Source organism: Diabrotica virgifera, chromosome 9 (assembly GCF_917563875.1).
Source record: "Diabrotica virgifera virgifera chromosome 9, PGI_DIABVI_V3a".
NCBI lineage: Eukaryota > Metazoa > Arthropoda > Insecta > Coleoptera > Chrysomelidae > Diabrotica > Diabrotica virgifera.
The window spans coordinates 115,147,689-115,291,867 of NC_065451.1; positions in this window are offsets into that span (position 1 = coordinate 115,147,689).

Sequence of the window (144,179 nt, forward strand, 5' to 3'; positions counted from 1 at the left end):
ACTTTAACGACTTCCTTATTAAACACCCTTTTAGGGCAGCCAAGTTAAAAGACGAAAGGAGACATTGAAGAGCATGGGCGGAGGTCAAAGTTCAAGTTTAAGCCAGGAAGTCTAAATGGGCTCCTTAGTAAACACAGCCGCTAGCACGAGTCCAGGCACTTTCACCTTTCAACATCATCAACTATTTAAATCTGTGGTTAAAGGGCCGTAACTAATTTTAAATTTAAGTTGTTACCGCAGAAACTAGTGAAACACAAATTAGTAAGTAGGTATTAAATTAAACGTGTCCGTTTTAGAGGTCACCAAGACTTTATTATATCAAGTGCATAGAAAAAATAAGTATTACATGAATATAAAAAGACATACAGTTTGTTGATGAATTGTTGTTTATTAATTGATTCGTACAAAATCGAATTAAAAGTCGTACACAATCGAATCTATAGAAAGTGCGAAATAATCATCGGAGACGATCAATTTTGATTAAGAGCCGGCGCGGCACGAGAATGAGAGAAGCCTTCTTCAGTTTAGTAGTTCCCGTCCAAAAATGCTACGATCAACAGAGAGATATATTTATATGCTTTATAGACTTCGAAAAAGCATTTGATAGAGTAAAACACGACCTACTATTATAACATTTACATGAAATTACTAAAAAACTTATACTGGAACCAAAACGCCAGAGTAAGGATCGAAGATTACACATACGCAGAAGTAGAAATTAGGAAAGGAATTAGACAAGGATGTGTTTTGTCGCCCCTGCTGTATAATCTTTACTCCGAATTTCTATTTAAGGAGACACTGAAGGATTCCAAGGATGGAGTCAAGGTGAATGGCGTAAATATCAACAGCATCAGACACGCTGTAAAGGATTTATATTAGCATCCAAAAAATAATAGTTAATCCATATAGATTTCATTTTTAAAAGTCTTAAGCAAATATTATTTACATACATTGTTTGGATTTCGTAAATGAGTGACATTGATTTTGTAATCTAGGCCACGCATTTGAAAATACCGAAGTCATCAATTATACTGCTATTAGTAATTCACGGTCACATTCAAGTATGGTCAATCATGATAAACAATTAGGATTTATTTATAGATACGTAGAAAGTAAAGAAACAAATTATTCATTATTCAAAAACCGACGTGGTTAGAGTAGAGACATTATCCATCCCAACACCAACTAGTTACTGTCGTACATGGTGACTTAAATAAATATATTTCGGTAATTAGTGTTTCAACTTAATCAACCCCATCATCAGGGGTAACAACCCCCAGTACCAAGATACGGCCGATAATACGATGTTGATTGCGGATTCCGACTTGGGCCTAAAACGACTTATCGATAAGACCAACTCGAGCTGTGAGCAATCTGGCATGAAAATAAACATTAAAAAACCAAAGTGATGTCAATCCGAAAAAACCAAAACGTACCTCAACCTTGCACAATAAATGGGCACAGAACAGATCAATAGATTTGTACCTAGGAAGTTGGATCGGTAGCAGCCTAAATTCTGATCTAGAAATAAGATTGAGAAAGGCCACAAAATCTTTCGAAAAAATCAAAAAACTGCTTTGTGATTCTCGAATAAAACTCGAAATTCGACTACGTTTATCAAAATGCTACGTTTGGTCCACTCTTCTCTATGCAGTTGAGACATGGACCCTTAAAACATCAACCGTAAATAAATTGGAGGCCTTTGAAATGTGGATCTACCGGGGAATCCTCAAAACTTCATGGACATCGCATACCTCAAACGAAGAAGTGCTGGTAAGGAAAGAGAACTTTTTAACACAGTGAAGGTTAGAAAAATCATCATACCTAGACCACTTGCTGAAAAATAATAAGTACCAATATGCTCAACTTACAGTGAAAGGAAAGATCGAGGGAAAATGAAAACTAGGAGGGAAAAGACTATCGTGGCTAAGAAACATCCGATAATGGATAGGGCTAAATTTTGAACAGCTAATAAGAACCGCTGAAGACAGAGCAGAAGAGTTTGCAGTAGTAGCCAACATCCATTGCGGAGACGGCACTTTAAAGGCGCATTTCAATCAAAGCGAACACGAACGAACGAACGAATTCGTTCGGTAACTTTATTGTATTTGTACAGCGAATCGAGCACGACCGAACGAATTCGTTCGCATTCGCACACGTTCCAACCGATGTAGGTAAATTAGATCATCAAAGGATATCGTTGTTCAATGTGGACAGTGGATAGACGGTATCGAACGAATTCGCTTAGAAGTACTGATTTCATTTATTTACAAACATTAGTTTGAGAGGGTTGTTTATTGTGTAGTCGTGAAAACATAATTTTGCAATATAGAATGGACCAATGAAAAGATACTTCAATTAAATGAGTTATATAGAAATAAAGAATGTCTATGACACACGAAATCAAAGCTATATAAAATAATAAACAGAAAAAGTGATGCTTGTTTTAACATTTCTATGGGAATGGGTTGTGATCTCTCTGAACTAAAAAAATGAATTAACTTCTGGCATAATTTAGACGAGAAAGACAAAAAGAGGGTCCGAAAGTGGTTTGCTTTTAAAATCCTAATGTTTTTATTGGAAAAATTTCAACCCATAAAGACTAATGAGATAAGCAAATCAAATTAATTGCTAAAGTTAATTAAAAGCAAATTTATTTTAATACACCAAATTTACAATTTATTATTTGAACATAATATAGTCATAATACCAAGAGCAACCAACTTTTTCGGTGAAGAATTTTAAGAAAGCTGGTTCTTTAATATATTATTCTCTATGCTCCCTCAAACAGCGTATAACACCTGCTACCTGGCTGCTGATACAGATTGCGTTCATTAGTTCGAAGCACATTACAAGTACCTACCTAAATATATTAAATTGAAAATTATTTTAAGAAGATAATTTTTTTTTTCATTACTTTTGTCATTATTACAAATATATTGACAGTAATTTATATGCTAAAAAGTGTTACGTTTCACCTGTGCTCTTGTGCGGAATAAAAGCATGGACGTTAAAGGCCAGTTCCATTAATAAATTTAAAGTGTTTGAAATGCGGTGCCTACGTCGAATGCTTAGAATATCATGGACGAACAGAGTCAGAAATGATTAAGTACTAAGAAGAGCGGGTTTACAGGATAGGGAACTTTTTAATTACCTATGTTAAAAGTAAGAAGACTGCATACTTGGGGTACATATTAAGAGAGGAACGATACACTTTTCAGCAACTGATACTTGACGGAAAGATAGAGGATAAGAGGGGTCTGGGAAAAAGATGTCACGGCTGCGTAATCGCCACCGCCAGTGGACAAGAATCCACGGCTATGAAATGCTTTGTAAAACGATAATATTTTATAAACAAGACAATGTACGGTGGGCGCCTGCGCAGAAATGCACGGCATCTTAAGAAGCAGAAGAAATATGAATTTATAATTGCGACATTTTTGGACGTTTTATTTATCTCAAACTTTAGTTGATAATGCCAGATTTAAATAAAATATTAATAAATAAAACTTATCATCAACATTTTCAACAAAATAATAAAAACTACCTGGATAAATTATTTTTTAGTGTGCAAATAATTTTTATTTTATTTTAATTATTAAAATCGAATTTTTTAAATTAAATAATTATAGAATAGAGACAGTACAAAATGAAATTATGGAAGTCGTATCAAAATTTATACTTATATTTATGAATATGACATATTTTTTCGTTATAGAACAAACATTGCATTTTATAAGCTATTATTGTATTAAAATTTACCTAACAAGAAACACGACAATAAACTTAAACACAATGTGCGACTGGCCCATCTTAAATACATCTGCGGGCAATATGCACTCCCGATCATCAACGAATGGGAAAGTTCGCTTCAATGTAAATGGCCCTACTTTGTAGCGAACGAATGACCAAGAGAACACATACGAATTCATTCCTTCGTTCGTTCGTTCGTTCGTGTTCGCTTTGATTTAAATGCGCCCTAAGAAGAAAATTTAATCGTGGTATCAGTTTCAATGAAAAGTTTTTGTTCGCTGTTTTATTGAAACTATAATTTTATTGTTTCTGTTAATTATATGCATAATAAGGAAGCTTGGAACTTAAATCATTTTTCACTTCTCTCTTAAACGTTATTGTTATTCATAATCGATCACTTCCTAAAATTTACTAATACACTAACAGATTAGCCAGGCTTTTAATTTAATTTGAAAGAAAAATTATTTTTTATATTCCGTTAAGAACTAGAAGATTATGATGAAGAAACGCAAAATATTGTAAAAAAATTATCCTAAAGGAATTAGCAAACTTATTCTGGTACAAAGAACAGCCAGAACGATGTTGCAAAATCCTAACTAACTAATACACTCAACTTATTCTCCCTTGAAACCGTTAAGCATAACGCCACTTACAGAAGGCCAAAAAGTTTTATGCGTACCCAACAGCCGTCACTAGACCAACGTATGGGGTAGCATCATTTTAACAAAAAATATAAGAAAAAATATTTTATCGCCAACCGTCACTAAAGTCATTCATTATTGTACTTATTTACCCTCATTTGCGGCAGTAAAGTAACACTTTATTGTACTGAAAGAAGAATTTTACTTTACCTGCCGCGATTAATCAAATTAACCGAGATTGAATGTAAGCGGTCGATAACAGTAATCGAATGGCGAGTATTTGAGTAAACTTAAAATTTATTTAATTTAATTATTAAAAATATTGTACACAATTTGCGATATTATCAATTCAATTTGTAATATTTTGTAATTATATTCATATGAAATAAATCAAAACATTACCGATTTAGTAATTATTCAATATTGATAACTATCGATTAAAAATCGAAAGCAGCTATCTTGCAAAAGTTATCTGTCATCACTGTCATGAAATTATTATGACGTCTAAAATTTAAAAAGTTCTTAAATTGTAAATTGCAAGTATGTGTTAAAACTAATATTAAATTATGTTGGCGATAAAATTTTGTATGCACCACGTCAGTAAAGACTCTTTATCGAACTCGTCTGTTACTCGAGTCGCTCGCTACGCCCGCTCTTCTCGTAATATCAGACTCGTTCGATAAAGAGTTAGGTGACCTACTTTACTGACTAGGTACATAATAACTATTATTTCAGCATTTTGCATGCTGTTTTAATAATAGACCTGGATCCCGCGTGCCAAAAAAAGATGATTAATAGCAAGCTGAAAATTTGTTAATAGCTTAACAGTGTCTAGTCGGACAAACTTTGATGTATGGGAACACTGGAACAAGGGAAGTTTTAATTGTGGAACAGGTTAAAAATTTGGAACGTCATACTACGAAAACGTTCCATGTATTTTGTCAAACAGAACTTCCAATTGATTTGTTACCCTTTCATTAAACTCTCATACAAAAATCAGAGTGGTGTTTATCACCAACTGGGCATTTTAATAAGTGGAACACAAGGAATATGTCAAATGACAGGAATCATGTTGGTTAGTAATAGCAGTCTGATTTTTGCATGAGAGTTTAATGAAAGGGTAACAAATTAATTGGATGTTCTGTCCGACAAAATACATGGGACGTTTTCGTAATCTGACGTTCCAAATTTTTAAACTGTTCCACAATTAAAATTTCCCCTGTTCCAGGGTTCCCGTACCTCAAAATTTGTCCGACTATACACCGTTAAGCTATTAACAAATTTTCAGCTTGCTATTAATCAACTTGTTTTTGGTACGCGGGATCCAGGCCTATAAGTAGAGGCTGCCAATATTAACTTAAGACATTTAGAAATAAACTAAAGTCCATAGAAATCGGCCCACTTTAAACTTTTACTTGAACTATATGTTTTTTTTTTCAGAAACTCTTAATCGCATCAAAAAAGGGATATACCGTTTGAAAGATAATTTAATATCCTTTAATCTTTAATATGAGCATACATTTATGAAAATTTATTGCTACTTCTTATGTTTAACATTGAAAAAAGGGTATTTTTCAAGTCAAAAGTTTAAAGTGGGCCAATTTCTATGCACGTAAGTTTGGTATTATAAATAAGTAATTAAATAAGTAACTAAACAAGTTATACCATATCAAAAAAATTTGATGAAAAATTTTCTTTATAAAAGGTATATTTAATATTCCAATGTGAGACATTTACTCGATATTTAAAAGGTTTTAACCGATGTATTTTTGGTGATTTAGCGTGCCTGTAAAAACACTGATGATGCTCTTTTTAAAGAGCGGAAATATTCTGTTGTATTTGTAGTGCTTTTTAGGTTTTTCTTTTAAATAAATATACATTTTATAAAGAAAATTTTTTATCACTTTTTTTGTAATTGATGGTATACAGCCAGCTACAGGAAATTCTTCCTAGTGGATTTTTATATCATATGTAAAAATAGTATATTTATGGCTTTTTTTTATATCTTACTGGTTAGAAGTAAGTAATTGTTCAAAATTTCAGAAAAATCCAACTATTGGAAAAAATGTAAAAAATAAATAATATGTTGCTGTAGTCTGTGGACGATAAGATCGAGGGAATAATCTATTTCCCATAATGTCCCAGACGTTCTCAATGGATTAAGGGAGATCTAGGGGGTCCACGTAACAAATCGACATATAATCTTCAAAATGGGCCGACGTAATTTTTAATGTGTGTGGACGCACATTTTGTTAGGCTGGGTATATAAAGCAGAATATGTGGGTCCACCACTTTGTGGATGCAACGTACATCGTACACCGCAGGTTACCTCTGATAAACACCATTAATGACCTACTCCCATAAGCAATAGCCTCCCATACTATAATTCCCAGAGTGTGCTGCACATGTCTTTTAATAAAATATTGAGGATATCTTCTACTCAGCAAACAAGCCAAAAAAGCCTCATTCCATGGAAACGCATTAATGATAGAATGACTGCCAGACTTTATACTCGATACCGTAAGATAACAGTGACTCAGTGCTATGTTCCTACGAACACATTTCTCCACGAAGATAAAGACATTTTATACGAACAACTAGAACAAACTACCTAACGAGTAAACCAGGGAGCTATTTTAATAGTGATGAGAGATATGAACGCTAAAGTTGGAGAATGCAATATTAACTTAGAAACCGTAATGGACAAACATGGCTTGGGAGTGATGAATGAGAGCTTTACAAATTTTATGGACCAATATACAATCTAGACAAATTCAAAACGGCGCGGCGCCAGGAAGACACATATTTAGCGAGGAACTTCAACTCAAAACAAGAGAACGTAAAGTAAATAGCTGAGAAGATTTCGCAGATGTTTTGACACAATATATCTTACACAGTTAACAGGAATACAAGAAGAGACAAACGAAGGTGGGCTGAAGAACTGGCAAAACAAGCAGAAAAAGCTGCACAACACAACAGAACTAGAGAACTATACCAAATTACTAGACGACTAACAAAAAATGGGCATAACAGTTTAAACATTGTAAGATCCAAGACCGGCGAATTACTTACTAAAACAGCTGACCAAGTATAGAGATGGAAAAAGCATTTTCAGGAGATGCTAGGCACGCTCAGATATAACGCAGACGAAACTGTCGAAAACCCGCAGAATCTAGACTTGCATTATATCTTGCAAGGCTCCTTCCAAAACGAAGATAATAACAGCTATCAAATCTCTGAGAAATTACAAGTCCCCGGGAATCAATAACATTGCTGCCGAAATACTTAAAACTAAACCATATCTAACTGCTGAACTTTTTCTCCACATAATCCGAGAGGTGTAGGAAACAAATCGCATTCTAGCTGGCTGGCAACAAAGGTAACATTACTAAGCCTCCAAAAAAGGGCAACCTCACATTGCGCAGAAATTGGAGAGGAATAACCTTGCTTTCCGCCATAAATAAAATTTTAACGACCATCATACTTAACTAAAGCCTCGGCTACCAAACTAAGAGTCACGCAGAGAAGAATGGAGCGGTCAATGTTAGGAATAACTCTGCGAGACAAAATCAGAAACGAAGAAATCAGGAGAAGAACAAAGGTGACTGACGTCATCGAGAGGATATCCAGGTTGAAGTGGAGATGGGCAGGACACGTAGCCAGAATGACAGATGGGCGATGGACGAAGAGGTTATTGGAATGGAGGCCAAGAGAAGACAAGAGAAGCGTCGGTCGACCGCCTACAAGATGGACTGACGACTTAAGAAAGGTAAATAAAAACTGGATGAGGGCGGCGCAGGATAGAAGGGGTTGGAAACGAGGGGAGGAGGCCTATGTTCAGCAGTGGACTGCTGCGTGGCTGGATGATGATACTTAAAAGATTAACAAAAAAAAGTTTGAATTTCGAGCTAATCAATCAGGTTTTATACCAGGATCCTCCTGCATAGACCATATTAATACCGTTAGGGTAATTCTGGAACAATCGGTTGAATGAAATACACCCCCGTACATGGTTTCGTTGATTTCGAACGTGCCTTTGACAGGTGATTTCAAGCTGCTATGTGGAAAATTATAGAGCTAAGAAACATCCCGCATAAAATAATTTCCATACAGTCACTGGATACTGAGGTGAAATGCAGCGTGGCATAGAATGGGATCAACAGTGATTAATTTGACTTACTTACTGGAGTCAGACAGGGTTGCGTGCTTTCTCCGTTTATTTTTAACATAGTTATATACTATGTTCTCTCCAAATTAGACTCCGATACAAGAGGGATACAATGGACGAGAACCACACGCCTAAGCGATCTAGAATACGCCGACGATATCTGTCTATTAGAAAAAAGGTTCCAAGATGTGGCTGACCAACTGAAAACACTTTCCACCTAAGCCAATAAAATAGGTTTGAAAATCACTATTAGCAAAACCAAGTCCATGAGAATAAATGCAAGGAACAACACGATATTTACTATCGACAACATGCAGATTGAAAATGTGGAAAAATTTGCGTATCTTGAAAGTGTCATAAATAACAGAAAAAGGAGATATGGAGAACGATATTCGCATGAGAATACGAAGAACTCAACAAGAATTCAGTATGCTTAACCCTGTTTGGAGGTCTGGCGAATATACTACAAGGACAAAGGTCCGAATATTCCAGTCAAATGTCATGTCTGTTCTACTCTACGGCTGTGAAACCTGGAAAGTGACAAAACCCCTTAAAGGCAAATTGTAGATTTTTGTTAACAAATGTCTACGAAGAATTGTTCGTATTTTCTAGCCCAACATCATCAGAAACGAAGATCTACTACACATGACAGGTTTATCACAGAGGTCAACAAACGGGGAAGTTAACTTAATAATCAAGTTCATAAAGGGGTTACCATCGGTTTGTGTTAAGAAACAAACTATACAGGAAAACTAAACACTACACCATTAGCAATTTACTACCAAAATGTTAGCGGATTACGTAATAAGTTAGACGATCTCAAGCTGGCTGTGAATAGTTCTATGTATGGTGTTATAATTTTGGTTGAAACAAATTTAAACATGGATATTTTGGACAGTGAACTAAACTGCACACACTTTTGTTTATATAGACAGGATAGATCAAGTCTCACAAGTCAGAAAGCCAGTGGTGGTGGTGTTCTTTTGTTTGTGAATAAATCAATTTGTTCTCAGAGGCTCAGAGTAACTCAAGACACAGTGGAACATTTATTTGTATCTTGTGAGTATACGGGAAGTAAATTTATAATTTCAGGAATATATATTCCACCTAGCATGCCCATAAATTACTATAGAACTCATTGTGACGCCGTGGAAACTATATCGATAAACTACCCATCTCATAAATTATATGTATTTCGTGATTACAATCTTCCGGACGCTCAATGGTCTAATGATGATTTTGGTGTTAAAGTAGTTTGTCCTAGTACTTCTTCAGCATTTCCAGTGGCTCAGTCTTTTGGTTACCTTCAATTACTTCAAAAGATAGATATTCCAAATAAAAGGAACATTTATTTAGATTTATTGTTCACAAATGATAAAGATGTAGAATTAAGTTTGACAAGGGAACAAATTTTAAGAGATAGCTTACATCATGTCAGTTATGAATGTATTATTAGAGATATTTATAAGAAACAGGATCCCTCTGGTTTATTTTATGAAGACTATTACTATGATTTTCAAAATGCCAACTACTTGGGTCTTAATGATTATTTGGCAGGTATAGATTGGGAGCGGTGTCTGTTGTACCAGGATATGAATACATCTTTGGAGGTTTTTTATGAAGTCTTGAGTTTGGGAATTCCTTTTTTTGTGCCTCTAAAGAAATATAAAACTGGGACGTATCCTAAGTGGTTTTCATCTGAGCTTAGAAATCTTTGTTACCTTAAAATAGCAGCACACAGAGCCCATGTCCATACGAAATCCTATGCTAGTTATAATGAGTTTTCTAGGTTGCGAGGGGAGTGTAAACGAGTCAGGGAGGTATGTTGGCAACACTATTTAATTAAGGTGGATCAAGAATTTCAATTAAATCCAAGATATTTTTGGAATTATATCAGAGACTTAAAGTCAAATCATTCTCTGCCTCAAAACATAATTTACAATGACAAAGAAGCCAGAAATGGTCAAGAAAGTGTTGCATTGTTTAAAAACTTTTTTGAATCAGTATATACTTCCAGGAACCAGGATGATTCACTGTCAATAGAGATACCTGAAAATGTTTCTGAAAGTTTAAACTTCACTTATATTTCAAAAGTAGAAATTTTTAACAAAATCTTGGAGCTTCCTTAAAAAACACACTAGGTCCAGATGGGGTACCAAACAGTTTACTTAAGCACTGTATTTACACTTTAGTTGTTCCATTATATTTACTATATAATCAATCTTTGAAGTGCTCAATATTTCCAGATAAATGGAAGCATAGTTTTATAATGCCTATATTTAAAAGTGGGGCAAAAAATCTTGTTACTAACTATAGGAGTGTCTGTATCCAGTCATCAATCCCAAAACTATTTGATAGCTTAGTAAATGATCAATTGAAGTGGCTCTGTAGAGGATTAATATCCAATAACCAACATGGCTTTTGTGCAGGTAGATCTACGGTCACCAATTTATTATCGTATCAGATGCAAATTACAAAAGCACTTGAAAACTTTCAACAAGTGGATTCTATATATACTGATTTTTCCAAAGCCTTTGACCAAGTAGATCACCACACATTACTCAATATGCTTTATAATGTTGGGTTTAGCATAGACACTCTAAAATGGATTAAGAGCTTTTTGTCTGACCGTCAGCAAAGAGTTAAAATAGGTTCGTATCAATCAGATTCTATAAATGTTACCTCAGGAGTTCCCCAAGGAGGACACTGTTCTCCGATTTTCTTTGTTTTATTTGTAAATAGTATTTTTGAATGTTTTAAGAACTGTGAAGCCCTGGGTTCTGCAGTTGATTTGAAATTTTTTAGAGTAATTGGCAGTTTGGAGGATCAAAAACTTCTGCAGGAAGATGTTGATAGATTAGATCAATGGTGTAGGATAAATAAGCTAAGGTTAAACATTTCTAAATGTTGTCACATAAGCTTCTTTAAATGAATTAGAAAATTGAATACTTCATATTCATTACAAGGGATAACACTGAATTATGTTTCTAAACTTAAGGATTTAGGGGTTATATTTGATGAGAACTTAACTTTTGTGGAACACATTAATACAATTACAGTGAAATCATCAAAAATGCTAGGTTTTATAGTTAGGAGTTGTAAAACTTTTTCTGTAAATACATTCAAAATTCTTTATTGTTCATTAGTTAGGTCTAGATTAGAGTATGCTTCGGTGATATGGTCTCCATATCATGCAGTGCACATTGCAACAATTGAAAGCATTCAGCATAAACTTTTGCGGGTGTGCTCTTATAAACTTAAGTTGATTATAGTAGATCATGAGTATAGTGAAATTGAAAAGCAACTTAAGTTACAATCCCTGGTAGATCGCAGGATTTGTGCTGGATTAATATTTCTGTACAAATTAGTAAATTGTACAATATATTGTACAGATCTATTGAATCAATTACACATTGGGATTTCCCTCAAGAAATAGGAGAAATCGTTCTATCTCATTTTTTGTACCATTTAACCGAAAAAACTAAGGTTACTACCCTCCTTTAGATAGATATGCAAGAATTATAAATCAGTATCATCTAGAGGTCTTTGGTATTAGTTTATATTATTTTCAAAGTCAGTTAAGGAGCACAAATTTTTAGATTGCAATATGACGTGATGTAACCTAGTCTCTATTTAAGGGTGTATATGATAATGTATAATGGAAATAATTTACTTTAAATTTTTAATTTAGAATTAAGTTTATTTTCAATCTGTTTACATATTGTTATTTATTTTATTAATTATAATTTGTTAATGGGGTTTTCTCGTAAAACAAATAAATAAAATAAATGACCGAACCAGAGTGTAGAAAATAAAATACAGTTCAGAAAGTGGGGTTGGATCGGTCACACACTCCGAACAAATAATTCCAGTATTGTAAAAACCGCCCTAGAGTGAAACCTTTAACAAAAAAAGAGGTTTCTCAGCGCAAACCTAAAGAAGATCCACCATGGACAGATAAGAAGTCAAGGAAAGTCTTGGAATGAGATGAAGGATGTTGCACAAAATAGAACCTGATGGTGTGTTTTTACTGACGCTCTATGCTCCAGTTAGAAGTTCAATAACCTTATATATATTGAGGATATCGTATTTCACTTATATCGTTATATCACTTTTGCATTCCATTGAAGATCCCAGTTCAGCGGCTATATACACCAAGCCACTCGATCACTTCGGTGCATACAAGTGCGAACAAATACCACAAAAATCACTTTATGGGTACTTTTTAATACATTAAAGAAGGGACAATATATGCTGCTAAAATTAAACTAGCAGTACCAACAATACTCTTTCTTAGATCATTTCGACACCCCCATCGAACAAGGTTGTAACTCAGTTTTAGCGATTTTACAAGAGAGGCAAAAAACGAAAACATGACTTTTTTAAAATTTGTAGCAAAATGATTAGACTCTTTTACACTAATGTGATATGATATTTATATCATAATAAGGGATTACTGTGAGATATGTTTTGTAATTTTAATAACTATTGAAAATCTTGAATTTGAAGGAGATACAACCTTGAGATTGAACATGATTATTCGTAGAAAAAGGTTGTAAGTCGCCTAACAACCATTTTATACTCTCTGTGTTAATTATTTTTCCCGTTTAACTATTAAAAGGTTGTATGTTTTGAGTTATTTGCAATATAGCTAGGAGAAAATGAATTTTTATGGGATATTTAAACAAAATATCAACTAACAGTTTTCACAATTTTAATTGAAACTTATAAATTTTACAATAACAATAATATTCTATATATTACTTAAATTGACTTATAAGATACACCATATGTTTAAATACTTTATAAATTAAACATACGTGCAACAAAGTTGTAACTCATTCAACAACCTTGTTAATCGTCAAGTATAAAGAAAGTAAATATTTAACATAGGGAGTATCCAGTGTTACTGCCTTTTTCACGCTAAAATGGCACACGTAAGTTAAAATACAACTTTTTTCAATGGAGTATTAGCCTATTGAGAATTAAACTATGTCGTTTATATTGACGTGTGCGCAATTTCTTGCTGAATTCGCCTGTGTTGAAATCTGAAAATAGATGTAACTTGAGTTACAACCTTTTTCGATGGGGGTGTCGATTTACTGTTAGATTTATATCATTAGTTAATTAAACAAAATTAGTAAGTATCACTTACCATTGTTGGTGAGTCTTCATTCTCTAACGCAGTCTCAGGCTTTTCCGTACTACTTGCTGCACCATCCTCCTGTTCTTGAAATTCTCTCAAAAAAGGGGAGGTTGCTATTCTATCATTATCTGCAACACCAATATCATCGCTGTTTTTTGGTTCGATCGAATCCGATGGCAGAGTACATTGTTCCGACGTACCCGCGGTTGATACATCACTTTCTTTGGTTACATTTTCTAAATTCTCATGTATATTATCTAAATTTTCAACACTAACTGCCTTCAACGGTTCTAGTTGTGGCGGACCACGCACTTCAACAATATTAGCCACCTGATAGGAACTAGTACCGTCGTTGAAGTTTAAAGAAATTTGGGCGTTCTCAAACACGTCTTCTAATTCGTTTATCTGCGGTTCTTTAATTTCGACATTAGTGTCATCAAGATACCACGACGAACTCCCGGCGCTTTCACTACAAACGGACGAGGCGTCCAAACTCGCGGATTTACTACTGCCCAATACGTTTTTACATTTTTTCAAGTAGTTTTTCACACGTTTGGTTTTGCTTTGTCGGGTTTCCGAGGACCTGACGGAATCCCTTTCGTCTTTTGACGATTCGTCCGGAGAGGGTTTCCATGACTCCTCGTCATAGGTAACGGCTCTTGTTGCCGTAGGTGTTACCTGAAAAAAAGAAAGGACAAATATTATTTTAAGTTATTTGTTCAGATACCAGCTTACATTATCAATAACAGGAACAGATAAAAAATATTTGATTTTGTTCTGAAGCTATTTCCTTGTGGCATTTTTATAATTAACTGTTTATATGGGAAATAAGCCAAAAATAAATTGAAAAGAATAATTTTATTAACGTTTCGACGCCCAAATCGGGTCTCGTTGTCAAAATACAAAATAATACTAAATTAAACAAAAACGTTGTTGCTTAGTAAAAAATTCTTCTAATAATTTATTTAATCTGACTCATTTATATCGGCAATTTAGATATATATTATACATTAAGTCTTCTACTTTAAAATGATATTGCCAATATTTATGAGTTCCGTTCCTGGGACGACTTTACTGAAAGATAGTTCATTCGATTACATGAAATCAACCCCATCTCAAGAATATCCGCCACAAAAAAAATCATAGCATTTGATCTGTCTTTAAAAAGGCAACCAAATGCAACGGTGACAGTAAAATTCTCGCGTTAGAGATTCCATAGTAAATCACGAGGGAAAACCAGGAAAAAACCTCGTGATAGTATCCCGACATAGTAAGTATTGGGTCTTACTTTCAGTTTACTCTCAAAACTAATACCAAATTCTGATTTTATTATATAATATATATGTTGTTTATATATATAGCGAAAATCCAAAAGTCGACGTCAACGAAATAGCATTGGTCCATAAATATAAATACTTAGGGCATGAAATCCAAATTGCCAGGGACAATCAAACTGCTGAATTACAGAGAAGGATTACCTTAGCATGGGCCGCATATGGAGCTCTATCAGACATCTTCAAGAGCAACTTGCCAAATTACTTGAAAAGGAAGACTTTCAACCAATGTGTGCTTCCAGTCATGGCTTACGGCGCTGAAACATTATCGTTAACCCAGGCCACAGCAACGAAACTTAGAGTGGCCCAAAGAAGAATGGAACGGCCACTGCTTGGACTGACTCTCAGAGACAGGGTCAGAAACGAAGAAATCAGAAGAAGGACAGGCGTCACAGATGTCATAGAGCGAGTAGCATGGCTGAAGTGGAATTGGGCGGGCCATGTAGCCAGAATGAAGGACGGGAGGTGGACCCAAAAAATTACAGTGTGGAGACCAAGAGAAGACCGAAGAAGTAGAGGTAGACCACCTACACGATGGACAGACGACGTCAAAAAGATTGCTGGGAATTGGTTGCAGAAAGCCCAAGACCGACAGAATTGGAAGAAATTAGGGGAGGCCTATGTTCAACTTTGGATGCAGAAGGCTGGATGATGATGATGATGTTGTTTAAATTATAAATAATATTAATAATACATAGATATATAAGTAATACTAAAATTAAAATATGTACTGTAAGTCGATATGTTATTGACGTACTAATCGTGATATTTTCTTTCTATTGACTTCCTCTTTCAGTATGGGTAACCACATCCTACTGCATTCTACCGAGGAATTTGCGACACAATTGGTTTCATTCAGCATAATTAGAGCCGCTTCTTTGATTTTTCTCTTTTTACTATTTGTTTCCTTCAGGACTACACTTGAATCTCTCCATCTTAATTTGATTATTAACATGAAGGACACAATTGGGTAATAAACTCTAAATACGCTAATCAAGAAGTTGATTATAATCAAGTCCCCTTAACAACCATCAAATAACCAAATCCGTTGTTAGTACTTGATTGTAATCAATTATGTTAATTATCATTATGATAATGATAATTAACATAATAGATTGATTATTTAGAATAACCAATGAGGAAGTACTAAGGAGAATACAGAACAGCAGGGAGACACTGGATTCCATCAAAATAAGAAAACTTCAATACTTGGGTCATATAACACGTGGTGACAGATATGAACTTCTAAAATAAATTATGCAGGGAATGATTCAAAGAAGGCGCAGCATAGGTAGGAGAAAAATGTCCTGGCTGGGAAATCTCAGAGAATGGTTTGGATGCAGCTCAACTGAACTCTTTCGGGCTGTAGTGTCAGTGTCAAAAGTGAGAATAGCAATGATGATTGCCAACCTTCGTCGCGGAGATGGCGCGTAAAGAAGAAGAAGATTGATTAATTATTATTTATTAATTAACATAACAATTATTAACATAATTGATAAACTAATCAAGTTATCTCATAATTGTAAACAATTATGTTTTCAGCAACCAATAATTATCAGTTGATTCCATTTTTGATTAGCGTTCGAACAACCGGCCCATAATATCTATTGGAGTCAAGAATAAGTTAGGACATTAAATATATTTGTACACAAATGAAGCCGTGTAAAGATTATGACAATTATTGGCCCCGAAAATCTAAAAAACATCGATATACCTTGCGATAAACAAGCTTTTATAATATAATATATGCTTGTTCAATTAAAACATATCTTTGGTCAGGTTAGCCTTGGAAACAATTATTGTAAACACTCAACTGACGTTCTGAAATGTTGTTATGTTTGTACACGTCACATTGATCAGTTTCTATTTTCTATCATTTGTAGTTGACTGCTATTTTAAGTATAATGACTTCAATATGGCGTTTGTTCTTACAATTCGTCCAAATATAATCAGCGTGCGGTCATACCAATTTCAACCTTCTGCGGACAAGGTCATGTTAACATGTTTTTTCAACCATGAAGGACCCTTGCTCATGGAGTTTACGAAACCTAAAGATGGGCGAACAAAAGTGTACATTAACTAAAACCGGTATAATGACACTTTAAACAAGATTCTTCTTCTTCATTTAGTGCTTATTCGTTTCGAATATTGGCGATCATTCTGGCTATAATTATTTTATTAACTGATGTGATAAATAGATTAGTTGTTGTTGTGGATAACCATATCCTCAGGTTCTTTAACCATGATATTCTTCTTCTCCCAACTCCTCGCTTTCCGAATACTTTGCCTTGAAGGATTACCTTCAGTACTTTGTATTTAGTGCCGTTTCTCATTATGTGTCCGAGATATTTTAACTTTCTCCTTTTAATGATATACATCACCTCTCTTTCTTTTCCCATTCTTCGTGATACGGTCTCGTTGGTTATCTTGTCCGTACATGATATCCTTAGGATTCGCCTGTATAGCCACATCTCGAAGACTTCAAGTTTTTTCTCCATTGCTCCAGTGAATGTCCAGGATTCAATTCCGTAATATAATATTGAGAAGATATAACATCGTAGGAGTCTTACTTTTATCTACAGATTAAGGCTGTGGCTTTTAAAGAGGTTGGCCATGTTATCGAATGCACTCCTAGCCTTCTGTATTCTACATTTTATTTCTTGTGAGTGATTCCATTGTTCGTTTACTATTAATTGTTCCAAGATAGGTATACTGTTTTACTCGATCCATTGGTGTATTATTGATAAGTAGTTGGGCGTCTCTAATTTTATTTTTGCTGATGATCATAAATTTAGTTTTTGATATATTTACTTGTAGTACAAATCTTTCACTTACTTAATTTACTTTGTTTATTAGTTGCTGTAAACTGTTCAAACTGTCTGCAAAAATAACGGTGCCGTCTTTATAGCGGATGTTGTTTAGGCGTTCTCCATTTAGAAGTATTCCTTGTTCGCAATTTTCCAAGGCTTCACTACATATTTCCTTATTAAACAAGAATAATCAAGCAATATGACCAAAAGGTCCAGAAAAATTTGTCATTCTTCTGCACGACAATGCTCGGCCTTATGTCGCCGAAGAAGTAAAAAAATCTACAAGGAAATAAATAGAGGATATTAAAGTCTCCACGAAATACCTAGCTCCGATTTATCGCTCTACGATTGTCAGATCTTTGGGCCACTTAAAATGGCGTTAAAAGGTAGTCGTTTTCAGATAGACGAAGAAACAGAAAATGTTGTAAAAGAATTCTTCGAGCTACAGCCACAAGAATTTTTTAAACAGAGTATGCATCGGTTGGCAAAACAATGGACTATGTACCTTAAACACTAAATTACTACAGTAGTAATTATTTTTAGTTATGCTTACCGATAATTTTTTTCTGGATCAAAGATGCGTTTAAGTAATACAGAGATACGAACAAGCCTAGTATATAATAACATAATATATACTCAACCAGACTTATATGGAATCATTATGTATTTGAAACCTTTTGCAGCTTTTGGAAGCTATAGGTGCAAATATTTTAGCTGAAACGATAAGAAGAAAAGTTGCCGTGCTTAAGGACTACATATAGCAGGAGGAAGTTACGGGATCCCGAGTTCACCATGCAGCACAAGATTGATCATGTAAATTGGTATTTTCAACACCAAAACTGGAACATTGGAAATTGGAAAAGTGTGCAATTTTCAAACGAAAGTAGGATGTGTAAAATCAGATGATTAACGAATTCGTGTACTTCGAGGGCAAGGAAAACAAGCAAGAAGGGAAACTGCCAGATTTTTTCATAAATAAAGAGGAAGGGTCTTGTTCTGGGGAGGAATTTTCATCCAACCAACTTTAAGATCTCGTAGGTATGTTGATTTGGTTTTATAACCTGTTCATAGTTAGGCTCTTGAGAGATGCGAAGCAAAAACATTTAATTTAGCATTAATTCGCTTAAAATAATAAAAAATATCAGATGATTCCATATAAGTTTGGTTGAGGTATATGTATGCCTTCTTCTTCTTCTTCTTCCTCTTTATAAGCAATTCTGCTTGTTCATTGGCGGATTGATACCTCTAGGGAAGGTTGTCACTCCATCTTTTGCGCGGTCGGCCGATACTTCTACCGATTGGTGATTTATCTCTTGCATTTTGATCACACGTGTCTCCGTCATTCTGGTTACGTGGCTATTCCATTATTTTTTTTTCTATTTAGTGTCCATTCGTTTATATCCTGTACGTTACATTGTGTTCTAATGTCTTCACTCCTCTTTCGATCTCTCAGCGTATTTCCTGTAATTCTTCTCAGTACTCTCATCTCTGCCATTTCCAGCAGTCTTTGTGTTGGGCTGTAACGGGTCTTGTTTCTGATGCATATGTCATTATTGGTCTTACACTGGCTTTATAAATTCTTGCCTTCATTTTAGTGTTAATGTGTCGGTTTCGCCATATACGAGTAGTGTTATTAACCCAACCTGCCAGTCTATTTGCATTTTGTACTTAATTTCTCACTTCTTTGTCTAGGTCTCTAACTTGACAATGTTATTCCAAAGTATTTTACTTTAATTACTTGTTCAATACTGATACCATCAATTTCTATTTTACATCTGATTGGTTCTTTACTGATTACTATTGTTTTAGTTTTCTGAGATGAAATTGCCATATTGAATTCTTTTGCTCCTATGTCAAATTTGTGCACTAATCTTTGTAGACTATCTTCATCTTGAGCTATCAATATTGCCTACTCCGCCTGCAGTTTTGTTTGGTGGATCGAGTAGCTCGACAGAATTGTTACCGGTCCCAAGCCCGGATAAAGGAATAGGCTCTGAATTAACATTTTTATTAATATTACGTACCTTTTTCGTTGAGTTTAACAGTATAAGAACCGAAATAAGACATTTGAAGGTTGGAAAGAATTTTAAAGGATGGATTTTCTTATTTGTCCACGTTTCAGGCAACAATGCCACTATTAAACGCTTTTTCTTCTTTCATCTATCATACCAGACAACAGTTTACAGCACGACTACGACAGAAATTTAATGATGTGTGAAAGCAACCAAACTTTTTTTCACGACACGACAATCCACGACAACGACAAAATGTCGTCCGTCTGAAAAAAACCTCAGGGTAAATAATTTCAGTTGGGACTTCCTGTTATGGAGTTGCAACCGGAAGTGACATATATTTATCGTCTAAATTGGATAATTATCATTCAACCAGTCTTGATAAGAAGAAACCGAATATGTACTTTCGGTTTTCACTTTCGGTTACAACGTTGTGACTGGAAAATTTTCAAAAATATCTCAAAAATAAACATATGATATACGGGGTGAGTTTTTAGTGCGGGATCGGTCGATAATTCCATTATGGTACACAATATCGAAAAAAGTTATTTAGAAAAAATGTAGGCAATAACATTCTCCAGGCTAGGAAAATATGTCCATTTCTACAGGGTGATCAGTAACTGCGTGGTATATCAAACATATAATTTTTTAAACGGAACACCCTATATATTAATTCATATTTATATTCCTCTTATATTTGCTGTTAATGAAATATAGGGTTTTGCATTACTATACAGTGTATTTAACAAGTTATGACCATTTTTATTTCGAAATCCCTATGAGATTGACACCATGTATATAAAGAACTAATTCATGAACAATAATTTGTTTTCTATAATAAGATGAACAATGCACTGTAGTTTGTAAATTAAGTTTAATTGAAATCATTGACGATTATTTGTATACAGGGTGAGCTACAAAACCAAATTACGATTTTCTCAATTTTTTTAAATGGATCACCCTATATTTTATTTTTTTAGACATATTGTACTTATGATATTCTTTCATTTTTATATAGCATTCTCTATATCTAAACTCATCACTTTCCGAGATATTTTCAGTTATCCTCAAATTTCGGGAACACATTAAATTTTTCTTCTAGAAAAAGTTAGCATTGAGTGATAATATAACAAAATTATTCTTATTCAATAAATAGCTAACAAAAAATATAAACCATAATATAATATGCAATGAATGTATCAATAAATGTGATAGTAAGGAAATATCATATTGCCCTAATATACAAGAATCATAAAATTCCTACAAAAAATATGTCTTGTGTATAATAATATAACAAGATTATTTTTATTTAATAAAGAACTTACACAAAACGTAAATCAAGAAAATATACAACTTATGTAACAGTTTTAAATTGTTATTCAACAGTATTCAAAGCCAAGAAGGTTTTAGTAACACGTTCCTAATTGCAGATTGTGACGCGCAGTTATTAATACTATAACTTTCATACTAATTTTCATTAATATGCATCAAGAAATCTCTACTTTGTTAACACTCATAGTCAAACTAGATGATCTATAAATGTTTAAGGTGCTATTGTTGGCGATTATTTGATTCACCCACATTTTTTTTGACGATTGAGGTTTTTACACGACGGTGCTCCAGTTCTTCCAAAATTGTTTTTTTCATGTGGGGCTATATAAAAAAATTGTATATCAGAAGCATCCAACAACACCTGATGATATGAAAAATAGAAGCTGATAGAATAAGAGAACAAGAGAAGCTTTTAATGATATTGACTTACAAAAATGTTAAGAAATGTAAAACTCGGTCATTTAAACATCGGTTACAAAATTGCATAGACGTTGAAGGTGAACATTTTCAACATTTACTTTAGACTTATATCCTTAACATCACATTAACTGGTACATTTATTAAATATTGTTATGGTTTATATATTTTGTTAGTTATGTATTCAATGCAAATATTTGTTAGATTATTACACAATACTTATTTGTTACGTTATTTTTACTTATAAAAATTGAATGTATTTCCGACAAATGAAGAAAACTAAAAATAAAAATAAAAATGTATACCATTTTTATTCATTCAGTTGCGGTGCGAAACCAAAACTGTCTTAATTTTTACTCAGATCAGAGAGTGCAGCCAGCACTCTTATCGACGATTTCACCTCTTGTTAGAGGTTCATCAGATACTGCATAGGCTGCATTTCTCTGGCCCAGGTAAAAATCTTCGACATATCCATCTCCCACCGCAACTGACGAGATGGTAGTAGGTGCCTAGCGGCATCTGCTAACTAAAAGACTAAGTTTTTCAACCTAATAAAAATATTTGGAAATTAAATATTTTTAAAAGATTTTTAATTGAAAAACTTTATTGGCCCATTTCCTGGTGACAACCTCCAAGGCTTCTACAATATGCAAGCCAAATGGATGCTGCAGTGAAGACTAAAGGGAAGGAATTCTACACTATGCAATTCACAACCCCCGTCTGCAGCGTGGTAAAGTTCCAACGGAAAATGGACCTAGTTGCTCTATAGGAGTAATACTAATATAAAAATAAAAATGTATACCATTTTTATTCATTCAGTTGCGGTGCGAAACCAAAACTGTCTTAATTTTTACTCAGATCAGAGAGTGCAGCCAGCACTCTTATCGACGATTTCAACTCTTGTTAGAGGTTCATCAGAGACTGCATAGGCTGCATTTCTCTGGCCCAGGTAAAAATCTTCGACATATCCATCTCAAACTTAGTCTTTTAGTCTTTTAAAACTAAAAATATCTCAGAAACTAAGAAGTTTAGGTATAGGAGATGCTATAAAAAATGAAAGAGTATCATAAATACAGAATTCCTAAAAAATAAATAATAAGGTGATCTATTTAAAAAAAAATTGAGAAAATCGTAATTTTGTTTTGCAGTTTAAAAGTGCTTATAAAATTGGATGTTTTACTAAAAATTTCTTGGCTTAAAATACTGTTGATATGACAATCTAAAAACTGTTACATCAGTTGTATATTGTTTTAATTTATGTTTTATGTGAGTTATTTATTGAATAAAAGTAATCTTGTTATGTTATTAAGACAATTTTTTTTCTTGGAATTTTACGATTCTTGTATATTAGGGAAATATGATAATTTCTTAATATCACATTTATTGGTACATGCACTGCACATTGTTATGGTTTATATTTTGTGTTAGTTATTTATTGAATAAAAATAATTTTGTTTAATTATCACTTAATACTAACTTATTTGTACTAGAAAAATTGAATGTATTCCCAAAATTTTAAGAAAACTTAAAATATATCGGAAACTAATGAGTTTAGGTATATTGAATGCTATATAAAAATGAAAGAGTATCATACATACAATATTTAAAAAAAGAAGATATAGGGTGATCCATTAAAAAAATTGAGAAAATCGTAATTTGGTTTTGTAATTCACCTTGTATACAAATATTCGTCAGTGATTTCAATTAAACTTAATTTAAAATCTACATTATAATGTTTATCTTAATATATAAAACAAATTATTGTTTATGAATTTCTTTTTTATATACATGGTGTTAATCTCATAGGGATTTCGAAATAAAAATGATCATAACTTGTTAAATACCCTGTATAATAATACAAAACCCTATATTATATAAATAAGAATCACTAGAGGAATATAAATATGAAAAAATATATAGGGTGCCCCATTTAAAAAATTATATATTTGATATACCACGCAGTTACTGATCACCCTGTAGAAATGGACCTATTTTCCAAGCCTGGAGAATATCATTGCCTGCATTTTTTCTAAATAACTTTTTTCGATATTCTCTACCATAATGGAATTATCGACCGATCCCGCACTAAAAACTCACCCTGTATCTATGAACCCGTATTGAAAAGACGAGTTCAGATATTTAGTTCAGGTTTTAATTTCACTACTGATCAAATCTTTTGAACAAGCTTTATTTTTCTAAATTAGTTGCTTTGACTGAATTATAGAACATTCATTCACGTGGGTAAAAACACTAGGATTTAAGTCCAATCCCTTGTTGTTTCGAACCCATTTTTTTTAATTAAAGGTTAAAAAAATTATAAATATTTCGCTGCCGTATTTTTCTGATACTAGTAACAAATTCATTCCAAAAAATTGAATTTCTATGGAAAATAAATAAGACCCTAGTGATTTTTTGTTGGTGGGTATATTATACCCCTCTACCTACACTTATGGATATTAATATTCCCCAGCACTATAACGAATTGCCAAAAAAGTAATAATATATTTCTCTCAAAAATATTTATGGCTGGCTCTCTATCTCTATAACTCTCTCTATCTCTATAACTTTTATTTTTAACAATGTATCATGGTAAGTTTCATTGTTATTAAGTATTTTATTAAGATCATAGTTAAATAATATTTATTCCACAATCATAATCCCTAACGCCTACAGCTACATTGTACACACAAAAATAGAAGAATAGAAATTAAACGATGAAAATGATACTATTGTGTTACTTTCTATCTTACCTTGAGAAGAACTGCATAACAATTACTCATTGCATTGACAAAAGCAACAATTGAATAAAGTGTCCACTGATTATCTTAGCGTCTTTTTTCTAAATTTTAAACTAAGTAGTGTCTCACGATGCATCAGAAGGCAATGTTGTCGGCTTGCCAGTTAAGTACTGCAAAGTTTACATATAGTCGAGGAAATGAAAGCTGAAAAAATGGCAAAACCTCGCAATTTTTTCGTCCAGCATCGATTTGTACAAAAATTTGGGATTAGGCTCATTACACCCTCTAGTTCATTTTCTATATTGATCCGTTGTACGCTTTTGGTTTTTTAAGGGTGAAAACTACCCCTAATTGCAAAGAATTATAAAATAACATTTTAAACTTTATCATTGTCAACATTTGGTTCCTATTAGTTACATAATGATTGCTTTATGCTTTAAGATATACTATCATAATATTTCAACCCTTAAAACCACTCTTGTAGGAGTTATTTATAAAAAATTTACTTATCCTAAAAGAATAATTTCGGCTTGCAACGATTTACATAAAAATTTGGGATTAGAATCATCTCACCCTGTACTTCATATTCTATATCATTCTTAAGGGCGTTGATTATTTTTAGGGGTGTAAACTGCCCCTTATTTTCAAAAATTATATAAAAACATTATAAACTTTAATACGGGTAAAATTTTTTTTTGGTTGGTTAAAATAATGATTGTTTTATACTTTAAGATATAATATCATAATATTTCAACTCTTAAAAACCACTCTTAATAACATTACAGTTTTTATAAGTAGATATTTTAATAGATCTATACAGAAAAAAAGTAGAAATAAAGAATTACAAAAACATTTATTTACACAAAAATACGAATTTACAAATATGTACAAATACAAATACAAATAGTTTTTTAGTCATCTTCCAGTATACGAACCGGTTCTGTGGTAGTATATGTATGTATATACATTGAAAATTATTCATAAGCGGACTATCCGAATTTTTCGAAGAAAAAATTCTTTTTATAAACATAGCTCCTTCATTTTTGGCGATAAAAAGTTTTTTTTGCAAAATGACTTTGTACGATTTTTAAAGAGTTATAAGAAGGTGTAAACTAAATTCCGTAAGATCCGTTAGTTTTTAATTAGGATGGGTTTAAAGGGCTCGAATAAAGGGGTGATTGCTCGTAAAAACTTTTTTTTCGTATCTCCAGTATTTTCGGAAATATTTTGAAGTAAAAGGTGAAAAATGGGAAATTTCAAAAAATTGATTTTTTTAAACTCCAATTTTTCTAAAATTAGGCCTTTTAAATAGGTCAAACTTCTTGGGTGTATTGAAAATATAAATATTAAAGGAATTACAGAAAGGTAAAGACCAATTTTTAATTAAGAGGGTCGTTAGGGGGTTGTTTTCACTGATTTTTTCATAGAGAAAAGCAGGTGCCGACCTTTTTTTGATCATAAGTCGCTTAATTTTCAGGATAGAAACTTTCTATTATAATTTTTTGAGAGGACTAGCTCTATGAAAAAATATTATTTAAGTTTTCTTCGAAAAATGCAAAATTTTTCCGCTATTGTACTTTGAATATTTCAAATTATGCATTTGACGAAAAAAGCAAACTTTTTGCACGATTGATAATTTTTGACTGCTTACCGTGACAGATTTTACGTCAGTAGGTGACATTTACTAGCAACTCGACGGTAAGTAATCCAACTCGACGGTAAGTACTCCAACTCGACGGTAAGTAATTCACTTACCGTCGAGTTAAAAATCTCTTAATTTTAATTTATTTTTTGAAAGAATAAAGAAAACTAACGAATTATTTATTAATATTGAAACTTATGGTACAATTTGTTAATTTTTCTCTCCAAATACGTGATCAAAGTTGAAAACTTGGAAATATCAATGCCATCATAAAGAAAAACGGTGGATTTAATCATTGAATGTTCTGCCCAGAGGCTTCCAGGAGCTTTCAACTGCATATGTCTTTGAACGAAATATGCTAATAGAGTCTTTTCTTCGATTCTTAAATTCTTGCCTTCGCACCATTTTTTAAAACTTTTGATGGTAGGTATTTTGATAACGGATTTTGGATTTTTCGGGAATAATTGCGGAACACCCTTCTTCCCAAGCCCGTTCAATTTCTTCAAATTCACTTTCGCTCATATTTTAATTTATAATAATCAATATGAATGAAACGAGTCAATGCGACGAAAATGTTTAATTTTATAATTTATAATGGTATCAATCGTGCAAAAAACGTTATAAGCATGTCGAACGTTAAGGGTAACCGATCTCAGACAATAATTGGAGTCGTCGCTCCGCTTCTCCTCCAAACAGTTGTCTTCGATCGGTATAAAACCCTTACCGTTCTCCATACTTAATATACTATTTAACATGCCGTATCTCGGTTTGTATTGGTCTTAAAGATATTACACAAAAAGAATTTGGTTTATGTTACTAAAATATACATTTTTGATATCTACAGTTTTTTTTATTAAATGCATATTTTTCGAGGTATTCTCAAAAAACCCTCTAAAAAAGTCGATTTTTTCATCGAAAAACTGTTACTTTCAAGCGCGAATAACTCGAAAAATATTAGTTTTACGAAGAAAATGTAAAAAACATTGTTTTCTTAGAATCACTTTTTGCATCGATTTACATGGTTAAAATGTAATAAAAAATTCCCGCCCCCGAGATGGGGTGGCAACCACCCCCAAGGTCTTAGCGTACAGCGGCATGATATAGAAAATGATCCTTGGACTATTCCCTACCTTCTGTAAAAATTTCAAGTAAATCCATGCTGGACGAAAAAGTTGCGAGCCAAAATGCTTCATTTTCTCGACTAATAAATATATAACGTAATTCTAATTGTGTTCCATAAGTTGAGTAGTCAAGAAGAAAGATTAAAGGGTTGATTTATGTTAGTTATAATACACTGACCCGCAAAAATAACCTGGCACTAATGTACAATGTACACTTCTCCAAGAAATTAACGTAACCTAAATCTGTTTTCCGATTTGAGTGATTTTTTTAATAGGTTATAGCCTTTTTCTTTAAGAATGTCGCTATAATAATGTTGTTGTTAGACATGTAAATTGTCATAGTATATCTCTTGTACCAATCAAACTGTGTTTTTTCTAAAAGTTCGCAATAGCCTCTGGATTATTCTAACCTCTATAAAGTACTGAAATTTAATTCCAACTATAGTCTCAGGTTTTCTTAACATTCTGTTTGTTAATACATTCGGTTATGTTGGATAATTAAAAAGGTAAGTAATTTAACAACTAGACATATTTCTTATCAATATGTCCTCATGTTTTGCTTAGTTTAATAAACACGTCTAAAGTTGGCTACGAGAAATTAAACATTTTATAAAAAGTGCCAATTTATTAAATTGTCAAATATCGGTTATGTACCTTTCACTGTTTAAAGAACTGCACACAAAGGAACAAGATCTGTCCGTTCCTAAAGCGTTGAACAATACGGGAAATTGATGCATGTGAAACTCCCAATTTCCGACTGATAGCATGGTAGCTAAGTCCTTCGCTATGTAAGGTCACTGCTTGGACACACTAATCGCGGGTCAAATTCCTTGTAGCGCGTTCCATTTCCACCAAACAACAACAAAAAATACGGACTTAATTGAAAATTAAATAATAAATTTACTGATCTTCATAAAAAACCAGACACTTTTTGACTGTTAACAATTTGTCATTTATCAAATTGTTAATTTTCATAGCCTACTTTAGAATAAGGCTATAACATATTAAAAAAATTACTCCAATCGGGCAACAGATTTTGGAAATTTGCGTTAATTTCTTGGAGAAGTGTAAGTTACTGTCCGGTTATTTTTGCGGGTCAGTGTATAATATATTCTTTGGCTTTGGAAAATAGGAATAATTTGTACAAAGTAAATTATTCAAGACTGACCAGATATTTTTATGAAACTGTTTCGTGGTGGCATTTTATTTCTTTGTTAATTTTATAAGTTCGTTAAAAATGATAGCAGAAGAACAACAAGGTTTTAGGTCGGGAAGATCATGCACTCACGGTATATTTATAGTGAGGCAAGTTCAAGAGAAATCGTTAGAATTTACAAACCTGCATATTTATATTTCGTGGACCTTAAGAAAGCATTTGACAGGGTCAAATTAAAGGACCTTATCCATTTGTTATACTCAAGAGAGGTACCTCTAGGAATAATTAAAACCATCGAAAACATCTACCAGAACAACATAATAAAAGTAAACGTAGAAGCTGAACTAACTGACCCAATTAAAGCTGACAATGGGATTTAATAGGGGGATTCCTTGAGTCCTTTATTGTTCAACCTGATCATGAGTGAAATAATAAAAAAGGACACCAAATGGGAGAAAAACAACTTAAAATAATCTGCTATGCAGACGATGCAATACTAATCTCTCAAAGTGAAGATGATGCTGCACCAATTTAACATAACCGCCAGAAAATTTACCATGTTAATTTCCCCAAAAAAGACAAAATGCATGGTTATAACAGCAAATCCAATAAGATGTAAATTGGAGCTGGAGGGTTATAATGGGCTTACATAAAAAGAACAAGCGATGGAGTTTAAATATCTATCATCTAGCATCATCTAGCTACGGAAGGCTCGAAACAGAAGTGGAAGATCAAGTGAATAGAACAAACAGAACCGCAGCTTGGCCGAATGACATAATATGGAGAAATAAAAATATTGTTTGTAGTATAGTGTACTAGAGGAACATTGAAAAAACAGACAGAGTGATGTCTATACATAAAGAAGAAGGAGAAGAAGAGAAGGAGTTAAAAATGAATAAAAGGAGAAAAAACTAAAGAAAACATCAAATAAACTAAAACCTTAATGGATAACAGAAAAAAACTTAAAAGGATGGATAAAATACAGTCGGAATATGAAAAAAAAAGAATTCCTAAATGGGCGCATTTTTTCCCGTTAAATTCAATGTTCAAGATGCCACCCATCTGCCTCTTAGAAGTTTAAACATTGAATTTAAGAAAAAAGCAATGTTTATTTGTGCAATAAACTTTTATTTCTATTTTCTAACAGCGGTAGAAGATATTTTGAAATAAATAAATTACATACATTCTTCTTTTTGTGTCAATTGATTTAATTAAAAAAAATTTTTTTGGACACCCTCTATAAATAATGATCTTAATGTCCATATTACTAAATAGAGAATTAAATAACCTTTCAAATGAGCTAGCACACGACCCCTATACTTATTTAAAAAATAGTCAATTACGTCATCACGCTCAGATGGATGACGTCACTAGTCTGATATATATTTCAAAATTCGGATAACTTTTGTATTTAACATTTTTTGTAATTCTGTAAATGAAGCAGTTTACAGGGGGGTCAAAATATAGTGAATAACCCTGTACATATATTACTATCAATGTTTTATTGTTTTTATATATATTATTATACCTGTTTTGCTTTGATGCTTTTTCCATGTCTAAAATCAGATTGTTCTTAGTTTTCTTGTTCGTTTTAAATTAGATTTAGTGCTTGTCTTTGCTCGGATCAGTCTATGATCGAGACCTGTAGCTACAATCAATTTAGAACTGGTATGTCTCTAAGGGTAGCATTTAGACACCGCGATAAATCCGAGCAATTGATAGATATCGATCGAGTTGTTTCAATTTATTGCTGTGTGTAAACGGTACATCGTAGCGATTTATCGGAATTGGAGTTGGATTGGAGTTGGTATCGGATTGCATCAATTTATTGTAACGATCGAGTTGTTTCAGTTTATAATCAACCGCGACAATATATCGCAGCGTCTAAACAGCTTTAAAAATCAATAAATCGTAGCAATTTATCGTCACAATAAATTGCTCGCATTTATCGCGACGTCTAAACGCCACTTAAAAATACAATTGATTTGGATTTTGGTATTACCGTTGGGACTTATCCTTACTCATTCTCGTTAATATTTCTTGGTAAAAAATGAATTTATTTTAAAAAGTTGTTTCTCCTTCAAGTGATTTATCAGTATATGATACCTATTTTTCTTTTGTCGTATCGATATTTATCCATTCTGTTTCCTTCTTCTTTACGTGCCATCTCCGCTACGAAGGTTGGCAACCATCATTGCTATTCTAACTTTGGACACCTCAGCCCGAAAGAGTTTAATGGTGCCGCATGCAAACCATTCTCCTGGTTTCTCAGCCAGGACATTTTCTCGTACCTATGAATATTTCCATGCATTATTAATTTTAGGAATTCATATCTGTCACTGCGTGTTATATGACCCAGGTATTGTAGTTTTCTTATTTTGATGGAATGCAGTATATCCCTGTTGTTCTCTATTCTTCTTAGTACTTCTTCATTGGTTATTCTGACAGGCCAGGAGATTACTAGCATTCTTCGATATGACAACATTTCAAATGGTTAAAATCTATCGAGACATTGTTTATTAAGCATTTATGTCTCCTTGCCATACAATAGAACAGAAAATCCATAACACTTTAGTACTCGTTTTCTAAGATTTAGGCTGAGGTCTCTATTACATAATATTTGTTTTATATTATTGAATGCACTTCGAGCCTTTTCTATTCTAACTCTGATTTCTTTGGTATAATCGTCATCCGTTTAATTTTTAAACATACCTATTATTTAAATTTTTAATTTCATACAACCTTCGAAGTACATATACGACTATTGTATTTCCAATTTTTTTTTGTTATGCTTTATTTAACAATCAGAATACATTAGCATCCTATAAGTTAAAGTGTTGGCTTGGGAGCTGGGCCCCTCATTGGCGTGAAGGGACTCCCTCCAATGAAGGAGTCCTAGATAGTCTTCATGTCAGCTGGCCATAATCTCTTCAACCTTCTGGCAATTGGAGCTTGTACTAGCGGCTGTAATACTGCGTTGGGGTGTGTTTCCATTTTCTCGTGGTGTTTGTTGTACCTATCTTTAATGACATCTGTGATGAATGGAACCTTCAGATCTTCATGTAATGTTAAATTCGACACGAACCAAGGTGCATCTGTGATCATGCGCAGTATTTTTGACTGGCTCCTTTGGATGATAGCAATATTAGATTTGCTTGCACATCCCCAGACTTCGATACCATACATCCATATTGGTTTGATTATGGTGTTGTATATCAGCAGTTTATTTTCCAAACTTAGTTTTGATTTTCTAGCTATCAACCAGTAGAGTTATTTGACTTTCATGTCTATTTGTTTTCTCTTCTTTGTTATGTGCACTTTCCAAGTAAGTTTAGAGTCTAGATGTATGCCGAGGTATTTGGAAGAGTTGTTTTTAGCAATAATTTTGTTATTTATGTATAGTGATGGACACTGATCTTTTCTTGTAGTAAAGTTGACATGGACGGATTTAGCCTCATTTATCTTAATTTTCCATTTTTTTGCCCAATTTTCTAGGTTTGCTAAGTCATTTTGTAGGATGTTGGAAGCTTCTACTGGATCTTGGTGAATTGCTAAGATGACGGTGTCATCCGCAAAGGTTCCTATGACAGTGTGTGGAGACGTAGGAATATCTGATGTGAATAATACATATAGAATGGGACCCAGGACACTGCCTTGCGGAACTCCGGCCTTGATTGGGAATTTTTGCGAATATTCATCATTCACTTTTACAAGAAACTGTCTGTCGTGAAGATATGATGCGAGCAGTCGATAGAAGGATAGTGGAAAGATTTTAGATATTTTGTATAAAAGTCCATCATGCCTTGTCAAAGGCTTGGCTAACATCCAAGAATACTGAGGGACAGTATTGTTTTTGTTCTATTGCTAAATTTATTGAATGTGTTATTCTGTGTATTTGCTGAACTGTTGAGTGGCCTTGTCGAAAACCAAATTGGTGTGATGGAATCCAATCCTCAGGGAGTACTTCCTTATTTATTCTTTGAAGTATGAGTCTTTCTAGTAGTTTTGACATAACTGGCAATAAGCTGATTGGCCGATAAGATGAAACTTCATTTGGGTTTTTGCCTGCCTTCAGTATTAAAATTTTTTCTGCTGTTTTGAGTTGCGTCGGCCAGTAGTTTAGTCTCAGGATAGCATTGAAAATGTACACCATGAGTATGACTCCTCTGCGTGGCAGTTCTTTTAATATTTTTGAGGTTATTTTATCGATCCCTGGAGATTTTCTTGGATTTAGGAAGTTTAGTTCATTTTGAACTTCTTTTACAGAAAGGTGTTTGGCTGCGGGTATGTTGTTTGGGATATTTGAGAGATGTCTAGCTATTTCGTCATCAACTACCTCACAGTTCAGTGTGAATGCAGTGGATAAGTATGCACCAAATAGTGAAGCCTTTTCTTTATCGCTTCTTGCCCATATAGCTGCAGGATTGCTGGAGTCACGTACAGGAGAATTCTGCATTTGAGGCTTGTTTTTGAATTTGCATGGTTTCCAGATGGAGTTATCACTTCGGTTAAGACCCTTCAAATATTCATTAAATGAACTTTCACGCAGTTCTTTAATTTTTGCTTTTAGTCGACTACTGGCTCGGTTGTACACGGTTCGGTCAACAGGGGCTTGCGTTAGTTGTAATCTAGCTCTTGCTTTTCGTTTTAGAGCTGAGTTCCTTCACTTCTTTAGGTGCAGAACTGTCTTTCTTTTGGATGGTGGGACGAGGAGTGGCTTGTTGTACTGATTCTATTAGGAGGTCATTAAAAGTTGTGATCGCCACTTCGACTTCATTGGGTTCCTTTAGTCTGATGTCGAGTTTTACTTTTTCTTCAATTCTGGTACGATATTCTTCCCATTTGGTTTTCTTATTATGTAGTCTTGTGGGAGTTTTTCTATGTAACGATGCTGTTTCTATTGAAGCTATTATCGGAGAGTGGTCAGAAGAAAGGTCATAGCTTGGTATTACGTCTAAGTAAGGAGCTGGTAACCCATTTGTCACAAAAAAGTCAAGCAAGTCAGGAGTTTTAGCAGGATCAGTTGGCCAGTAAATTGGAGTTCCTGTTGACAGGTATGCGTAATGCTTCTCTTGAATCACTGATGCCAATTCTCTACCTTTGGTTGTTGTAAGCCTAGACCCCCATAAAATGTGTTTGCTATTGTAATCACCGCCCGCAATAAATTTGGATCCTAGTGTATCGAAAAAATCACTGAAATGTTCCTTTTTTATGTTGTGTCGTGGTGGACAGTAGACGGCGGCAACTTTTAGATTATGAGTCCATGCAGACGTTGACAGTTGTGGCTTGTAGAAAATTTTCAGCATATTTTGGCATTTCATGGTGCTTTATTGTGTTTTTTATTAGGATAGCAGTACCAGCATGTGCAGTGTTGTCTGGGTGATTGCTGTGATGTGTTGTGTAATGTGGAATGTAAAAGTAGGATCTGTCAGTGAAGTGTGTTTCGCTGATGAGAAGCAGGTCTATGGAATTGTGTTTTAGAAATATTTCAACTTCTTGTTTGTGATGTAGAATGCCGTTGGCATTCCACAGTGCTATTCTAATGAACTTAATGAATTTTATTTATTAACGTTATAAGCATATTCATCACCATGGTGTTTTGATGAATAAGTTGCTGAAACATGGCTTTGAATTCATCTAAGAATCTATGTAGCATATCTGTTGTGGTGTCACATTGATTCTGCTGAGTATAATTGTTGGATGCTACATTTGCATAGGTCACATTATTTCTTACCGGCGTTGTTGTTGGCTTGGTGGTAAGATTAGGATGGGCATTTGGGCAACCCTGACTGCTGACTGGCTGTACATTTTGCCTATTATTTTGATTATTAGGGCGTCTCATTATGTTGTGATAGTAGCTACAACCTTTATAGTTGGCTGTATGGGCACCTCCATAAAGTGCACATGTTGCTGGAGTGTTCCTTGTTTTTGTGCAGGTTGATGTACTATGGGCTCCCCCACACTTAACGCAGACAAAAGGTTTATAACAGTAACCCTTGGTGTGTCCATATTGTTAGCATCGCGTGCATTGAGCTGGTCCATAGTTAGGTTTTGGAGGTTCTACCTGTATGATTAAATTTTGCATTTTTTGTATTTTATATACGTCTTTGTTATTTACCGCAGGCTCTAAATCCACAAAGAACAGATTAAGAGGTTCCTTAGTTCTTTTGTCCTTGGCATTGAGGGTATTTCTGACTTGATGGCCTTTTGCGTTGAGTTCTTTCACTATTTCTTTTGTATCCATAGTGTGGTAAAGGTGTCTGATCACTACTCGGAATGGACGTTCTTCTTTGAGTTGGTATGTGTGGTGTACAATTTTTTTCTCACGCATATACGTTACTAGATGCCTGTAAGACTCAACAGTATCACTAATTATTTTAATTGTATTATCTGCAAGTGTTTTTGTACTGTAGTGCACATCGTCAATGGCATATCTTAAACTTAGTATCATTTTCTGGTAATCTGTTACTCCGTACACAAATATTGGAGGAGGTTTTATAGTTTTAGCTTCGGTGATATCTATTTGTTGGTCTGTTTGACTCTCTTCTACAATTTCTTCTACAGGAAGCTGACTATATCTATTGCTTATATCTATGTCGGAGTTTTGTGAGTTGCTTCTTCTGATATTCCTTCTTTTTGTATTCGTTACTTGTTGCCATTCGTTCTCGTTAGCTGCGTGTTGTTCTAGCTCCTCATCGTCACTTGTAGAGGACAATCTGTGATAATATTTCTGACTGGTTGATGGTATATGTTGTGATTTTTGGATCATTGGTACCTGATGTATGTAATTTTGTTGATTAATTGGTACCTGCTGAGTGGAATTTGCTTGAGAAGCATCAAAATGTTGTTGAGATAAACACGAATTATTATTATTCAATGCTGCTTGAGTTATTGGTTGAGAATTAATAAATTGTTGTACTTGCATATTTGTATCTGCTACACCCTATATGCTGGTTTACGAAACTGGCTGGCTATACGAATCTCCAGGTCCATTACTAGCTGGTAACACATTCATGTTTTTATTTCACTTAAATTAGCACTGGGTTCAAAAACTCATTAAATTTCAATGTAAATGAAAATACATATTTCATTAATTGTTTTTAAATTGTAGGTATCGGTTTTTAACAAAAATTCCGGTTCGAAATTTTTATCGTGGCGTACATTGCTTGATGATTAAGGCAATACATCCGCACAGCACGAGAGGCGATTCGGTACTGTATTTCCAAATAACAATATAATGATAAAAGAAAGCGAATTATTCTTCTATGTCTCTTAATGACTATCCTGAAAATTACAAAGAAAAAGCTATTGAAAAATTAAAAGAAAAAATATAAAACGTTATGTATACCATTAAGCAGTTTATCGTAAGTTCCGCATCCAGTTAAATCAATATTTATTTACTTCATTGGCAACGTCGCTAATAGAATCGTTAGAAATCTCATAGCGGCTTCTTGAATTAAGTAAAAAGCTAACAATGGTGCATCATAGCTCAGACTGTCAAACGTTGACGAGTACGGATTGTTCCCTGCCCATTTAGAAGTATCTCATCATTTATCTCGTGCTTGTTCAACTTGTGAGTTGTAAATTACTTCAAACTACATTTTTTAGTTACTCACATTATGTAAGAGGTTTTAAGATAGAATTAAACTAAGATAAAAAGGGAGGATCCCTCTAATTGGCTGTATAACAGAGTAAAAATTAGTTAAGAAGTGAAAATCTTCCTTTGTATATGGTATACATATAAATTTTCTTAAAAAAGATCCAAGTTGGACTAAAAGTACATCACAAAGTATTATTGGCATCCGGTCTTATTAGACCATAATCAGGATAAACTCCAGAACGTAGTAGTTGAAACTGGCCACAGAATTTGGTCACGTGACCTATTAATTACAAAATTTGAGCCATTTGGCCTTGATTAAGTCATTACATTACATTATGGTAGGGGAGCAAAGTATGCTAAATGTGCAGTCACTCGAGCGCTTTGGAGACCTATTGGGTTGTGAGTAATAGTTCCTAAAACCAAAAAAAGGTAAGTAACATTTTCCATTTTAGTGGGCGCTTGCCATTTTTTAATTTAATTTTCCATTTACAACAATCGTTTTTTCCGATTATAACGCCATCTATGCATAATTCGAAAAATATTTCGAATAAAAGTTACTTATTTTTTCGTATGGAATTTAAATCTGCAATAAAAAATGGGGGCTCCTATTTAAGATTTTAAAGTAACCCCCCACCCCACTTCCGTGGGGGGTCGTGATTGGTGCCATTCGATAGATTGTTTAAAAATATTAAATAAGTTTATTTTACAGTTTTTACCCCCCACCCCTCTCCGTGGGAAGTCGTGTTTGGTATCATTCGATAGATTTTTAAAAAATATTGAGCAAATATTTTTTAGTTTTTCGATCTGTCATTCATTTCGCGAAATATTCGCTTTTTTCTTGTGAAATTTTGGGACTCGCCCATTTCCTTACGCCCGGCTCAAATCGTCAGATTTTTGAAATATACACTCTTTTGCATGTACTCAACTTACCTTATCTTAATCTGACAATTTCGACTTTTTTTAAGGATAGATTTTTTTTTTCGGGCCCCCCTTAACGAACTCCCCTGTGTTAAGAGCCAATATATGGTAGAGGTACATATGCAGGGTACCAGGTTTCTCCCCATATGATAATCTGACGCGCTCGAGTAACTGCAAAAATCCCCGCTTGAGCTCCCCTACCATTAAGTATTACAATGGTGTCTTCATCTTTGTTGTAAACTTCATGGCGAATGTGCTTGTTTTGTGGGACAGCAGGAACAGACTGTGGGACATCAGTCTGTTCCTGCTGTGCCACAAAAGGAGGTTCACCGAAATCGAAGGTAAGTAATAGCTGATTTTTACCTTTAGTGACTGCAGTATACAGAAAAAATTGCAATTCAATAATCGAAATGGAAGATGGTGAGGTTTTCTTGCGAAGGGGTTTAGTCCAGGGCGCATCTGTTTTGAGATGGACGTTGAGAGGTGACTCGAATTTTTTTGCAGAAATTGCTTGGAAATAACTCAAATAATAATATTTGAGTTATCCTCCCACTCTAAATGGTCCGGAGCATTGTTTAAATAATCAAAATATGAAGGAAAAATTCGATTTTTTATTGGTTTTTTGACTATAACTTTAAAACTATTCATTTCTGAAAAAAGTTGTACTGACACAAAAATTGCGTAATTAAATTTCCTACAATATAGAGTTGGTGAAAAATTTGAAAAATAGTCACCCTTGTTGACAAAAATTGCGACAAAAACCATACAAAAACAAGTATTCGCATTTTACGTGTTTCAACCATTTATGCTAGACTTAGGACATTCACATTTTACTCAAAAAAAAAACTATATGATATAGTAAAACAACACTGCAAATTTCATTAAGATCGGTTTAACAGATTTTGCAAAATAAATTTTGCTATCCAGCTTTGCAAAAAAAAATCATTTTTTTAAATGTTGCAGGACTGAAAATAAAGCAGAGAGCAAGTTGAATTTTTTTTTTGCTTATAGAAGTGTACTATACCTTTCATTTGCAATTTGCAAAATTAAAATCGATTAACTACCACGGCGTCAGGAAATTTTTTAAATAAACATTAATTTTTGGTGCTACGCGCAGGACAGCGGTGTTCGATTCACACAAGTTGATGTCAACCAAAATTTCTTCCAATCTTTTTCTAATATATTATTTTCTTACTCTATATTTTGTTGTATTTTAATATTTTAATTCCACAAAAATCAAACTAATTTTATTATTGTTTGTGAAATATTGTTTAAACAATTGCATATGTTTAAAAATAATAAACTTTTATTCTCTAAGTTAAAATATATAAACAAAGAAAGTTTTTGCTAAAAAAACTGTTATTTTAAAGGAGAGAGTATGTGTTTTTATTTTGCAATAAACAAATTTATTTATGTATATCGAAATGTAATAAAAATTAAACTGTATAAATCATTATCAAAGGTCATTGGAATACCCAATCCGAGCAAACTATCCGCTGTCCTGCGCGTAGCACCAATTATTAATGTTTATTTAAAAAAATTCCTGACGCCGTGGTATTTAATCGATTTTAACTTTGCAACATGCAAATAAAAGATACAGTACACTTCTATATGCAAAAAAAATTCAACTTGCTATCTGCTTTATTTTTAGTCCTGTAACATTTTTAAAAAATGAATTTTTTTGCGAAACCTGGATTGCAAAATTTATTTTGCAAAATCTATTAAACCTATCTTAATGAAATTTACAGTATTGTTTTACTGTATCATAAAGTTTTTCTGGGTGAAATATGACGGTCCTAAGTGTAGTATAAATGGTTGAAAACCGTAAAATGTGAATACTTGTTTTTGTATGGTTTTTTCGCAATTATTACTATTTTGCAACAAGGGTGACTATTTTTTAAATTTTTAACAACTTCCATATTGTAGGAAATTTAATTACGCAACTTTTAGGTCAGTACAACTTTTCTCGGAAATGAATACTTTTGAAGTTATAATCAAAAAACGAAGAAAAAAATCGAATTTTTCCTTCATTTTTTGACATTTTAATTATTTAAACATTGTTCCGGAGCTTTTTGAGAGGGAGGATAACTCAAATATTATTGTTTGAGTTATTTTTAAGCAATTTCTGCAAAAAAGTTTGAGTCACCTCTCAACGTCCAATAATGTACTGATATTTTTACAGATGCGCCCTGGTCTAGTTGTATAGCTCAATAATAGAAATGCGCGTATTTAAGAGTTTATTTTTGCGCGTTTATTCTTAGAATTTATACGCTATATGATTTTTACAGATGCGCCCTGGTCTAGTTGTATAGCTCAATAATAGAAATGCGCGTATTTAAGAGTTTATTTTTGTGCGTTTATTCTTAGAATTTATACGCTATATGAATTATATGCGTACTACGATATATTAACTTTTTTTCAACATTTTTTTCTTGAGTTCAATCAATTAAAGGGTTGTTTGGTGGTTTAGGGGATGAGCTCAAATATCGGAACTATATCACTTTGAAAGCTCATAAATAGCTTGTAATTATGTCGCAAATATTGATTCAATATTTCTATTTTTAAATAGTGTGGGAGTGGGGATGAGTCAGCCCCATGCCCCTTTAAAATATTAAATTCCTGCCCAGTGTAACGAGCTCAAAGTTTTTAATTTACGGGGTATGAAAGCTCATAAATAGCTCGTAAATCAGCCCTATTTATTTTTTTTTATTTCTGCAGCGTGGGGGCAGCTCAAGAGGGGTGGGGAACACAGGGATACGAGAAATTGAGGTATGTGAAATGTTGTGTTGGAGAAGACTGCTACAAATACCTATCCTAAAGGACTAACCCTTCAATTCTTGCGAAGTTTGTGCACTCAAAGCTAAACAAATTTTTAATACCCTAAATTATTAAATTTCTTTGGTAATATGAAACGACATGCGGATAATATGGAAGGGTAATAGTACAAGAATAAAAGGATGTAGAGAGAGGTAGAGAGAAGGTGCTTATAAAGTAAAATAATACTAGATCTCAAATACCGTTAGTGGAGTACAAGTAGTCCAGAATTGAAAACAAAATTAGAGCTAGCTTAAAACTAGTAAAAACACTAGAATAACATCAACCTGCTGGTCTATTCATGTCCCACCAGATGCTAGCAAATGCATAGTCAGTATAAACAGGTCCTAGAATTCTGGGAAATGCTAATGAAACATGGTATACGGCATCAAGAACTTGGAATTCTTAACTTATACTCGGTCGTCCTCACTTTACGGTCGTAGTGAAAACAACTGTACACGAATATCCTCTTAATTCTTAATATAATGTCTCTAAAACCTCTTATCAGTCAACAAGATATATTCACTAATAACTGCTAAAACATATTAAGAAACCATCAAAAGGGTTATTAATGCAATAAATAACTACATATTCATTCATTCATTATGCATTACAATCCCTAGGGATTATAGCTGACGCCATGGCATTCAAAATCCTATTCTTGAGTTACTTCTCTGTCATTCATATCTTGCAATGTGTCTTTGAATTTTGGTGTTACAGAAGAATCCTACGAATATCATGGATTCAAAGAATGTCGAACGTGGAAGTAACTAGAAGGATAGGAAATCAACCGGAAATAATACTAACTATCAAAAGACGAAAACTTGAGTACTTGGGACATGTGATGAGAGGGCAAAAATACTCATTTTTGTAGGAAGACTTTGAGTGGGAAGACGAAGAACATCCTGGCTTAAGAACTTACGGGAATGGTTCGAATGCAGTAGTGTAGAGATATTTAGAGCGGCAGTCAACAGGGTCCGCATTGCCATAATGATTTCCAACCTTCGATAGAAGATGGAACTTAAAGAAGAAGAATGTGTCTTTGCTGATGGGCAAGGGAAAGGAATGAGCTGGAAAGAGTGTTTGCGTCTGTGAGAGAGATGGTAGAAAAGATCGTGATGGATGAGCGATGGTGGGACAAAATCCACAATTATGTGAGAAAGGTTTTGTCGATAAAAGAGAAGGAAGCGCGGGAGCTAGACGCAGTTCTGGCAGGTATCGAGGAGGCAGAGCTGGGCCCGCAGAGGTAGGAAGAATGAGAGGTTGACAGCATAGGATTGAAGGACGTAGTGGTCGGATGAGTGCGAGAGACGGAAGCTGATGCGTGATGACGAGTGACTGGGAATCGGGCAAAACAAGGACATCAGGGAGAAGTCATGCCCTAACGGGTGATTCCAACCTGATGCCCTAGTATGAGAGGGGTGGGGGCTGGTCCCGGCCACATCGGAGTTACGGAGGGCAGGGAGGTCCGATTTAGGGCCAAACTGGTCGACGTGACGCTGATGAGGTTTCAGCTCAGGAATCCAGCACTGTCGGAAATGTTTACCTCCGTCGTCTGTTTGCAGATTCTCCACCTAGTGATGAAAAAAAAATGTGTCTTTGCTGCTGTCGTGACTCTTTCATTTCTTCCTGTCCTTGCACTGAACTTTCCAGTCTTTCACATTCATTGCTCTTGTGTCTGCTTCTACATCATCCAACCATCTTCTTCTAGGTCTTCCTCTATCCCTGGGCCATAGTGGTGTCCAGTTAGTCATCCTTATCAACATATCTGATTGTGGGTGTCTCCGTATAATATGCCCTATCCATTCTAAGCAAAGATATTTTATATATCTGACTATATTTTTTCTCTTTAACTCTTCTTCAATTTCGGCATTTCTTTTCATTCTTATTTCTCCCGCTTTTGTTACATTGTGGCCCAGTATTTTCTCATTATTTTTCTTTCAAATTTCAGAAGGCTATCTTCCTCTTTCTTGTTTATCGTCGTTGTTTCCATTTATTATGTAACAACAGGTTTTATTAAGGTCTTAGATAGGTTCATTTTTGTTCTCTTACTTAGAGTCTTGCTTCTCAGCAGATTTCTATTCATTCCATATTATGTATTCTTGCCTTTCAGATTTCTATTAATTCCATATGTTTTTTTGCATATTATATTTAATATTTAGACAAAAACAAAACTGATCTCAAATATGCAGAGAGATAGAGGAACATGGCTGTCGAAATGAACCGAGGGATTTATTCCAGAAGATCAAACTCCTTACCAGAGAATTTAAACCTCAAACGTGATCTGTAATAGATAAGGAAGGTAATATAAAGACCGATACTGACGAAATATTGGAAACATGGCGAAACTACTGTGGCGAGCTATATAAAAATAACGAGGTATCAGCAGAAAATCAGTGGCCCTCTGACTACCGTAGAGAACCTACGGTCTTACTCGCTGAAGTCAAAGATGCAATTAAATCACTAAAGAGAGATCAATCCTTAGGCATTGATTCAATACCATGTGAAATACTACAGTTACTAGGTGACAAAGGATTACATATCATCCATTCTATCTGTGTCGCTGTTTGGAATTCATTAAAATGGCCATCTCATTGGTGTACCTCAATTTATATCCAGCTACACAAAAAAGGAACTACTACCAGATGTGAAAACTACCGCAAACTGTCACTAATAACACATGCTAGTAAAATCTTGTTACACATCATCAAAAAACATTAAAAACCTATCTACATTACCAAATACCTCAGGAACAAGCGAGGTTTGTAAAGGCCAAAGGTACAAGGGAACAAATCCTGAACCTGAGACAACTCATTGAAAAGTCTAGAGAATTTCAAGTACCTATGATTATATGTTTCGTTGACTACTAAAAGGCATTTGATTGTGTAAGCTGGATAAATCTGTGGTCAATTTTAATAGAAAAGAAGGATGGGCCGCTGGAGTAACAGTAGCTGGTAGTAAAATCTCCAATTTAAGATTTGCTGATGACACTACACTTATAGCAGCAAATGAGCAGGAAATGTTTGATCTTCTGCGAAGAGTTGAGTACGAAAGCAATAAAGTTGGTCTAAAAGTCAATAAAGCTAAGACAAAAATAATGGTGGTCGACAGATTCGACACTATTCAACTGACTAACAGGTTACAAGAATGCCAGATAGTAAACACCTTTGTCTATCTCGGGTCTAGTATAACTAAAGATGGTAACTGTGAAGCAGAAGTTCGGAGACGTATTGGTATGACAAAAAATGCGATGAGTGAGTCGCTTAAATAAAGTTTGGAAAGACAGATCTACCTCTCAAAATATCAAGATGAGACTGGCGAATGCCCTTGTATTCTCAATATTTCTATACGGAGCAGAGACTTGGACTCTTCGCGCATGCGAGCGCCAAAAAATTGATGTCTTTGAGATGTGGTGCTGGAGAAGAATGTTGCGCATACCTTGGACAGCTCATAGGACAAACGTTTCCATTCTAAACCAACTCAAGATTAAATAAATGCTGTCCACAATATATCTGCAACGAATACTGCAATTCTTTGGTCACGTGGTTCGCAGAGGTGACGACAGTTTGGAGAGATTAATTGTTTCTGCAAACGTTCCGGGGAGAAGATCAAGAGGACGATCACCAACTAGATGGTCCGACCAAATAAAGAATTCAGCTGGTAACTCATTCTGCGAAGCTCTTAGAGCAGCTGAAGATAGAGACCAATGGAGAAACATTGTTAGGAAAATTGGAAGAAATCACGATCGTCAGTAATGGGGAAACGACAAGAGATAGAGAGAGAGAGAGAGAGAGAGAGAGAAAGAGAGAGAGAGAGAGAGAGAGAGAGAGAGAGAGAGAGAGAAATATTTAATATTAATTACTTTATCTATGTGTTTGTATCTTTCCAGCGTTTTATACTTAAAAGTCGAAGAATACTTTCATATCCACTTATAATTATTTCAAATGATGCTATTAACATAATAATAGTAGGTATATGGTTTTGCGTAAGTTTTATTTGCTATACAATAACCACTGAAAGTTACCTAAAGTGATTGCCCGTATGGTAATAACTAAAATGGAAATTATAATCTTAAACTTGAAATTTACATACGCTGATCATACGTTTCACATCTCAATAAACCTTCACAAAACAGCAATAATTTGAGTCTTGTGCAGAATGAACCCTGAGTGATGTTAATCCTATTAACGTCACTTAACAATAGCAAATAAAAAGATCACTTTCATTCACAAACGCAAAGAAATGGTCTTAGGTAAGAGTGGAATTGTAGTTTACAGTGGCTTAACAACAAGGTCATTCTTTAGGCAATATTTTAAGAAATTTTACTTAATTGTTTTCACCCAATTTTGATAACTGTGAAAACGTTGAATTATCCACGTCCATCTGTCGTTCCGTAAAGACAACTCCTCCGTCATTATACCAGCTAGAATGACAAATAAGGGGAATAAGAATAAAAGCTTATAAAGGCGGGTTCTCATTAGTCAATCTCATTGATCAATATCATTGATTCTATGCTATAGAAGAAAAATAGATTTATATGAACGTCAATTCAGCGATATTGTTCTATCATATAGTATTTCAATAAAAGTGAAAAGCCTTCCTACTTTTGATAGATCAATGGAAATGATTCTATCAAATAGAACAGTGCTTGACAATGAGAACTAGCGTTCAGTTGCGTTGACTTGTATTTTGTGGAGTTAAATATGTATATACTAAGCATATAGATGAGGTTAAATTCTTTGTAAAAACCATAGATTGTATTATAATTTCGTGAAAAATGTCAAATTTTAAATGGAGAGACAACCATATCTGCAAGTTTCTATAATTATACCAGAGAGAGGAGTGCTATGGAATATTAGGAGTGAACAATATAAAAATATAATAAAGCGGGAAAAAGCTATGAAGATAATCGTTTTGGAATGGAAATAGAAACCCTGACTAAACGATATTAAAAATAAAATTAAAAGTATCCGGTCAACCTACAAAGTTGAACTGAATAAAATATTAAAAGCAAATAAAAGTGGTACAGGAACCGATGATCAGTATAAACCATAAACCCAAATTGTTTTAGTTCGACCAAGCGAATTGGCCGAACCTTGGTCGAACTAAAACGTTAGAGGTGTTTCCGTTTCAAAAGACATTCAGAGATGTTCTTGTTTTCCTATTTTTAATTACGTTTTTTAAATATTTACACACAATGCGAACGCCAGCATACATAATTTTCTTCTTTACGGCCATTTTTAAAGTTAGTACTTTGTAGACCGAATTCAATATCCTTGAAATAGTGTGAATTAGAATTCTATGTTCAGTTGCATAGATCAGCGCTATTGATCAATGAGGTTGACTAATGAGAACCCGCCTTAACCCAAGGATGGTACTAAAGGCAGGGGCGGATCCAGAAAATTGTGTTGGGGGGGGGGGGGCACAAGGTTCAAACTTAGAATAAGGAATATTATGTATTACAGTGAGATTTGTGAATTGCGATGACTAAATACCTAAACCTAATTTTTTTAATAAATTAACTTATTTATAATAAAATATGCAGTTGTATTCAAAATTATTTGTTTGCATTTTATTAGGAACTTTAGAATTATTAATATCGAATATTACCATTTTAATTCAAAAATACTGGTCAGAAGACCTCGACCTGTAAGCTGTTAGTTACCATGAATTTAAGATCTCCAAAATGTTGTTTACATGATAAAAATACACAACACATAAGTATACGTATACTGTATTTCAATATAATACAGCTAAAAACATGAATAAAATTACTTTTTCTTCGACAATCTTATAAAATCTTGAGAGACAGCTTTCGCTTGTGCTTCCTTGCGTACACGTCCAAGACTTCTTCGGCGTCCAATGCACTAGATAAGTCTTGGTGAACATGGAGTAATGCCAGTCCATTAAGCCTCTCTTCCGTCATGGTCGTTCGCAGATATGTCTTCATACGACGCAAAGCCGAAAAGGTTCGCTCCGCTGTACTCGTCGTCACAGGAAGAGTGCACAGCAGCTGCAGTAAAACTTGTACATTTGGCAGTGGTTCGGCCAACTTGTATGCCTGTGCTGGATGTTTTGGCATTTCTTTTGCAGAATTGGACCACAGGTGTTTCCAAATTTGTAGCTCACCTTTCAGAGCAGAGAAGCACGGTAAATCATATTCATATTTACGAGCTCCTTGAAGAATATCCCTTATTTGATCATCATTGAGATCTGGTGAGAGAAGATGTTGTAGCTTACCTACACATTCCATTTCATTTTTGGGAAATCTTGCCATCAGTTCATTGATAACAAAATCCAGAAATGGGATGTAAATTGTCATCCTATAATATTCTTCAACCGTTTCAGCCTGGACATTGGCTCGGTTTTTTTGAAGGGATGTTGTCCTGGGCTTCTGAATATCTGTACCCATTTCTTCCGCCAGCTTTGTTGATTGACTGAATAACTCCTTGAATGTGTCGGTGCTGTTGTTTCTTCTCTCTTGTAGGATTTTTGTAGTGGCTTCTACAAGCTCAGTTGCTTTAAGTACGTCCATGTACTCAGCTTGAAGTTTACGTGCTAGTGGTAAGGTTATTCCAAGGACCTCAGCTAACACTACCACACTGACCAAAAACTCGGATGAAAGAATAGTGCATGAAAGAAAATGCATTGCTTCCCTTGCCTTGAGGGGAATTGGCGATGGTTTCTAGAGCAGCAGGGAGTGTAGGAAGGTGTTCCACAAAAGTGAAAATAGCATCGTGTCTTTCAATCCACCTTGTTTCACAGAGTTTTTTCAGGCCATGAGTTCCTGGTTTCAGGTTGTGATTCTCTCTTACTTCATTTTCCAAAATTTTAAATCTTGCTGGAGAATCACGGAAGAAAACTGCTACGGAAGATATAACTCCCATGGTATTCCTAATGCTAGCAATAGAGCAAGCTTTACTAATTGCCAAATTCAATCTGTGATTGGCACAGTGAGTGTACATTGCCAGAGGCTGGATCTGTGAAACTCGGGCTTGTACGCCTTTGAAAACCCCACTCATGTTGGAAGACCCGTCAAAAGCTTGACCACGGCAGTTAGCTAAATCAACATTAAGTTTTTTTAGTTCTTGAGCAATAGTGTTTGCTAGGTTCTCTCCAGTTAGATCAACAACATAAACGAACTTGATAAAGTCTTCCTCAATTTTGCATTTCTTGGTGTCGAAATATCTAATGCAGATGGTTAGCTGTTCTTTAAGCGACAAATCTGTCATTTCGTCTGCCATAATAGTAAAAAACTTTGATTCTTTTACTTTAGATATGATCTTGTCAGTGATCACATCGCCGCAACATTCAATTATCTCATTCTGAGTTGTTTTGCTTATGTAGCTAGCATTCTTTCCACAAGATTTTAAATGAGAGCTTAGAACCTCATCCCCCGCATCCACCCTGAATTGCAATAGTGCCCGAAAATTACCTTCCCGGAAGCCTATGAAACATATTACCTACAATATGTTTCATAAAAGAACTTTTGAACCCATTTTATCTAGTGTATTTTTATTTCGTCTGGGGGGGGGGGGGGCACGTGCCCCCGTGCCCCCCCTTGGATCCGCCACTGACTAAAGGTGAGCAATTTAACCTCGGTTTTAGAAATTCAACCGGAAGTATTGTTTTAAATTTACCAGAATAGTATAAGCGATATATTATTCGATGTGCCTTAGCAAGTTCAGAACAAATGTATGCTTTTGGTTTTTATATCATTTCCGTTAAAAAAGTTCTAACCGGAAGTGTCAAATTATAGTCGCAGAAATAGTACAATTTGTGATATATCAATCGAAACGTATTCAAAAGTCGAGTTTAAATCTTTAGTTCCGGTTTTGAATTCATTTCCGTTTAAACAATTATGACCAAATGTTTAGTAAAAATGACTCAAATGTTGTTCTGAAGCTATTTTCTTGTGTGGCATTTTTGCAATTAACTAGTTTTGATGGTAAATAAGCCACAATTGGTAACATTGTGGCTTATTTCCCATCAAAACTAGTTAAATGACTCAGAATTAGTGAAATCGTATATGAATCGACGAAAAGTTACACGAATAGTTCAAATCTCGACTTCTGATTCTACTTTCGATCGCTTTGGGTGAAAACCTCGGACTTACGAAATCCAAGTACTTGTATATTATTATTTTTAAGAGAGAAAAGTTTTAGCTATATCTACAGTGTATCCCAAGTAGCACAATAAAAACATTTAATTTTATTTTAGGTTTATAAAGGTTTTATTGTGGTAAATAAGAAGATAATGGTTTTAAACTTACCTTGTAGATATACTGCCAGAACTTTAAAACTGTTAAGCATTTGTCACTAGTTTTAAAGTATCAAATAAGAGTACCAAATAAGACTAATTAATCTTAATAGATAATTTGTCTTATTGTAGTTTTAAAATGGTTTATTCTCAGTTCACTTTAAAACTAAGCAGTTTTATACAGAACTTCCGGACTGTTTGGTTTTATTAGATTCTTGTTTATTACCTTTCAGTTTTAAAGCAGTTTTAAAGATTCTCCTAATATGACTAATAACCTATTATTAAAACTACTTGATCTCAAGACTATTTTTTCAGTAAAACATATGCCTTAAAACTATTTTTTTAGTTGTCTTTAATGTTGTTTTCTTAAAAGCAATTAGTAGGCTATATTAAAACCAAACGCTCTTAACTGAATCAATTTGGTTATCGTATAGACTAAACTGTGCTTCTTATTAGAAACCCATCCCCTCTTCTTTCATGTCCAAAATGGTCGGCCATTTGCTTTAGAGCGAAACAGTGCTGTAGTGTGTTGTAAAAAGTGGAATTACAGTTAGAATGGAAGAAATATGTCGCAAGTACTTAAAATATAAACGAACTGGTCATTTTAAAAGAAAAATGCAACACACACATCACTACGACGCCTCTATATTAAGTTAGATTCACATTAAAACCGAGTGGCATTATTGAGAGCAGCATTAAAACTAAACGGTTTTAATTCCAACGCAACCTTGCTTTTATGTAGGATATATGCTCTTGTCAAGGTATAAAATAAAACCATTTGATCTTATCAATTCTCTGTCGATAGACCAAATAATGTAGTATATGTGCTCTTGTCAAGGTATAAAATAAAACCATTTGATCTTATCAATTCTCTGTCGATAGACCAAATAATTTTATTTGGAATTCGGCCATATTGCTTTCTGGAGATGCTGAAAGCCATGATAGATAACAATATAAGACTTACATAAAAATTATAAATAAGCGACTTAAAGACATAAATTCGATTTATTTTAACATTTAAACATTAAAATTGTAGATAAAATTAATTTTATTTCAAATTAATATTTTTCGGATTTAAATTTTTTTATTTTTTTTATTCTTTAATCGCCAAAAGTCAGAAATTTTTGGGGCGCGTGAGTTATTTAGACCTCTTTTTGTTAACATTATCAATAAAGTTGGGTGCGCAAATGTTTTTCTACCTTGACAGTCCGAAATAACCAAGTACTTTTTATTATTTTATGATTACAAATGCGTATTATGTATTGTCCTTTTCATGAGCATTTTTCAGTGCGTAACAAATGATAGGAAAAAGGGTAAGTCCGTGATAATACACATTTATGACATTTATTCTAACATGACATTTTAGTTAAATCTGACAGTTGTCACATTTTATTTTCAATTTGGAATAAAAACAAATCAAATGTGTTTCTTGCATTTATAAAATGGTATTTTCTTTGGTTTGTATAGTCTTATAAATTATACAGATTATATTTGTAATATTATTATCTAATTAAAAAAAATTTATTAGGGCGCCATCTATCGACAACTAGAATAACTAGAACAAATGTTGTAAATGTCTGTAATCACAGACGTGCCTTTTTTTCTGTCACATATAATTTAATGCGTTAGAAAGAAATCGAAAAACTATGACGCACTGAAAGGTGATCATGAGAAAAAGAATGGTGTCGCGAAAAAAGGTCGCCAACAATTGGTCGAGCGAAAAAATGTCGCGCACATTTGAGCGCGTATCAAAAGGTCGCCGGCGAAAAAACAGCGCCGACGAAATAAGGTCGCGTGCAATTGATCGCGCGAAAAAAGATCGCGTCATGTTTTACATTATTAAAACCATTCAATTGGTTTTCAAAAAGGTTCTAAAGAAATTCTATTTGCATACTTTAACTTTATGCATTATGAGCCGATTAGTCTTGGAATTCCATCTAATTACTTTTTAATGTATTTTGGATGTATAAGAAGATGGGAAAAATAACGTATATCTAAATACTTTTTAATGTATTTTGGATGTGTAGGAAGATGGGAAATATAGGAGAATGGGAAATTATTTCATATGGTATTTTCAGGTTATTCAAGTGAATATACTTGAAAATTGAACAATTTTTAACATGAAGAAAGTATTTTTTTTGTTCTACGTGAATAATTTTAATATATGGATCTAAATTCAGAAAGGTACTTTCCTTCACACTTTTTACAGGCTTAGGACTGTCAGCAAAAAACTGGCGTGTTTAAAAGTGTTTGCTCTTCCTAATCGGATATCGTTAAAAATGTACAGTAATAATAGTTCTATTTACAGTATATATTACATACAAACGAATACCAGGTACCAGTTTACCTTTTTTGGGTATTTTCAGAGACCGGTAATTAGCATAATTGGTTCTTAGTAGAAAGTCGTTATGCAGATTAGTGAAGAATAAGTAGTTTAGATAAGGGCACCTTATTGTGTAGGTATTTATTAGGAATTCCATGAAGTCATTACGATAAGACATTATTGGAAATGCTAAAATAAATATTGTACAAAAGTTCTTTGTCTAATTGTGCGTTATTCACTAATGTGGTAATTATTATTCCATATTCGTGAAACGTACTTTTATTACTTTTTAATGTATTTTGGATGTATAAGAAGATGGGAAAAATATCGTATATCTCATTATTCATTAGCTTGTCGATTTGTCAAGATGGTCTTAACTTACGTAAAGAGTCAAAAAGGTGCCAATATGTTGGTGTATAATGGATATATCCATAGAAAGGAAAAAACGATTGATCAAAAGACAATTTGGAAGTGCGCTCAGTACAATAAGCATAAATGTACCGGGAGAGTTCACACAGTGGGAGATGAAGTAGTGAAAAGTACAAGTCACAACCACGTTGCCGATGCGTCAATATTAGAAGCAAAAAAGGCTTGTAACAGAATGAAAGAACTGGCTCATCAAGTTGAACTAACAACACAAGGAATCATAGCTACCGTTTCACAAGAAGTGTCTGTGGGTGCAACTGGGCAGCTACCTTCTATTTCATCCCTAAAGCGAACTATTCAGAACACACGCCAAAGAGTGGAAGCTATTCCGGCAAATCCAAGAAGCTTAACAGAGCTTATTATTCCGGAAGAATACACCAGAAACAATAACGGCGAACCGTTTCTTTTATTTGACAGTGGTCCAAACGAACAGAGAATTTTAATATTTTCCACTGAAAGAAATTTAACTTTGATGGCGAGCTGTGAACACTGGTATGCCGATGGAACATTCACATGTACTCCTCTATTGTTTGGTCAGCTGTATACAATACATGGCGTACAGTATAGCAACGTTATTCCAACTGTTTTTGCTCTACTTCCTAATAAAACTCAGGCAACATACACTCGACTCTTCCATGAATTAAAAACGTTACGACCAGGTTTACGTCCTACAACAATAATGGTGGATTATGGAAAAGCAGCAATTAATGCTTTACAACAAGAGTTTCCTGAAGTCAGAATCCGTGGATGTTTCTTTCATTTCACACAATGTTTGTGGAGAAACATGCAAGGTACAGGACTGCAACAAGTTTATACAGAAGACGCGAATTTTGCTCTACATCTGCGACAATTGGCAGCCCTAGCCTTCGTACCTGAAGTAGATGTTGTTGCAACATTCGGAGAGCTACTGGACAGCGAGTTTTACACTCAAAATGAAAATTTACTAACACCTTTAATAAACTACTTTGAGGATGTATGGATAGGCAGATTGGATCGACGACAACAAAGAAGACCGCCAATGTTTCCAAGGAATCTTTGGAATTGCTTCGAATTTATAGAGGAAGATCTACCGCGTACTAATAATGCTGTCGAAGGTTGGCACAACAGCTTCTCCTCGATATTAAATGCAGCACACCCAAATCTATGGAAGTTTATTACGGGGCTAAAGAAAGAAGAGAGTTTAAATCGATTAAAAGTGGAGCAATACATAGCTGGAAACCAACAACCTCAAAAAAAAATTTATAAAGATACAGCGCGGCGAATAAAAACGATTTGTTTGCAATACGGGAACCGGCCAAATCTAGAATATTTAAGAGGAATTGCCCAAAATTTTCAACTGCAAGTATAAAAAACTAAAAAACAATTAAAAAAAAATTAAAAAAAACAAAAAAAAAAAAATTAAAATTAAAAAAACACAAAAAAACAAAAATAAAAAAAAAATAAATAAAAATTAGAAAAAAATAAAAAAATTAAAATTAAAAAAACTTTTAAACACGCCAGTTACTAACTGCCAGTCCTAAGCCTGGATAAAGTGTGAAGGAAAGTTAAAGTATGCAAATCTGTTATTAATATAAATGTATTCTTTAACTATGATATCTTCAATAAGTACTCACCAGTGACAATGTATTAATGAAATTGTGCCTGTTATATAATTTTTAACCACAATATCATTATTTTATTTGGGAAATTTTATTTTAATAAAGATGGTAGCCCTTAACCTACCCTATCTATATGTAGTATATACCCTGTAAAATATATTAAGCTTATATTAAAACTTACTCTTAAATAACCAAGGGTAAATTTTGCGACACTGCCAAGTCGTGAAATAATACCTCTAGGTACTTTCCCTACAACATTTACAGTTAAAATTACCTTAATTCGACCATTAAATTGGTCGAACATTTTACATGATCAATTTCAAATAGGATTATTTACTTCCAATTATTTTCCTATTATTTAAAGTGGAAAATAAAACTAAAGTCATTTAGAAGTCAATATTGGGTTGACGAAATATTTTTTACCAATAGGTTAAAATGACTAATAAGAAAATATTTAACTGTTTGGGTCATTATTTAACAGCAATCCTTTAGTTCTATTGCATCATCTAAATCTGACCTAAGCCTGGATTAAGTGTGAAGGAAAGTTAAAGTATGCAAATGAAAACATATTTTCTGACGCGATCTTTTTTCGCGCGATCAATTGCACGCGACCTTATTTCGTCGGCGCTGTTTTTTCGCCGGCGACCTTTTGATACGCGCTCAAATGTGCGCGACATTTTTTCGCTCGACCAATTGTTGGCGACCTTTTTTCGTAGATCCAAAAAGAATACCTATCGTAACACATGTAAAAATTTGTTGGCTTATATGGGTTTAAAGAATCATTTAATATGGTAAATCGTCTTTAAAAGACTCCATTTAAGAAACCTTTTTAAGTTTGCTATAAAACTGTCTGCACTTAAAGTGTCTTTTAACATGGTTTTAAAAGCACCTTCACAGCAGCTTTAAAACCAGTTATTTAAGAAAACAAAGTTTTAAGAAGGTTTTTATTTTTGGTTTTATTGACCCCTTTCAGAGTGGGCCCTTTTTTTAAAGCGGTTTTATTGCAACCTTTTAAGGTTAACTTAAAAACCAAATGGTTTTAATTTTAGTTTTATTCTACAGTTTTAAAGCATCCTTAAAAGACTTAATAAACCCATTCGGTGCTACTTGGGATGTTATTACACTCTGGTCTTCTTTTAGACCGATTAGTATTTTATTCGAATATAAGATTAATAATACAATTTTAAGAATTATGCAATGATACTCCCTGATTTCATATAAAACACAAAATATCGAAATATTCATTATTTGTGGTTTTGATTATTTGCGTTGCTAAAAATTAATTGTTTTATTGGTAAACAAAGCTATAAACAAAGAGTGCTTGAGCGTTTTGTCGCATGTCCGCACCGCACCAAGGAAGTCCTACCTGGTCGGTTCCGTTCGGTTTTAATCCTTGGCCCGGTGCGGACATGCGACAAAACGCTTAAACACTGTTTGTTTATAGCTTTGTTTACCAATAAAACAATTAATTTTTAGCAGTGCCAATAATCAAAACCGGTATAATTTGACTTAAACTTTCAAATGCTGGAAGCAGAATTGCTATTTTATTTCTTAATCAAAAGTTATTCGGGCTCAAAAATTGCAATTTTTCGATTTTTTTTTTAATTTAACCGTATTTATCTCGAATACTATGCATTTTACGAAAAAACTTGTAAGAACATTTTTTGCTTAGAATGACCCAAAATATACAAAAAAAATGTTTTTTGCGGCTTTTTATCCTCCCGTAACATAGAGGTCTCAGGTAAATGAATCCGAACATAGTTGCCAGTCATCAGGTTTTGCATACTCAAATACTTCCAGCGCTTATTATAGATTCCATGTATGCCCAAGGGTGGGTAAAAAATCTTTACCTCGAATATAGCTAATATATTTATTAAGAGTTGTTACAAATGTTAGAAATGGATTAAACTTAAGAAGCATAAAAATATGCTTAGTAAACACAGCATTTTCTAAAATATTAATATAAACGATGTACAAACTTTCAACAAAATTACGATGTACATGGTACATCAAAATTAAAATACCAGTAAAAGTCAGTAATTCAGATTTTTCGATTTTCTCCACATTCTTCCTTTCAGCCTCCTCATTAGTATGGCGGATAATGATGTCGATTATGTAATTATACGTTAATAATTATGTGGATTATGTTCCTGTCAACGAGAAATTATATAGAAACCTTTAGTAACAAGTTTTACCAAGGGTCGACATTTTGTGCCCACCCATATTTAACTCAAAATATTACTTTTATTTTCAAAAATATCGATAGAATCAAATTATTATTCGATAAAGGGCCGTCTTTTTAACAACAAATATATTTTTTAAATTTTGGAACATCTAATAAATATGTTACAAAGGAATACGCAACAGGTGGACCTTTTTCACCCACCCTTGGGCGTTTAAGGGTTAATCAAGGCACCATCCGGTTGAAAGTGTATCGATGTGCGCTCTTATTTCTTAGTTTTTTGTCAATTCTTCATTTATTTAGGTGCCCAGGTAACAGGGAACTTGCACATTTTTTTATTACATAATAATGTTCAGTTTTGTGTAAAAATGAGATTTCCAAAATTTCACGCTTCAAAAACTCGTAATAACTTAAAAATACAAATTTAAAGTCTTCTGCGGTATAAAATAGTTCAAACGACCCGTGACGTCACATAGTTTTATTATATAGTTCTTATTATGGTTATTTTTAGGTATATTCTTCTTCTCCTTCTTTAGTTTATTGGCCACCACCTACTTGGGTATTTGGCCAGCTCATCGTCGCGGAATAAGAGAAAAATATTTATATTCTAATTACATTTATCGTATGTCATTGTAATAATACATACCAGTTTGTTGAGATTGGAGTTTGATACAGTTTTTGAAGGAAAGGAAAGAATGTTAGCTATGGAAAATAAAACCATTTTGTAAAAGTACAAGTTTTCTATGAATAGTTCAATCGATCAAAAACACTTGTGACGTCACATACCTGTATTTTCTACTGACGTTTATAATCTCTAATTTAAAATTATATATAATTTTGTTTACTTTGTTGGAGCAGAATGTAAACATATAACCGGATGACGTCACGACGCATTTTGGGCTGGTATAATTTGAATTTTTAATCGTCTTTGGGGGCCAAACGAAAAATAAACAAAACTTTTTTATCTTTGATACATGTTTTAAATTATGTTCTGTTGTGATTTATAACATTTTTTTCGAATTTAAAGTTTTATGCAAGTTCCCTATTGTAGTTACTCTTTTAACAGGGGTTTGGTTGACTTAGAGTGGAGAGTTGACCTGTTATTTTTTACTATTGACTACAATACGTAATTTTGTTCAGAAGGGCTTGTAGGTCTTCTAGATTTTTCGCAAATAGATATTATCGTATCATCTGCCTACCTGATGTTGTTTAGGTGGTACCCGTTTAGTAGAATACCTTTTTCAGTTTCGTGCAAAACTTCTATAATTAAATATTCTTTCAGAGTAGAGATTGAAAACTAGAGGCGACAAAATACAGCCTTGCCTCACTCCACACATGATTTTCACATGTTTGGTGTGTTCATTTGTCTGAGATTTGGGGTCTGATTTCATTAAAAGTTTCTAGTTATTTTCAGATCTTGGTTGTTAAGTCCTTATTTAGGATTTGCATAATCTTGGCGCACTGTACTCAATCAAACGCTTTCTCCTAATATAATCAACCAGAGGTGCAATCGCAATTGAATAAGACTCGAATTGACAAAGCCTCTCTCATACCAACAGCATTTAGAACCCGAAATGGTTGGGAGAAATTTGACTTTTAGACAGCTCTCTTATGGATTATCTTTAGGAACAATTTTAGGATATGACTTATCAGGCTTATCATGCGATATTCGCATTTTTTGGCTCTTGCTTTTTTATAGTGCCATAAACCCTTCAGACATACTTCATTTTTATGGTTATTGCTATTGATTCGTTGCCCACTAGTTTATGGTTATACTGTACTTTACTGTTACTGACATTGTTTATTCGAATAATTTAAAAAAATATAACACAACTTTGTGTGATACGCTACTGCTACTGCAATGAAGTAAGAGTAGAAACTGTAGCGCACTATCTCATCCACGAATCTCTCTAACATTTCATGAATCTGTTGCTGAAACACGCTCTTATTATGGAAAACGGTTGATAATAAACCGAACAATTATAAATAAATATCATATAATTACGACTTCATTAAGTTTAATTTTATCATATTCTTATTCTTGTCCGTGTGAACACAAAGTCATTGACAGTGTTGACAGTTAGGTACTACATGCATTGTGCAGTTTGGTTACACGCAAGAAGTTTCAAAATCATTATGTAATTGGTATGTAAAGCATAGTTAGGATTACAACAAATACATAATAATATTCCATCAGTTTATTTGGAATAAAAGCGCTGATAATAAATTCAGCCACCGCAAAATCCATTTCTTTAGGGGTCTGTAAAAATTTGCCACTGTTGGCTTGTTTTTCAATATTTTTCCTTGATTTTTTTTTAAATATTCTTTAAATTGTACTTAATACTAATAAATAAAATAAATGAATACTTTTATTTTGACAGGCAACCCATGCAAATCTCATATATGACAGAGGAGTTTAAAAAAATGTATATGGTTTATTCTTAAAAACAAATTTTTTCACTATATGTATATATATTTCAAGAAAGTTTTGTTTCTTGCACCACCGTGGAAAAAAACTATATTATCATTTTCTCAACAAAAATTATTTCATAAATTGTTTATTTTAATTGACCGAGAGCATTCATTATAGAACATTACAATGTAATGTAATATACAAGGTGTAACAAAAAGGCAGGTCATAAGTTAAATCACATATTCTGGGACCAAAAATAATTCGATTGAACCTAACTTACCTTAGTATAAATGTGCACATAAAAAAAGTTACAGTCCTTTGAAATTACAAAATGAAAATAATTTTTTTCCAATATATCGAAAACTATTGGAGTTTTTTTTTTTTATTGAAAATGGACATGTAGCGTTCTTATGGCAGGAACTTCTTAAAAAAAAAATAAAAGTAAAATTTGTGCACCCAATAAAAATTTTATGGAAGTTTTGTTCCTTTAAACTTCCCTAAATATGTGTGTACGTTCCAATGTATTTATTATTGTGGTAGGTACACTTGGCGTCATATAAAACTAGTACACTTTTTTTCCCAATGTAAATCTGTTGTACGTACCATTAGTTAAACAAAATGTTTTTAAAACTTTTTTGCCTCCTAGTATTTTTTAATGAGCTAATTTTTATCGAGATATTTTGAACATTTGTAAGTCCAACACATATTTTTACATTGTTAATGGGCAGTTTCACCAACGACAATAAACTGACACCTCTACGTTTAGCTAACGTCAAATAACATGTTATTTATTTATTTATCAAATAAGTATTTTTTACTCTTCTATTAGATTGACAAGTTAATCTCGTTTTAAATATCTATAACAAAGAAAATTCGTCGTAATTAACTTTAAATCATCAAAACTGTATTTAGTCCATTCTTTCACGGGTTTTGCTCTAAATTTTAAAGAACCGCTTGGATTGACATGAAATTTGGCATATATATAGCTTACATGTCAGAGAAAAAAAGTGATATTGTGCCGATGTGTGCTTTCGCCCTGGGGGTGACTTTCACCTCCTCTTGGGGGTGAAAAAATATATGTCTAAAATAAGTCCGGAAATGGGTAAACTGACTAATTTAAGGTAACTTTTGTTCTATAGAGGTTTTTCGCCAAGTCAACACTTTTCGAGTTATTTGCGAGTGAATATGTTCATTTTTCAACAAAATAACCACATTTTTAGACGGTTTTTCGCAAATAACTCAAAAAGTATGTATTTTGTAGAAAAAAACGTTCTTAGCAAAAATATAGCCTATAAAAAAGTAAAAAAAAATGGTGTACGCGTTAGGTCTCTGGATCTCGTAGAACCAGAGTTATAGCCAATGAAAAATAGATTCATATTCAACAAATTTCAAATAGAATATTTCAACGTGAAATATCCAAAAAATTAAGCACTTTTTGGGGAAAACCCATTATAACTTTTTTAAAGTGTTTAAAAAAGCTTTATTTGTGTTTTTACAAAAAGTTTCTAGCATTGAATTTAAGCAAGTTACGCTCAAAATAAAGTTGGTACCTTTTGTTTTTGCAAAAAAAAATCGGGAAGACCACCCCCTAATTAGCAACTTAAATGAAATTAATCGTTACCGCTCCACAAATTATTTTACTTATGTTGTGTTTATATGATCTGTAAGTTTCGTCGATTCAAAGTGCTTATTTTTGAAAAAAAAAAGGTTTCAAAGTAAAATTTTTAAAAATAAAATTTTGAAAAATATGCTTTTTTCAAAATAACTTAAAAATTGTTAGAAATACCAAAAATCTCGAAAAACAAAAAAAGTCAGATTTGCTTTTCTGAAAATCATGTATTTTTTGTTTTTCTGTTAGACAAAAAATTATTAAGATTTGGTGTTTATAAATTTGCATACATTCGTGATCAGTGACTCGTTCAAACCCTTTTAACTACAGCCCTTTCAATAATAAGGACTTTGAACCGATGAAACTTACAGATCATATAAACAATATGTACAGAGTCAAGAAACTTGTGAAGTCGTAACGATTAAGTTCATTTAAGATAATAATTAGGGGATGATTTTATTGATTTTTTTTACCAAAACCAAAAGGGACTAACTTTATTTTGAGCGTAACTTGTTTAATTTTAATGCTAGAAATTTTTTTTATAAAACAAAAATGAAGCTTTTTTTAAACACTTTAAATAAGTTGTAATGAGTTTTCCCCGAAATGTGCTTCATTTTTGGTTATTTTACGTTAAAATATTCCATTTGGAATTTGACGAACATGAACCTATTTTTCATTAGCTATAACTCTGCTTCTACTAGGTGTAGAGACGTGATATATACACCATTTTTTTAAATTTTTTACAAGCTATATTTTTGGTAACAATGTTTTTTCGACAAAATACTTACTATTTGAGTTATTTGCGAAAAACCGTCTAAAAGCGTGGTTATTTTGTTGAAAAATGAACATATTCACTGCCAAATAACTCGAAAAGTATTGACTTAGTGAAAAAGCTCTATAGAACAAAAGTTATTTAAAATTAGCCAGTTTATCCATTTCCTGACTTTCTTTGGACGAATATTTTTTCACCCCCAAGAAGGGGGCGAAAACCACCCCCAGGGCAAAAGCACATATCGGCACAATATCGCTCTTTTTCTTTGACTTGTTAGCTATGTGTATGCCAAATTTCATGTCAATCCAAGCGGTTCTTTAAAATTTAGAGGTTTTGCAATATTTTACCGTTAAAGAACGGACTAATTGAAACACAGTAAAAGTATAATCGACTAATACATTTTATTAGACGAATAACTATTCATTGATTTATTTGTTGTGGGTGAAACCGACCCTTAGCACGATTATAGAGACCTAGTAATAGTATGAAAATTTATTTTTAATTTACACTTTTTAGGTATATTTTAAAACATATTAAAAAAATTCGCATCTCGATAAAAACTGGCTTATCGAAAAAATACTAAGAGACAAAAAAGATTTAAAAACATTGTGTTTAACTAATGGTAACACAGTAATATATTAAATTGGCACGTTCACAAAAGGTTGGAGGGGGGGAGTATAAGGGAATAACACCTCCATAAAATTTTTGAGATTCCCCATGGGATGTACAAATTTCACTGTTATTATTTTTTTAAGATGTCGCTGTTATAAGGATGCCACATGTTCATTTTAAATAAAAAATCTGTCATAGTTTTCGATATATGTATTGGAAAAAATGTGTTTAACTATTAAAATGTAACTGTAACTGTTTTTATGTGCACATTTGTACTAAGGTAAGTTAGGTTCAATTGAACTGTTTTTGGTCCTAGAATATGTGATTTAATTTATGACCTGCCTTTTTGTTACACCCTGTATATAATAAACGGTGTGTATAACGTTATTATAAGATATTACTGCGTACTTTCCATAACTTGATATTATAAAAAAATATCTATCACTGACGAATCAATAGCAAAATTTAAGGAGACCAAAACTAACAAGAGATGTCGTAATAGTATTATATTTATATAAACATTAATATTATTAATCGTCTGATAACTGAAAACGAATACCAAATTGATACTTTCACTTATATTGTTATCAAAAGAAGCATCCGACATAATCTATTAATAGATCATATTCCAACATATCACAGCCAGTATCGATTACAAAACATGGACCTTTTCATGTATACGTTTATAACAAATTACATTACACTAAATCATATTTGTTTTAATGAGATTTTCTCATCGTTGGTATGTCTGTTTCTAATAGCAGTCCCTATCTAGATACACGCCACGTTGGTAAACGTTGATAGGTTGTGATCACATATGCCTAATTTTTGATTAATAAAAGTTAAAACACCTTTTGGGCGTATACTTAGCTTAATAAAAGGTTTGAAGATGGTCGATAGCTTTGAAAAAGTCTATAGATGATAATATATGATGTTACCGAGCGTGGCTTACAATGATTGGACATTAGAAAGTAGGCATTATTTATATGAAACCGAGGACAGGCTCAGAGATTACATTTTATCAAGAAAAATAAATTAGATAATAGAATATTTCTCAAAGTTTTGCTTGTTTACAATTTAGTCCATGTGGTGAGACCGCTCCCGTCTGGAAAATTTCTGATTCGGTTTCTTTGTGGATTCCTATTCAAAAATGTCCCCTTTAAACAAATCTGAAAAGTGCCGGGCGGAATTTTTGGGCAGAAATTGTTTAAACAATTTTTTTATACAAATACAAAAGATCATGTTTTTTGCTCTGGCACATATATTTTTAGATTTTTTGGGTCAATCTAAACAAGAAAGGTATCTTGTAACTTTTCTCAGAAATTGATAGTTTTGGAGATATAGGCGATTTAAAATCTGAAAAATGCGAAAATACGCTTTTTCGAGGCTTAAAAACTCATATTTAGATTAGTATTTTTGAGGTTACCAGATACTTATATTGAAGACTGAACATTCAGCTTCAAGGTTCTGAAGAGTGATCGCGTCTAACTTTAATTTATACCGTTATTTTTTAATTGTTAAATATGCGTGTTTATCCGATTTTTTTGCCGGTGCGGCGCGCTCCATTTCAAAAATCTCATATTTTTGCCCAAAAAAATATTTTTTCTAGATTTTTTGTGATATTCTAAATAAAATATGTTTCTTGCCATTTTTCTCAAAAGTTAATAGTTTTAAAGTTATAAGCGATTTAATATCCGAAAATATGTTTTTTTGTCATTTTTCGGATTTTAAATCGCTTATAACTTAAAAACTATTAACTTTTGAGAAAAATTACAAAAAACTTATTTTATTTAGAATATCACAAAGAATCTAGAAAAAATATTTTTCGGGGAAAAATAGGAGATTTTTAAAATGGAGCGCGCCGCACCTGCAAAAAATCAGATAAACACGCATATTTAACAATTAAAAAATAACGGTATAAATTAAAGTTTGACGCGATCACTCTTCAGAATCTTGAAGCTGAGTGTTCAGTCTTCAATCTAAGTATCTGGCAGCCTCAAAAATAATAATTTAAATATGAGTTTTTAAGCCTCGAAAATGAGTATTTTCGCATTTTTCAGATTTTAAATCGCCTATAACTCCAAAACTATCAATTTCTGAGAAAAATTACAAGATACCTTTCTTGTTTAGATTGACCCAAAAAATCCAAAAATATATGTTAAAGAGCAAAAAACATGATCTTTTGTATTAGTTTAAAAAATTTATTTTAACAATTTCTGCCCAAAAATTCCGCCGGCACCCTTCTGATTTGTTTAAAGGGGACATTTTTGAATAGGAATCCACAAAGAAACCGAATCAGAATTTTTTTTCAGACGGGAGCGGTCTCACGACATGGACTAATTGAAATATAATACAGTTAAATATAGGGGAGTCGATGTAGATCGAAAACCTTAGCTGTTCCTCTAATTAAATTAATTTTAAATTTAGCTTCTGGAAATTATCTTTTTTTAAATCAATAAATACCAATATGTACTGTTATGATCTGCTTTCTCTTACTTTTATTATAATTAGTATTTATTTAATTAATTAGTCAATTGTCGCAAATCATACATAAAAATTAAGAAAAATATCAGGGTGCCTTTTTATCATACAAAAAGAAAATAACTAAATTATCTTAGGTTATACTTATCCTTTCTAGTGGTTTCAGTATCTCTTAGTTGATCCTTATCGGGATAAAATAGGAAAAGGAAAGAAATAGAAATACCATAAATAAGCACATACCAATATCTTTTATTATCAAAAGCAATATTCTGAAAATTTATCAATTAAATCCTGTGGGCATAACTGTCCCAATGAAACTTTTACCACATAAATTAATTTTAATTCAACAAATATTTATCGGTTTGTTCTTGATAACATTGATAAAACAAACTAAACAAACAAATTTATATATTCGCAAAACTACTTGTACTTCCTATTAAATTTTTGAAATATTGGAATCTTAGTTCATATACTTTTACTCAAAAAAATTTACTTCTGAACATACAGAAAATCTATCACATAAGTTATTGACTGACCTTTTGATTCACACACAATGATGTCTCCTCTTGACCCAAACAGCTCTTCCTTGTTAATTATGTTAGGCTACCCATCAAAGCCCTCTCCGTTCTCAGCATCAATCCAACAGCATACCAGCAACTAATTCTCCACAACACGAGCCAGGCCTCTTTTGACCAGTACTCGTTAAAAATACTCCAAAATTCTCTCCTCTTTTTATCACAATAATATTCTCTCCCTTGGACTTTACAGAATCAAAGAGGTATTTCTTCTCAATTTGATCTGTCTCTCGTTCCACTTTTCAGCTACACTCTTCACTATCTAACAACCACTGGTACTTACTTCTGAACTATTCACGAAAACTTTGACTGCTCTTCTCTGATGCCGGTCACATAATAATCTCCTTTTTCAAACTATCTGAACATTCAACCTTCTCTCATCCCCATTCCACTTTTTTCATTCGAAAAACCCATGCATCCTTCCAAACAATTACTTCCACTCATGATAATTACTTTTCGGGAATTCTACAATTTTACTTGGGGCTTAAACAAAGGGACTTAAAATTACATCTTTCCCTACAATATTTTTCTAAATATAATAATTACCTGTGGCTTTTGGCCTCGCACGTAATAAAGCAACCGTTTTAAAATTATAATCCCTAAACAAATTGTCTATTCATATCACCTTATTTACTAATGTCTTTAATTCTTCAGGCAAAAACTCGTTAAGTATAACCCACTATGTAAAAACTAACTTATAATAAATAGTTACAAATCAATACACAGGGTGTATCAAATTTATGTGCCCGCGTTATATTAAAAAAATAAAAATTTTATTCTATCTTTGATTGACAAAATGATACACAATAGTACATATTTCTAATTTTCGATATTTATTTTGCACGAAATATTGTCTATTTTTTATTAACGTATATCCTATTTTTTTAAGATTATAAATAGTAATAAAGAAAACCCTAGTTATACCCATACGTTCACAGATCGATTTCAAGTTTTACTTTCTTAGTACATTCTTTGACGGTTTTTGCTGTAAATTTTAAAGAAACGCTTGAATTGACATGAAATTTGGCATACGCATAGCTAACATGTCAAAGAAAAAAGTGATATGGTGCCGATGTGTGCTTTTGCCCTGGGGGTGGCTTTCACATCATCTCGGGGGGTGAAAAAATATAATGTCCAAGATAAGTCCCGAATTGGATAAACTGACTAATTTTAAGCAACTTTGGTTCTATAGAGTTTTTTCACCAAATCAATACTTTTCGAGTTATTTGCAAGTGAATATGTTCATTTTTCAACAAAATAACCAGTTTTTAGACGGTTTTTCGCAAATAACTCAAAACGTAAGCATTTTGTCGAAAAAAATATTCTTAGCAAAACGATAGCCTATAAAAAAGTGGAAAAAACGGTGTATATATTAGGTCTCTATACCTAGCAAAAGCAGAGTTATAGCTAATGAAAAATAGGTTCATATTCGAAAAATTCCAAATGGAATAATTCAATGTGAAATATCCAAATAATAAAGCATTTTTGGGGAAAACACATTACAACTTTTTTAAAGTGTTTAAAAAAGCTTTATTTCTGTTTTTATAAAAAAAATTTCTAGCATCAAATCTAAGCAAGTTACGCTCAGAATAAAGTTGGTCCCTTTTGTTTTGGCAAAAAAAAATCAGGAAGATCACCCCCCAATTAGCAACTTAAATGAAATTATTCGTTACCGCTTCACAAGTTATTTTAATTATGTTGTGTTTATATGATTTGTAAGTTTTATCGATTCAAAGTGCTTATTTTTGAAAAAATTTGGTATTAAATAAAATTTTTAAAAATTTTAATTTTGAAAAAAAAGTTTTTTTCAAAATAACTTAAAAATGATTAGAGATACCAAAAATCTTAAACAATAGAAAAAGTCGACTTTACTTTTCTGAATATTTTGTATTTTTTTGTTTGTCTGTAAGACAAAAATTGGTTAAGATTTGGTGTGTCTAAATTTGCATACACTCGTGATAAGTGACTCGTTCAAGCCCTTTTAACTACAGCTCCTTCAAAAATAACGACTTTGAACCGATGAAACTTACAGATCATATGATCAATACATACGCGAGTAAAAAACTTGTGGAGTTGTAACAATTAAGTTCATTTGAAATGCTAATTAGGGGGTGATTTTCCCGATTTCTTACCAAGAAAAAGGACGAACTTTATTTTAAGCGTAACTTGTTTACTTTTGATGCTGAAATTTTTTTCAAAAAAAAAATAAGCATTTTTTAAACACTTTAAAAAAGTTAAAATAAGTTTTCCCCAAAAAAGTGCTTCGTTTTTTGGTTATGGCACGTTAAAATATTCGATTTGGAATTTGACGAATATGAACCTATTTTTCATTAGCTATAACTCTGCTTTTACTAAGTATAGTCACCTAATATATATGTTACCGGCCAAACCCGATTTCAGGACAAACTAGTTTGGCCTAGGCCAAACTAGTTTGTTCTAAGCGCGTTAGTATAAACTAGTATGGCCTAGGCCAAACTAATTTGTCCTATCGCGCGTAGGCCAAACTAGTTTATCCTGATATAAATACACACACTTCAGGCCAAACTAGTTTATCCTGATATAACAAAAACTCACACTTCAGAATAAGCTAGTACGGCCTGGTCTAAACCAATTGCGCAGAGTCGAAGGTAATCTAGCGAACATGTAAGGACTTTTATATGGGGGGAATTCCCAAATCACGTCCCAACAGGGATGGCAAAAAAAATTATACATCGATATATTGTATCATATGATACATCGAATGAACATATTGATACATGATATAAATCAATATATTCTTGTATAATTAAATATTATAAAAAATAATAAATAAAAGGATGAGGTTCTCTCCAAAAATTAAAAGAAAAAATACACTTAAGAATAAAATCGGGTACGAATTAATATTGTTAAGTTTAAAAAAATGTGAAAAGGTTGAATTATCCACGTCCGTCTGTCTGTCAGTCCGTCCGTCTGTCTGTCTGACCGTGAACTCAACTCCTCCGTCATTATACCAGGTAGAATGACAAATGAGGTGTCAAATGAAAGCTTGTAATCCAAGGATGGTACTAAAGGTGAGAAATTTGACCTAGGCTGTCTGTTCTTCCGACCGCGAATATAACTCAAAATTCTTGTTTGTTTGTTACGAATAATTATAATTTTAATAAAAATGATTATCTTTCCAAGAAAAAAGTATTTTATTCAATTTATTATTGATATTAAGCCGTACTAGTTCGCTGAATTACTTTCTTCTATATTCTCCCAGTCGCCATCTCTGAAGTCTCTATCACAGCATTTCCTATGTAAGTTTTCCATCTCACAGCAGGTCTTCCTCTCCGTATTCCTCCCCGCGGGTTCCAGTCTAATAATCTTTTCGGCCACCTGTGCTCCGGCATTCTTTGTACATGCCCATACCATTTCAGGGCTCTACTTTTACTACCACAACTTTTTTGTAATTGAGCATTCTACTTATATTCTGTTTCACATTTCCACTGCTCTTATTCTATCCTACCTGGTGATTTGTAGAGACCTTCTCATAAACTCCAATTTAACTGTTCGTATTTTATTTCGTATTATTGTTGCCACTGGCCATTCTTCCGCTTTTGTAGGGCAATATTCATCACTATGCCCTTAAAAATCCGTTTTTGTTTTCTTTAGTTAGAATGTTCTTCCATATCACTCCATAGAGTGCTTTCGTGGCTTGTTTTCCCCGTACTATTTTCACTTCTATATCTTTCATACAAGTGCCATCTCGTTCTATCATTTACCCTAAATACTTAAAACTTTTACAACTCTTAATAGTGTCTTCTAAACTTATGTTTAAATCAGCAACCAATCTGTAATCAATTATTTTAACTAGATTAAATTGGTTTAGACTAGGCTAAACTAGTTTATCCTGATATAAAACATACATTTCAGGATAAACTAGTTTGGCCTGAAGTGTGTGTATTTATATCAGGATAAACTAGTTTGGCCTAGGACAAACTAGTTTGGCCTAGGCCATACTAGTTTATCCTAACGCGCTTAGGACAAACTAGTTTGGCCTAGGCCAAACTAGTTTGTCCTGAAATCTGGTTTGGCCGGTAACATATACACCATGTTTTTCACTTTTTTACGTGCTATATTTTTGATAAGAATTTTTTATTCGACCAAATTCTGCCTTTTTGAGTAATTTGCGAAAAACCGTCTGAAAACGTGGTTATTTTGTAGAAAAATTTACATATTCACTCGCAAATAACTCGAAAAGTATTAACTTGGTGAAAAAACTTTATAGAATGAAAGTTGCTTAGTATTAGGTATTTTATCTATTTCAGGACTTATTTTGAATATATTTTTCACCATCAAAAGGGGGTGAAACTCACCCTAAGGGCAAAAGCACACATTGGCACAATATCACTTTTTTTCTTTGACTTGTTAGCTTTGTGTATGCCAAATTTCATGTCAATGAAACACGAAAGAGTTAGAAGAAAGCTTTGTGACCTACACCTTCAATTGTCTGATATTTTCCCAATACATTTTCTAACCTCTCCACCTTGTTAACACTAATTTCCAAAATTAATACGCACCTTAGTATATAAAAAAATAAAATAAAAGTGAGACTATGACAGACCAGACCAAACATTCATTCTTAATAAAAATGGAAACTTATAAAAATCACTATAAAATATAAAAATCACTATAAAATATAAAAATCACTGTAATATTTACACTGACGCATCCAAATCATCAGACGGCGTTGGTGCAGCCATCATCACACCCAATACATCCTTAAAGAAGTTCAATCCCATTACTTCATCATGTATTGAAGAGTTGTATGCAATATTACAAGCCCTTATCCACATAAAAGAGTCGAAACAGTCCGTGTCTCTCATAATAACCGATTCACTAAGCTCACTTCACAGTATCAAACGTTTATACACCAATAATCCAATTGCCTTACAGATTCAATGAGAACTAGCGACCCTAAATGAAAATAATGGTCACTGTCGACTTTATGTTTGTCCCATCGCATTCGAGTATACAAGGAAATGAAGAAGCAGATCAACTAGCCCGCTTGGCATCCTTCAACCAAGACTCCATTCATATTAAAGAGGTTTCTGCTTATAATTTGAAGTCAGAAATAAAATTTAAAGTGTTGAGTGCGTGGAAAAATAAAAATGTTGTTCTGAAGCTATTTCTTTTTGGCATTTTTATAATTTACTATTTTTAATGAGAAATAAGCCACAATTTTACTAAAAGAATGATTTTATTAACGTTTCGACGTCCAAATCGGGTGTCGTTGTCAAAACACAAAATATTACTAAATTAAACAAAATTGTTGTACCTAGCTTAGTAAAAAATTATTCTAATAATTTATTTAATCTGACTCATTTATATCGACAATTCAAACATGTATTAAACATTTTAAAGTAGAAGACTTTAAAATGATATTGCCAATATTGATGAGTTGTGTTCCTGGGACGAATTTACTGAAATATAGTTCATTCGATTAAATGAAATTAACCCTAACTCAAGAATATCCGCCACAAAATATCATAGCATGTGATCTGCCTTTAAAAACAACCAAATGCAATGGTGGCAGTAAAATTCTCGTGCTCGAGATTCCATAGTAAATCACGAGGGAAAACCAGGAAAAAACTCGTAATACTATCCATCAATATTGGCAATATCATTCTAAAGTCTTTTACTTTAAAATGTATAATTCATGTCTGAATTGCCGATATAAATGAGTCAGATTAAATAAATTATTAGAAGAATTTTATTAGTCCAGGGCCCATCTGTTTTGAGATGGACGTTGAGAGGTGACTCAAATTTTTTTGCAGAAATTGCTTGAAAATAAATCAAATAATAATATTTGAGTTATCCTCCCTCTCAAAAAGGTCCAGAACATTGTTTAAATAATCAAAATGTCAAAAAATTAAGGAAAAATTCGATTTTTTTCTTCGTTTTTTAATTATAACTTTAAAAGTATTCATTTTCGAGAAAAGTTGTACTGACATAAAAGTTGCGTAATAAAATTTCCTACAATATAGAATTGGTCAAAAATTTAAAAAATAGTCACCCTAGTTTCAAAATAGCAATGATTGCGAAAAAAACCATACAAAAACAAGTATTCGCGTTTTACGTTTTTCAACCATTTATGCTACACTTTGGACCTTCATATTTAACCCAGAAATACTTTATGATACAGTAAAACAATACTGTAAATTTCATTAAGATCGGTTTAATATATTTTGCAAAATAAATTTTGCAATCCAGCTTTCGCAAAGAAAATTCATTTTTTCAAAATGTTACAGGACTGAAAATAAAGCAGATAGCAAGTTGAATTTTTTTTTTACTTATAGAAGTGTACTGTACCTTTCATTTGCAATTTGCAAAATTAAAATCGATTAATTACCACGGCGTCAGAAATTTTTTTAAATAAACAATAATTTTTGGTGCTACGCGCAGGACAACGGTGTTCGATTCACACAAGTGGATTTCCACCAAAATTTCTTCTAATGTTTATCTAATATATTATTTTCTTACTCTATATTTTGTTGTATTTTAATATTTTAATTCCACAAAAATTAAACTAATTTTATTATTGTTTGTGAGATATTGTTTAAACAATGGCATATGTTTAAAAATAATAAACTTTTATTTTTTAAGTTGAAATATATGAACAAAGAAAGTTTTTTCTAATAAAAGTGTCATTTCAAAGAATAGAGTATGTGTTTTTATTTTACAATAAACAAATTTATTTATTTATATCGAAATTTAATAAAAATTAAAATGTATTAGTTATTATCAAAGGTCATTGGAATGCCCAATCAGAGCAAACTATCCGCTGTCCTGCGCGTAGCACCAATAATTAATGTTTATTTTAAAAAATTCCTGACGCCGTGGTGTTAATCGATTTTAATTTTGCAAAATTGCAAATAAAAGGTACAGTAGACTTCTATATGCAAAAAAAATTTCAACTTGCTATCTGCTTTATTTTCAGTCCTGTAATATTTTGAAAAAATGAATTTTTTTTACGAAAGCTAGATTGCAAAATTTATTTTGCAAAATCTATTGAACCGATCTTAATAAAATTTACAGTATTGTTTTATTGTATCGTAAAGTTTTTCTGGGTGAAATGTGAGGGTCGTAAGTGTAGCATAAATGGATGAAAAACGTAAAATGCTTATACTTGTTTTTGTATAGTTTTTTCGCAATTATTGCTATTTTGCAACAAGGGTGATTATTTGTTAAATTTTTAACCAATTCTATATTGTAGGAAATTTAATTACGCAACTTTTATGTCAGTACAACTTTTCTCGGAAATGAATACTTTTAAAGTTATAATCAAAAAACGAAGAAAAAAATCTAATTTTTCCTTAATTTTTTGACATTTTGATTATTTAAACAATGTTCCGGACCTTTTTGAGAGGGAGGATAACTCAAATATTATTATTTGATTTATTTTCAAGCAATTTCTGCAATAAAATTTGAGTCACCTCTCAACGTCCAAATGTACTAATATTTTTACAGATGCGCCCTGGTCTATATACTAAACAACAACATTTTTGTTTAATTTAGTAATATTTTGAATTTTGACAATGACACCCGATTTGGGCGTCGAAACGTTAATAAAATCATTCTTTTAGTAAAATTGTGGCTTATCTCCCATAAAAAATAGTTATTTAGAAAAATAAATGGAGTACATCACAAAACAAACTCAAAGAAATTAAACAATTAGTGAAACCGTGGCTCTAATCAACAGCGAATAGACCCAACCAACTCAGAATAACATGTTTACGGCTGGGACACATTAACTTAACCCATAAACACCTCTTACTCGAACTGTACCACCAATATGCGAAAATTGCCAAACAACACTCTCCGTAAAGCAAATATTAAGTCAATGCAAAATATATGAAGCTACAAGAAAGAAGCACAACATCCCAAAGAATATAAAGGAGACCTTAGGAGTAAACTAGTTAAAAATACAAAAAGTTATCTAAAAGACACTGGATTATATCAGTTTTTGTAATTTTAACTTTAGCTCTATTATGTTTTTATGTCGCTAATAACCCTTGTGGCTTGTGGTTGCAACGTAAAATAAATTCAAAAAATAGATTGTGGATACAACAAATTTTGTATACTAACGTTGGTACACTTTTCCTCGATGTAATATCTTATAAATCTCCTAAAAGGATGATGTTTGCAAAACGTGACATGGTGTGTCATGACTCAAATTTAATTTTCCGCTATTTGTGTGTATATGTGTTTTATTTGCTTTCAGAGAATGGAAAATCAGCTGTGGCATAATTTTAACTGGTGTTGGTTCAGTGCTAGAAACAATACTAGCAAAGGAAGAATAAGAAAAAGCAAGGAATGTTTTAACGGATGATAATGTAAAAACAATTAAGTAATATTCTATGAATAATAATATTTTGTGTTGATAATATAAAACAAATTTTGGACGAGAAATTTGTACATTAATGTATATATAAATATAATCATGGCACATAATGAGGGGTCCCATATTACAATATCTGGGACAAGTAATAAGAGGACAGCTATATGAAATATAGCCTATAGACAGGGAAAGATAAGAGAAGGAAGGAGTATATACACAAACAAACTTATATGGAATCACCATGTATATCAAAACAATATTTATTTCCTTTGAAAAAACTTGTTATTATAGCGAAGAATAAAGGTTTTTATTGAAAATAAACAAATCGCTAAGACAATCAGATAGTGCAGCTTGGTACGGTATAGGTTATTTGCTTGAGATGCAAATTGAACGAAAATGTAAACTAACTTTTGCGCCCAAAAACGAAAATATGTCTCATGTGGGATTATAGAACTTACGACGGGAAAAGATTATTGGTCTTGTGGAGCAAGTAATGTTCTCCGAGGGACATAGCTGCAGAGCTAGATAGGCGTAACACAGCGTTCTTTCCAAAACCTATGCTAGGTCGCCAAAAAGTAATAATGGCTCGTCACGATCGTTTAATTGTCCAATCAGCTGGAAGATACCCAACTATTTCTCACCTGCAGTTCCAACGGCAGCTTTTGGAAGCTACAGGTGTAACTGTTTCAGTTGAAACGATAAGAAGAAGAGTTCGTGGCAAGAAGTATACATCAGGAGACAGTTATGAGTTCCCGAGTTATCCAGGCAGCAAAAGATTGATCGCCTAATTTGGTGTATTCACTATCAAAATTGGAACATTGCGAATTGACAAAATGTGCTATTTTCAGAAAAAGTCAGGATTTATGTAAAATCAGATGACCCACGAAATTGTGTACTTAGAGGTCGAGGAAGACAAGCCAGTACAAAAACTGTCAGATCTGTTAACAAATATAAAAGGGAAAGTGTATTGTTCTGGTGAGGAATTGTGATCCGTAAAAAAACTCCTTTAATTTTCATCCAATCAATTTTTACTGCTGACAGGTATGTTGATAACCTGTAGTTATGTTCTTGAGAGGTGCAACAGGAGAACATTTAATTTTCATGCATGATAATGAACCTACCATTAGAGTGACTAGAGACATCATTGAAGCAGAAGGTATCCCTTGTTTGGAGTGGCCTGCTTGCTCACCAGAGCTTAACCCCATAGGGTATTTGTGGGATATGCTTAACCCACCAGATTGCATTTAAGAACCAAATTGACCACATTCTCATTGAAAAGAAGTGGAAAAATTCCTTACAAGATGTGAGAGCAATGAGAGGAGCCGACTGTGCATCAGACCACGAATTAGTGAGAGCAAAAATAAAAATTAGCCTCAAGGCTAATTATAAATCAAACGAAAAAACATAGAAAATTCAATACAAATAAAATAAGAGACTCTAGCATAACAAACAAATACCAACAAACGTTGGAGAGGCATGTGGGGAACTTGGAACAAGTAGGAAAATCTAGCATTGAAGGTATATGGGAAATATATAAAAACGCGTACATGGAAGCAGGGAAAGAGATATTAGGGTGCAAGGAGAAAGCTGATCAACCATGGATAACGCTGGACACTAAAACAAAAATCAAGGAAAGAAGAGCAATCAAAACTGAATTGATCAAAACAACAAACCCGATAAAACAAAAAGAAATGCAGGAAAAATACACAGAAAAAAATAAAGAAGTTAAAAAACAAGCCAGAACAGATAAAAGGCTGTATATGGAACAAATGGCAGAAAAAGCAGAGGAAGCAGCGATAATACATGACACAAGGACACTTTACTCAATAACCAAAGAAATTAAAGGGGGCAAGAGCCAGCAAAGAACGAAACTAATAGGGAAAGAAGGAGAAACACTCACAACTCAAAAATAAATTGCCCAAAGATGGACACAATTCTTCGCAGAACTCTATGAAGAAGGAATTGAATCACAAATAGAGATGGAAGAAACAGAGAGAAACGAAACATTAATCATAAGAAACGACGAATTTAGGAAGCACGAAATAAGGTATGCTATAAACCTTTTAAAAAACGACAGAGCGGCTGGTGTTGATGGAATTCCCGCAGAACTGATAAAATCACACTTAAACTTCTCAGTCGATATGTACTAGTTACTATTTAAAAAAATTTGGATCGAGGAAAAGATACCAAAAGATTGGGGTGAAGGAGTTATAATAAAGCTACCAAAGAAAGGAAATCTCACACTATGCGAAAACTGGAGACCAATCACTCTTCTCATTGTAGCTACCAAAATAATGGCCAGAATAATATTGGAGAGAATTAAAGATTCCATAAATGAAAAATTAAGAATTAACCAAATAGGATTCAGACCGAACAGTTCCTGTATTGACCATATAAATACCCTAAGGATCATCCTGGAATAATCAGCGGAAATGAATCAGGAAGTTTATATCAACTTTGTAGACTTCGAAAAAGCGTTTGATTCAATAAATCGTAATATGATGTGGAGAATATTAAAACTCTATGGAATACCAGACAAATATATAAGAGTAATAAGGCTTTTCTACGACGAATGTTTTGCCAGAGTTGAACATGAAGGGGAACTATCCCAACAAATAAGCATCAAAAAAGGGTAAGACAGGGCTGTGTCTTGTTACCGACATTGTTTATAATAGTCATAGATTGGATAATGAAACAAACTGAAGATAAAAAAACAGGTATAAAATGGTCACCATTTACAAAACTAGAGGATCTAAAGTTCGCTGACGACATATGTCTCATAACATCAAACAGACAACACATGCAAAACAAAATCACCAGATTGAACAACATAGCAAAAACAACCGGCTTAAAAATAAATCCCAAAAAAACGAAAATACTATCAAATGGGGAAACGAATGGAAACAATATATATTTGGAAGGGAAACAAATAGAAGAAGTAAAAGATTTCTGTTATTTGGGCAGTCTGCTAAACACAACAGGTGGCACAGAAAAGGACATAACACAAAGAATAAGCTTCGCACAAAACGCTTTCAACTCTTTGCTCAAGATATGGGCCTCGACACACATCAGCAGAAGAACAAAGCTACGATTATTTGAAACTAATGTAAAGTCTGTCCTGTTATATGGAGCAGAAACATGGAAACACCATAAAAAATTCTTTCAGAAAATACCATCCTTCATTAACAGGTGCCTACGTATTATACTGAGAATATTTTGGCCAAACAAAATTACTAATGACGAATTGTGGAGAATAACAAATGAAGAAAGGATAGAACATACAATAAAAAAACGGAAATGGAAGTGGATAGGACACACCTTACGAAAACCAGCAACAAATATTGCTAGACAAGCTCTGCATTACAATGCTCAAGGCAAAAGAAGAATGGGTAGACCATCTTATACGTGGAAAAGAACAATAGAAAAAGAACTCAAAGAAAATAATTTAACATAGAACGATGCAAAAAAAATAGCAAAAAAACAGAAGAGAATGGAGAAAACTAGTAAACAAAATTGGACGGAACTCAACAGATGATGCGTGGGACTAGCAACCTCACCATCATTCCTCATGCTACTTGAAACACCGCAAGGTGCCCTTTGCTCCACTTGGAGATGTATGATTATGATGATGCTTAACAGAAAAATTAGAGCTCACCGGGATAATCCACAAAACACCGCCCGGCTAGTACAAGCTGCTTTTGAAGAATGGAGCAACCTACCAGAACAAAATGTTGATAATTTGATTAGGAGCGTGCCCACGCAAACTAAAGCTTGCATGAGGACTAGAGGTGATAACACTGATTACAAAAAAAAAATAAAAAAAAAATAAAGACAATTTAAACATTATTCGTTTCATATTGAAATTTTTAATTCCATTTACTTTAAAACAACTAGTTTCAATTTGTTTTTTAAATACTTTATTGTTATATTTAATTGTTATGTATTTGTTATTAAACTGCTTTAAAATAAATATTGTTTGACTTCGTGTGTTCGTTTTTTTAAATTCACACGAAATAATAAGAAATATCCGATGATTCCATATAAGTTTGGTTGTGTGTAGGTATATTTATAGAGGAGGATAACGGTCGAATCCATCAATTATATAGAGGAGGACTGGTATAAATGAACTTCTATAGAACTCTTCAGAGCAGCGGTAGATAGAATAAAGATAGTGATGATGATATCCAACTTCCTATTGGGAGACGACACTTAAAGAAAAAGATGGCGCATAAGCCAAATTGTGATTTATACAAAAAAATTTATATTATCAAATCTTTTAAATAAAAATAGTAATTAAAGCGTCGAGCCTAGTAGTCCCATAGCTTGATTAATCATTCTCCTCCATCCATTCTTGTCCATTACTTTCATCCTCCAATTTATGACGTTGAGTATTTTTTAGATCATCTTCTAAATTCATTTTCCACCTTGTTCTGGGTCGACCCCTTCTCTGACTCGTCCTATAATTGTATTTGACAGTAGCATTTTCGGTATTCCATAGTCCTATCCATCTTAGTCGTTGGGTTCTTATTACTTATAATATGCTGGGTGCCGCCATTTTGCATACATAGTAACAAATATTGTTGTTTTTGCTGACAGCATCGATGATGAAGTTGGATTATAATCAACCATAGAACAACACAGATCATGACAAATCCTGTGTGAAGCGAAAAGGTTTCAGTAAACGGCATGTCTATTGAAGAAACCACCACTTATAAGTATTTAGGGCATGAGATATGCATAGGAAGAGATAATCAAACGTCTGAACTAAGCCGCCGCGTAGGAATCACGTGATGTGTCTCAAAAGAAAAGTCTTTGATCAGTGCGTGTTGCCAGTACCAACATATGGTGCAGAAACTTTAACAATAACCAAGAAAGTAAGAAATAAAATTTGTGTTACTCCAAGAGTCATGGAACGCTCAATGTTAGGCATTTCTCGTAGGGATCGAATTACGAACAAGGAAATAAGACGAAGAACAGGAGTAACAGATGCCATAGAAAGAATTATGACCCTAAAGTAGAACTGGGCAGGGCACATAGCTAGAATGTCGGATAACAGATGAACACAGCGAATAATACATTGAAGACATAGACAAGAAACATATCGAAGTAGAGGTCGTCCGCCAACAAGATGGTCTGATGGCATAAAACATTCTCCGAAATGTCATCGAAATCGTCATCGACGAAAATTGGATGCAAACAGCACAAAACAGAAATACATCGAAAATACTGAGGGAGAGCTATATCCAGCAGTGGATAGACCCGGGTTGAATGATGATGAGAATGATGCTGAGTGCCCCATAAATCTGATATCTTAATATTATTGTCGGTTTCTGGTATTGACGGTTTTTTAGTATCTGTTTCAGCAAGAAAATCTGTTCTATTGTGCTTATCCCATATCTAAAGACCTCTTGGTATTCAGCAATTATATCTTTAATTCTTTTTTTTAGTACATATATTCTTTATATGCATTGCCAATATTTTGTATGCTACGTTTAGCTATGCTATGTTCTTGTAATTGTTGGATTAGCTCTTATCTTCTTTTTTGTAAATGGGACATATTATGGCTTCCAAACATTCTATTAGTAATTGTCCTTCATTCCTGACAATTTCCTCCATATTTGAATATCACAGGTGTTATTTGGTCGTTTCCTGATCTTTTGTTGTTTTATAGACTCTCTATAATAGTTTTTTCTTCCCTAGCGGAATGGATCTCGTCGATATGATTTGGATTTGATTGTGTACTTGTACATTGTTAATTATTATCTGGAAGTTTACTTACTTACTGTATAAAATTGATAAAATATTGATATCTGATGATTGAGTTTTCGATTTTTGAGTATCCAGAGCATTTTACGAAGAATAACTTTTTTTCGTAAAATTGATAATAAAAAAGTTTCTCATATGGTTCCAAGTTACGCAGACATACTGTATTATGGTAAGGGAGCCCAAGAGGAGATTTTTGCAGTTACTCGAGCGCGTCAGATTATCACATGGGGAGAAACCTTGTACCCTATAAATGTACCTGTACCATATATTGGCTCTGAATACAGGCGAATTCGTTAAGGGGGGGTCCGAAAAAAAATCTATCCTTAGAAAAACACGAACTCGTCAGATTAAGATAAGGTAAGTTAAGTACATACAAAACAGTTTATGTGTTTATAGTCAAAGTCCGAATTTCAGGCATTCCTAGGTTTGACTAGGCAATCCTCAGGTCTGACTGGCAGTGTTAGTCAAAGGCCGAAATAAATTACAATTTCGGCCTTTTACTAGTCAAACTTAGGAGAGGCTAAGTTAGTCAGGCAAAGGTCGAAATTTAATTTTATGAAATCGGTGTTTGACTAGTCAGTTATTAAAACGTCGTAATTTGTTAGAGCAGGTTTAATAAAACGTCGTTTTTTAATTTTAATGTTTTATTATTTTAATATTTTCGTAATTAAAATAAAAATTTATTACTATTTATTCTCACATGTTGAGGCATTATGGCATTTAGAGTTGCAGAATACGTTAGACCTTTTACATTTACATATTTTGAAGAGCATTTCTTATTGCAGTAGCATTTTATAAAAGCCTTGTCCTCCAAATTTAGAATATTCTGTACTAATTGCTCTTAGACACAGCTTAACGTTTGGAACATCTTCTAAATTAAGAAAATTCTCTTTGCATTCATTTATTTGATTTCTTGAAAAAACTGTTTTTATTGTTCCGTATTTCGTACCAACTCTATATAGACCGTCAACTGTTTTATCTTGTATGATACCCAAAATATTTCGAGCATCTCCTTGGCTCTATCAAAGCTGGGCATAGGTATTGTTAGTCTTTCCGACCGAAATTGAAGGAAATTTTTTTTCACTTAATTGTTTCATAGCATTATAGCCTGGGCATATATTAGCCTGGGCATGAAGAGCATCAATCACCTCTCCTTTATTTATTTTAATCTTTTCTGTCTGTGCAAAACGCATGCATGTAACTTTTCTTTCAAAATCTTCCTTAGTATGCGCCAATTACGAATGTCTTCATCAATTGTGAAAGAAGATATTGCAATCGGAGAAAAAACTAAGGATTACCATCATAATACTAGCGAAGCCCCTGGACCGTCGTCACTAGGAGAGGAACAAAATTGTCATACAATTCAGATTACTTCTTCAGATGTGGTCTGTTGTATTTGCCACAAAGAGAGCTCTGACGCACATACTTGCATAATTTATAATCAGGTGGTACATTATGTTGTGTGCATGTGCATACTTGGTGTTGGTGCATACTATGAAGGTTTGAAAGAAAAGTTACATACATGCGATGTGCACAGACAGAAAAGATTAAAATAAATAAAGAAAAGGCGAATGAAGGTCTTCATGTCCAGGCTAATGCTATAAAACAATTAAATTATATTAAAAACGTAACAATACGCATCCCCAGCTTTGATAGAGCCAAAGGAGACTCGAAATATTTTGGGTATTATACAAGATAAAAAAATTGACGGTTTATATAGAGTTGGTACGAAATACGGAACAATAAACACATTGTTTTCAAGAAATCAAATGAGAGAATGCAAAGAGCATTTTCCTAATTTCGAAGATGTTCCAGACGTTAAGCTGTGTCTAAGAGAAATAAGTACAAAAGATTCTAAATGCTCTTCAAAATTATGTAAGTTTAAAAGGTCTAACGTATCGTGCAACTCTAAATGACATAATACCTCAACATGTGACAATAAACACTAATAATTTTATTTTAATTACAACAATATGAAAATAATAAACATTAAAATTAAAAAATGACGTTTAAATCTAACAAATTACGACATTTTAATAGCTGATCGGAGTTTGACTAGTCAAACCCCGATTTCATAAAATTAAATTTCGGCCTTTGCCTGAGCAACTTAGTCTATCCTAGGTTTGACTAGTCAAAGGCCGAAACTGTAATTTATTTCGGGCTTTGACTAAGACCGTCAGTCAGACCTGAGGATTGCCTAGTCAAACCTAGGAGTGCCTGAAATTCGGGCTTTGACTATAACATATATTTCAAAAATCTGACGTGGGGCGTAAGGAAATGGGTGTGTCACAAAGTTTCACAAAAAAAGCGAATATTTTGCGAAATGAACGTCAGATCGAAAAACTGAAAAATACACGTATTCAATATTTTTGGAAAATCTATCGAAAGACACCAAACACGACCCCCCACAGATTTTATTGCAGATTTGGATTCTTTACGTAAATATAAGCAAGTTTTATTCGAGACATTTTTTCGAATTACGGATAGATGGCGCTATAATCGGAAAAACGGTTGTTGGAAATGGAAAATTAAATTAAAAAAATGGAAAGTTCGTCACTTTATGGAAAACTTAACTTAACTTTTTTTGGTTTTAGTGCCTACTCTTCACAACCCAATAGGTTTATAACGCTCGAGTAACTGCAAATTTAACATACTTCCCTCCCCTACTATTTACATTTCTTAATGAAATTATAAAAAGTTCTATCTTGTTTGATTTTTTCCTTAAGAAAAAATTCCATCGACTCCACTATTAGATCAAGTTCAGACGTCAACAACTAAATTACAATAATTGATACTAATAATTCAAATCCAACCAAAAACTACCAAACGTTTGCTTGATAAGCCTCGACAAGACGGTCACGATATTCTTTTTACGCCTCCGTAAAATCGCTTACATTGTTACAGCGGACACTAGATATAATCGTATATGGTAAGATTACTCTGTCTATCTTCTCAAATTTATTGAATCCGAATTTTTCTATTAACAAATTACACCTGCTAAGTAGATTTCCTCTGATGCAACTCCAGCCTATTATAGAACCATACATGGTGTATGGAATTTGTATTCACTGAGAATTTAATTACTACCTTGGATTACACTAGTAAAGTTTACAAGATTGTTATGTCCTATATCTCTGGTGCCTTTTATGTGATGGGAGTTCATTATACGAAATTATGTTGTACAATTGAGTTAAATGTAGACTGTAGTTTAGGGACAGCATACTTTAAAACAGTGATTCACAACCGGGGCGATAGAGCAAAGGGGGCGATATGGGGGCAATAGAGAAAAGGGGGCGATAAGGGGGCGCTTAGCATCCGGGAAACTAGAAATGGGTAATTGAGAAAAAATACAATACTTTCGATTGGATATCCATAGAATAATAAAAAGTAAATATATGTATATACCAATGCAGGTAATAATAACACAAACATCTCGTCTAGTAACAGAGTGCTATGAATCATGATACAGTTTAATTCTATAGGTAAGTAATATATTATAATAAACTCTGCATTTTCCTTTGAGCGAGCTTTCGTATTGCGCGAAACTCTGCACAAAAGAGAAAGAGATAGAAGTGGGATAAGAATGATGAAAATAGGTACCTACTCTGCTGATCTGACTCGAACAAAAAGCTAACGGCCGAAGTTGTGGTCGTCTTGTCATAGATGCAGTAAATAAAATTAAATCAAACCAAAGAATGGTCGAATATTTCGTACACTTTGTGAAGAAAATGATTAGATATTTTTAATACATTACTACTACACACGGAAGTCCGCTGGCTTTCTAAAGGTAATTACTTACGGCAGCTCTTCAGTCTCATGGATACTGTTATTGAACTTCTTAATACTACTGACCCCTGACCCCATACTGAGTACAGCCCTACAAGAGAAGCGAAATGACATCACTTACTTATCAGATATTTTTGGAAAATTAAATGAGACGAACCTGCAACTACAAGGGGAAAATATACAGAGAAGAGATCTGACCCTGTCTAAAGGGGCAATCATGGGAAAAAGGCTGGGAACCACTGCTTTAAAATAATAAACAAATCTTCATAGAAAATACTAATAGGCTGTTCAATAGGTTTTCCGGTTCGGTAAGAAAAACACATTTTTATGGTTTCAATTACACTTTATTATTTAATAATAGTCTCCCTGAACATCAATACACTTGTTTCAATGAGATTCCAATTTATAAATGCCATCTCTGAAGTGAGAATGTGGAAGGGGTGCAAAATACGCTTCCACAGATATTATGACCTCATAATTTGATGAAAAACGGTTTCCACACATTTTTTACGGCATTCACAAGAATTTTTTTACGGCATTTTGTATTTTTTCGTCCATATGAAAACGATTACCTTTTAAAGATATTTTTAGTGGCCCAGGGTCCCAAAGATGTGGAAACCGTAGAACGATAAACCGAAACTCTAGAGTGGATACTCTAATATCCCCTAAATCTTTCGTTGTACAGTTGTTCGTTCGAGTTTTTCACTTCTCTGGTGACATGAGGCCGAGCATTGTCGTACAGAATGACAAGCTTTTCTGGACGTTTTAGTCATATTGCTTGATTAACTTTGTTTAAAGTTTCATTATACAGGTTTTCGTTAACATGCAATCTAGGTTCCGTGCAAACTCCATGAGCAAGGGTGAATGGTCCATGAATGGTCCTTCATGATCATGATTGAAAAAACACATTAACATGACCTTGCAGGTTGAAATTGGTATGCACTTTATATTGTACGTGCATAGTGTATATTGCACGTATATTGTACTTACAAATTTTAAATTTCAGTAAAAGTTAAAGCTACTGTATTTTAAAGGATAGATTTTAAATTAAAACTGGGCTCGGTTTCGAACCATCTTTTTCTTCTTTTTCTCAGTGCTTCATCGTCGTTGGTGATCATCAGTGCATCATGAACGTAGGAGTTCGACGTTGGTAACATGATTACCGTAAGACGTAGAACACCCTCATATAGATCTTTACCTCGAAGGCTTCGATATTCATTTCAGTTGCTTGCGTCAGTTTTCAGGCTTCAACTCAATGTAGTATGATCATAGTTCACACGTGGTGCAGTGCGGTTTGTATAGATCATTTAGGCTGGTTGATAGTCGTACAGTGTCGTCGGCTCATGAACATTTTTGATAACTCGAATTTCCATCTCTGTGATTCATGTGAGGGATTCAGTGAAAATTTCTCCAGAATATATACTGAGATGAGTCCGCGAAAACACCCATCTCCTCTTTACTTCAGGCATGATTTTCACCTGACTCGGTGAGGAAGTTTCATCTGACAGCCGGTCAACTTGCTTTCGACCCTGACTTGAGCACGCTAGTTTCCTGCAACTGATTATTCAAATTTTGTGATTATTTAAATATTCTCGTCCATTCCTCCTCGCTGTAGGACAGCAATCATCTTCAGGTGCTGTTAGCGGTCAAATCCTTTGGCGTATGGTCAAATCCTTTAGACATAGCAGCTGACGTCACGGCATCTCTGGACAAGGATTTGTAAAGCGAAGAGTGCTTCTGGTGTACTCATGGAATTGAAAAATCCAAACTGAAATTTTGAGATATTTTCTTGGGATTTCTAGTAAATTCTGGCATATACGATTTTTGTAAAAAAAAAGTGTATGACTCATAAAGCCGATGGTCCGGAACTTCTCGCAAGTTATTGAATGTAGTTTCTTTGGAAGTACTACAAGTGTTGATAATAGCCATTTTTATAACAGTTTATCTTTCTTAGATTGTTTTTAAGCCGCTTTCATCTTACTATTTAGTAGGTCATGCAATTCATTTCTGGAGGGTTGCCTTGGTAGTCCCGGACAAATTATTCGATGTACGATTTACTGTCGTCGCCAGACTCCCGGCTTAGTCCATGATGAGGGTTATGTCGCCAGACTCCTCTTGTACTTACCAGTAGCTTCTCGAATCTTTCGGTGGACATTTATAGGGTCGTGTTTCTTGCTTTTTCTGTTGATTCCTTGGTATTTCCTCACGTCGTTGTTCTTAATCAATCTTCTTTAGTTCATCATTTGTAAAATCTGGTCAGTCACCCATTGTGTATTTTTATTGTGTGTCACTCTTGTTCCCTTTTTCGGATGTTCTTTCGTCGTATTCAGCAATGAGTTTTTGTATTACTTCACTTTTGTTCTACACACTGTTCTTGTTATGTACTGACTTCCAGCTTTTCTCTCATTGTATCCTTTACGCTGAAATGGAGCTTGGAGTCTTTCGAGATGTCATAATCCAGGTTTTCTTTCGATTTACTCTTAATATGTAATATCCACTAGGAAGACGTGTAAAGACTGGACTGAACTGAAATGCAGTGTCTATCTGGCCATTATAGTAACGAAATATAGGTACTGGTATACGCCAATAACGACCTCTATGTGAGGAAATGTGAAGTCAGAAGATATATACCTAATCATTTGTTTTAATTAATGCAGTTTTATTTTGTTGATAAACGGCATGCGAATAATTGTTTGCTAGAAGTTACAATTAAATGAGCAGGAGTGCTTGGTTATATGTATATTAGTCCAGAGAAATAAGGACTTTTTCAGGACACCAAAATATCGAAGTAGCTGAAAACCTTTTTATTTATTGTAGACTTATAGGAAGAAAACCTACCTGTTTCCTGCCTAGAGTTTGCGTCCGTTTTTTAATTATTAACAATTTAGTGCAAAAATTGCGATTTTTTCGATTTTTTGCACTCCATTAAAAAGCTAAATAGTTAACATAAATTTTAAAAAAATTATTTTTTGGAACATTGAAAAAGTGAAGCTTTTCAAAATTTCGGTAATTTTCAAAAATCACCCATTTCTGAATTTTAAAATGTCAATTTTTTGCTTCACAAATTGCAAAATATATGAAAATCGATATTTGTTAATAACTTTTATTAAATTTAACATAGAACTTTAGGGTTTCACTCAAAGTTGGGTATTGGGGTACCTAATTAACAAACACTTAAAATTTGAGACAGATTCATTAATAAGTATAAAAGTTATTTTACTTGTTTATCCCATAGACCTTTGTTTTGCAATAACATAAGACAGAAGATAATAAAGATAAAGCAGTTCTGCGTATAACAAATGAAAGTAGAAGAGGGATACCATAAAAATGTATTAAAAAAAATTAAAAAAATATTTAATATAGTCAAAAGTCCTAATGCCAAATTTTTGAAATTTTGTAGTTTAACAACATTTAGAATAACTTTAAAAATATTGTCCGTAGAAAAGTCTTTTTTTCATTTGACTAGCATTCTAATACGAATTTTAATGAGATTTGTATTTTTTGTTAAAAAAATGCACAAAAATTGTACTTTCACATGACCCTCTACGAATTTTCAAAAATGTAGTTTACATGGTTACTAGGGAAACCTACAAATCCACTAAGTTCAAAGACACAACAACCAATTTCAAACTAATACAATTTTCTGTATCTCCGGATCTACTCAATGGATTTTGATCATTCTTTTTTTAATTTGTATGTAATTTCTACGTACATTAGAAATATGTAATTTGTTTATAAATTTATTAATAAATAAACAGTCTAATTTATTTACACAATTCTTGAAACAATAATTTTTTCCAAAAATTTATTTTTTTAATCATAGTATCATTAATGACCATAGAAAAAATTAAAGTACACTTTAATAAATAAATTATTTTTATTAAATAATTATTCACTTTTACTTTCATTTGGCATATGCATAATTGCCCTATCGTCAATATTTTATCTCTTATGTTATTGCAAAACAAAGGTATCTGGGATAAACAAATAGAATAACTTTTAAACTAATTAATGGATCTGTCTCAAATTATGAGGGTTTTTTAAGTACCCCAATACCCAATTTTGGGTGAAACACTAAAGTTCCAAGTTAGTTTTAGTAAAAGTTACTAACAAATAACGATTTTCATTTATTTTGCAGTTTGTGTAGCAACAAATTAACTTTTTAGCCTACGGCTCCACGGGCGAGAAATTGACGCTAGCAGTAGCAGCAAAATGGACTTAAGGTTCCGCGGATCGGAATGGGAACAGCCGAACTGAACCGACTACGCACAAGTCCTGTAGTCGGTACAGTTCGGCCATTCCCATTCCGTTCCGCGGAACCTCAAGTTCACTTCACTGCTACTGCCAGCGTCAATTTCTCGCCCGTGGAGCCGTTCGCTTAACTTCCAAAAATCGGCATTATGAATGTTTTTCAATGTTCTAAAAAATTAAATTTTGTAATTTTGGTCAACTATTTAGCTTTTTAATGGAGTGCAAAAAATCTAATAAATCGCGTTTTTGCACTAAATTGTTAATAATTAAAAAACGGAAGCGAACCCTAAGCAGGAAACAGGTAGGTTTTCATCCTGTAGGTCTACAATAACTAAAAAAGTTGTCAGTTACCTTGATATTTCAGTGTACTTAACATGGTCTATTTCTTGCTTATTTTCGTGGAGAGCTACCAGTCAAAGTCAAAATTTGTTTAACACAGCAAAATATAAATTATTACTATATTTCATAGACATTTGGGACTCAGATCTGCCAATCAAGTATATCTTTACATTATATACATGAGCAAAACATTAATAAATACAAATAAAACTTTTAGCCTTCATCCAATACCGTCATTCTTAGAGTAGCAGTTATTCATAATAATGATCCCCAACGCACATGTTTTATTTCACACAAACTAACTTTTTCAAAGACGTGAAAAATAGACATACTTAATACGATTATATTCCTTATAAAAATCTCCCCTCAGTTACGTAACGATTTTCATTATTCCATCCCCATTAACGTGATGAAATGAAAGAAAATGCAGATAATCGATCATTTTCTTTATGCCGTTTATGACGTGAATGAATTTTCCGTCCGTTATTCCCCTTATTTGAAACGAGGGGATATATTGGATACAGCAATAATCGAGTTTCCTTAGTCAATCACGATGTCGCCAAGTTTATCTTTACACCACTGATTTTGGCATAATTTTAAATGGTAGGTACTTTACTTAAAGTTAGCTCATTAAATGTGTCTTTAGTATTATAACACTTTTATACAAATTTCAGTACTTAGTCTACTTTTATACGTAAATATTCTATTGTTTTGGATACTAAAGATATGTGGACTGTTAAACCAGCATTTGTTGTAGTTACAAATCCTCCTCCTCTATCTGTTCTCCTTCGTAAGGATGTAGTGGCGTCATGTAAGTCGTTTGACTATTTCTATCCAATCCTCTCTCTCATGTGCGTGTTGTTTTGCTTCGGAGAACGAGTAACCAGTCATGTCCCTTATTTGGTCCGACCATCGTAATGGAGATCTTCCTCTGGATCTTCTGCCCTCTACGTTGCCTTCAACTATCATTCGTTCCATGCCTTCTCTTCTTCTAGTTATATGTCCAAAATATCTCAGTATATTTTGGTTGATAGTTGTGCTGAGTCTAGTTTTTATGTTAAGTTCGGCTAATATTGAATTATTTGTGCGATGTGCGGTCCATGGTATGAGCAACATTCTCCGGTAGACCCACATTTCAAATGCCATTATACGTTTTGAATCTTTTTTTTTGATGGTCCAAGTCTCTGAAGCGTAGGTGGTGATAGGAAATATAACGCTTGAACAAGGCGTAATTTTGTGTTTTTTGTAATGTCAGTATTCTTCCATATTTGAGATTGGCTGTTGCCGATGTGGCCATTATGATACGCCTACGGATCTCGTCTTTGCATCCTCCACTGTTAGTAATGACGGAGCCTAAGTAATTAAATTGTCTGACCACTTCGTAACCTGCCAACTCTCTTATCTCCGGTTGGTTATTTCTGATTCTATCGATGATCATTACTTTGGTTTTCTTTCTATTTATTTTCAAACCATATTCTGTACTCACCGTTCTTAGCCTATTTATAATTTCTTCCAGTTCTTCTGGTGAAGACGCCAATATAACAGTGTCATCAGCATAACGTCGGTTTTTTATTTTTCTTCCTCCTATCGTTGCTCCACCTTGCCATTCCTCAAAAACTTGACGCATAATGTGTTCGGTACCTTCCATGTCAAATCACTCAGGCAAAAAATTTTGGATCTCCGATTTGTCTGAAAATTGGTATATAGCTTCTGCGGGACGTAAAAATAAGATATTTAACGTCAAAAAATCTTCTTCTTCTTTTTTTCTCAAAATGTTATTTTATGCGATTTTACAGTGATTTGGTGTTTATTTAAACATATTTGCATTTTCTGTCGTGAATTATCAATGAAAAACATAATATTTTAATAGAAAGGACTCAAAAATGTCATTGTATGGCATTATAACAAGTTATTTTGAATCAAAACAAGTTTTTGATCAAATTGTGTAGTGTAAAAAACGTTAAAATACCGTTTTTTACATTTTCCTCCATTCCCAAAATACATCATCATCGATTTGGCTGAAAATTTGCCCACAGATAGCCAAAAGATAGGACTTTAAGTGGTTAGAAGGATTTGAATTATATTACAATACCAAAAAAGTTACATGCAGTAATATCAGACTCAAAAGTATATATTAGTCCAGTCGGGAGAGCATTTGACCTTGAATGCCGAGCTGCCCAAAATTTTATTTTTCTGATCTTTAGGGGAGTCAATAGTAGCCTAAATGTAAAATCACGAATGAATTCCTCCGTTACGTTAGCCGCCATCTTAATTTTAAAGGAGAACCTGTTTTGCTCAATATCTCCGACATTTTTAACTTTTCGACAAAAATGGTAGGAACTGAAATTGTTTCAAATAACTCGTATTTACAATTATTACAATTTTTTTTAACAATTTTTGTCGTGAGGTCGATATTTTCGAGTTAATTTCACTTACAGTATTTTGAGCGGCATGTTATTAATTTAATATCAAATATAAAACAGTACAAAATTAAAAATACCAAAAAAATAGACCGCAAATAACAATTGAAAGCACGTAGGTAATAATAAGATTAAAACAATAATTAAAAATGAAAAGTAAACTAATAATTTAAGAATAAAAGGGTAGTACAATTTTAAAAATTGTACAAAAATCAAATCAAGATATTATAATTGTTGAATATAAGTTGAAATATATAAACATAGAACCATACCTACTTATATCATTTTATGGTTATCTTCCCATCCTCTGTCATGTTCCGATCAATCTCTCGCACTCACTCAAACTTGTACTATTTTTACATAAGGCTACTTTAAACTTTGTTACTCAAATGTTACTTCTCTTTTAACGTTTAAGAAATAACTATCTCAAAACGGTGACGGATACGTCACACCGAATTTACGTAAATAGTTATGGGCATAGTTATCCCTTAGAGTTATCTTAATTTTAACTCAAACGTTAAAGATAAATAACTTCGGTCATCCATCACAGGGCTGATTGTCTTTAGATCATCTGCATATCTGGTAGATGGTTGTCGTAGATTTCTATTGTCAGCCATGGTTTTACATTATACAATGTTTTTTGACCATCTTTAATCTTTTTGTATTGCCAGGTGATCGGCTCATCCATATTCACATTCTCATTCTTTCTTTTTATCACCTCTTTGTCTTTTAATTCTGATGCAAAATTTTATTATATCAGTCCTATATTCTCCCGTTATTTCCTTTCCAAATTAATTCCAACTCTCCCTTTTTGCTTTCTACAGTAGCTGTTTTACTTCTTATTTTTTAGTATTGTATTTTTCTCTATCTCTTTTATCTGCAGTTTGGATAAATGTTTCCATGCTTGTTTCTTGATTTATTCTTTATTGTCCTCGTTCTATCATTTTGTTCTCTTTAGTTTTCCATTGTACTTTCTTCTTCCATATATATCTTCTGTGAATTTTGTAGTAGTATTTCCCATATCTCTTTCAGTGTCCATCCGTGATTGTCCAGTCTTGTGAATTCTTCATATTTTTCTTTTGGGTTTTCGTTTCTATTTTCTGTGCCTTTTCTTTGTAAATTGAAATTTTATTCTAATTATTTTCTTCATGTGCCTTTTTCATGTGATCTAGTAGATTTGTCATTACTAGTCTGTGATTTGACCCAAATTCTGATTTTTTATCTGATACCACATGTTTTAAATTTTTCGTCAGCTCTTTCTATCTATCAGCTATTAGCTCTACTATCCCGAGGATAGTCATCAGTCAGAAAGCCGAACGAAGGTTCATCTTTCTTACGAAATACATATTTCCTAAGATATAATATATATGGCCTCATTAAATGCCATCATTTTAGAATAGTAACTTCATTATGCACTCACCGGCACAAAATTCCGCCACTAAAAATTTTTGATTAAGTTTGACAATATATAACTTTATCAATTGTACTCCGATTTTCAAGATTTTTGCATCAGTTTGTAGGTACGTGTATTAATATCGTTTGTTATTATTTCGGTAACAAAACAGTTTTGCTTAGATGGCATTATACGGGGGTGAATGGAAGCGTTGTATTTTCTCTTAAATTTAAAAAATTCTGTGGGGAAATTGAAGGGCTGATTTTGTTTCATACTCCTTTCTTATTATCTCCCTAAGATCCCTAGAGGCATCCCTAAGATTTTGTTTTTTGAATTATCTGAATATCTCTTTTCTTGTAAAAGCTGTAAATAAAAAGAGTATTTTGAAGTTTTATTTAATTAAAAATATCAAACGCACTAAAATTAACAACAAAACAAAACAATTCAATAGCACCGAATACATAAGATGTGTTATTCCTAGTGAATAGCCCGATAATCCTCTACCAGGACCATAACTGTACCAAATTTTCTGGAGGCCTAGGATGACGGCGAATACCTATTTTCAATTCATCCCATAAATGCTCGATAGGATTGAGATCTGGGCTGCATGCAGGCCATTCTAATCTTATCAATCCAACCTCTATTTAAAATATTTATGTTTATTTTGTGTGACCAACTCCAAGTCAGTCGAATTCGGGACAAGGCTAAAAAATACCTAAAATCCGGGACTTTTTAATGAAAATCGGGCCATTTGTTTTTAATATAGAACTCTAATATCATTTTATTGATTGTTTAACATTTTTATGTCGATAAAATTTTTTTTTTTTGGATTGGTTTTAATGATAATAACAATTTTGTTAGTTTTTGACCTTTCGACTTAAAATCCGGTAATCGTTCTCAGGAAGGAAAAAAATAGAAAATCAACTGATGTTGGATTTCCATGTAGGCAAATAGGACCTTAGGTTATAAAAATATAATTATCATTATTTGATATTCATGTTTTTGAATCGTATTTTCAGAAGACGAAAATTAAAATACAGAGACGGGAAAATGTCCAGAGTTTGAGTTTTCGTAGACCTATAATACCACCATATAAAATGCATGCATTTTGGATGTTGTAACAGGTATTAGTATTACACTCTAGAAATTGTCGAGTTTTTTTCGTTTCACCAATTAAATTTGATGTGAGTTCTTAGAAAAATAAAGTATTCAAAATTTCAAAATAGAATTTTACCAAAATGTTGAAAATTCGGATGGCCCGGAAGCCTTGTCCGAGACGCCGGGACACAACTTCGTAATTCGGGTCATATCCCGGATTTTTCGGGCTAGTTGATCACACTATTATGAGTCAATCAGTGTTTTATTTACAAAAAATTGTGCAGGTCTTACAAGAAAAAAAATATTCGGATAATTCCAAAATCAAAATCTTAGCGATGCCTCAGGGATAATACCAAAGGACTACGAAACAAAATTAACCCTTCAATTTTTTCACAGAATTTTTTAAAGTAAGGAGAAAATACAACGCTTTCATTCAGCCCCCTATAATGCCATCTAAGCAAAAAAAAAAATTGTTACCGGAATAATAACACACGATATCAATACATGTACCTACAAATTGGTGTAACTATCTTGAAAATCGGAGCACAAATAATAAAGTTATAAATTGTCAAACTTAATAAAAAAATTTTAGTGGCGAAATTTTGTGATGGTTAGTGTAGTATTGTTGGTTTGGAAAACATTTTTTCCACCTACCTCTACCTAAAGTATAGTTTTCCGGACCTGATTGTAGGGAGCAAAGTTGTACTTTTCCTCCCTACGGAGGAAAATTAAAAGTGACGTCATAGTATTTCATTCATGAAATATAACTTATTGACGCCCTGTACAATATCTATTTTCTATTACGTAAGTATCTATACAGTTTAACGTTTATTTATAAAACACCTTGTATTTTGCAGAATGGTAAAAAACAGTAAATTGTTATTTTGATTTAACAATGTTTACATTAATAATGTATGCAGCTCATAATGGATGCAGCTCAAAACAACTATTTAGAGCTACTGCCTCAAAAATTAAAATAGCTATGATGATTGCCAACCTCCGTAGCGGAGATGGCACCTCAAGAAGAAGACATTAATAATTTGACTTATATTTGACAGTTGATAGTTATATTTTACCTACTTGCTAGTTTTAGTTCTAATAAATTTTGTTGGTTAGTTAAATAAATAAACTAAGTAAAAATGAAAAAATTACTTGTTATTTGAGGAAGGTGGAAAAACCATATGTATAACATGGAAGTAAAGTGCCGTTTCCCCCCTTGAATAATTACTGCCTTCCGCTGAGGAAAAGTAGCACTTTCCTCCCTTGTTATAGAAATAGCATTTTCAGCTTTATCACCTGAAAATAATTTGTGGTCTTCGACGCCTGAACTTAGATGATGAAATCTTTTAAGTTAATCATATAAATATTATTTATCATCTACAACTTTTTACAGTAATAAATTGTATACCTAATACGTATACAGTAGGTACGCTAGAAAATAATTATTTATTTTCGAGACATTCGAACCCTCTGAAACCAATATTACTGTTTAACGGTCAGCAATAAAACCCCTGGAAGTCACTGTCAATATCAATTTTCATTTTACGATGCATATTAAACTTGCCATAATGATATACAGGGTGTCCAGAGACTCTACCGACAAACGAAGACTGAAGATTCCTCAGAAAATTTTAAGACAATTTAACCCAATTCACATAGCCCGAAAATGCTTTCTAAGGGAGCTACAATAGAGCTCTTTTAAGATTTCGTCATGTAATTAGTTTTTCTTAAATACCTCCAGAACGCTTCTATTTAGAAAAACGAAAATTGGTATACATATTCACTTTCCAAAAATGAATCGATATAATCCATTGCGAATTTCTAGTACCGGTCATAGGCGTCCGTTTTGGGTAAGGCAAAGGTTATTTTATCGCATAACTTTTTTGTCTTTAACTTTTAAGCATTTTTGATACTGGAGTATTAAATTGTAACGTATTCTAGTACTAAAAGTAAAAGGTACTCTTGCTTAAGTCAGTAGGACACACCGTTTTCTAGAAAAATCAATTTGAAGGTTTTTCGTTTTGGAAATTTGAAAAAAAATTTATCTATAATTAATGAAATCGATTTATATCTGGAATATAAATAAATGTACCAGTTTGCGCCTTTCCAATAGTTTTTTTTGAATTTTTTTTTAATTCAAAAAAAGAAAAATTTTCAAATCGATTTTTCTAGAAAACGGTGTATCCTATCGACTTAAAGCAAGAGAACCTTTTAGTACTAGAATACCTCACAATTTAATAACTCAGTATCAAAAATGCTTAAAAATTAAAGACAAAAAGTTAAGCGATAAAATAACCGTTGCCCTACCCAAAACGGATGCCTATGATCGGTACTAGAAATTTGCAATCAATGGAATAGAGTTATCTCTGGAAGATAAATAGGCGTACCAATTTTTGTTTTTCTAAATGGAGTCGTTCTGGAGGTATTTAAGAAAAACTTATTACAAGACACCATCTTCAAAAAACTCTATCTTCCTTAGGAAGCATTTTCGGACTAAACAAATTGGGTTAAATTGTCTAAAAATTATCTGAAAGATCTTATGTCTTCGCTTGTCGGTAGAATTTCTGGACACCCTGTATATTATATCATTTTGAAAATGAAAAATTTACATTTACTATTTTAAATAGGATAATATCCTTATAATTTATGTTTCATTGAGTATTTTTTGAATGTTGTACAATATAGGTACCTTGTAGAATTGTGGCTAGCATTATTCGAGTTACTGCAATTATTGAAATAGTTAAAAAAAACCTTAGGGAAAAAATTTACGAATAAAGAAATCGATTGGTGTACTTTTAGACAATCTATCTATATAATTATAAGCGAGGTTGCTACAGCCTCTGCCGCTTCTCGCATTTTTCTGTCCATCTAGTCCTCTTCTTTGATGGGCTCTATCTCTCATTATGTGCCGTACATTTTCTTCCCAGGCAACTGAACGCCTTCCACTTCATCTTCTTTGTTGTGGTATGTACTTTAAAGCTATCTTTGGTTATCTATATTTATTCATTCGTTTTACATGACCATACCACACTAGTTGTCTCGATTCAATTATATCTACACTGGAATAAACAGTATTTGTCCTCCTTCTAATATCTTCATTCCTGATGTGATCTTTTTTGGATATACCACACGCTTTCCTTAAATAATCCATTTCTACTACTTCTATTATTTTTTCGCGATCTGCCAAACTTCTGCTCCATAAGTCATAATAGGCTCTACCAAGGTTCGATAGATTGTCAATTTAGTTTTTTGTCCTATATTTTAAGACTATTGTAGAAAGCTTAGAATGTTTACCGCTTTTTTGCCCTGCTGCGTTCTCTTTTCTATGTCTCTCTTCCTCTTTTGGTAGTGCCTTCTTTAGATATTATATATCCGAGATATTTATATTCTTTGCATGTTTTTGTGGTTCTAATTTATAACTGATTTGTGGAATCACTATGGTGATTCGATAGATTCTTTAAGATAATTGTACACGTATTTTTCAGTTTTTTGATCCGATGTTCATTTCGCGAAATATTTCAGTTTCGCTACTTTTGGGACATCCTATACAGGATGTTTCATTGGGAAACGGAAATACCTGAAAGGTGAATAGAAGTCACTGATGCAGTTCTAGATATACTACATTCACTGCCTCACCGATTTTTGTAACCGAGTTACTGGAAGTTTTATCGATTTTGCTCATTTTTTTGTTATTTGGTAAAAATATGTCTTATTTAGAAACCAAACCACCCTACTAGTAATCACAAAAAAATCTAAGTCCGGACTAAAAAGATGATAAATTCAATGTGACCTTGAAATAACACCTTATACAGTGACGAGCGCGCTAATAACTGGCAAAATAGCACAAAAGATGGAAAACGTATTAAGTTGTGAGGTAAAAAGAAATGAAACTAGTCGAGCTGGGAAATTTAGCGATATTAACCCATAAATTTACATTATATTGATTGTTTCCCACCTTTACACGTATAAGAGGAGTATGTCAACTAAAACTGTCATTGTGACAGTGGTAGTTGCCAAACTCGTGCGATACGTCTAAAGGTGGGAAACAATCAATTTAATGTAAATTTATAGATTACTATCGCTAAATTTCCCAGCTCGACTAGTATTATTTCTTTTTATCTCACAACTTGATACGTTATCCATCTTTTGTGCTATTTTGCCAGTTATTATTCTTTTTCTCATGATCATCATTCAGTGCGTCACAGTTTTTCGATTTCTTTCTAACGCATTAAATTTTATGTGACAGAAAAAAAGGCACGTCCGTGATTACAGATATTTACAACATGTATTCTAGTTATTCTAGTTGTCTATAGATGGCGCCATAATAAAAAAAATAATTTTTTTTTAATTAGATAATAATATTACAAATATAATCTGTATAATTTATAAGACTACACAAATCAAAGAAAATACCATTTTATAAATGCAAGCAACACATTTGATTTGTTTTTATTCCAAATTGAAAATAAAATGTGACAACTGTCAGATTTAACTAAAATGTCATGTTAGAATAAATGTCATAAATGTGTATTATCACGGACTTACCCTTTTTCCTATCATTTGTTACGCACTGAAAAATGCTCATGAAAAGGACAATAGCACGCTTATCATTGTATATTAAAATATTCAAAATCCATTTCCATATTTGAAAAGAGCACAAAAAATTAAATTTAATGGTTTGCTTTAATTTTTTGGCCGGACCATTTAATGACTTTAATTTTGAAATAATATTGAAATTTTAAGAATTCTGATGATTAAAAGCAGGTATTATGAACTTTTAATAATGCATTATTAAAGTTAATGAACAAATATTCATTTTAAAAATAATCAATACTTATTTACCTACGACATTGGAACGACCTATTTAGTAATTACAAGACAAACACAAGTTCGTATTAACAAAAAAACATAAAGTAATTATGACCTGGTAACAACACCCTGTATATTGAAATTTTCAAAATCCATTTGCATATTTGAAAAGAGCACAAAAACCGAGTTTATAGGTTCGAGTTAATTTTTTGCTCAGAAAATTTAATGACTTAAATTTTGTAATTAAATATAAGAACTCTGAAATTAAAAAGCAGGATTTTAAAGCAGTTTTAATAATAAATTATTAAAGTTATTAAATAAATACTCATTTTAAAAATAATCAATATTTATTTACGGCATTCCAACGATCCACTTACAAATCACAACAAAAATCCAGGTCCGGATTAACAAAACAATGTAAAGTATTTGTGACCTTGAGACAACACCCTGTATATTGAAATTTTCAAAATCCGCTTGCACATTTGAAAAGAACACAAAAAATAAGTTTAATGGTCTGCTTCAATTTCTTGGCCAGATACTTTAATGACTTTAATTTTGAAATTAATCGAAATTTTTAAGAACTCTGAGAGCTCTGAGAAATTTCGATATAATTTCAAGTAATGTCATTAAAATGTCTGAGAAAAATTTAAGGCGGTCGTTAACCTTAGTTTTTTGTGCTCTCTTCATATGTGTAAACGTATATTGAAAATTTCAATATACAGTGTGTTGTTTCAAGGTCACAATTACTTTATATTTTTTTATTAATTATTGGGACATGGATTTTCCTTGGGATTAGTAAGTGAGTTAATCCAATGTAGTAAATAATTACTAATTATTTTTATGATGAGTCTTTATTCATTAACTTACATAATTTATTATTAAAACTGCTTTAAAAACCTGCTTTTAATAAAATTAAAAATGCAAAAAAGTCAATATATTTAATTTTAAAATTAGAAATCAGTCAAATCAATAGTCAAAAATAGGCTGTTTGAACCTCACTTACCTATATACAATAATGCACACAAAAAAAGTTACAGCTCTTTGAAGATGAAGAATGAAAATCGATTTTTTTTTCATATATCGAAAACTTTTAGAGATTTTTGATTGAAAATGGACATATGGCATTTTTATGTCAACACCATCTTAAAAAAAGATTAAAGTGAAATTTGTGCACCCCATAAACATTTCATGGGGGTTCTGTTCACTTAAACCCCCCAAACTTTTGTGTACGTTCCAATTAAATTATTATTGTGGCACCATTAGTTAAATACAATGTTTTTAAAACTTTTTTGCCTTTTATTACTTTTTCGATAAGCCAGTTTTTATCGAGATAATTTGACTATTTGCCGAATCCACCACATATTTGTATATGGTTAAGTACGATTATAGAGACCTGTTAATAATCTGAAAATTTATTTGTAATTTACATTTTCAGGTATATTTTAAAAAAGAAGCCACATCTCGATAAAAGGTGACTTATCAAAAAAAGACTGAGGCAAAAAAGTTTTAAAAACACTGTGTTTAACGAATGGTAGCATAGTTAATAATAGTTTAAGTGGAACGTACACAAACATTTGGGGGGTTTAAAGGAACAAAACCCTCATCATTTTTTTATGTAAATATATTAAAAAAGAAGCCGCATCTCGATAAAAACTGGCTTATCGAAAAAATACTGAGAGGCAAAAAAGTTTTAAAACGTTGTGTTTAACTGACGGTACTACAATAATGAATTACTTGGAACGTACACAAAAGTTTGGGGGGGTTTAAGTGAACAAAACCCCCATAAAATTTTTATGGGGTGGACAAATTTCACTATAATTTTGTTTTAACATGTTCCGGCCATAAGAATGATACGTTTTCATTTTCAATAAAAAATATCTAATAGTTTTCGATATATTGAAAAAAATCGATTTTCATTTTATAATTTCAAAGGGCTGTAACTTTTTTTTTTGAACACATTTGTACTAAGGTATGTTAGGTTTAATCGAACTATTTTTGACCCCAGAATGTGTGGTATAATTTATGACCAATCTTTTCGGGACACCCTGTATAAACTCAGATTTTTGTGCTCTTTTCAAATGTGCAAATAAATTTTGAAAATTTCAATGTACAGGGTGTTATTTCAAGGTCAAAATTACTTTATGTTTTTTTGTAAGTCCTAATTAAATAATTTATAAAAGTTAATAATACTTGCCTATTAATCTCAGAGTTATTAAAAATTTCAATAATACATAATAATATGTCAAAATTAGTGTCATTAAATTGTCTGGCCAGAAAACTAAAGCTAACCATTAATCTTAATTTTTTGTACTCTTTTCAAATATGCAAACGGATTTTGAAAATATCAATATATTCTGAAAATATATATCATTTCAATAATCCTAAAAAAAAACGAGAGCTGCCAAACAAAAAATAATAATTTGGGCCCATCCAAAAAATAATTGAAAACCCACTTATCCTAGGGGTGGTAAGACTAACTGATCTTTCAGAGAAAAGTAATTAAATCATCCTCAAAATCCATGACATCCCCCCACGAAAAATTTCTGGATCCGCCACTGATTCGGACACAAAATTCCTGGACCTCTTCTATTATTCTTTCTAATTTAATTAAAAACAATCCCTGAATCCCTGTTAGGACGAAAATTGTATCATTTGCCCTCCTTTTATACATGACAGTCACTTGTTCTTCTTCCAATTTAGCTTTTAGAAAATATTTACTCTTTCAATTTTCAGGGTTCTAAAGCAAGTACAGGTAGAATATACAATCTATGTACAACCATATATTTATTAATTAGTCTGAGTTCTTCTTGGTGAGTTATTAACAGACAAAATATTAAAACGAAATATTTTTGAAGAAGATTTCTTCATTTATAAAACAAAGAATTATTTATGTAGAGTTATATTTCGCATTAAGTGTGCTGAAAAAAACTCCATTTAAAGTTAATTATTCTTTACTATGCAAATGTAGCTTTAGCAACGGCCTTAAAACAAAGTTGACTTTATTTTTACATAACGAGGGGATCGTATTATACTTTCCCAGCAAGCTGAAAGTTTTGGTCCCACTGAATAATTACGAAGTTTTAAAATTTTCTCAAAAGTGTTTCTGTTGTAAGATTTTCTTAACGTAATTCTGAAAAGGGAATAATAATATAACAGGGTATTTCCAACATTAATATCATTAATATCACAAGGAACTGAGAATAAATTGACAATAATACGACAATTTTTCGACAAGTTGTTGCCTTGTAATAGACACTATTGCCGAATGGAAACAAGTTTGGGAAACAAATTGCAGCATTATTTTCTTATTTATTCTTACTATCGTGTGATATTCGACAGGTTATTTTTTAATATTTACATACAAAATTTAAGTCTTTGTATAAAAACATTCATTGACATTAATTTATCCCAATTAATCTGAAGATTAATGAAGAAAAGACGAAATATATGTGTATAAATAGAACGACACGAAGAGACAGGATAGGACAAAATGTGACGGTCAACAACTTCAATTTTGAAAGAGTACAACGTTTTAAGTATCTGGGGGCCGTAATCACAGGTGACAACGATGTTACTGAAGAAATAAAAGACGGAATCCAATCGACAAATCGCTGTCTAATCGCACTGGACAGGCTTATAAAATCAAAAAATGTTACAAAAAGTTCCAAGATCAAAATCTATAAATCCATCGTTAGACCTTTACTAACATATGGATGCGAAACGGGGACCATGACCAAAGCAAACGAAGAAAAGCTCAGATGTTTTGAACGAAAAATACTAAGAAAAATTTTCGGAACTCAACACGACACTTACTAACCAGTATACGCTCCGATCTTCGCTGGTATCGCCACCTACCTACAATATTACTAGTATAACTTTTACCAGAAACTTATCGGGAAAGAAAAAAGTGTTGCCTATCCTCTGTGAGTTTCGCTGGTATGGTTGGTATCGCCATCTAACGGTTGACTAGTGTTCCTATTTCGGCCGGAATTTTAAAGAGGACAGTAGAAAAGCAAATAATAGTTGTTTCAAACTTATTATTTAATTCTTATCGTGTAGTATTTACAACGTAAAGAAGTAATTGGATTGTAATCGATCATTAATATCAGTAAGTACAGCATTTATTATTCATTATGATTATTTTTAAGATTTTACTTATCGTTTTTACGTTTATGTTGACAACTAATATTAGAAAGAAAAAAATTATTCTGTAAAAAAGTATAATAATTTAATATAATTATAGTATATAATACTTCTGAAATATTATCTTATGCATTTATTGCACCTAAATAATTAATTAATTAACAGCGTCAACGTAAAATTGTGTTTACTTACTTTTTTCTAATTGCATCAATCCATTTTGGTCGTTGAATCACCTTATGCTTTAATGCTTTAATACAACTTTGGTGAGACATTTAAAAGCTATATGCAACTCTTAATGCAGAACGTCAAATTTTCGGTAAAGGTTTACAGACTTGTCACTACTGGCGCTCGCGAATTTTTAATTATCCCCTCTACCTACGAGCTCACAGCGTATAGGATCAGAACTAATATCGAATTAAAAGCATTCTACGATGACACCGATATTTTCCAAGAAATTAAATCACAGCAACTAAGATGGGCAGATTTCATAACGAGAGACTTGTAAAACTGGTATGGGAGGAGATTCCTACAGGCAAAAGACCACTCGGGCGTCCCAGAATGCGACGGAGAGATAACATCTAAGCAGATCTCCGGAAAATGAACATTCCATTTGACCCTAGATTGATGGAAACCCCAACAAATTCGAAAGAAGTTGTACAGTCAGCTAGGACCCATCCAGGGTTGTAGCGCTACGTGATTATGATGAATTAATGTGACACATATTTTTCAACTTGTCAAAGTGAACAGCACAGTTTATCAAATACTCAGACAAAGATATTAATTTAAAATGATTTATACATACAGTTTTATTCATGATATAATATTACCGAAGTACTCTCGAGCGTTTAAAAAGCCGATGTGTGTTGTGATCAATCTACACGCTCTGAGCTTCGCTGGTGTCGCTCCTAGCGGATTAGTAATGTAACTTTCACCGGTAATTTTTAAATTTATTATTTAATTGTTATCGCTTAATATTTACAATGCAAAAAAGTAATTAAATTGTAATCGATTTTTTTAAGATTTTGCTAATCATTTTGACGTTCGATTGATGAAATATTAATTTCTTACTTCGAATACTTTCACAATTATCGTGTAGATGGCGCTAAGTTTAATAGATTAATTTATAATTACATATTACGGAACATTAAAAAAACTTAAATTCAGTATTTAAAACGTAAGTATATTTTAGGTAAAAATATATACCACAGCTTTGACCAACTAATATTTTTTATAATTAATGTTTTTATTTTTAATTTTAAATTAATCACCTTGACATTTATGTCAAATTTCCAATAAACGTTTATAGACTTGTCACTACTGGCGCTCGCGAATTTTTAAATATCCCCTCTACGTACGAGCTCACAGCGTATAACATTAGATGCAGAACTAAAACTGTATTATGGTTCATTTTCTTAAATGTGACAGTTGTCAAAACTAGAAAACTAGTGATTAAACAGAAGAAATCTACCTAAAAATGTTCCTAGTATAATAATCTAGCGAGATAGAATATTCCCGGTATAATAATAATCTGATTGGGCAGAATTAAACTCGTGATAAAAAATCTTACTACACGATTGGAAGTTAAAATCATTAAAAAATAACCCAATAAAAATTTATGTGTTTGCCAATAAATTTTCTTGATTATTTTTTAATGATTTTAATTTGAAATCACATATTAAACTTTTTCATCAGGTGTTTAATTCAGTCCAATTAGATTATTATTATAGTGGCAATTTTCTATCTAGATTATTATAGTGGGAATATTTTTAGACAGATTGTTTATGTTTATTTACAACGAATTTCCTAGTTTTGACAACTGTTACATTTAAGAAAATGAACCATAATACAGTTTTAGTTCTGCATCTAATGTTAAATTATCACGAGGACAACATACATCGAAAATTTTAAGTGCTCGATTATACTTCTCTAAGATTATTTCATGAATAAAACTGTATTTATAAATAATTTTAACTAATATTTTATTGATATCTTCATCTGAATATTTGTTAAACTGTTCTGTTTACTTTGACAAGTTGAAAAATGTGTCACTGAATGTTGTTAAACAAAGACGTGAATTTTATATGTAATTATTAAGAGGCTACAGTAACTCGTCATCAAAAACGTAAAACGCGTTCCAAGATTGCGGCTTAAATTTTGAATATTTTACTAAAATTTTTTTATTTCTAATAAGAAATCGAACATATTATAACTAATAACTTATTAGGCAACATACAGAAATAATCACTGTCATTTTGACAAACCTGCGTCAGATTTCTAAGTGTAATAGTGGTTGTATTTTGGTTTACTTTTATAAATATTTATTTACTTATAATACAATTGTTTTCTATTACTCCATTTAGCGCAACTATGAGTATAATGTCTTCTTCTTCTTACTCCCAGCTAGCAAGATAACGTTATATTAACGTTAAATTTAGGTTTTTTTGTATTGTTACGTAACATCTATCAAAAAATTACGTTACTGATACGAAATTTTAATACGTATATTATATGTATGAATTTATTCGTTTCTGAAACGTGGCTCTTTGATAGGTTTTAATGCGTATGAATTTATTCGTCTCTAACACGTGGATTTTTGGTAGGTATAGACACGTATAAGATCTCGTTTGAGATTGCAGCGCCATCGCGTATTTATTTTGAACCTTTCATTAATACCTAACCTTACATTTCCGTGATTAAAATCGTGTTTGTTTTTATGGAGTATGGAGTTATGTAAAAAAAATCGAATTATTATTGTTGTGTGCCTCAATGTGATTCTTGGATAAAGCGTACCTAATAGTAATTTATCGTTTCATTCTTTCCCTAAATAGGATAAACAAAATAGAATTCTATTCAATGGCAGTTTAGTTGAAAAACGAAATGTATGGAAATATCTTCTAAAAATGGGGAAGCAGCCTAGTCCTTATATGAAAGTGTGCAGTTTACTAATGAAGATTACTTCAAGGGTATGTTTATGTATTGTAATATAAAGTAGCTATTAATAATTTTGTCTCTTTCTCTCACATAAACGTCAAATATATTATAATAAATGTTTATTTCAAATATTTAATAAATGTGTCAGCATCATGTATGTGGTTTTATTTACACAATAATTTTAAGTCCTATTTATAAATATCATTTATACCGAAAATTCTCCTAAAAAGTGACGTTGAAAAGGTTAAGTAGAAATAACGTAAAATTGTTACGTAACATCGCTGTGACTTTTTTACGTATATTTTAGGTAAACTTTGACGTAACTTTTGTCGTAACTTCTCCCAAAATGTTGACGTTTGTTTGACGTTATATATACGAACACTGTTAGCTGGGCTCTCTTTCTTGGCCACCATACTTGTGCATATGCCAGTACATTTGATTGTATTGCAGCTCGTCTTGCTCTAAGCAAAGCAGTATAATGTCACAATAGTCAAGTTAGGTCAAATGATCCCGACGCACTGTTGCCAAAGTTTCGAAGAACTTTCGAAAAAAGGTATGCTACTAACTCCCAAAGTCATATTGATGACGCGCTACTCTTGGCTCTTAAAAAAATAATTTGTCGAATACCACACGATAGTAAGAATAAATAAGAAAATAATGCTCCAATTTTTTTCTTAAACTTGTTTCTAACCGGCAATACAAAATTAGAATGTCAAAAAAACGTCAAAAGTGAAAACCAATATTTTAAATTTCTCCGAAGAAAATATTGGTTTTTAGCGTTTTTTTTTTTTCATTAAAGTTCTACTGTAGTTCACCTACGATTCAGACGTGTTTATCGGCAAGAGTAAAACCAAATTAAACAATATCCGATTAAAATTGTGTCTTAAAATAGTTGTTCAAATTTGGTGGTATATAAGGAAGTTTGGATAGAGTGTTCAAAACCAATTAAATGGACCTGCAAGTCGGGGGGAAACCCCCTGACCCTGTACCCCCAGATATACCTCAAAAAAAGATAAGTTTAATTAAAGATGTAAGTATGGATATTTATCCAGTCGGACAGGTGACAACCTTTAATAAAAATAACATTTGTAATGAAAATAATCCGGTAAGTACTGATAATAATTTATTAATTAATCAAAATTCGTCAACAAATGATAAAATCGACAATATTATGTCAAAAGAAAGAGAGGAATTTGTGTATGTAAGTACTGATTTAGGGCCATACCATATTTATGTTGAAAATAATACAGCTGAATTCAAAGGCAAATTAAATGCTCTCAAAATTGGAGATATAATTCTCTCTAACTTCCCGCAAATAGATAACAAAATTATTAGTATTGATTCTATAGGTCGGAATAGGATTAGAATCAAGTTAAAAGATTATAAATCAGCAAATTTTCTAATAACTCATAAAAACGATAACATTTTTGTTAAAAATAACTTTGTATTGTACATTCCAAAATTTATTCTCCATAGACAGGGCGTCATTAGAGATATTGAACAAGACTTTTCGGATGAGTATATAAAAGGTAAAATAAAACCATTTGATCAACATTGCAATTTTGAAGTTTCTAACGTCAAAAGAATAAACCGTAAAGTAGAAAAAATTACAGGTGAAGGTAAGTCAATAGAATATGTTGCTACTAAGTCTTGCATTGTTACTTTTAAATCCCAAATTTTGCCAAAATATATTTCTATTAATAAGGTTATTAAGGAAGTAGAACCCTACAAACAAAAGGTACTATTATGTTATAACTGCCTCCGTTTCGGCCACCTAGGTAGTCAGTGTAGAAGTAGACCGAGATGTAGTAAATGTCAGGAATCCCACACCACAAAAGATTGTACTAGTACTGACTACCTACCACGTTGCTTTAGCTGTCAAGGAAATCACCTTACAACTAATTTATCTTCTTGTCCAGAATTTAAAAGGCAAAAAATTGTGAAGGAAACCATGAGTTCTTCCAATGTTAATTTCTTTGATGCAAATAAACAGGTCCCAAAAAATACATACGCCAACATAGTCGCTCTTAATACCTCTGCCATGGAAAATAGTGTAATTTCCTCGACAAATTATCCCCAACGGATTCAATCTGGACTTACCCCATCTAGCATAATACAGTCTCATTCTTCTCAACCACAATTCTCGCAGACCCAGAATTTACAACCCAAATCGTATAAAAATAATTTTACTAATTACATGTTTTCTTCTCCTACATCTTCAAGCCCAAACAAAAGGCACAGGCCAATTAGCCCTAATCCCATTGAAATTTCAAGACAAGAAATTCTTTCTCAACCAAACTCATCTTTTGTCTCGGGAGGAATTTTTAATAGTCAACATTATTTAAAAAACTCAGTTGGAGTAAAATCACAATCAGAGGAATTAAATTCAACAATAAGTTTAGTTTTAGAAGTAGTTCTCAATATTATAAATAATATAAAACAAACAAACAATTTTAATGTATCAGAGTCAGAAATAGTTCAATTAATTAGTAATCATGTAAACCAACCCTTGTCTTCAAATTCGCAGACATCACAAATATGAATATGCTGCAATGGAATTGTCGTTCAGCAGTAGCTAATAAAGTAAATTTAGAATATCTGCTATATCAAAATCAAATTTCCATAGCATTACTCTCAGAAACCTGGTTTAAATCAAAATACTATTATAATTTTAAAGGTTATAATTGCTTTAGATCGGATCGTGCAGACGGGTATGGTGGAACTGCCATTTTATTAAAATCAAACATAAGATGTGAAGAAATAAATCTTAAAAATAGACATCCTTTCACTCATAAATGTATTTCAGTTCAAATTTTTCGAAACAAAAATCCTATTACTATTGTCTCAGTATACATTGAACCAAAAACCCAGATATCTGAAAGACAATGGTTGGAATTCTTTACAGATATTCCTAAGCCTTTTATTATTGGTGGCGATTTTAATGCCCACAGTATCGCATGGGGCTGTGAAATTGAAGACAATTATGGTAAAAAACTTTTAGAAAGTATTGATCATTGTAATTTGATATGTCTGAATGATGGGTCGCCCACATTAGCAACTAGTAACAGTCCATCTGCTATTGACTTAACATTTTGTACTCAAGATCTTTCAAATTTTTTAACGTGGAGTGTCTTACAAGATCCTCATGGATCCAATCATCTTCCGATTATCATAAACATGGAAACAGATAATACAACTTCATCTCCAACTGAAAACTTTCATAAGATCTGGAATCTTAACAAGGCCGATTGGGACTTATACACCTCTGTACTAGAAGCTGAAAATTCTCCCGGTAATTATCAACAGTTAATAGCAAACATCAATAAAGCAGCCAATTTAGCAATACCGAAGTTTTCATCTAACGTCATACATAAGAGACAAATCTCAAACCAATGGTGGTGCGAAAGTTGTAAAACTGCTGCTGATAACCGTAAAATTGCATACGGAAAATATAAACAAAACCCTACAAGGAATAATTTATTTGAATTTAAGAGACTTGATGCTGTCTCAAAAAAACTCTTCAAGCAAAAGAAAAAACAGAATTGGATAGAGTACTGCGAAAGCCTTAACTCCAAAACAAAAATCAGTGAAGTATGGAAGAAAGTAAACGCCTTTAAAAACCGCAAACAGTCCAACAAGTTTCCAATAAATCCAAATTCAAGCTGGCTAGATGAATTTCATAATAAAATATCTCCTCAGTGGGTACCTTCCCAATATTTTCCAGAATACAGCGAAACAGTTTCAAGGGATAAGTTTGGCTTAGAACAACCATTTAAATTGTGGGAGTTAGATCGATTACTTAGTCAACAAAATAGCAGTGCTCCAGGTAAAGACAATATTTCATATTCCATGATATACCATATACCACTTCAATATAAAATATCATTATTACATATTTTTAATGAAATTTGGAATGACACGTCACAAATTCCAGAGAGTTGGAAGGAATATATTCTAATACCTATTAAAAAACCTGGAAAACCAGAAAATTCTTATAGTTCATATAGACCAATATCCCTAGCTTCTTGCTTCCTAAAGACGTTAGAAAGATTAATAAAAAATAGAATTGAACACTGGTTAGAGCAAGAAGATATTTTCCCAAAATCTCAATATGGATTTCGAAAATCAAAATCAACTCAAGATGCGATAACTTCCTTAGTCTCATCTATACTAATAAACTTTACTGATAATGCGTATACTATGGCTGCTTTTCTAGATGTCTCTTCTGCATTCGATACCGTTAATTTGGACATTATGTATAAAAAACTAGTAGACATTGGTTTTCCCATCAACTTAGCTAGATTTCTGAGGACACTGTACACTAATAGATGGACGGTTTTAAAAATCAACAATTCCATCTCCACTCCACGTCTTACAAATATAGGACTACCACAGGGTAGCATATTAAGTCCAATGTTATATATTTTATATAATATTGATTTAGAAAATTGTATAAATAGCACAACAAAGATTATTCAATATGCTGATGATGTAGTAGTTTATACATCCCACAAATCATTGGATATATGTAAAAATAATTTTAATGTCTCAATTAAGGCTGTTCTTAATCACTATCAAAATATTGGTTTAGCAATATCAGAATCTAAAACAGAAATTTGCATTTTCTCCAGAAATCGTCAAATTCCACAAGGTCATTTGGCAGTAGGTCAAATTCAATATCCTATTAAAAATTGTATAAAATATCTCGGTACTTATTTGGATAGAAAACTTCTATGGAAGGATCACATGCATCATATCATAAAAAGTCTGAAAATGCAATGAATATTCTACGAGCCTTTTGTAGAACTAATTGGGGTGCCGATCCAAATATAGCACTTTTATTTTACCGTACTATGATTCGTCCTATTTTCGATTACAGTTGTCATCTGTATGGAACTGCTGCAAACACACATTTGAATAAATTAGAAATACAAAAAAATAAATGTCTTCGACTTTGTCTTGGATATTTGAAGTCTACACCCGTTAATATAATGGAAGTTGAGGCGATAGAACCACCCCTGGAATTTCGACGACAGTTTTTAAGTGATAAATTTATTACTAGAGCTATAGGAAAAAATACAAACTATCTGCAGGATATACATAAGTTTTCAATTTTAGATCTAACTCATAAATATTGGACAAAGAAAAAATGTCCCCTTCTTGTAGATAGTTACTTGAAAATATCTCAATACCGAAGTACTTTCTATACTTATGAAAATCAAGTTTCACCTATGTATTCCCATGTATTAGAAGAAATTTTCTCAAAACAAATTAATACTTTTTTTATGGATATTAATTTAAATCCAGCCGTTTTTCAATCATTTATACTTCATAAATGGCCACATTATCAGTTTTACTATACAGATGGATCCAAAGTACAAAACAAAGTAGGATGTGCAATAATCAATATTCAAAGTGGATTTAAAAAATTATTCAAATTGCCTTGTGAATCATCGATATACACCGCTGAAATGATAGCGATACTTTTTGCTTTAAGACACATATTTAGTAACGAACCTTATAGCTGCATAATATTTACAGACAGTAAGAGTGTCGTTGATAGACTAACTAACGTACATAAGTACCAACAACTCAATCATATAGAACTGGAAATTATGACTCTTTATAATAAAATTGCAAATTTAGGAAAAAACATCATTATATCATGGATAAAGGGACACGCAGGCATTAGGGGTAACGAAATAGTAGACAGGCTAGCCAAATCCGCCCTAGAAATAGGCGAAGAACTTCCCATGAACTTACTACCCATTTCGGATATTGATATTATTAGTAGACGACACCAAAAAGAAAATTGGCAAAGGTATTATCGAAACACGAGAACTGGTAGTAATTACAAACAAATGCGATCTGAAATTCCCATTAAAAGATGGTTTCATTCTGTATCAAATCGCCATTTCATAAGAGTTATAAATAGATTGAGATGTAATCATGCTCTTACCCCCCTTCATATGTACAGTCTGGGTCTCACAGAGTCACCTAACTGTGAGTGTGGAAAAGAAGGTAATATACTACATATTCTCCTCGAATGTTCACATCAATCAGTAAATATAAACAAATTTTATGATAATCTTAATATATTAAAAATTCCACTTCCCGTCTACCTGAACAATTTGATTTTTTCTGAAGAGATTAATATATTAAAAATAATTTACGAACATATCAAAAATTGTAAATATAGATTGTAGCAATAAAATTTACCCTGTATTTAAGAAATTTTGTTAAAACAGAGCAGGCATGTTTGTTTTGTTGTTATTTTGTTTTAAATCCTGTAGATTTAAGTAATTATTGTATATTATAATTGAAAAAAGAAAAGAACAAAAAAAAAAGAGAAAAAGAAAAGAAAAAAAAACAAAAAAAAAATAAATAAAAAATGCAAAAAAAACAAAAAAAATAAAAAATGCAAAAAAAAAAACTAAGAAGATGTAAACCTCCGCGAGGATGAATCGGGTTTACGTCTTAGCGTAGTAAAAAAAACAATTTATAAAAAATAACAATAAAAAAATTAATAAAAAAAAAACAAATTAACAATATAAAAAAAATGCAAAAAAAAAATACAAAAAAAAAATAAAAATTTACAAAAAAAAAATGAACAACCAAAACAGAGTATTATTTAGATAATAATTGTAGATAATAATGTTAGTTTGTTATGTATTTAGAGTTAGAAATACAGAAAAAATTCCTCTGATTGAAAAATCAAATTTGTTTGTTTTTAAAATAACAAAATGTCTGGCTAATTGGCTCGGCCAAGGCCATCAAATTCACTCAAAAAAAAAAAACCGGCAATAGTCACTCGAGCCCTCCGGGCTCTCGTGTCTCTTGCCAGGCAACAAGTTTTCGAACAATTGTCGCATTATTGTCAAGTATTCTCACTCTCTTGTGATATTAATGTTGACAAAGTATTATAGGCAATAATACTTTTTTCTATAATTATCAGAAATTTATCTTTAGTAAAAGTAAAGTCCAATTTTTGAAATCAATAAACTGACCGACTAAAAAGATTGCTCGCCACTGTTACATAAACCACTCTTATGACCAGGTGTGCCTTTAAAATGAATTATTGATCTGTAATCATCAAAGTTCAAATCAAATCACGGAATGACTGAAATTAGTAAATACCGATGATTGAACATTTGTGAATATATTTATTGTACACTAGAAAATGTACAAACATCCCTATAATCCAATTTAGGGGTGTAATGCTAGTTCGCCTCCATGTGGTGCACCCTGGGTAACGCTAAATGAACTAGCAAAAATTTGGCGGCAGACGAACGAAAAACAAAAACAATATCCTGCCAACATCACAGATCACAAACAGAAATCTTATCTATACGTAAACATACGATGGGAACAAATAAAGGTTCTTCTCAGAACCAACTGACTAGAGATCTCGGACCGTGTATCCGAGTCTGTCACCTTAACATCGAGGGCATAAGCCAGGCAAAATGCCAAGTGTTGCAAAAACTCCTACACGATAACGACATTGACCTGGTTGCCATACAAGAGACCCATACTGAAGACAAAGTCCAGCTTGATTTAAGGGGAAAGATACCTGGCTACGATTTACTGGGAGCCACCTATGATAAACATTACGGCGTCGCAACCTACATTCGCTGCAATATAGAAAATGGTTTCCTACTTTCTGCTTCCAATGAAAATAATATACATGAAGTAGTCACCAAGATTGGAGATATTACCGTAGTTAACATATACAAACCTCCAGCCACTACATGGAACCCAGAAGTGCTAAAGACTCATCCACATCCTACTATATACATCGGCGACTTCAACAGCCACCACGAAATGTGGAAGTACACCACGAATGATGAAAATGGGGAGGCACTAGTAGAATGGTCCGAAGAGCAAAACACATACCTAGTTTTTGATGCCAAAGACAGAGGAACATTTAAATCAGCTGCATGGAGAAAAGAATATAACCCAGACCTATGTTTTGTCTCAAAAGATACCAATGACAGACCACTAACAACTGCGAGAAGTGTCCTTGCAGACTTCCCACATACTCAACATCGTCCGGTGCTTATCACCATCGGAATATCAATTCCAATAATTAGATCATATCCTCGACCCAGGTGGAATCTTAGAAAAGCAAACTGGAAGAAGTTCTCTGAACAACTAGACCGAACCTTGAGCTGGGTCCCTCCAACCAGCAAACATTATGAGAGGTTTGTGGGCGCAGTAATAAGCACTGCCAAGAAAACCATCCCTAGGGGGTATCGCAAAGAATATGTGCCTGGATGGACTGAAACATGCGAAGACTTATACACGAAGTTTCTCGAAAGTGGTGACCGAGAAATAGCCGATGAGCTTTTACACAACATCGATACAGCTAGACGCCAAAAATGGATAAAGACTGTCGAAAACCTTGACTTCAAAAAATCAAGCCGGCAGGCATGGTCCTTGTTGCGGAAAATTGGAGGAGCTAACCAGCTGGAATCCAGAGAGTCTAAAATGTCTCCTAACAAGGTTGCCTCCCATATAGTATCTCTATCCAGAGCTCCACGAGATCGAACACATACTACCAACGTGAAAAGAGACTTAAGGGCATTAAAACAAATGAACAGAACGAACTCCGAATATTCAGCAAGAATACTTATTTCTGAAATCACACATGCGCTGAAAGAAATGAAATCAGGTAAAGCACCTGGCTTTGATGGTATCCATCCAGAGTTCTTGATACACAGTGGTGCATACACGAAACAGTGGCTTGCAATGTTCTTTAATGATATACTTCATCAGGTAACATTCCTTTCTCACTTAAGCGAACAAAGATAATTGCAATTCCGAAACCGGGCAAATCAAACGATAAGCCAGAAAACTACCGCCCCATAGCTCTACTCAGCATGGTATATAAACTATTAGAAAAGCTTCTCCTCAACAGAATTAGTCACAGGATACTAGAAAATGTCCCCATTGAACAAGCTGGCTTCCGCCCTCATCGAAGCTGTACGGACCAAGTGCTGTCATTAACAACTTTTATAGAAGCTAGTTTTCAAAAGAAACAAAAGACAGCAACAGTATTTATAGATCTAACAGCAGCATATGATACTGTTTGGAGACAGGGATTAATATATAAACTGGCCCGCATTATCCCCTGCAGAAAGATAATTAACCTCATTGACAACATGCTGACCAACAGAGCCTTCCAGGTTATAATGGGAAAGGAGACGAGTAGACAGATGAAACTTAACAATGGTCTTCCACAGGGTTCTGTCCTTGCCCCTTTACTTTTCAGCCTCTATATTGCTGACATGCCTGAAACCGAATCTCGGAAGTTTGGATATGCTGACGACTGGACCCTTGCAACAAGCCACCAATCTTTAGAAACTACAGAAATCACTCTCACGAATGACTTATCCATCCTCAGCGAATACCTTAAGAAATGGAGACTACAGCCAAGTACTACAAAAACTGAAGTATCAGCTTTTCATCTAAACAACAAGTTGGCAAACAGAGAATTGCGAGTGTATTTTAATAACAAGCTGTTAAAACACAATAAATACCCGAAATACCTTGGGGTTACTCTAGACAGAACGCACACATTCAGAGAACACCTGACGAAAACAGCAGCAAAATTGAAAACACGCAACAATATAATACAGAAACTCTGCGGCACTACATGGGGGTCCACAGCATCAACATTAAGATCCTCTGCTCTTGGCCTGATATATCCGGTGGCAGAATACTGTGCTCCAGTGTGGCTAAATAGCAGGCATACCCACCTGGTCGACACCCAACTAAACCGTACTATGCGTATGATAACAGGCACAATTAAGCCCACCCCTACAATGTGGCTACCTACCCTTAGTAATATAGCACCACCCAACCTACGCCGCGAACATGCATTGGTTAAAGAATATAACAAAATAATGGACAGTCGCCAGCTTCTAGTCCACAACGACATCCCCGATATTCTTGGAAACCGTCTCCGATCCAGGTTACCCCCTCTACAATCTGCTCAAGCGCTGCAGCAATCCAACTTTGACTTAAATACCCGATGGAGAGAAGATTGGGAAAGTAGGACAGATCCGCATTACCATAGTCTACCGGACATCATAGGGAAACCTGGCGAATTTGAACGTCCCCGTAAGATTTGGGCAGCCCTTAATCGAATTCGAACAAACTGTGGAAGATGCGCCGACTCCCTCCACAGATGGGGTAAACTCCCCTCGCCTTCTTGTGACTGCGGCGCTGCAAGACAGACGATCAGTCACATTGTTCAGGACTGCCCACGCAGAGCATACACAGGCGACCCTATAGACTTTGTAATGGCAACCGAAGGGTCAATCGAATATATAAAAAAATTGGACATCTGTTTGTGATGCATTGTATAATGCATAAATCTAAATATATTCTGTGATATACTTAAGCCATACGCTAAATAAATAAAATCCAATTTAAACATATAGTAATATTAGAGATAAGCATAACTCTGGTATTTACAGTGTGTGCATACTAATGACTATGGTTAGATTTTAAACCAGAAGGAATAAACTAAAAAGACAGATTAACACCCAAAAAAGTCACTAGAAAAGTCACCAAATATATCTTCTTTTTTGGTTGATCATATCGGCCTCTGACGGTAATCCATACATACTATATTATACTAATACGTCGCTAAAGAGTTATAAAAGCAACTGTTTTTTATATAAAAGTAGACTAAAAATCTAAAAATAAAAGGAATAACGCAGAAAACACAAAAAATCGTCGATATAGCTTAATTAACCTATGAAATGCCAGAAGAGCCAAAATTTCATAAATGTCATTAGTGTCAAAATTTCATAACAATGGAGTAAACTTGCCTGAGGTTATACCAATTACAAACAAGCATTAGTCCTCTTGGTTTAAAAACAGACCATAGTAGGAATCAATGGAGTTCTTACTTACAATAATTAAACCAGATATAACTTTTTATAATTTCATTAAGAAATGTATAATACTCAACATATCAAAAGGTTCTGCTCCAAAAGAGGGTGCTTAATTATTTATTAAACAAATGAACTGCAAAATTAGTCGGTTTTAAAATACCTACGAAAATATAAATTTTAGAAAAAAACTGACTTAACCATTGAAAAATTCAGAAAATTTTAAACAAAAACTTATTTAAAGATTTTTCTAAAATTAAATCTACAGCTACCATATTATATTTAAAGCTCGAGTCGCCCCTCTCACAAACATTGGTGCCTGTATGACAGCATTCGGCGGAGCGCGCTATTGACTTAATTTACTATAACTTTTTAAGAAATTGATAAAATTTAATTTTACAAATTGAATATGCAAGGAGAACATTATTGCTATTTTATATCTAGTTATATTAGAATGAAAAAAATTATGTGCATAAGCACAGTGTGGGCAAAAAGTGGAAATAACATGAATTTTGTAAAATTTAAAATAAATTTGTTACTAGTACAATTTTACCTATAAAAATCTGAAACTTACACAAATTACTTTTCAAACATCGTACTAAACGTTTTATTCAAAAAAAAAACTCAAAAATTTTATTCAAATGATACGAAGTCTTAAAAAATGTCATTTTATCTGCTCTATGTCATATTATGTATAAGTTTTTAGTTTGTGAAAACTGTCATTATAGATAGCAGTGCGTGAAGGATTTAAAATGTGCGTGAAGTAACAATGTATTTTAAATGGGATTTACTTTTTCGCACTGTTTTTAACTTTCGCGCTGTCATGGTGATGACAATATGAGCAATAAATTACAACAACAGTTTTGACAGTTTTGTGGTTTGAAAGTAGTTAGAATTTTTAAATGTCAAAGTTTTAAAAATTGTAGAATAGAAATGAATTCCAGTAACGAAGAGTTACAGTTTTTTTATTTGTTTATCATAGATAAAATATTGTATGAAACTGTGAGTGAAGTACTTTTTGCGAACTTACGCGATTTATAGCACTCGCTCCGTTGTCTTCTACTTTTAAGAGGATATTAATTAAGTTTAAAGGGCTATATTACAATTTTATAGGTGTTTATTCACTAAATTATTTTAGTTTCATTTTTGTTTTGTTTGTTTTATATTTGCTTCAATATGCAATTACATCCTTACAATTGAAATATTGTAAACTATAAAGGTATCTACTTTACTCTTGATTGAAATTCACATTTTTAATGACATACTTCGTATAAAATTAATAAAATGTGATATATTATGATTGCATTTTAGTTTTTCTACCATGCAGAGCTTTTTATAAAGAATAACGTTTTTTTCCGTAAAACTAATAATAAAATATTTATCATGATTGTAATAAAATGATGTTGGGTAGGTATCCGTAATTTTAGAAAAATTTGTTTCTTTAATAATAAGTATGCAATTGCATATCATAACATACTTTATAATTCCATACAACTTTTGATAATAACAATTTTCGATATTGCGAAATATAAGGGTACTTTATTCTTGAGCGAAATTCATATTTTTTGACACGCATCGTATAAAATTGATAAAATTTGATATATGATGGTTACATATTCGATTTTAGACCATGCACAGCATTTTATATAGAATAACTTTTTTTTGGTAAATTTGATAATAAAAAAGTTTCCCATATTAGTTACAAGTTACGCAGACATGTTGTATATATGTACTTAAATATTTTTTAAATTTATTTATTTTATTTTTATTTTATTTTTATATTTTTTAATAGAAATATTTTTTTTTAAAGTAAAATACAGTGGAACCTCGATTATCCGTCAGGGCACCGGACCAAGAGTATGAAGGATAATCGAAAAGACGGTTAACAGAACATTAAAAAAAACTTAATTGATCAAACGACTAAGTGACACAATCAATGTTCGAATTTGAATCAAACTGAATTAGGGTGACACACAGATATTGACTGTAAAAATGATTTTGCTGTTCGTTTTTATTTCGCCTTGCGATTTTAAAAATAGAACACTAAAAGCACGGTATCATTTATCATTAATCATTACCTATTTAAATTGAAATCTAATCCAGAACCCTGAATAAGAACAAAAATTATTTACATAAAAAAATGCGGTGGTGGAATAACTGCACGTGTACATTTTAACGAATTTCGTTTGGCTTGGAACACGTTTGGAATTTTGGAAACAAAATGAATTGAAGACTAAATTTTTACTTATGTAGTCAATATTACTTATATATGTATGAACCCTGACGGTTAACAGAGGTGACGGTTAATAGAGAGACGGATAATCGAGGTTCCACTGTAATGAGTTTACCGATACCCATTTTTAAAATATTAATACAAAACAGTTTTAATTGTTTTAACAATTAATAAACAATTAGCGGCTAAATCTGTAAGTAGAACTTTTTAGTTTAACATATTATATTGTTGTATAATTTTTTTGGGAAAAATTTAGTAAATAAATTTGTATCAGAGACCACGAAATTATCAGAAAGATTTTCATCGCCCTGTATATGACCAAAAATTGTAATAGGATAATTTAGTTGGTAATCAGTGTTTTCGCGGAAAAGTGAAATCGTTAAGAAGGTGGTTTTCTTAATGGGTTTTTGAACGGACTTAAACAATGGTGCGGTCAGATTAGACAATACCGTTTATTTCGCTTTGCAATGGACAATAAGACATTTTATAAAAAATTCGAAGACGGTTAAGCGGTAAACAAATTTATTGAGTTTAGAATGTAAGGCTTGTGTTTAGCATTTGGAAACAACGAAAGTAATTTGATGTCTCCGAGAATTTAACAAAATGGAAAAGTTGTATACAAATTAAATTGGTTCTTGAGAAATGATAATATGGGTAGTGGGTAGAAAGGATGTTTTAAGATTGGTGAAAATGATGGATGGAAGGGATGAGAGTGTTGAGTCTAATTTTGACGGGAGAAAAAAATGGGCACTGTGTAATGAATATCTGGAGACACCAGTCCAGTTTTTGAAAAGTGAGAAGTCAGTGTAAAGTGGTGAAGTTGGCCTTTGCGAGCAGAATCGAGTTGAAACGAAATCGTTGACCGAGTGAGAAGTTAATTTTCCTTGTGTCCGAGGAAGATTCCTGTTTCTGTCTAGAAAGAGTAGCCGATTGCTATCTATTTGCACAAGATATCGAGCAGAGAGAAAACGGAGTCAAGAATTCGAGCGAGTCCTGTTTGTTTGTTTGAGAAGCAGTTTGGACGAGAGGGACCTTTCGCAACATCCTAAGAGTACGTGTGGGAGAATCGAGGACGACGCAATCCGGGAAAAGAAGGAGAGAAGAAACAAAAAGGTTAGTCAAATCATTTGTGAAACGGAGAGAGTTTGTTTATATCCACACCATATTTGCTTAATTTTTGTATTGAACAGTTCTATAACATAATTAGTCATTCCAAATTTTAAAGAAGAAATAAGTAATCAATTAAAAAGGAGAAAAGTAAATTTTATTAAATTTTGTAAGAATAAATAACGAAATATTTAAATAATTTTTTTTTGTTAAAACAGAGGAGATATTAGAATTAATTTATTTATTAAGCACAACAAGCCTTGTAGGCATAGGGCTAAAATGTTTACATTATGTTAATAGAATTAAAGCTTAATTTATTATATGAGAAATAGTTGCAACAAATCTAAATTTTTAGCATATTTTAAAATCTTATGTTTATGGTATATTGGATAAATAAATAATATTTATCTACTCTATGTCATATTATGTACAGTTCACCAAATATAGCTGAAAGTGTGAAATTCCCATTGCCTGCGCTAACAATGAAGTGAGAACGCACATACAAATGGTCTGGACCGTCAGTGCGAGTGCGAGGTCCGTCGTTTGACGAATGCGCATCATGATCGTAGTTATTTTCACACTTTCAGCTATATTTGGTGAACTGTATAAGTTTTTAGTTTGTGAAAACTGTCATTATAGATAGCAGTGCGGAAGGGTTTAAAGTGTGCGTGAAGTAACAATTTATTTTAAATGGGATTTACTTTTTCGCACACTTTCAATGGGTTTTTTGGCACACTTCATATAATCAAATATCCTTAACTTCGCGTTGTCATGGTGATGACAATATGAGCAATGACTTGCAACAAAATTTTTGACAGTCTTGTGGTTTGAAATTATTTAGGATTTTTAAATGTCAAAGTTCTAAAAATTGTAGAATAGAAATGAATTGCAGTGACGAAGAGTTAGAGTTTTTTTATTTGTTTATCGTAGATAAAATATTGTATGAAACTGTGCGTGAAGTACTTTTTGCGAACTTACGCGATGTATAGCACTCGCTCCGTTGTCGCTCGTGCTCTAAAAATCGCGTGCGTTCACAAAAAGCATACTTCACGAACTGTTTCATAAATAACTATTTTAACATTTATATGACATTGAGTGTGTTTAATTTTACTGTTCTGTCCTAAATGGAGTAAGCAACTAGAGATACCAGAAGCCACAAACCAAAGGTAAAGCATCAAAAATAAAAGAGCCCTGAGAATAAAGTTTATTAGAAAATTTTATTTAAATTTGGTTTTGTTTTACATAAGCAGTAATTAAAAAATTTTAGTAATTAATTAAATTAAGAATTTGCTCATCAATCTCATAATAGAGAGAAATACAGAGCATAACAATATATAAACTAACAAAAATTGTCTTAGAAAAATATAAGCTTGTTTAATTTTTCCGAAACAATGCAAGTTTTCGATCTACATTGACTCCCCTATAGTAAAATTGGAGAATACGCATTAATATATTGACTAATTTTTCCTATTTTGCCTCATCCTATTTTACACAAATTGACTCAGGCGTTATCTTTTAATTATAGTAATAGATTGTTAAATTGGAATTTAAAAACTTTTTCTGAGTATCTAAGTCATGGAAGAGTAAAACTTTAGTATGCTGCTAATCTCAAATTTAACTATCACATACCGATGACTTAAAATTTACGCATAAAAAATATCAACTCAAGTAAAGCATATTTCCATTGAGGAAATCCCATAAGTATAATACCCTGTCTTCATGAAGAGTCTGTACCAGTTTTACTACCACACATAAGAAAAAATTAAGACTACGATCTTCGAATTTTACGACAGTACGAAACGTTTCTGGATTACTTTCCAGGATCCCGAAAGTTTCGTGACCTCAGATGAGGCCAGGGTAGACGAACTCGAAAATGTTGCCAGAGACTCGAATGAGAATATGCCGCTAACACAGTGGGAATTTACAGGACCGACGCGTAACAAACGTTATTTTCAACAAAGAAGATCAGGGAGTAGAATTGAAATTGTAGAAAGAAAATAACTTAGAGAAGTTATACACTTTGAGCTTAGAACGTAAATAGAGGGACTTGCTTTGAAATAATAGCCAATGTAGAGATTGAAATTTTATTTTTCGTCTTCTAAGTACCTACAAGAGAAAAACAGTGTTTTATATTTTATACTAGCTGCCCCGACGAACTTCGGGGTTAATAAATTAAATTAAATTAACAATGTTCTGTTAAATTATTAGCTTAGTCCTAGTAACTTTTTTGTATTTTATATTTACTAATACGTTGACGGACAGTACGTCAAATTTATAAGTAAGTGTTGTGACACTATATTGTAGTTTGCAAAGTAGAATAAGGAAAAATGCAACGTCTATAGACGTTGTGTCCCATTACATCAATGGAAATTAAACGTCTATACACGTTCTGTCCGTCAACGTGTTGAGGTTCAAAAAGCAAGAAGCTAATTCACTGAGCACCAAAGTAGTAAAATGATGTTATACCGAACACGAAACTCAACTTTTAGGTGAATGACCAATTTTGGTCATTCATTACGTTTTCAAGGTGGCTGAATCCGAATATGAAGTTTTTTTTTATCTAGAATTGGTGGAACATGTTCAAAAATACAATTTTAAGCAATAATGCAAAAAATCAATTTTGATGGTTTTTCAAATTTAACTCGCTGTATCTTTGGTCGCTGTAAATATTTCCGTTTGAAAATTTTACTGTATTATCTTTGAAGTATTTATATCACAACGAAATTTGTGCGAAATGTTAAAAAAATGACTTGTAAATTTTTAAACATTTTGTCGTCAGATCTCGTTAGTCTCATGTTTACTTAAAAAAGTTGAGTGACAAACTTTTTAGTTTATAATTTTAATTACCACAACATTAAAACATAAGTCATGAAGAAGTTTTCTGAAAAATTTCAAGTCAAAATATGGAACAGGAAAAAAGTTTTGTTACTTTATAGACGATTGGCACTCCCCAAAAAAACGCTTATTTCTCGAGATACTGACCACGGTGTGGTGAATGGCATGAATTTTTGTCATACTTTCTTTTCTTGATGGTTGTGAAAACGAAAATGAGGTTAATTTTGAATTTTAAATGGAGGAACATTATCAAAACCGCAATTTTACCCTAAAAATGAAAAAAAAATGAAATTACGTTTTTTATTTTCGTTTAACCTACTACAATATTCTTTTCTGAGATTTTTACAATATATACACATACCGGCAAAATTGGCCGAACACCCTAAAAATGGGGCATGTTTAATGTCTCGAATTTCCTAAACCTGTTGACCGATTTGAGTGATTCTTTTCGTATGTTATAGCCTTATTATTTAGAAATATCGGTGTAATAATATTGTTGCTATACAGGTAAAGATTATTTTATACCGGGTGTAACAATCATACTGTGTTTTTTTCTTAAAGTTTGGAACCCCCTGTGGAATATTCTAGCATATATAAAATATTCAGATTTAAACTCAATTATATACTTAGGCTTTCTTAACATTTTGTTTTTCGATTAATTTGCTTTCGTTGGAAAATAAAAAAGTTATGGGCTTTAACAACTAGCCATGTTTTCCATTAATAAATCCTCATAGTAGGGAACGAAATTATGCTAAATTTGCAGTTACTCGAGCGTTATGGGGACTTATCGGATTGTGAAGAGTGGGTGCTAAAACCAAAAAAAGTTAAGGTAAGTTTTCCATAAAGTGTGGGACTCTCCATTTTTTAATTTAATTTTCCATTTCCACCAATGGTATTTTCCGATTATAGCGCCATCTATCCATAATTGGAAAAAAATTTGCGAATAAAAGTTGCTTATCTTTACGTCAAGAATCCAAATCTGCAATAAAAATTGGGGGCACCTATTTAAAATTATAAAGTAACCCCCCACTACACCTCCGTGGGGACACGTGTTTGGTGCCACTCGATAGATTTTTGAAAAATATTGAATACGTGTATTTTGCAGTTTTACGATCTGATGTTCATTTCGCGAAATATCGTATTTAAAATTTTTAATTTACCCCCCACCCCTCTCCGTGTGGTGACGTGTTTAGTATTATTCGATAGATATTTTAAAAATATTGAAACCCCCATATTCGTATTTTGTAGTTTTTTGATCTGACGTTTATTTCGCGAAATATTAGCTTTTTTTGTGAAATTTTGTGACTCACCCATTTTCTTACGTCCCGCTAAAATCGTCAGATTTTTGAAATACATACAGTAGGAAAAATGAAAGAATACCCATGAACGAACATATAAAACACGCTGTATTTTCCTGTCACCGTGTCACAAAAAAAATTGTCCAGCGCAAGTACATGTAACAATAATTATTACATGTACTTGCACTGGCCAATTTTTTGTGTGACAAGGAGACAGGAAAATACAGCGTGTTTTATATGTTCGTTCATGGGTGTTCTTTCATTTTTCCTACTGTATACACTATTTTGCATGTACTTAACTTACCTTATCTTAATCTGACGATTTCGAGTTTTTCTAAGAATAGATTTTTTTCGGTCCCCCCTTAATGAATTTCCCGGTGTTAAGAACCAATATATGGTATAGGTACATTTACAGGGTACAAGGTTTCTCCCCATGTGATAATTGGACCCGCTCGACTAACTGAAAAAATCCCCGCTTGTACTCCCCTACCATCATTATCTGCTTAGTTTAATAAACAAGCCTAAAGTAATTCAATAGATGTATTAAATAAATAAATTAATAAGCGATGTCACAATGACGACCTCCCGAGGATTTCAGCAGAACTAGCTTCGAGGGGGTTTTTAATGTCAAACTCTGAGCGCACATGCATTGTAATATTCAGTATTTATTTTTGCATGTTTTTTTACAAATTTTATATACAACATCGACGAAAAATGAACATCAGATCGAAAAACTGCAAAATACATGTATTCAATATTTTTGAAAAATCTATCGAATGGCACCAAACACGAGCCCCCACGGAGGTGGGGGTGGGGGATTTAATTTAAAATCCTAAATGGGAGCCCCCAATTTTTATTGCAGATTTGGATTGTTTACGTAAGAATAAGCAACTTTTATTCGACACATTTTCTCGAATTATGGATAGATCGCGCTATAATCGAAAAAAAAAACGATTGTTTCAAATGTAAAATTAAATTAAAAAATGAAAAGTCCCCCACTATATCGAAAACTTGACTTAACCTTTTTCTGGTTTTAGCACGTACTCTTAACAATCCAATAGGTCCCCATAACGCTCGAGTAACTGCAAATTTAGCATACTTTCCTCCCCTACTATGAGGATTTATTGATGAAAAAGTAGATAGGTAGTTGTTGATGCACATAACTTTTCTATTATCGCACATAATTAAATGAATCGAAATGGGGAATGTTAAGAAAGCCTAACTCTACAATTGAGTTTTAATTTTAATATTTTACATAATATGCTAGAGTATTCCACAGAGTGTTCCAAACTTTAAGAAAAAAAAACACAGTATGATTGTTACACCCGGTATAAAATGATATTTACATGTCTAGCCACAATATTATCACAACGATATTATTAAATAATAAGGCTATAACATACTAAAATAATCACTCAAATGGGACCACTGGTTTAGAAAATTCGAGACATCAAACATGTCTCATTTTTAAGGTGTTCGGCTAATTTTGCCGGTGTGTGAATTTCTCACCTTTCTGAAGATAATGGGACCTGTTTCAATCTTTCAGTCTAATTAAAATAAAAGTTATGAATTTTTTAAAGAAAAACGTGAAGATTCCTGAGTTGAAAAGTTTAATCGCAAAAGTTGAGTAACAAAATTTGAAATTTAGCAAAATTTTAATCAAGTGCATGTTAAAATATAGAGTACGTAGAACAAAATGTTTTATAGAAAAAAAATAGTGCATCTTTTAATTTAAAAAAAAACGGGTTTTCATTTTTTTTTTTTTTGGGTAAAATTGCGATTTCGTTTTCAGCACAATCAAAAACATAAAGTGTGACCAAAATTAGCCGTTAACCATACCGTGGTCAGTATCTCGAGAAATAAGCATTTTTGGAGTGCCACTCTTCTATAAAGTCACATAATTACATATTTCAACTTGAAATTTTCCAGAAAACTTCTTCATGACCTATGTATGTTTAAATATGCTGTGTTGGTTAAAATTATAAACTAAAAAGTTTGTCACTCAACTTTTTTAAGTAAATATGAGACTAACGAAATCTGTCGACCAAATGTTTAAAAATTAACAACTCCTCTTTTAATTTTTTTAAACATTTCGGACAAATTTCGTTATTATCTAAATACTTCAAAGATGATACAATAAAATTTTCAAAAGGAAATATTCACAGCGACCAAAGACACAGCGAGTTAAAGTTGAAAAATCATCAAAATTGATTTTTCGCATTATTGTTTAAAATTTCATTTTTGAACATGTTCCACCAATTCTAGATAAAAATAAACTTCATATTCGGATTCGGATCGCCTATCATGGTCGCTTTTTCGATTTCTAAGCCTCAAATTAGGGATGTGCCGCTCGCCTAAATGGATTACACTTGTGTTGATTATTTTCATCGAAAGTCTTTGTGGTATACTATATTTTTCGTTGTGTTGTCAGGCCCAATAATAAATAAAGTAGTTGGTTTGTCTATACGTCACTATACGACGTACAATAATAAAAGACGTAAGAAACTACAATGTAGAAAAAACAAAACAAGCAATAGAGTAAAATGAGAACATGAAAGTTTTGAAGAGAAGCGTACAAGAACATGAAAGGTTTGAATAGAAGCGTACACAAGGAAAAAATAGAAATTAACAAACTAAGAAACAGAACTGGAGAAGAAACTACAAACAGAGATTAAATATTAACAATAGTCGCAGAGTTATACACAGAGCTATAAGGTCAAGAAAAAAAGATGACAATGCGCAACCTCCAATTACAGTAAAAACTGAAACGAAGGATCAGATTTAATGCCCGATATAAAAAAATCAGAAATCGAAGAGGCCCTGAAGAAAATGAAAAATATTCGAACCCCAGGCGAAGATAGAATAGTGTCAGAAGCACCAAAAATTAGAGGAGATATATTACTGCAAAAAATTAATCTACTTTTCAATATTTGCCTTCACAATGCCAATATTCCAACAGACTGGAACAACGCTACTAAATATGATTCTATTACACAAAGCAGGAGCCAAAGCAAATTTAGAGAATTAGTGTTCGATTGGCCTCCTCAATCATATATATAAGTTGTTTCCGCGAATAATAGTTAACGTAATGGAAACAAAACTAGAGACTTATCAACCAAGAGAACAGGCAGGATTCCGAAAAAGTTACGGAACCAATGACTATCTACAAAGTATAAAAACCATAAGAGAGAGTGAACTGGAATACAATAAACCTCTAGTTCTAGTATTTATCGATTTTTACAAAGCCTTTGACACAGGCGTTTAAAGGATGCAGGATAGATTAAATGTATATAAAATTATTATACAAAATATATCCACAGGCAACAACCACTGTCAAATTACACACTAACAGTAATCGCATAAAAATAGAACGTGTAGGAGAACGAAAAACGTGTAGGAGAGAACAAGGAGCCCCAATCTCACCTAAAGTTTTTAATACGGTTTTAGAAAATGCTTTCAAGAATTTGGATTGGAGAACAATAAACGTAAATGGAGAATATCTAAACAACTTGCGTTTCGCCGATGATATAGTCATAATAGCTGAGAATCTGCGTATGGTGAGAGAGATGGTACAGGAACTCGTTATGGCTACAGAAAATGTAGGTTTAAATATAAACATCTCAAAAATAAAAATAATGACAAATTTAGTACCCAACCAGAACATCAATATTGATGGGAAAGAAATAGAACACGTAAGTATATAGATATAAATACCTGGGACATGAAATTACGATTGGCAGAAAATAATCTTGGGTGGGCAGCATATGGAAAACTGAGTTGCTAAAAGTGAGTTGCCCACATGCCAATATTTGATCAGTGCGTCCTTCCAGTCTTGACATATGGAGCAGAAACACTTACCCTAACTAAAGCCTCAGCTACCAAACTAAGAGTGACACAGAGAAGAATGGAGCGGCCCATGTTGGGAATAACTCTCCCAGACACAATTAAAAACGAAGAATCAGGAGAAGAACAAAGGTAACGGACGTCATCGAAAAGATTGCCAGACTAAAATGGAGATGGATAGCCAGAATGAGAGATGGGCGATAGACAAAGAGGTTGTTGGAATGGAGAGTATCATCGAGAGATATGTATATCTACACGTGTCCATTGAACTGGCCAGCACCAAACGTTCTTAACGAGCAGGAAACCATGTTGCCCTTTGAGCACTCCTAACATATCTAATCTTTTAACATCGACTTGGAGTCGCTACAATTATCAGATTATTAACATGTAAATCATATTTCTCGATGTTATCAATTTTATAAGCTTGCTAGTTTCATTTACTAAGCAAAATGAACTGAAAATGATCCGATCTAGATCGAAAACATTTTGAGAATCCTTTTGGATGACTTCTTAATAGCTTTTTAATAAACTTTTTATACCATTGTACAAACGAAGTTTTTACTTTTGTATGATTTTTATTTTGTATAATAAATAATTTTCATATTTGTTGTGAAACATTATATTGTGGCATAAATAAATAATTATTGATTGGCCGAAGTTTTATATTTGTTTATTTTTAATATTGACAATGAGAACGGTGCTTGATTGTATAGTAATTTTCAGCCACGTCTAGTCTGTGAAAATGTACCTAATTACTAGATAGTTGTGTCTGAGATTAGCCAACCGACTATACCTTCTTCTTCTTCTTCTTCAAGTGACGTCTCCTAATCGGAGGTTGGATATCATCATCACTATCTTTACTCTATCAACCGCTACTCTAAAGAGTTCTATAGAACTGCATCTAAACCAGTCCCTTAATCTTTAACCATGACACTCTCCTTCCTATACTCCTTCCGCCTCTTATCTTTCCCTGTATTATCAGTCTTAGCATTTCATATCGCGGTCCTCTCATTACGTGTCCCAGATATTGTAACTTTCATATTTTTATTGTGTTTATTATTTCGCATTATTTACCCATTTCTCGCAATACTTCCGTGTTCGTTTCCTTCTGTGTCCATGCTATTCTAAGCATCCTTCTGTAACACCACATTTTAAATGACTGTAGCTTATTTATGTGTTCTTTCTTTAATGTCCAGCTTTCAAGTCCATATTGTAGTATCGAGAACACGTAGCATCTCAAAGCTCTTACTCTCAGTTCTAAGCTACGATCTTTGGTGCAGAGAACTGTTTTCATTTTTACAAACGCATTTCTTGCTATTTCTATCCTGGTCCTTATTTCTGTTGTTTGATCATTTTTCTCTGAAATCCAGGTTCCTAGGTATTTGTATTTATCAACCCTTTCTATCGGTACATTTCCCAAATATATGCTTGTTTGTATGTTTGTTTTCTTGTATACTATACCTATACAATATTTTTCTGGAACTGTTTTTACTAAAAAATTAAAATAAACTAATCATAATAATAAAGATTTTTGTTCATAATGGGTAAGTTATACATACTGCCCTTTAGAAAAATCCTCTTCGGTCAACTTACAAAAATTGTCTTAACAAAAACAATCCAATATTATAAAATATTATGTAGTTCACAGCAACTATCTAAATATTTATAAAACTGAGATCACCATAAAAAATTACAACAAATAACCGAATATCAAACGTAATGAAATAATGGCGCGGAACTTGAAAATTTTTAACGTTATGCCTTAACAATCAATGAGTTTCTCTCGATTTTAATCGTTTTTAGGAGCCAAACGAACGGCAAAAATAACTTGTTTTCTGTTGATGTATATTTTAAATTTGGTTCTGTTGCATTTTTTTGACTTATAGCATTTTCTTTATTTAAAATTTTATGCAAGTTCCCTATTAACCGTGGCAAAAACAATTATTTTCTATATTTATTCCACATCTACAGTTTCTTCTTGTCATTTATTTTTCGTCGTGGAGAATGCAAAAGATTTATTTAAATTCGAATGGCATGTAGGTTGATATTATCGGAATTCACAGAATCAGAATTTGCTTATCCTTAAAGGGCACCCCCGTTAACATAGAGAAAATGCCCTCATTCCCAGAATTCATTTTTTTTTTCATTTTTTACGTTCTATGTCAGGGGTGGCCAACACGTCGATCGCGATCGACCAGTCGATCGCGGTCACTAGGCCAGTCGATCACCGGCAAGGCAAAATTATCTACCTACCTACCTATTCCAGTCCTAAATATTACGAAAATTCCTAGTCGGTATGTAACGGTCACGTTACGAAAGTAGCTCTTTAATAATTATTATTATCGCAGGTAGATCGCAAAGTATTAGAAAGGCAGACAGTAGATCTCAAGTCTGATTAAATTGGTCACTAGGGTGGTGCGAAAAAAGTCAAGTTGATAATTCCGTGTCGCTATAGTGCGGAAAAGTTGCGATTGGTAATTACAAGAAAAACAAAAAAATAATTATTCAAATCGAACTTTATCTTCCGATCGCGCAACGGGCCTAAAGATTATGAAAAAAATGAAATTTTACCTTTTTTTTCAAAAATTTTTATATAACTTCCATGTACGTTTTATTTATTGCTATAGGAAAATTCATTTACAGTTTGCATGGTTGAGTAATAAAAAAAAATAGTTTTACGCATTTAACTAATATCTTCCGATCCCGCAACGTCAATCAAAATCTATAAAAAAATGAAATTTTTGATGATTTTGATAAATTAAAAACATTTAGTTATCTTATTTTTTGTTACATTGTGAAGCTCTTCGCTTGTTTAGATATTGTATGACAATGTTTAAACAATTCAGAACTCACAACGAGGAGGTGGTTGCACTTCTAGCTCCACCCACACCCTTCTCTCCAACCAACCAATGAGTGTGTGTTTTTTGCATTATTTACATATTTCTTTTTGATCTGTTTGTGTCCAGCTTTTAAACGCCAACTTTGTATTGTGATTTGGTGGTAAAATCTGGCAGCATGGACCTTGATTTAAGTGTTGCCCTGATGAATCCATCTCTTGATTGGGGCTCACATACATTAGACATAGACATTAGACGATCTTCCGTGACCAACTCTACGCACCGCTCATCAGCTTGCGTGTGGCAGGGATAGTTTTGTACATCCCAGTCTGGCAGTGGCCAGAATTATTCGAAATTTCATTCCTCCTACTTTAAATTTTGAAGTACAATACTACACTGAAATAATAGACTAGAATGTTGCAAAACTATCTTATCCACCAGTTATTCGCAGAGTTTCAAATGAAGATATTAAGTTCCTGTATTATATCATGCCAGACTGAAATGTACAAAACTAACCATGCCACCCGCAAGCTGTCGAGCGATGCAGAAAGTTGGTCACGGTGGTTGCATCGTCTAATGTATGTGGATGTGGGTCGTGGGTCCCAATCAAGAGAAGGATTCATCAGGGCAACACTTAGATCAAAGTACATGCTGCCAGATCTTACCACGAAATCACAATACAAAGTTGGCGTTTAAAAGCTGGACACAAACAGATCAAAAAGAAATGTACATTTGTAAATAATGTAAAAAACGCACACTCATTGGTTGGTTGGTTGGTTGGAGAGAAGGGTATGAGTGAACCTAGAAGTGCAACCGCCTCCTCGTTGTGATTTCTGGGTTGTTTAAATATTGTCATACAATATCTAAACAAGCGGAGAGCTGCACAATGTAAGAGAAAAATGAGATAACTAAATATTTTTTAATTTATCTTCTTCTTCTTAAAGTGCCGTCTTTTCAATGGAGGTTGGCTACTACAATTGCAAACTCTTCTCTGTCTTCAGCTGTTCTTATTAGCTGTTCAAAATTTAGCCCTGTCCATTGTCGGATATTTCTGAGCCACGATAGTCTTTTCCTTCCCAGTCATCTCCTTCCCTCGATCTTTCCTTTCACTAAAGTTGAGCATATTGGTACTTATTATTTCTCAGTATGTGGCCCAGGTATGATGTTTTTCTAACTTTCACTGCAAGTTCTCTTGCCTTGCCTATTCTATGCAGCACTTCTTCGTTTGAGGTATGCGATGTCCACGAAATTTTGAGAATTCTCCCGTGGATCCACATTTCAAAGGCCTCCAACTTATTTGTGGTTGATGTTTTAAGGGTCCATGTCTCAACTGCATAGAGAAGAGTCGACCAGACGTAGCGTTTGGATAAACGTAGTCGAATTTCGAGATTTATTCGAGAATCACAAAGCAGTTTTTTTATTTTTTCGAAAGATTTTCTGGCCTGTTCTATTCTCGATCTTATTTCTAGATCAGGATTTAGGCTGCTATCGATCCAACATCCCAAGTACTTAAATCTATTGACTTGTTCTAAAATGTGCCCATTTATTGTGCAAGGTTGAGGTACGTTTTAATTTATTAAAATCATCAAACATTTCATTTTTTTATAGATTTTGATTGACCTTGCGGAATCGGAAGATATTCGTTAAATGCGTAAAACTATTTTTTTATTACTCAATCATACAAACTGTAAATAAATTTTACCATAGCGATAAATAGAATGTACATGGAGGATAAATAAAAATTTTTGAAAAAGGTAAAATTTCATTTTTTTTCATAATTTTTAGGCCCGTTGCGGGATCGGAAGATAAAGTCCGATTTGAATAATTCTTTTTTTTGTTTTTCTTTTAATTACCAATGGCAACTTTTCCCCACTATAGCGACACGGAATTATCAACTTGACTTTTTTCGCACCACCCTATTGGTCACCCCTGTTCTATGTGATTAAAAAATAAAGTTCAGCGGAGACCCGTAGGTTGAGTGTACAAAACCTCAAAACGCATTTTTATTTTGTTTATTTTTTGAAAAATGCGTATAAATTTTTTTGGAGATGGCTTCAAGTCTAATTCTTTCTGTATTTTGAGTATTTTAGGAAAAACTACATTCCTAATTTTTTCAGATTTTTACGTCATCTTAAAAATTCCGAAAAACTTTAGGTAGGAACAACATATTTGTCTTTAAGTTTGTTTCAAATACTGTTCTGCCTATTTATAAATTATCCTAAAATTAAAAACTGCTAACTCCTGCTCTGTCTCTTACCCTCGGGGCACTAATTTACCTTTAAAGCTATTTAGAGTAGGATACCGGGGCGTGGGATGTGCAATAGAGAAGGTGGGGATAATATCAATAAGGCTTTACGAGACTTTAATTTCGGGATTGCATTACTTCCTTTCTGCTTTCAGGACAGTATATTAAACCTGGAGCACAGATGTACGTATGGATCGTGTCCCTTTCGTGATCATATTTCTAAAAGTACAATATTGCATTTCTTGGAAAATTAGATTACAAAACAAATTGTGGTTAACTCCGAAGTTGATTTTTGTCGCAGTGGGAATTGGGTTAATGGCTTTCCCCGTACGCACGATGATTAGAAATAGGGGTGGATAATTACATTAAACAAACCACCGTAAATGAAATGATGGATATTTTATACGCAACGCCAGTTGTGTAATCGTTATAAAACTATTTAAAGTAGAAAATTGAAATTAAAAGGACATAACCAGAATATATTATTTTTTAATAATTTAATATCAAAATGCTAGAATTCTTCCAAGCAAAAGATCTACTAATAGGAAACACATTTACAATTCAAAATATTGAAAACAAATACATGTTCGTGGCGGAAGAGGGAAGTGCAAAAAAGTTTGATAGATTACATAGTTTATACGAGAAACTGAGAAGATAAAATACATAATGTCTTAACGGAAAAGAAACCGGCACTAGCTACACAACACAGGATAGTTACTGCAAAACTGTAGGATGAAAAAATAAAGGACATGGAGAGAAAAGACTACCAAAGAATAAAAGTAAATAAGCTCAAATTAAGAACAAATAGAAGATTAAGACAACTAGAAAACCAAAAAGAGGTATGGACACTGGAGGAAAGATGGAACGCCTTTAAAGTAGTCATAAAGTCTACAACAATCGAAATGTGTGGAACCAGAAAACACAACAAACACCATAAAAGGACGAGGGGGTGAAACAATGATAAAATGGGTGGACAAAAAATACATTGAAACGGAGCTAGAAGAAGATAAAAAAAGAATATAAAAGGCTGAGACGATTAGCGAAAAACACCATAAGACAATCAATAACAAAGACGGGAACAGTTTGGAGAATAATTACAGGAAAACTATGTAACAAATAATGGAAGCTTTTGGGCGACAATCAGACATATGAAGAAAGGAAAACATAAAGAAATAACAGCAGTAAGGGATACAACAATCCAAATCCAAACAAATTCAGAACAAATAGCTAAAGTATGGAGAGAATACTACTAAAATAAATTTAGGAATAAAAGAGTAGACGATATAAATAAAACATATCAAGATAAGGAGAACAAAGAATTAGAGCAAAGCAGTAGTAGAGTACAGTAGTAGTAAACGTGTACAGATAGCAGGAGAAATATTTGAAGAATTCAATTGGGAAAAAGGTATCAAGCAAGGAAACAGTCTTAGCTCGCATACCATTCATAATAGTCATGAACAAATTGACTAGAAATACTGGAGAAAGAACCAACCAAAAAATACGGACCATAATAGGATAACAAAGATTACAGCCAGTAAAAATAGAAGCCTTATTGTATGCGGTTGACATATTCCTTATACGCTGTGAGCTCATACGTAGGTAGAGGGGATATTTAAAAATTCGCGAGCGCCAGTAGTTACAAGTCTGTAAACGTTTGCTGGAAATTTGACATAAATGTCCAAGTGATTAATTTAAAATTAAAATTAAAAACATTAATTATAAAAAATATTAGTTGGTCAAAGCTGTGGTATATATTTTTACCTTAAATATACTTACGTTTTAAATACTGAATTTAAGTTTTTTTAATGTTCCGTAATATGTAATTATAAATTAATCTATTAATCTTAGCGCCATCTACACGATAATTGTGAAAGTATCCGAAGTAAGAAATTAATGTTTCATCAATAGAACGTCAAAATGATTAACAAAATCTTAAAAAAATCGATTACAATTTAATTACTTTTTTGCGTTGTAAATATTAAGCGATAACAATTAAATAATAAATTTAAAAATTACCGGTGAAAGTTGCATTAGTAATCCGCTAGGAGCGACACCGGCGAAGCTCAGAGCGTATAGCAGACTCCGTGACAAAAATGTAAAAACTTAAAAACATATAGACAGAGGAAGTAGAGAAAATAAAAATGGAAATAAACATCGAGAAAAATAAAATAATGGTCATCGGCTAAAAGGAAGAAAATTAAATAAATATAAAATGCAAAAATACTCAACTGGAAATAGTTATCGTATATGATTATCTTGGAAGTATAATTACCAACGATGGAAAAATAGACCTCTAAGTAACAAAAAGAACAAACTATACTACGCCCTAGCGCCAGTTCTGAGGAAAAAAGAATTGCCCCAAGAAACAAAAATGAAATATATAAGACGATTGTGATACATAACTATATACGAGCGAAAATTGCATTTTGCAGAAAAAGCATAATAGTAGGATAAACGCAATGGAGATGAGACATCTACGATGGATGGATCAGACATCTACGATCTATAGCCGGAAAGACCAAATGGGATAAAATAAGAAATGAGGCAATAAGAGGGATAGCTAAACAGGAACCAATAATGAACAAAATAATAAAGAGACAATTAGACTGATATGGACATCTGATGAGAATGAAACTCAGTAGACTAACGAGAAAAATTCACGAAACAATAAATATGTATGTATTTCAAAAAGGAAAAAGGCAGACCGAGGAAAAATGGATATATCAAATAGAACATGCGGGAAATATTAAAGAGAAAACTCTAGAAGAAATGAAAATAATAGCCCAAGACAGAAAAGAATGAAAGATGTGGGTGAAGGTGAATATGTAGTTAAACTAAACCCAAATCCGACACCTGAAAAGGTATAAGGAAGGGGAAAAGAAGGAAAGAATAATTGGAAACCACCGCTATTATTATTTTGCATGGTACAGTTTTTTATGACGTCATTCATCGCAGTGTTATGGCCGCAGTTTGTCGGCACCGCTTTCGAGGAAACCAGCGCTTAAGACACTTTTACACTATTGTCAAATAAGATATTATCCGTTAAAAAATTGTATTCATTTTAAATAATTATCTATTATCAATCTTTTTCTTCAAGCGCCATCTTCGCGACTGTGTTCGGCAATCATCATCATAGCTATTTTATAGACGGATTTTAAAGTACATTCTACTACTGACAGAAAACAGATGAAAATGTTTATTTGACAAATAAATATTGGTTTTCGCTTAAATTCAATATTCAACCTACCAAGAGGCAGATGGGTGGTAGATTGAACATTGAAATTAAGCGAAAAGCAATGTTAATTTATCAAAAAACATTTTTTTCTGTTTTGTGACAGCAGTAGAATGTATTTTGAATTAAATAAATTACATACATTCTTCTTTTTGTGTCAAATAATTTAATTTAAATATTTTTTTCTTGGACACCCTGTATAAATAATTATGTTAATGTTTATATTGCTGAATAGAGAATTGAATAACCTTTTAGATGAGCTAGTACACGACCCCTATTCCCTATTTAAAAATAAGGGGTGGGGGAAGTGGAAAGGAGGGAGTTGACAAATGACAAATATATGTACCGTAAAAATGTGTCCCCCTTAGATCAAAAATCGACCTGGTTCGTAATTTCCTTATAATCTAATAAATACTGCCAAACATCGAAGTGGCGAAGTTTTCTTTGGCCCACTCTGTATATGTGGCATTAATGAGAATTTTTGATTGACGGGTGAGTGACGTGATTTACTAAATACAGTGCCAACCAAGACATGTCCATGGACATGGTAGAAAATATGGGAAAATAAAAAATGTAATTCGTAAAAAAATAATAACAACTAAAACCATTACAAGGGGCTATACGAGTAGGTCTTACCTCCAAGACGCGGATCATGTATGGCGGTACCAATGTACCACATCAAAAACTAAGAAAAAATATTATTATTATAAATATTCTTAAGTAAATATTCTTAATTGTAACTTAGTAAAAAAACCACTTACCTTTCTATTTCTTTTCATGGTGGTTATACATTATAATCCAGATCTTATAAAAATACGCCTATTTTAATGTTTACTAACATAACTAATTTAAAGATAAAAACACGTTAAAGATATCTAATATACTTAAAAATTTTACTCAATATTAGGCCTGGATTCCGCGTACCAAAAAAAGTTGATTAATGGCAAGCTGAAAATTTGTTAATAGCTTAACGGTGTCTAGTCGGATAGGCTTTGATGTACGGGAACACTGGAACAGGGGAAGTTGTGGAATTGTGGATTGTGGAACAGTTTAAAAATTGGAAACGTCAGATTACGAAAACGTCCCATGTATTTTGTCGGACAGAACATCCAATTGATTTGTTACCCTTTCATTAAACTCTCATGCAAAAATCAGACTGCTAATACTAACCAACATGATTCCTCTTATTTGACATGTTCTTCGTGTTCCACTCATTAAAATGCCCATTTGGTGATAAACACCAGTCCGATTTGTCACCAGTCAAACTTTTACATTGGAATAACTTTTTTATCTCGTTCTACTCCTTAATTTACCAGGTTTCGAAGTAAAAACCAATCAAACTAGGTTAGCTGCAACTGAATAATAGAAATGCAATCAAATTTCGTTCTTTTTACTCCAACTTCTTTTATTACTTTTCCTCTCACACTGACAATTCTCAATTTTTTTTATATAAATAGCTTAATAGGAGAGACTTTGTTGTAAAATACTAACTTTGTTTACAATTAGATAGCGACTGAAAAACTACCTAACTTGACATCTGCACTAACTAATTTTCTAATTGTTATTAGTCCAAATGGTTTAAGCATACTGAAACAATCAGAGTTTAATGAAATGGTAACAAATCAATTGAAAGTTCTGTCCGACAAAATACATGGAACGTTTTCGTAGTCTGTGGTTCCAAATTTTTAACCTGTTCCAAAATTAAAACTTCCCCTGTTCCAGTGTTCCCGTACATCAAAGTTTACCCGACTAGACGTCGTTAAGCTATTAACAAATTTTCAGCTTGCTATTAATGAACTTTTTTTAGTACGCGGGATCCAGGTATATATGATTAAGACTGCAATATAAAAATAAGAGTAAAATAAATCAAGTAGAAAAACAGCATATATTTTTATTTCTCAATTAGTCCATTCATTACATTAATCAATTTTTTTGCAGCATATCTTGCTTAGTTTGAATGTAATCGACATCTAACAGTACTCATTTTAAAGAGCTTTTCAAGCACTACAAAAGGTATTCTTAGCATTATACCCCTAAAGTCGATCACTTATCTGTTATTTTAAGTTGAATACTCCGATTTGAGCATGCACCAAAAAAATCTCATTTGACCTAATACCATATCTCTTTTTGAATTATAACTAGAAGACTAAGTTAAGAAGCTGCCGATAGGGCATCCCTGCCATTTCGTTCGTTGCAATTCGTAACTGCACGCCGGGGTTTGTCCTGGTTGGGTCAGAGAGAGCAGCATATGAGCCTCCTGATGAGAGACTAATAAGTTTCGAAACCGGTAGAGGTGCTTGCTGCACTCTCTGATTGAACTAGAATATGATGCTGCTGTAGTTTCGTGTTGCAACGAAATTGAAAATGGTTATTCATTTTTGATATAACTAGAAGATTTATAAAGAAACGAATCTCTTCCGTTCGAAATGGTGTCATTTTTCAATGAAAATGACAAATTTTCAACCACGAATAATTCAAAATGTAATCAATTTCAAAAAAGTATATAGAACAGCTTTTGCTTAGAATTAGGCTCTCTAACCACTTCTGTAGTTATTTTGATAAAAAAATTTCCATCCCGAGAAGGGCTGGGAATCACCCCCAAGATAAAAGCGGCATAGGATATAGGGTACACTTTGTTTCTTGAGCTATTCCCTACTAACTTTAAAATATCAAGTAAATTGATGCAGTAGGATGGAATTCGGAGCCAAACACCCCCATTGACTGCACTAAAAAGAAACTTACATAAGTTGCCGTTTTCTTTGTTTTCTCTTTTACTAGCGAACTCGCAAAATATCTTTCTTAATCCGCCAATCCTTCGGCAAATGTTTTTACTAAACAATTTTGATGTTAAGATCTATGGCCGATGGGACTAACTTTTGCCCCAAACCTTATGCAACTATTCCGAAAATTGCCATTCTTTGTTGATTTGCCAAGGGAGAATCTCCCCTTTCTTATTTATTTTTATCCTAAGAAATTCAGAAGGGTAGCGTTGTAGATTCTACTATATAATGAGCAAGTTGTTATGCTTCCTTTAGTATATTGATTTGTTCCTCTCGTGGGATTTTTACCGAAAAATACTTTGAGCAGCAGAAGTCGACATGATATTTAGGATAGCGGTGCATAAGTAATATGGGGAGAGAAAATTTTTAGATCTTGACGTAGATTAAAGTAAACTGCATCGTCAAAAGTTAGGGATATTATCAGAAAATGCTTTAAAAACAAAAACACGTAAACGTAAATGATAAAAATTCTTTATTATAAAATAAATTAATACCAGTGCATCTCTTTTGTACCAACAATCTACCAACACAGTTTCCTAAAAAAAATAAAACTAAAATTGACCAAATTTCATGTAACACCCGAATGATTTACAAAATCCAACAAAAAATAATTTAACCCTTATCCGGGCAAGGTGGGTTCAACAGAACCGAGACGCCAATTATTTTATCATAAACTGATAAAAAAAAATTATTGAATTTTAGGCATCACTGAATTTGTTTAGAAGTATGTTTCCTTCAACATAGTAATGAGCCATTCAAAATATTCATTATCGTTTTTGAAATTATTGCATCGAAAGAATTTTGTCACGTAAAGGGGCAACACAGGCCCATCGGACCCTATTTGTATTTATACCTAAAGTCTAAGTCTTTGTTACAGAAGTTAATCTGGCAGTCAGGTAATGTTTTTGTGGATTATTTAAACGACTTTTATGACTCCGGAAATCCAATAATAAAGTCTAAACGTGTAACAAACAATGTAAACATCTCCTTGATGTGAACATCAAATAGATGCTTACAATAGTTGATATATCTATTCTAAATGAATTTTAAAAACTGATAATCATTGTTGGAATGCAATAATATTGTTAGGTAGGTACCTATACATATTTTGAAATAAATAATGCATCTGCTATCTGTCGTTTGATATCGATGTTAGTGTCGACAACTAAGCTTCTTAAATTATATTGAATTACAGTGAAAGTAGATAGTGCGAATAAAATGCCCCGAAAACTAACCTATGTTTTCTTTTATTTTGATGGTTTTTTAACCTAATATTTAATAATAATTTAATTTGTCATATCAATTTGCTATTCTACACTGGGGTGCAAAATTAACCGGACACCTTAAAAATGGGTCATTTTTTATGTCTCAAATTTCCTGAACTTACTGTCCGATTTAAGTGATATTTTTAATATATTATAGCCTCATTTTTTTAACAATATCGCTGTAATAGTATTGTTACTAATCAGTTAAATTTTCATTGTATACCGGGTGTACCAATCAAACTGTGTTTTCTTCTCAAAGTTCGCATCACCCTGTGGAAAATTCTAGCATTTATAAAATATTTAAATTAAAATACAACTATAGCCTCATATTTTCTCAACATTTTGTTTTTTGATTCAATCGCTTATGTTGGATAATAAAAAAGTTAGGTACTTTAACAACTGCCCATGTTTTTAGATAAGTATGGCAAACTTTAAGGGGTAATTCTGCATGAAAAAATAATGACAGCTTGCTTTATAAACGGTATGTACGCAAATGCTTCGTTTCCTAGATAGGGGGTGTTGAAATTTTTCTTACAAACTGACGATTTATGTATTGCTTTAAAACTGGTTGAGCTATGCAAATGCAATTTGCTGGGTTTTAAACGTAGTTCTTGTACTTTTTTTACGTACAAGTAAGAATTTTATATTCACCATTGGCGCGCATACGGGTAATATGACAGCTCATATGACAGCAACGGGTAATATGACAGCTAAAGTTGTTGAAGGGGTAATGTATTTTCAAAATTGACGGTTGATTTACTTAACTGCGGTGTTGTAGGCAACAGCCATTCTAAATTATGGTTGATACAATATTTTCCTTCTTTAAATTATTGACCAAAGTCAAAATAGTGTGGCATTTATTTCTATCCATTACTGTGAGGAATTTTATTTAACACGTTGACGGAGAGTGCGTAAAATGTATAAGCAAGTGTTGTGACACTATATTATGTATTTTGCAAAGTAGAATAGGGAAAATGCAAGGTCTATAGACGTTGTGTCACATTACATCAATGGAAATTAGACGTCTATAGACGTTCTGTCCGTCAACGTGTTAAGTTATATTCAACAATAGTTAAACTAACAGTAATACAAACCTGCTATTATAAAAATAGTCAATAAAAGTGAAATATTTGTACTAGATATCACACTATAAATAAAATACAAGGAAATAATATATTAAATGCTGTCACGAATGTAAGCTTCGCGTGTTTACTGGACAATTTACAACCACTAAGTTTTTTACACTAATATTGATTTAACAACATCATTTGACCGGGTTACTGGTGCGGCACTACGGTAGGTCACTCAATATTGACGGTATTTTACTTACTTGTGTACATTATAGATTTTCTGGGTAATTTCTAGTCCACTCACTCACGGTAAAATATTGCAAAATCTCCAAATTTTAAAGAACCGCTTGGATTGACATGAAATTTGTCAATACAGATAAATAGCTTACATGTCAAAGGAAAAAGTGGTATTGTGCCGATGTGTCCTTTTGCCTTGAGGCTGAGTTTAACCCCTTCTCAGGGGTGAAAAAAATATACGTTCAATATAAGCTCATAAATAGATAAGCTGGCTAATTCTAACCAACTTTTGTTCTATGTCGTTTTTCAATCGATGATATTTGAAAGGCACTGTTTGTCGTTTCAGTTAAAAACGATTGCAAAGTAGGAAAATGACATTATTCTTTTCAAGTGTAGAAATAAGCAATTTCATTTGATGGAAACTTATGACTTTTCTAAATAGCTCGTTGATTAACTTTCCTTTTGAAAAAAACAGCATATTTTTCAAAATAAAAAATTTAATAAATTTGACTTTAAAACCAAATATTTTCAAAGCATTTTTAGTCCGTTCTTTAACGGTAAAATATTGCAAAATCTCTAAATTTTAAAGAACCGCTTGGATTGACATGAAATTTGGCATACACATAGCTAACAAGTCAAAGAAAAAAAGTGATATTGTGCCGATATGTGCTTTTGCCCTGGGGGTGGTTTTCACCCCCTCTTGGGGGTGAAAAAATATTCGTCAAAAGAAAGTCAGGAAATGGATAAACTGGCTAATTTTAAGTAACTTTTGTTCTATAGAGTTTTTTCACTAAGTCAATACTTTTCGAATTATTTGGCAGTGAATATGTTCATTTTTTCAACAAAATAACCACGCTTTTAGACGGTTTTTCGCAAATAACTCAAATAATAAGTATTGTGTCGAAAAAACAGTTTCAGCAAAAATAGAGCCTGTAAAATTTTTTAGAAAATGGTGTATATATCACGTCTCTACACCTAGTAGAAGCAGAGTGATAGCTGATGAAACATAGGTTCATATTCGTTCAAATTGCAAATGGAATACTTTAACGTGAAATAACCAAAAATGAAGCGCATTTCGGGGAAAACTCATTACAACTTATTTAAAGTGTTTAAAAAAAGCTTCATTTTTGTTTTATAAAAAAAATTTCTAGCATCAAAATTAAACAAGTTACGCTCAAAATAAAGTTAGTCCCTTTTGGTTTTGGTAAAAAATCGAGAAAATCACCCCCTAATTAGTATCTTAAATGAACTTAATCGTTACGACTTCACAAGTTTCTTGACTCATGTATATATTGTTTATATGATCTGTAAGTTTCATCGGTTCAAAGTCCTTATTATTGAAAGGGCTGTAGTTAAAAAGGGTTGAACGAGTCACTGATCACGAATGTATGCAAATTTAGAAACACCAAATCTTAATCAATTTTTGTCTAACAGAAAAACAAAAAAATACATGATATTCAGAAAAGCAAATCTGACTTTTTTTTGTTTTTCGAGATTTTTGGTATCTCTAACAATTTTTAAGTTATTTTGAAAAATAGCATATTTTTCAAAATTAAAATTTTTAAAAATTTTACTTTGAAACCAATTTTTTTTCAAAAATAAGCACTTTGAATCGATAAAACTTACAGATTATATAAACACAACATAAGTAAAATAATTTGTTGGAGCGGTAACGATTAATTTCATTTAAGTTGCTAATTAGGGGGTGGTCTTCCCGATTTTTTTTTTTTGCAAAAACAAAAGAAACCAACTTTATTTTGAACGTAACTTGCTTAAATTTAATACTAGAAACATTTTGCAAAAACAGAAATAAAGCTTTTTTTAAACACTTTAAAAAAGTTATAATGGATTTTCCCCAAAAAGTGCTTAATTTTTTGGATATTTCACGTCGAAATATTCTATTTGAAATTTGGTGAATATTAATCTATTTTTCATTGGCTATAACTCTGGCTCTACGAGATCCAGAGACCTAACGCGTACAGCATTTTTTTTACTTTTGTATAAGCTATATTTTTGCTAAGAACATTTTTTTCGACAAAATACTTACTTTTTGAGTTATTTGCGAAGAACCGTCTAAAAATGTGGTTATTTTGTTGAAAAATGAACATATTCACTCGCAAATAACTCGAAAAGTGTTGACTTGGAGAAAAAGTTCTATAGGACAAAAGTTACTTAAAATTAGTCAGTTTACCCATTTCCGGACTTATTTTTTACATATATTTTTTCACCCCCAAGAGGGGGTGAAAGTCACCCCCAGGACAAAAGCACACATCGGTACAATATCACTTTTTTTCTTTGACATGTAAGCTATACGTATGCCAAATTTCATGTTAATCCAAGCGGTTCTTTAAAATTTAGAGCAAAAACCGTGAAAGAATGGACTATTTTAACCGATGAAACTTACAGACCATAATATAAATAATACATACGTATAGTATAGTAAAGCAACTTGTGGAGCGGTAACGAGTAACTTCACTTGAGATACTAATTAAGGGGTGATTTTTCCGATATTTTTTTATTAAAAAAAGGGACCAACATTATTTTGAGCGTAACTTGCTTACTTTTGATGTTAGATACTTGAAAAACAAAAACAAAGCTTTTTTAAATACAGCTTTTTCATTTTTTGGTTATTTCCCGTTGAACTATTCGCTTTAGAATTTGGAGAATATGAACCTATTTTTACCTCTACTGGGTCTAGAGACAATATACATACACGATTTTTTTCACTTATTTATAAGCTATGTTTTGCTAAGAATGTGTTTTTTTTTCGAAAAAATATTTACTTTTTGAGTTATTTGCGAAGAATCTTCTAGAAACGTGTTTTCTTTGTTGAAAAATGAACATATTCACTCGCAAATAACTCTAAAAGTGTTGACTTGGCGAAAAAGTTCTATAGGACAAAAGTTACTTAAAATTAGTCAGTTTACCCATTTCCGGACTTATTTTTTACATATATTTTTTCACCCCCAAGAGTGGGTGAAAGTCACCCCCAGGGCAAAAGCACACATCGGTACAATATCACTTTTTTTCTTTGATATGTAAGGTATACGTATGCCAAATTTCATGTTAATCCAAGCGGTTCTTTAAAATTTAGAGCAAAAACCGTGAAAGAATGGACTATTTTAACCGATGAAACTTACAGACCATAATATAAATAATACATACGTATAGTATAGTAAAGCAACTTGTGGAGCGGTAACGAGTAACTTCACTTGAGATACTAATTAAGGGGTGATTTTTCCGATATTTTTTTATTAAAAAAAGGGACCAACATTATTTTGAGCGTAACTTGCTTACTTTTGATGTTAGATACTTGAAAAACAAAAACAAAGCTTTTTTAAATACAGCTTTTTCATTTTTTGGTTATTTTCCGTTGAACTATTCGCTTTAGAATTTGGAGAATATGAACCTATTTTTACCTCTACTGGGTCTAGAGACAATATACATACACGATTTTTTTCACTTATTTATAAGCTATGTTTTGCTAAGAATGTGTTTTTTTTTTTTCGAAAAAATATTTACTTTTTGAGTTATTTGCGAAGAATCTTCTAGAAACGTGTTTTCTTTGTTGGAAAATGAACATATTCACTCGCAAATAACTCGAAAATTATTAACTTAGAAAAACGCTGTAGAACAAAAGCTGCTTAGAATTAGTCAGTTTATCCATTTCCTGAGTTATTTTTAACGCATATTTTTTCACCCCCGAGAAGGAGTGAAACTCACACCCAGGGCGAAAGCACACATCGGCACAATATCACTTTTTCTTTGACATGTTAGCTATGTGTATGCCAAATTTCATGTCAATCTAAGCGGTTCATTAAAATTTGGAGCAAAAACCGTGAGAAAATGGATTCATATTAGATTTATTCGTTACATCATTACAACTAAAAAATATAGCACAAAGTAGATAAAAAGGAGGACCAAACATATACAATTTGAATACAGTGGTAAGAATTACAGAAAAATTTTTGCACTCAGTTTGAAAACTTGTTAATAGCACAGTTTTTTGACACGGATGATCATTACCAACGTAATGTCTTAAACCAGTAGCTAAGAATACCAAAATCATTTGAAATTTTTGTTTCTTCAACGTGGTTATAATCTGTGATGTATCACCAAAAGTATTTTTAACGTTTTGCATTAAGGGGATGGGTACGAAATTTCGGCTTTAATGCTATTTAAATGGGATTAATTTTTTTCGAATCCTGAGAAAACTAATAAGTATTTTTGAAAAATATATCCGCAGAATGAAAGATTACTTTATTACCGAGGGCCGAAAGTCCCTGAAAACTTATATAATGTTTATTTTAATAAGTTACAGGGGTGAAAAACTAAGAGAAACTTTTTATTCATTCTAAGGGACTTTCGGCCCTCGGTAATAAAGTAATCTTTCATTCTGCGTTTAAATTTGTCAAAAATACTTATTAGTTTTCTCAGGATTCGAAAAAAATGAGTACATTGAAAATTTTACTTAAGGACTTTCCTCTTAAGGGGAAAGGTGCAAAATGTCGCCTGTCAAAATTTTCAATGCGTTTTAAATGTATTCATTTTTTTTTCAAATCTTGAGAAAACTAATAGGTATTTAAAAAAAATTAAACCCAGAATGACAGATTACGTGATAAACTCCCTTAGACTAGGTAAATAAAAAGTTTATTTTGAATAAAATATTTGCAATTAAAACTCACTAAATTTTCTCTTTTATTTTCACCCCTGTAGCTTATTAAAATAGACATAATAGTTTTCAGGGATTTTCGGCCCTCAGAAATAATGTAATATTCCATTCTTCGCTTAAATTTTTCAAAAATACTTATTAGTTTTCTCAGGATTCGAAAAAAAATAGTACATTTAAAACACATTGAAAATTTTGATAGGCGACATTTTGCACCTTTCCCCATAAGGAGGAAGTAGTCATTTTTTTAATCGTGAGAAAAATAATATTTATTTTTGAGAATTTTAAACGCAGAATGAAAGATTACATTATTACCGAGGGCAGAAAGTCCCTTAGAATAAATAAAGAATTTATTTTGAATAAAATATTTGCAATTAAAAATCACACTACTTTTCTCTTTTATTTTCACCCTGTAACTTATTAAAATATACAATATAGAAGTTTTTTCAGGGACTTTCGGCTCTCGGTAATAACGTAATCTTTCATTCTGCGTTTAAATTTTTCAAAAATACTCATTAGTTTTCTCAGGATTCGAAAAAATGAACCCATTAAAAAACACATTGTCCTTCACATAACATTTCGAACATTTGTACTTATGGTAGTGGTCTTTTCGGGCCGCTGATCACAGTTTAAAGAAGCAGAAGAAGAAAAAGAAGATTATTAAGCTTCTTGACAAGTGACGTCCGCGCATCACTGTTTTTTTCTGTGCGTGTACTGATCACAAGTGCTTTCCAAATAGTTTTATAAAAATTATTAGACAGTGTTTAAAATACCACAAAAGTCATCAGAGAATAATTGTGTATCCCGAAAGAGGCGGAAATATGAAAATTTGCAACAGAAACTGGTAGAGTTACGGTATTTATATGATATTTTTGGGTTTTATCCCAAAAGACCAAGTTATTTATAAGATATTTTTGAATCATTTTATGTTAGATAAATTAAATTATGTGTGAATAGATCGAACTATAAATATTTAATATTTACGAAATGACAATTTTAACCAAATTCAAACTTGGGGTCCTTTTTTGTTGTTATCAATATATTTTCTCTGTTGTCATAGTTACTATATCTCGCCTTCTTCCCTATTCGAAATACTCAAAACGTCAATAGTATTTGTCAAAACACACAGAGATGTAACAGGCGCTATGTTGCCACACTGCACTGGTTTTCCTATTAATGTTTATTTTGTAGCAAAATGTATGTATATGATATTATGCAAAAATTTATATTGTTTGTGTCAATAAGGATACCTTAAGGTAGCCCAAAGTAATACAGACTACATTATTAGGGGTTTAAAAATAAAATTATAGCCCAAAGGTTTAAAATAGAACAAAATAAAGGGTTTACCAATAAAATTAGAGCAGGGGTGCTTTTAAGCAGCCCAAAAAATCTTTATGATTATTTGACCTGCCTCTATTTTTCAGAGGTACTCTACAGTAGTCCAGAAGTTTAGAATAGAACAAAATATATTAGTTTA